Genomic DNA, 144,179 nt, shown 5'->3' with positions numbered 1-144,179 from the left:
GGATGGGCTCATAGCAGGTGCAATTTGTTCTTATAGAGCTCAGATTCATTCGGCCAACACAAGTTTTGGAGAAAAATAAAATTTTCTAACACATCTTTAGAAATGCTTTGGAAACCTCGGAACACAGAAGTTTAATGACTAAAGCAGCCATTAAATTACTGATCTAATTTTCATGTTGATCATTTGCTCATAAGAAAAACAGATGGGACATTGAAGTACAGCCAAGAGATCTTCTGCAATGGGACAATTTTACTCAACAAGTCTCATCCAATTTCTTTAATTTCTGTTAACTTCATCAATACTGCCAAATTCAGTTTCTGGTGGGAAAGAAACCTGAGTATTTTTAAGAGAAAGGGAGGATCAGCTGCAGAGTTGGCTCCTGATACACAAGGCAGCAAGTCCAGCCTGTGCCTGCAGCTTTAGGCTGAAGCATAATGTTGATTTGCAGGAAGAGCCACGTTATCATTATGATCAGCTGGGGCAAATTCAACTGCAAAGTGAGACCAAGTCCGCAGCCAGCGCCTGGGCCATCGTTCAGCCCTTGCTAAGCGAGCTGCTCCCCAAGGTGACGCTTCCCCACTTTTGCAGGAGATCTCTGCCCCTGTGGGAGTTTTCAGGTTAAGGAGAGCAAAGAGGCTCAGGTGGGAGAGGGCTATACCCTGCACTGAGCGAATGCGATAATTTTAAAGTGCATGTCCAGGGCGGCGGGAGAAGCCAAGCTGAATGAAACCCCCCTTTGCCTTCGCCTGGAGGTGGCTCTACCCGCTCTTCCATGGGGACCTGGGCCTGAGCAGTGCTGGGAAAGGCCCAGCTGGGCTTCGTTTTACCACCTCTCCCCAGGGCAGCAGTCCCCACTTTTAGCTGTTTTTGGCAACTTGATTTTACTTGTCTACTGATAAAATTGTTTGAGGAGACTAGCCACAGATGCTCTTTCTACATAATCTTTTTCAGAGGAGAACTGTGCTTTTCATGGTGCCTCTAAAAAGAAAATTTAATCCTTTCAAGTAACTTCTGAAACTCTTTGGGGTGATATCATTACCATGTGCTACAGCTGACTGGATTTTGTGCTGTAAGTCCTTAACCCCATTTCTCTCCTGCCTGTCTGAAAGTACTGCATTACACAGTTTATCTGTGTCCAAGGCAACAGGCAATCATATTTTCCTTAAGACCAGGAAAAAATCAATCCCCATCAGCAGAAGTGTGCCAGGAGGTTTCACAACCAAGGCGAAGATGAACAGCTGAGACAATAGTGAAAGGCGTCAGCCCAGCCTGTACGGAGAGAATTGTTGGTGCAGTTCAGAAACGCAGATTTACTGGCCCAGGGCAGTACGTTTGGCTGGACCTGGAGAGGGTATGACAAAAACTGCTACAGTTTAAATCTAGCTGACCACACTCTCGGTACTTTGCTAGACTCTTAGCTTCTGCCAGATAGGGGTTGCACAGCTGTCCCACGCTCTCCAACACAGACTGCGTACGGAAAGGAGACTCCTTTCTAGTAGTGGGCCAGAACCAAAGCCCTTGGTCTAAGGGATATCAACAAGAGACTGACCGTTGCTTACCTGAATGCCATTTATATATGTTCTTCTGTTTTTTTCTGGAATCTTCCTGTAGATTCATTTCTACATCCGAATTGAGGTTCATGCCCTACAAGAATTTGCAGTGTGACATGGACTCCTGCTACCATGAGCATCACAGGAGGACAAGTTTGCTTCTGGGGGATGAGAACAACAGAAAGGACCAGAACGTCTAGTGGTCCAACCTTAATTTACTGTCAAAGTAAATAGGACCCTGTTTGTCCCTATTGTCATCTTGTAGTGAGCAGAGCAGTCGTAACTGCAGCTGATCCTCCCTTTCTCTTAATAATACTCAGGTTTCTTTCCCACCAGAAACTGAATTCACAAGTGCTGCTCAGCTCAGGCCCCAGAGCTGGAGAGGCACACCGGGAAAAGCGGAGGGAAAGAAAGGCTGAGAGTGAACCAGGGAGTAGAACAGTTCTGCTTAGGCCAAACTCAGCTTCCTAAAAAACAGGCGTTTAGCATAACCTCCATCCACAGAGAGAGCCCACATCAAGGGGCAACTCAGCTTGTCTGAGAGGGGTCTGTGGTCAGTGGCTGGAGCCAGGTCTCTCCCCACCGATGACAACCCAGAGCATGCTGACAGGAAGGATGAACACTGCCCAAGGAGACTACACTTTAATTTCATTTGAGGGAAAACAGAAACTGGTGTCAGACGTGGCAATTAGACATATATGAAGGAAGATCTCCAGAACGCCATCAGTCTCTTCCCTCGGCTGAAGCTCACTGCCAGCAAGCACTTCACATGGCTGCGGGGCAGCTGCTTTCTTTGTGCTGGTTCTGATTTGACTCTTAGCGTTGTGCTATGGGTGAGCTATCCACCACTTTCTTCTAATATCTTCCTGCTAATATCGTTCCTTGCTAACTGGAAAGAAGGAGCTGACCACAGCAAAAGTTAGAACACTGTAAGCCCATTCATGGTAGTGGTAATAATAGTAATACTTGGGGAGTATCAAATGTATTGATGTTAGGGACAAAACTCATTTTGATTCCATGGGAACAGAACGTCTCCTTCTGTATTAACCACTTCATACTTTGCAAATGCCCTCCAGTCATCAGAATTCAACTGTTCAAAGGAGTGAGACCGGGGAAGCCATACATTTACCTGCTAAATAACCCTCATTCCAACCCTGAAGAACAGAAAAACAGCATTTGGCTTCAGAGACTTTAAACGAACTCTCTATATTCTTACCTCTTCAGTAGGGTCTCCTTACCCAGCACTCTATAAATGTAGTAACAGCAGTTCTTATGGTACATCCGTCCGTCCATCCATCCATCCATCTATAGCTTAGTCCTATACTTCAGAAATCCATACTGAAAGCTATAAGTAAAGTTTGCTCATGGTTCATGCTGTGGTTCTCATGGATTTGAGTTCAGGAATTCTGTCTCTTCTTCCTATTTTAGAGTGAAGAGCAGAATTTACATCCAGGAAGGACGTAGGTTTCATGTGACTGCTCCCTTGCTCAGTGTTACAGATCACTGCCGTTTCAGTAGAAGCTGAGCTTAGAGACCATTGCTGGTGTATGCATTGGTCTGAGCCCTGGTATAAATGTGTCAAATAGGTGTGGAAAAATCACTGTGCAAAAGTCACTTGACTTTTTCTGCTATTATAAGCCAAAAGCTCATGATTTAATGGCAGTTCCAGATCTTCTATACAGTTTTCACCAAAATATAATTAACTCATTTATAGCTTTGTGATAAAAAACACACAAAGCCCAAGCAGACTCAGTTACTCAGTCTCTCTCACAAAAATGGACACCAAGGCCTTCTCCTCTAGCCAGAGCAATGTAAATGGCATTAGATAAAAGAGACGTCTGTGAGTGAACACATAGAGCTGGAGTTGGTGAAAAGATTTCTACAGCACCACACAGACAGTTACAGCTGCGGCAGAGCCTCCCCGTGGGCATTTGCACCCAGATGTGCTGGGGTTTTACCACTTTCAACTCCTGCAGCCAAAGAGGGCTCTTCCCAGAAGGGAAAACTTTCCACATTTATGTTTTGACACTTCTGCCCCTTCCCTGCAAAATAACATCACATACTGGGATATCTCCAACCACTCTACCCACTTGGGTGGACAAGGACACTGTAATTATTGATCAATACATCTAGCACCAGAGAGTGTATAAACATCACAATCACTTGAAGGAAAGTTAGCTTTTCATCAGATTTTTTAAAGATCAATCTTTGCAAAGCATACCCAGCCAAAATAATGGCTCAGGTCTAAAGTACCAAACAAATCCTACCACTTGGAGGTACCAACAAGCTTTCAGTTCTGATTCCAAGAAGAAAAAAAAAACCTTAAACTTGAGTTTTCATTTACCACAGCTCAGCAAAGCCCTCGTGTTGCTTTGCTTCCCTGGTCTGGGGTTACATCAGCAGCACTAGGTAGGTGCATAGCAGGTAGGATGCTGGAAGGTCATAAGAACCTGCCTCTGGCACTACTGGTCAGTGAGAAACGAAACAGCTTTCCTCATGGCCCATCTAGACCCCTTTCTGCTACACGTGCTTCATGGCATCGTCCATAACTAAGATTTGACTCACACTGGCCGGTGCCAGGCTCTGAGGTGTGCTTAATAATGCGAATAAAAGAGATTTGAACTTAGAGAAAGTGCCTCCCTGCCCTGCAGGGAACCTCGCTGACGTTTGCTGCAGCAGTGAGCTTCGACTTGCCGCGCAGTCAAACGAAGACAAGTGCAGCCACACGACTGACCCGAGAAAACCGCTCATCAGAAGGTAATTGCTTCTGAGAGGGAAACAAAGTTTCGAAAACACCGGAGGACTGACTAGAGAGGTAACTGGTCTAGACAGCCAAAAACGCAGCAGAAGCCTGCATGAAGCTGGTGGAAGGATAAATGAACAGCTTGGAATTCTCCTTTACATGGGAGATTTCCTTCAAGTTAGGATTATGGGGCCTTTTGCTTGCTAGCCCTGCTGTATTTTGACTCCCCAGTAAAAATGAGGTGTAGAAAATACATTCCTGAGAAATCCAAGGTAGGAACTTGCTGAGCCCTTTTTATTGAAATTAGCCAGATACAATATTCCCCTTTATGCCAAATCTTTTCAAGGTAATTCCCATAATTACTCTGGATATGTACTCAAACAACTAAGTTATTTTGTTATTTTGTTATTTTGTTCTTTTCCTGTGAAACTCCCTATGATTTTTAGCCTTCCACATGCGTTACAGGGTGAAACATAGTGAACAGTGCCATCCCAGCAGCAATCACCAGAGTGAAAAACAGGCTGCAAGTCTTTTATTTTTCCTTTCTTTCTTTCTTCTTCTTCTTCTTCTTTTTTTTTTTTTTTTTTTTTTTTTTTTAGTTTTTTTTTTTAGTTTTTTTTAGTTTTAAAGTAGGTGTGCTTCTGAGTGCTTGACTTACAATGTGTTGGTATGGTAGAGCCCTTCATAAAAAGTGAGCTAAAATGAAGAGAGTGAGTTAAGAGTTAAGAGTAGTCGGTCTCTAATGCCACTGCATAGACTTATTTCTGCAGCTCTCACTTGAACAGAAACAGCACCATCTGTTGCTCTTCACACTGTAGAGGAGAGCAACTTTTTCTCTGCCCAGAGGATGACTACAGGAAATGAAACATGTGCAACAGAAATTAAATGAGGAGGAGAATATTTATTTTCAAGGTGGGCTCAGACTGGAATAATTTCCCTAATCCATTGCACTTACAGGGCTGAACCACAATTGGGTTTTCATTTTACAAAACCAACACCCAATAGAGGAATTTTTTTCAAAAACCTGAGTAAAAGCACTGCTGATTTCAGCTTTTTCCAGCAGTCCTGCTGTGTAGGAGTGATCCTCATAAAATTATGGCCACTTTCCAGATGGAAAATACGTTCTAGGTTTAATCTGGTCCCTAAATGTCAGCTCGAGTATATTTCTCAAGATGTGTCCTGTCCAAATAGCACCATTCATTATTTTTTGGTCAGTTCAGACACTTTCTCCTGTCTGCTTTCCTGACACTTTTTTCCAGAAGGGCTCAATGAAACTGCTGAAAACCCTATTACCAGCTGGAAGCTGTTTCACAGTGGGGCTCTCATGTTGCTGCAGCTGAACCCTAATAGCAATCCTGGAAAAATTCTCTCTGCTTTCCTTGGTGCAGTGCAAGCCAATAGATGAAACAGTGTCTAGGAAAAGCAGCAGACATGGGCAAATCGTGGCAGAAATGTGAGCAGGAAGCTCTTGGGCTGTTATGTTGATGCCATTCATCATTTTGCAGCTCCTCCTTGGAGGTGAAGGTCCATGTCCACAGCTTACAGATGAACACTGCTCTTAGTCTAGGTCTGCATCTCTCACTCAGCAGTGAGAGACTCCTTGGGGGACTCCAGACCTGTCTGATGACTCAGGAGCCAAGGCGAGCCCAGCAATCTGGGTGCATTCACATCAGCCAGACTTGGGAGAGAGGACTTTCTGATTTAATCAATCTGCTGTAGAGAGTTTCTCATAGTCCAAGCCATTAAGAAAAAACATTTGGCAGTTATAATCTTCGGCTTTGAATGTTATTTGCACAGCAAGGAACATGCTTCTCTACAAGCAGTGGAATAGCCATACTGTTATCCATATATCACACAGGGGAAAAGTGATGTATCTCTACCACATTCCCCCAGCACACAGGTCCAGCGTCCAGTGATACAGATGACCACTGAGTCCCCAGATCCCCACCACAGATCACAGGAGTGCTGCAGTGAGCTTCATCCCACATGTGCAGCCCTCACCCATTCCCTTCCACAAGCTTAGTGTCAATTATTTTCTTCAGATGAATTTGGAAAATGAAGTAGGAAAAACAAAATATTCTGGATGACAGAAGAAGGCTATTGAAAGAGTAAGAGGAGGCTGGCAGCTCCTTTACTTCAAAGTTGCAAGTGGAAAATTGGATATTGGAGTTATGGTTGAGATACCTTAAGAGTGGCTGATGGAAAATGTGACCTTTTCCCTTCCCATCCTCTCTCCCCACACTCAAGCACTTGGTTTCTTTACATAAATTATCAAACTAAAGCTAACATTTGTTTCGCATCGAGTCCCAGCTTCTACTTCAAGTTTTGAAATGTGAGAAAAAGTAGAAAGTGGGTTGCTCTTTGCTTTTTTGGAATAGTCACTCACTCTCTCTTCATCCCACAGCAAGAGTGGGAAGATATTAAAAGACAGGGAGAAAGTGGACACCTAAAAAAGAAAAGAGAAAATAAACTAAAGAGCACAATGAAACCCAAAACTTATTGTCTATATTCTTCAACTATTTTTCAAAACTACACTGGATTATTTAATTTGAAATTTCAGTGCTGAGATTTTTGTCAAAAACCAAAGATATCAACATCAATTACATCCCAAACTTTGATGGGAAAATATTTGGCGAAAACATTTGAAGAGCTCTGCCCATGCAAGCAGAACACGTAGGGGCTGTCTGAAAATGGCAATAACCTTTCAAAATGTCATGTAACACTTCGATGAGCAGGAGATGCCCAGGCCAGCATGAGGAGCTGGAGGTGGATACATTTTCAAGCCACTTACGTTAAATATGGCAGTACAGTGAGGCATTTTTCATACCTTCTGGTTGCACTCTCTTTCCCTGATCAGACAACTCCCAATTTAAGTTCTGTGGAAAAGCAAGACGCTGGTGGGGGTCCCCTCTGCAGATCCTGGCCACCGCGGCGCAGAGCACCACTGCAGCTGGAGAGCATCCTCCCAGCTCACCCCCGTCTGGGCCAGGGCTGCAGCTGCTGCTGTAGGAAGAAGTAGCACAAACTTAGGAGGTCACTGCGCTTTGCTTAAAAGCGTGTAATATCACCGACCTGGTGCTTCCCCTGTGGTCACGGGGATGGACATGTCCATGCCGCAGCCGCCTTTCCGGCTGTTGAGCAGCAGCAAAGAAAAAGGCGAAGAAACAAATAGTTAATGGTGCTTTTATTGACATAGGCGCTAAAACAAGTAAGTGATCTCATTCTCTGAAATGGGTAAAACTCCTGCCATGGGAAAAATTACCAATTTTGGTTCACGAAGATATGTTTACTATCACCTTCCACCCCACAGATAAAATCAGTATGAGTAAAGACATTCAGCAAGTGTGCTGGCTGAAGGCTTGCCTTGTTTTGTAGAGCTGTCTAGAAGTAATTTTCAACCAGTAGACTAAGGATATTTACTTTCCTTAGGGGATTCGCTGGGAAGATAGACAAAAGCTAAAGGTTTTGGAAAACAGTAATGTTTCTAATGAGGTCTGGAAAAACAAATAAAGTGATTGTATACATCGGTGCCCAGCTTTTGTCTATTCTGTTTTTATGGTCAGCTAAAACAAGGAGAATAGCTCAGAGAAAAAACAAAAAAGAGTGTTACAAAGAAACCCTCCAACCTCCAGAGGTCTAGCATCTGCTCCGTCAGCTCAGCACTGTGAGAGGCTACAGCTAAAGATGATCTGCTGTATCAGGAAACAGCTCCTGATGAACAAATTCAAATGAGCCTGACACACAGGAACAACCACCGGACTAGAGGCTGTACTGAGCACAGGAAGCTCTGGACTCCTTGGTGCAACAGAGTGGTGCAGAGACCAGAATAGTTTCTCACCAACAGTCCCACAAATATTGAAGTCCTACGTGTTGAATAAAGCGGAGATCCCATCACTGCTGGGGAGAGCACTCCTGAATGCATGTCTCAGCAAAGCTCTCCAAGTAACAGCCTATGCCTAGGGGGTAGAAGATTGCAAAATACCTGGGTGCAACACTCCTGCCATGTGGACTACTTTTAGCTTTGGGCCTCACTTACCACATGATGTGTCTAACCCAGAAAAAACACATTATTTTAACTAACTGTGGTACCAGCAGAACTTTTTGAAGTCTGAACACAGAAACTTCAAAAGATACAGTATATCTGCAGCCTCAGCACAGTCACGACTTGTCGCAAGCTTGGCACGCTTCAGGAGCCTGCACTGTATAGTCAGGACCTCCTGAACTAAGGGTGAGGTATAGGGGAAAGAGTAGTTTGAGGGAAGCTTCCAGTCTTGTCTCTGTGGTTTCTTCCTTTGGGCACCTTTTGCAGTTTGACTAGTGATACTCATCCCATCTTTCTCTCCAACATTTACTTCCTACTTTCCCCAGCCCTGTGGGAAGCATTGGTCAAATCGCAAAGAAGAAATGCCTTTTTCAAAACAACCCTCAAAGTGGAGATGCATGAAGATGGAGAACTGTCAGGACACTCAGTGTTATCTGTGTCTTTCCAAGTCTGTTTTCCTCTGCAGTATGAGCCAGCCCTCCTCACCCTCCAGTCACTCCGCATTATTTCTCTCCACTCAGCACTTTGGTGTAGCTGCCAGCAAGTGAGACCGTACCCCTGCTCCAAGGAGTCCTGCAGAGGCTTAAACAGAGCTCCAGGTGAACCTGAGCCAATCTTGTTCCTCCTGCCAGCAAAGGCGGCTCCAGTTGTCCTGCCCAGGTACTACACTTGCAGACTCTAGCTCACTCCTTGAAGCACCTGACTGTCCATCAGTGACCATCCTTGTTGCCTAGAGATTTAAGAGATATACTTGCCGTGGTAGCCCAAGCACAACCCTTTCCAATACTTACATTCCAACGTGCACATTTCACCGTGTTTATCCAGGGCTAGTATACATTTTATGACCTTCACAGAAATAGAAAAATTATCTTACAAAACAACAGAAGTGCACTCTTAAAGGAAAAAAATCTAGTCTTGAGTTTCATGTCCCTCTTTTCTCTTGTACTGTGAAACCCAAGCCACGGGCTAGTGAGTTTCTCATACTTAAGTTCAATGTCCTGTGGTAATGAGACCTACAGCTTGATACCAGTATTGAAGTCCTTCATGTAAATAAAAAGAGAATAACACTCAAACTGATGGCACTGCCATGCCTGAAGTAGGATAGGAAGGAAATGAAAGCAAAATTTGCCTGAAAGGGGAGCTGTCTCCAGTTTCTTATCTACTGTATTCTTTGTCACTTTGATTTTGTGTAGTTTTTGTGCTTCAGTATTCTTTTATCCACACTCCTGAGGGGAAGATTAATTGTTAACCAGAGCCGGTCTCCCCCTCGTGTGACACTGTGGGGATGACGCAAAGGAACCTCTCCAGCAGCTTTCACACACAGTCACAGCAGAAAATCAGTATCAAAAGATTTTTGACAGAATAGTCTTGACAGTTCCTAAAATGTCTGAAAAGTCTTGAAAACTGGCTGGTGGAAAAAATATCTCTCTGCCTGCAGTCTGCGAGTAAGCACTGTGGCTGTGTCTATCCTACTTGTCCAAACTGACCCTTGGACCATGGTGAGACTCACCTCCACCAACCATCAACGCTGTAATTTTTGACAGTTTGCAGCTGTCAGGACACTGGCTCCCTTTAGGCTTATAACTAGACCAGCTTTTTGGATCAAGCAGCTGCATCCAGGCTCACCTCTGAGCTTCCATTTCAAGAAAATAGCCCTTCACGGCTGCGAAGAGCGGCTGGATATAGCCAAGAGTCCATGTGCCTTCTCCGTAGGGCTGCGCTAATCCCTTTGGGATGCATCTACCCAGGCTCTTGCCTTACCACCACATACCCTCTCCTTACCAACCTCCTGTCCTCACGGCTGCTCCTGCTCTCTCACCAGGAGGAGACAGGTCCTCCTACATACAGCCACTGCTCCTGCTTTAGGTACTGCAGGGCAGCTCATGCTGCGGCTTCAGCAGGAGCAAGTGCCTATAAGTCCGACTCTGCGATGGTTATTCAGGTGCCACCTCTCACCTGCTGGGACACGCGAGGTAATTGGAGAAAGGGGGAAGTTGGCTCCCATGTGCTGTGCAGGAAGAGCCTGCAGCAGAAGAGTTACTGAGAGGCAGTGAGTGGGTAGTAATTTAATGAGGATGAAGAAGAGAGTAAAGTAGAGAAGGTCAGATGGGACTGGGTCTGCCAAAGAATGTTCTTGGTAGCTGAAATAAATATGTCTCCCATATAATATGCTGAAAATATGAAATAGATATGTTTTCCCGTCTTTATAATGGTCTGAGCGGACACTACTGCTGTCTCTGCCTGAGTTGAAGAACAAGGTGACTTCTCTGCCTCCGCCGCCCACCAGTGTGGGAAGAACCACAGAGCGTGACCCGTGTTACTACAGCTGAGGCCGACCACAGTGCCCAGCCCGGGTCCTTCCACTGCGGAATTCGCTTCTACAGCGAATGTGAAAAACAGAACTATTTCACTGTGTATTTTCAAAGGTTTCTGGAGAAGGGAGAGGAGTGCTGGGAGCACAGTTGTATGGGAAGAGAGCTGCCGGGGAGGAGGCAGCAGGGCTGGCTTCTCAGCACGTTACACGGCCTGGATTAGTGAAACCTGCTCCAGGCTCCCAGGGTATCAGTTGAGTGGAATAATCGGTATGGGGTATAAAATTAATTTTTATAAGGATTATAGGTCTGTTATGGGCAGAACTATGGCAGAAGGCAAGGTTTTCCTTGCTCAAATAAAAGTGGCCGCTTTGCAAATTCAACAGGAAATTGATTGACCTCAGCAGCACTTATTCATGTGTCTTAAAGGATCTAGAAACATAAATAGGCTTTTCTTTGCAAAACGGAGAGGTTTTCCTCAGGCAGTACACAGGCGCACGCACACAATGAGAGGCAAATGGCTCAGCAGACAATGTGACACGCTGTTCCCAAAAAGCGGTGTCAGAATGTCGAGGCAAACGGCCAGAAATTCCAGTGTGCATTAGAATAAATAAGGAAATACAAGAAGAGGCTGCGGGGATCTGGGGAAAGAACTCTCTTAAGGGAATATGTGAGAGTTCATGTGGCAGAGGAGTCTATTGTGTAGATAAGTATGCAGACAGTTTCCAAATGCATGGTATTTACTTGATAAATTGTAACAGATTCTTTGGAGTTATGCCAGACTATGTATAAATACATATGTTTCAGATGAGATGGGAAATGCATGCAAGGAGCTGCAGAGATTATAGCTGCCACTTTGAAATGTGGTACCAATCTGGAATTTGGAGCCATCCTTTAAAAGCATTATTCCGGATATTCCAGTTGATATTTGTCACAGACTCATTTTATTAAAATATTGTAAAATAATGTGCTGTTCATGCACAGTAATGTTAAACAATACCCTACAGTATTTCTCTCTTGCTGTGATAAGGGCTCTAAGAAATATTGATTCCCCAGGTAGATAAAACATGCAACTATTGTATTATCAGTAATGAGTTACCTTACTTTAAAAATATTTTCTTGTAGACAGCTCATGCATCACAAGATACAGCGCTCAAGACAAGGATCGTTTCAAAAAGGCAAGAATGCAGCACAAGCTTTATTTTGATTGAAGGCTATAAAAGAACTTTTGTGCCCTGGAATTGCGGTATTTTAAAGTTTCTTCACAGAGAACCACTAAATGCAATGACGGTAAATCATAAGGTCTCCCTAATGAGGAGAGATGGAGCCAAGCCTGGGCATTTGCATATGTGTTGGAAATAACAGAAGCAAAAACTCACACGAGCGTGGGGCATGTGACGCCCTTCGTACAAGGCGGCTGCTAGCAGGAAGCGTCGCTTTTCATACTATAGCCCCAGTATACTCAGTGCATGTATCTTACCTTATAGGTTTTTAATCTATGGGTTAATCTATTGACCAATATGACGTGATTGTCAGTGCTGCGTAGGCCACGAGGGCTGTCCGACTGGGGGATGACTTTGATTTCTGGCAGGAGAAACGAGCAGAAGAGGCTGGGATCCATGAAAACTCTGAAATAGCGCGTGCGTTGGGGGCAAAGGGGTAAAGAGGAGGCAAAACCCACAAGAGAAAACAGTCGGAGCAGGCCACGTCCTGCTGAGAGGCAGCCTGCTCTCTCAGGGGGCTGGAGTCCCCACCAGGTGGGAGCGCCGGGAATTCAGCGAGGGCGAAGCGGGTGTGCCGGGACTTTGGGGGATGATGGGGAAGAGCTGGCTGGGTGTCTCATGGCTGCAGCAAGGCTCACGAGGCCCCAGCCAGCGAGCACTGCCGTCGGCCAGCACAAGATCATGTTGTGCTTCAGAGAGGGTGTCAGAAAAGTGTCATCTGGGGCTTAATGTAACACGAAGAGATCTGCCTGCAGTTCTCATAGCTGTAACGAGTCCACCCGAGCTCCACATGCTTTGACAAGTATTTCAAGCTGCTCAGCCAGAAATTGCCAAAGGTAGGCAGGATCAGAGAGAAATTTAACTACCTCAAGTCATGCTCTCTACCTTTTAATTTGTTTTGCAGGCTGAGCAGAGATCACCCCCCCATGGGATGAAATTACAGTGTGGCAGACATAAACAGGCTGATGGCAGCGTGTTACGTCGCAGGTCACGGGGGTACAGCACATTGACTGCTGCCATCTATCATGTGTGTATTGATCCAGGACATTTGGGGCCAGACGTGTCCCATGCCCTCCAGTCACCATGGAGATTCCTCCCTGGAAACAGGCATTTATGTCTTCTTGCCAGTTCCTTCTGTGATCTGTCATGTTACTGCCTGCAATTAGCATGATTAGTCATATTAGGGTCCTTGCTCACATTAAGAGGAAAAAAAAAAGGCTATACAGAAAAGCTATCTTTCCAGTACACTACTATTTATTCATATGTAACATACCCTCAAAGCTGCATCTCTGCAGGCAGCTGGAACAAGCAGAAGGACGACAGCATTTCTAGGCTCACTTTTCCTGACCCGCTCCCCAAAGCCCTTCCTGGCTCTGCCTGGTGCCACTTGCGGTCCTCCAAAATCCCCTCTGCTGTCCATTCATACCGCACAAAAAGTGCTTCAGCCCCAGCGGTTTCCATCGGTCCCAAGGGCCTGACTCCCCCCAGCCGCAGCTTAACTTTAGCTCTGGTCTGATCTCACGGGCTGCGCAGTGGGCTGCAGCTTTGCTTGTCTCTGCATCGGCCAAAGGAAGGGGCGTTTAACGGCCCCGTGAGCAGCCCTAGCCCAGCACTCCTGCCTCCGAGCGAGGGCACTGCTTGCTTGCGGATCAGCAGCACTCCTGCTGGTGTCTGACACACTGTCCTGGCACAACATCACGCTCACATAGCTAGTCTTTAAGCGTCCTAATTCAATCTTTGCTTGAGCAAGAATAAAACAATCTGAAAACCATCTGAATTTGGATGTGTTTGAAATCGGAGCTAGGATCCCAGTTTCACAAACGTGCTGTATCTTTATTGGTTTGATTGGATTTATTGCTGGATTCCTGGATATGACCATCTCTGAATTTCAGAGAGTTTTAAATCATGAACTAGACTGGGTCTCTTTGTCACTTACCTACCCCGGGCTCAACAGACAGAGAATAAAAGATGAGAAAAGGGCAGAAGAGTATAGTATGGCCCTTGGACACACAGCAGAGGGAAAATGCAGCAGGGCACATAGTATCCCTGCTAAGAGGTGGGAAGGGGAGAACTGGAGTCATAGGAAAACAGATCAAGGGGCACAAACAGTCCATAGCATGGAGCAGAGATGGGAATGGGAAACCACACAGCCTCTAGCAGAGGAGAGCGGTGGCATCAGCAGAGAGTGACAGGATGTCCCCACAGAGGCCCTGACACAAGGCAGGAAGAAGGGGGTTCACCAATGTCCTGAAACAGAAGCAAATGAGGTCTAAATATTGTCAGAGTTGAATATTTTAAGTTTCTCCAAATGTTATAGTTCAGCCACAGGCACTCACAGAAGATGCAGGACCTGTAACACAAAGCCCATATTAACTAGACTATGTTTCTCAGGAGTTTTCCATCCAGATTTGGAAAAGATTGAATGGAATACTATAGTTACATGGATTTTCTTGTCTTCATTTTCTTCTTGGAAAAGAAGGGGAATTGCAGCATTTTCTAAGGGGTTCACCACACCACCAACAGCTATTTGGAAAATGTGCACTGGGGTGTCTGCTTCTAATCTCACTTCCCTTTCCTTTCTTCCCAAGGTTTAATCATGCTTCCTGGCTCCAGGAGAGAAGCCATGATTTGCTCCTACCTGTGTATGGAATATAACCACAGGCAGCCTCTGCTTAGCTGCCTCTGTTGACGAAACATGCCCACTTCAAAGCCTACAGCTTTCCTCTTGCTTTCCGCTCCTTCAGACTGAGGAAATGCTCTTTTTTTCTGTGTAATGACCCATCCCAGCAGTTCTGTAGCTGCTCGTTTGTGCGGAGACACAATGGAGATTGTCATGGAGCTAGCTCAGAGAGCAAGAGAAGCAAGGCAGCACCCAGCACAACACCCGCTAATTGACGGGGCATTCGAGGAGGGTTGCTGCACCCCAGCGCAATACTTGCGCTCAGCAGGAGATGCTGAAGGGCTCTGTTCAGCTGGGATGGCTGCGTGACGTGGGACTAAGGCAGGCTTGTAGTGCCTCGGCGTTCCTAACGATCTCCAAGCAAGCTGGGAAGTGGTCCCTGGGGAGGCAACGGTTTCTGATGATGAAAAGTTTGGTTTTGCAGTATGGAAGACAACCGACAGCTGCACTGAAAGCTCACACAGTCAGGCAAGGCAGAAGTCCAAGCACCACCGAGGGGGCATTTGTGAAAAGCTTCATGGAGCCAAAGGGGTAGAAACGACGCTCTGAGAGGAGCGCCCGGAGCTCTGGGAGAGGCTGGCTTCTCTGTCCAGGCCAAACAGCCTTGCAGCTAAAGGAAGGTCGCTCCCTCCCGCTGCTAACGGGTCCGGAGCATCCCAGGTGGCCGTGGTCTTTGGAGCAAACAGGGGCTGTTTCCTGGACACTAGTGCTCCTTTTCATTCTCAGCTGCTGCAATGCAGTAAGAGATTTTTTTTGCCCAGGGCTGTTAGTGCAATGTGAGGAGAAACACATGCTTTTTGCTGACCTATCTTTTAGGCACACATTCATAGCTGATATTTATGCAAACTCTTTCTTTCTAATCACGAGGCACTGTTTATAATAGTACTTTCTGTCCATAGGTCTCCAAGTATTTGATAAGATATGGCATTTGATAAGATAAGTAGTTGTTGTTGTATGACAAGTGGCTAAATCAAATTAGAAAAGGAGACGTGACTGGTCAAAGTCAGCACTATAACTCCATCTCCAGTCATCGAGAATTTCCCATTTCCAGCCCTGGGACTGGCACTTCTTATTTTCTCCCAGAAAAAGCTTGAAGGAAACACAAGAGCAGAGACCAATGCTTCTCAAACAGTATTTGTAGCAATTTTATACCTAAGATAGTGTTACACCAACAGTGACAGAAATTTTAAAGTATAATGCACCAGAGAAAAATAACTGCTGGGAACAGCAGGATGGCTGGATTTCATGGTGTTTGCTATAATCTGCTTGTATAATGTGACATATATATTTCAGAATGCAAACACACCAAGATTTCATACTTGCCTCTTCCTACATTTGAATTGGTAATACAACTGATGTGACAAAGACTAGGAAACAAGCATTTGAGAGACTCAGGTTCATCTGTAACTGCAAATCTGTCCAGAAGAAAGGCAAGAGGAGGAAGTTAAAATACTATAATAAAGAGAGAAATAGAAATAGAGAAATAAAGGAGAAATAGAAAGCAAAAAAAAAAAAAAAAAAAAAAATAAGAGAGAGAGAGAAGATACAAAAATAACCTTTCCCCCTAAAACTTATTTTATCAATATTCAGGGCAAAATTTCCAATACCACTGTATTAACCTTGGAAGCATATTGTAGAAACATATTTCTAATACAACTAAAGCAAAATTACAAACCTATAGACAAGAAATATCAGCTGTATGCTCTGACATCGATCTTGGGAACATTTAGCAGTAATACAAGAGTCTTGGCCATCAGCTTAACATAAGCTCCTGGTGTGATGTGACAAAAATGAATTTGTACCTGAGACACACATATGACCAGGGAGGTAACTTTGATGCTGTATGTAGCTGCGATGAGTCTGCCTCTGGAAGCGTGCAAACTATTCTACTGCTAGTATGTTTTAAGGATTTCAAAAAAATTGGAGAAGGTAAGTCATGAAATTATTCAAAATGACTTTCAAGAACTTCTCCCTTCATTACTTTTCTTTATCAAAAAAAAAAAAAAAAAAAAGTGAGAGGTTTGATTATAGTGTCTAAATAAATTCATGGGGAGAAAACACTTCCCAGCAGAGAAGCACGTAACAAGAACTTGTGACTAGAACCTGAAACCAGGAGAATTCAAATCAGAAAATAGGCTCAAATGTTTAATGGCAGCTATCAGAACAAACTGTGGCAGTTCTCCTGGAAGAGGTGTTTGCTTAACCTTGATAGAGGATGAACAGGGTCATGTGGACTGGCCAAAGATACACTGCAGATCAGCTTAAAAGTTAGAGTCAGTCCACCCAGCAGAAGCTGACGGCCGGGCAGCTCTTCCGGGCGAGGTGTCCTGACTCCTTCCGTACTCAGTAGGGAAAGTAAATCAGGGGAATGAGTCACGCCGTTTATCTCAGACGCCAGTCCTGAGCAGAGATGCGTTGCCTTTTGTGGGGGTCCTTTCTCTGCTGTTTGCTCGGGGAGATGAGACAGCTTTGTCGAGATGCTTAACTTTTAGACAAAGTTATGCGAGGTGAGTGTCTGATGGTCCCTCTCAGTGTGACGTGACCAGGCATGAACGGCTGCCACCACCCGCAGCCCTTCCTCCGGCTTCACTGAGCTCTTAGTCACACGTAGTTTCAACTCAAGTGCTGGGCTATCTGTTGTGTCTGTGCAGAGCAGCCACTTCTGGACATTTTTATATAAACATTGCCTAGTGAGAATGGATTTCTTTTTGCAAATCCCAGCTTTTTTCTGCAGTTCAGCCATTCTCAGCTCCTTGTGTGTGCTGCCCTTGCTGTGGGTCCCCCGCTGTCACTCATGCTCCTGTCCAATGGGACCTGCAGATACTTCTTGCTGCTTTTCATTTACAGCGGCCCAAGCCCTCCACAGCTGTCTCTTTATTCTCGTGTCTTGTTACACATTTAATATAGACCCTAACATACTCACTGCTTCTCAGCTGCTTTACAGACAGGAGGTGGTCATGCTGACGCTGTCTGCCATTGCAGCAGGTCATGACCGTGGTGTTGGCAGTTCTGCACTCCAGCCCCTCGGGGGTCCCAGCTGGAGGAGGCCGAGGGTCCCATGAGTTTATCCTGCTCCTCAGTGCAGTATTTCTAACAGCAATTTCAAAGAGAGAGAAAATGCTTGGAAAATGGGGGGGGGGGGGGGGGGAGGAGGGAAGCTAGGAGCTACTTCTGGGCAGTGCCACAGCTCAGTGCTCCATCTCCCTCTAGTGATGCCTGGGAAGGGGAAGCCACCGGTGGCACTTGCAGCTTGGGCGATGGTTTGCCTGGAGTTTGGTTCATGCCTTCCTTATGGCAAGGATGTGCAGGTCAAACTAATGGCAGGGAGCAGTTAGAGGTATTGAGTTCCTGACACTGAGGTCTCTCCTGTCCCTCTCGTACTACTGCAGTCCTGCTGGCATCCCACTTCTCTCTTGGTTGAGGTTAATACATCATTCACCTCCAACTAACTGGCTGACACAGTACAACTGTAATATGGTGGTGGAAATGTTGTGGTCCCTCAGGCAGTCTAACCTAGCAGAGGCCGTGACAGAGCCCACTCCTGTCAGAGAAGAGTGACTGGGTATCCTCTGGAGATGACCATCCTTGCAGGCACAGCTGTCTCCAGGAAAGCAGGAGCTTGCAAAATCATCTTGTGCCCCAGGGGAGTGTATCTTGCTTCCCTGGTATAGGCATTGGCCCTGCTTTATGCACAGCTCAGAAAATGCCCTCGATTACTTTCCTTGAATAAGTGACCTCCCGAGCCTGTTGTCTCTGGATAACATCATACAGCCAGGGATAAATACTGTGTTTTGGGTCATGGGATGAGAGGACACCCTGCTCACAAATCCTAGCACACCAGGTGAGCACGCAGCCTACGGGGCTCCCCTGAACAGGTCCGGACTTTGTGCCGTGCCCAGCACCGCGGCTTCTCACCCGTGTGTCGGACTCAGCTGCTCCCAGGCTGTGGGGCTGCGCAGTGGGACAGCAGCAATAACAACTCTGCTCTGCAGATGCCTGTGGCACAGAGCAGGACAGGACACACAGAACGGAGAAGAGGAGACAGGGCAGAAGGATCTAACGCAATCTCCAGCAGAGACAGAAAAGTACACAGAGCACAGACATTTCCGGCAACCCGCTGAGAGGTCCGGTTTCTCTTAAGTATGCATGAAAAGCAGAGCCCACTAGATGGCAATCACAGGTCTAGGATAGCCAAGATGCCTGCAAAGCTCATCTGGGTCAGCTCTCTAGAAAAGTGAGTAAAAAATATTCTATTTACCATATGATGATGACGCTGGTATTTGGAGCTGCTAAGCTTTCCTGTGAGTTGCTTTGGGATAATTGTCCAAAAAATATGAAATTATATTGCAGTTTAATGTATACTTCTATAATTAGAATTACTGTGCTTTTCTATAATTTGAACTACTATGCTTTTCCTTTTTGTATTATCACTGTTGTGACACTGTTGTATTGCAGTCACAGAATCATAGGAAAATTCAGTCCGGCAGGGATCCATGGCCGTTGCCCAGTCCAAAGCCCTGCTCAAAGTAGATTGGGGTAGAGCAGGCACTTTTCCAGCCATGTATTAAAGAACTCTGGGTGTGGAGATTCCCCACATCCCTAGCACTCTCATGATAAAAATGTTTTCCTTATGTCTAATCAAGATTTCTCATGTTCTAGCTTGTGTGCTTTGCCTCTTCTCCTACCACCATATACCTTTGATGAGAGCTGACTGGCTCAGTCTTATCCTTCCATTAGGTAGCTGTAGACAGCATTAAGATTTTCCCTTCAACTTCTAAAGAATCCACGCCCAAAGGAGCATTACACCTACAGTGTTTTATTATCAAATATTGTCATGACTGCATTTTGTTTAAAATGATTTTTTCAGTTTTTAGTAAAGAACACTTTGCAAAGAATTGGGCAGTATATCAAATCAAATGATGCATGAGTCCAGAGGCAAAGCTTTTTATGCTGTTTTAAGAAAGTTGGTGCCTGTGGCTCCCCCCATGTCATTCACTACACTCGTGCAAGGAAGTGAGGTTGCAACATGGGCAATTTACACCCACATTTCCAGTTATGTATATGATTACCAAAGACACACGTAAAGCTCCAATGACTTCAGCTGGGTGAGGGCTCTGACTCATAAAGTGGGATTTATCACAAGTGACATTGGGACAACTGACTTGACTGCTTGCCCCCACTATCTGCCTGACGCTCTTTTGGAGGTTCCCACTCCAGCTGCAGACACAGTTAAATGACTGCTTAAACACTCATGAACCAACACAAATCATAACCTAGTATATAAATAAACCACTTTGGGTTTTCTTTCATGTACCAGGCTGTAATTTGTAATTTGTGAACTGCCTCACTTACTAATTTTTTGGAACTCAAAGGACATCCAAAGTTTCATTTCCAAAAGCAGGGAGCTCTGCTGGTCAGGCAGCTGAATTTTACAGGCTGTATTGTGCTCACGGAGGCTATGAGCTACAAGGAAAAAGAGCAATCGTCTTTTCACTTACAGGCACTGAACCAGTAAAAAGATATTGTCATGAAGAATTAAAACTGAGGGAGGAAAGCAACACAAGTTCAAAATTACATGAACTCACTGGCCATGTTCAAAATAAGCCAGACCTGGGAGATAGGGAGTTCTGGATTACTTTGAATTAACCTTGATGGCATATTCCTTCAAACACCAGAGCACAGAAAGAACAGTATCATTGTAAAAGCCATTATTGTTCCATGTATCTCATTTAGTGAGTCAGACATTCAAGTCTGTACATACAAGTAGGACCAGTCTACAGAAATCACAATCTAACTTTTAGAGTCTTTACTCCTGATTACCGTAAAACTCCCATTGAAATGTTAAGGTTTGACAGATCATAACTTGTACTTAAATATTTACACTGCCAGTTTGCAAAGTAAATATTCCCCAAAACAAGGCAAGAACATGAAAGTTACTGTTAACTTTTATTATTTTCTGTAATTCATACAATGACATCCTGATTCCACACAGTAGCTTTTGCACTCACTATCACATGCTCCATGAATGCTACACTGTCTTACTGCCCCTTTCTGATCCTTTTGATAGAGGCAGATACAGCATCTGCAGAGAAATGGCTGGAGGAATAAAATTCTGTTCTATGAGAGGTTTGAAGAGATTTAGGTTTGATTAATTTAAAGCTGGAACAGCTTCTGAATTTGTTAAAAGAATAAAAACCTTGTCTTGAGCCTATGAAGATTATATTTTGGCAAAATGGAAGCATTTGCACTTTGTATTGTATTATATAACATGTAGTTTTATACTATTTAAATATTTAAAAATATTGAAGCAAGAGCAGTTTAATATACAAAGCAGAAATGTATATTGAAACAGGGCTATGTCTTTTGAGTTGCAGCCTCAGCAAACTTAACTCCATTTCTTAGAACATTTCAAATGCCACAGGCTGGCATATCCCAGCAGCTTTTCCCACTGCAGCTTGTTTCTTGACTCCTACTGCTGCTTCCCACACTGATTTCAGAGCTCCTTTGCCTCGATATGGGACGTATATGAGTCCTTACACTCAACATCTTTATACACAGAGTCAAATTTTTTTTGGGGGGGGGGGGTCGTTTTGAGCAAAGCTGTGCAAATCTGCATGAAAATGCAACCTGGCACAGGTCTGCTCTGGACAGGGGCCAGCTCTGCCTGGAATGTGGCAAAACACAAATGGGGGTTTTCTCGGCTCTAATAATCATGGCCAGGCTTGGCGCTGCTTAATGTAACAGCCAGACTCTAAGGCCAAGATTTGCTGTTAGCAAAGTCACATGGGACTTGTAAAGTACTCAGAAAGTCTGAGACGTAGACAGCTTGTTCAGATGGCTAAATAGTGGACTTTGGGTTACCGTGTTAGGCAGCCAGTTTCAGGAATCTCAGCACAAGCACTCGTAGGGATGAAGGTGATGAATGTTGTTCCTTTATATCGCCTAGAGAGATACAGATATTTAAATAACTCAATCACATTCCTATCTTTAAAGATCTGGCCTCTAATGTAGTGCACAGTATAGTTGCCATTTTTTGGTATTTATAACCACAGAGCAGTAACCATTACAAGTACTATTTTGGTATTTGTAACTTCGTTATGCAAAAGTTAGTCTTTCTCAGGTAAAGGAAAACAGATCAGGCTTACATTTATAATTATCATTTCTTTAGAAATGGTGTAAAAATTTTCACTACTGTATTTTTGCTTAGCAAAAACTGGAAAGGACATCCTGAGAACCTGTTGGCCTGGGAGAACCGGTTCTCCTTCCCAGCCTCTGGAAGAACTGAGCAGTTTCCGGCAGATCAGCATGAGCATCTACCAAGAGGCAGCAGTAAGACAGACGGAGACTGTTGGAGAATAGAGAAGGGGCCTCAAGGGAAATGTAGGGCAGCAGGTGCTGATATAAGCAGCCAGAGCACCCACCTTCAGCCACTCTAAAGGTAAATCCCAGAAAAAAACTCATCTGATGGGATCTTCCACCATCTTTCCTCAGGACTCGTATGAACTGCATTGACAGCCCACTTCCTGCTACCCCCTTTCCTCAGCCCTCCACATGTGCAGTCTGCTTTCTGTTCCTCAGAAACAGTCCCCCACATATGGCCCACCCTTATCCTCTGATGGCATGTCTGGATGTTGATGTGGCACCTGGTCCTGTGACCTGGACTGGATGTGATGGACATGCATCCAGTCATCTAAGGAGACATAAGGCAGTTTCTGATCATACACCAGCTAGTCCTTCCATGGAGCACATTTGATGAGATGCAGGAGGAGATGGCATGGCATATGTTCCTCAGAGGCTGTGTGGCTCACAGTAGTTCAGATATTGGCTGCTGCATCTTCTGAATCCCACATTTCCATTTGTTCCCCATTTTGCTCAGGGAGGCAATACAGATTCTGAGAGCTACAAGCACACAGAAGTTCACATCCAGTTATTCCCCCTCAAAAACAGGGTGGCTCCATCCCTAGCCTAAGAAAAACAGTCCCTGGTTTATGCTACCTGCTGAACCTGGTGTTGTCTGGGAAAGTGTGAGGAGTGAGCTCATGATTAAACAGCATGGCAAGCCTGGACGAGCCCTTGCTCTGGCCCTTGCAGTTTGCACACATGTATCATAAAATCACAGTCCTCCTGCACAAAACCTTCTACTGCCCTAAAGTGAGAAGCAAGCTGTTTGGGGGCCACTTGTGTTGGCCCTCTATACCCTTAGTCCGTGGTGGAACTGGTGCTCTCAGATCACTGTGAGCTGCTTTTACTGCAGATTTTTTCTGCTTCCCCACCAGGCACATTTACCCTTGAATAACGTCTAGGTCTGCACCTTAGTGGTACTCATCTGCCACTTCACTGGATGTTGAATGCCTGTTCAAGCACTAAAACAGCAATGTCCCTGCAGAGCTTTCATTTACCTGTTACCAAGTAGATTAAAATCACCAGTTACATACCTATCATTGCCATGCAAAGGCCAAGGAACGTTAACTCTTCACTCATTGCTAATGAAGCCTGGCAGAAAGTTTTCCTGTTGCCCTCCTTGCTCTTTATTTCCTGCTGCCCTGCTAATTGCTGAGTGACCATTTGGGCTCAGCGAGCAGCCTGGTAGCATGGCAATTTGCTGAGGAGCGGAAAGCTGAGTTGGAAGCATGCTAAAGGCAGCTGCAGGCCACCTCTTACCTGGGCCAGTGACTCAGGCAATCTGGCAGGTGGAATTGCCAGCTCTGAGGGGGATCCCAGCTGCCCTGCTGGAAATGGGCACTTTGTAACTCCACAGCAAAATCCAGAACTGTTTGGGACATCAATATTTTTTTGGTAGAACAGTACAATTTAGATTTCTTTGGCAGGGAGAAAGTGAACCTTGAAATACTCTCTTGAAAAACAAATCAATATATTTCAAGGAAGAAATAGCAGGAGATGGAATTCAGATGTTTCATAGCAGCCTGTCAAATTGCACCTCCCTTTCATGATGTACCACCACCATTCATCACAGTAAAAGGAGACAGTTATATTACAGCAACCATATCATGGAAGACATAGTGCAACTGAGGAGCCTGGGTGCAGAGAAGCTATAAAGAGAGTTATAAACAAAACCCAGCCCACCCACTCCCAAGACAACACAACAGATATACAAACTAAATCTTTTCAGTATATGGATTAAGGAAAAATCAATAAACCACATATTTTTCGCAAAATTCGTGCAGTGAGAACCCACATTTTTCAATGGTAAAACAGTTTAAATAAAACAGTTCAATCAGTTTTACCAAACTATTTTGTTTACAAAAGAATAATAAAAAATTAGAACTGATTTAGACAGCCATTCCCAAGCAGAATCATTCCCAATAGAGAGCGAAACAGTCAGAGGACTCTGGGTGGTTTGGTAGCACAACCTTACTGACAGTCTGGTATGTGAACCTGGCTGATATCCCTGTTACAGGGTGGTTCCCTGAGCCATGACATAACTCTGGCTTCTCAGAGAGAAGCAAACCCCTGAGGAGTGCAGAGGAAACCACTGAGGACCTATCCCTTCGTACACATATAGGGCTTCAAGAAGTGAATTCAAAACTCATCTAGTCAGATGGGGTATTTGCCCTTCTGCAGTGCCCTCTATAAGCATTTGCATCCAAACAGGGGCACTTGAATTTCCCCGTAATTCCCACTATCCAAACTGATCTGCTACATAAGGCTTTCAAAGCTGTGCTGTGGAAAAGGAAGGACCCATTTGTAATGCACACAGGACAGGACTAAAAAATATATTCATGCTTGTTCAGTCTCTTCTGGAGCACAAGTACATTATCCAGGAGCTAAGGCAGATTACCAACCTGCCATGTGCCAGCAGTACCATCCTGATGCAAAAATGTAACAAATAAGACACAGAAAGTAATAATACAGTTCAAATCAGCATTGGTAAAGCTTCACCTAGAGAACTATGTTTTGGGAAAATATTCTTTAGAATAGATGTAGACTAAGTGAAATAAGGATACCAACAAGAGTGATTAGCCATCTAGGAGTGGTTATCTATCAGAAAAAAAAAAAAAAAAAAAAAAAAAAAAGCAATGGAGCAGATTACCTTGGGAAGCAGTGGAGGTTTCTAAGGATAGGTTAGAGAGACTTCTATCAAAAATAGTTAAAATATATTTGATCTTATCCTGTAAAGGGGGAAGAGACTAGCTGGCCCCTCAACATCCTTTCCAGGGCTGTTTTTATGTTTCCATGACAACTCTCTCTCTTTCAGATACACTATTCCATCATATCAAGGCACCAGGGTACTCCAAGGTGACTGATGGAAGCAATTTTTGGAGGTTAGTACCTAAGACCCATCTGCCAATAGCTAATAGCTATTTTTCCTGAGATAGATCCTCCTATTAATTATTTGAAGACACTTTCATATAAATCTCACATGAAATCGTTTTCATCATATCTGCATTCTCATATTGAAATTCAGCCAAAGATGGGATGGCAGCAGCAAGATCATACCCATTTTTGGTAGGACAGAAAGGGAAGAATAACATTTCCTATAGCCACTACTAAAGGAAGTTCTTTTAAGCAAGATTTTCCAGCTGGAACGTGCCCAGATATCTTAGGGTTCACATTATCGCTCTTTTAAAAAGAACATTAAAACAAATGGCCAGAGAGATTTTGCATTTACATGGCCTTGCAGAGATGGGACCACTAGCTGTGCAGGACTACACCATTGCAACCTGGGGAAGGGATCTGAAGAGGGACTCAAAATAGTACAGAAAGAGTGCAGAAGATGTTGCTAGTTTGGACGCACTGGAAAGGAAGTCAAATTAGACGTGGATCAGCCAGAATTGATAAAGAAATACTACATAAGCAAATATCCTAGGCCAACATATCAGTTCGTCTAAGAGGTTTCCACAATAGCATTAGCATAAAAGATGAAAACAAAAGGACAGTCAAAAGCTGTGGAGTGACTGTGAGCGGGAGGCACAAGGGTGGAGGCTGAGGTCAGATGTAGCAGGTGAAATGGGGTAATTTTACCTCTTAGAGACAGGGCTTAAGTTTTCCTCCTAACTGGTATTCTACTCCTTCCTACTTACACAACTGTAAGAAAATGTTAGTTAAACAGACTCTAGGTTGCTCTCCTGAGCGATCTCTTAACTGGCCTGGCAGGCGGCTTGGCAATTGCCTAGGATTTAAAAGCCTGGATGGAAAACTCTGAAACAGAAGCTGTTAGCCACGTAGCACATTGGCATCCTGCAGAAAAGACCTTGGCCTGGGACCAGGCACTTCTGAGCAATAAAATCAACCCATAGAACAAGCTAGTGTGGTTACTTTTTAATTATAATTTACAAACTCCTTAAGCAATTTTACTGGATGAGGAAAGTTACATACAACAGTAAAGCATACAAGCACCTACACAGACGTGAAGATAAGGATCACAGAGTGATGTTACATGCCTGTTAAAAAACGAAACACTTGTCTCTCTCTCTCTCCAAGTTATTTTTCTTTAATTTTTCCTTTTGCTGCACCCCACTGTACTGCACTTTCACGTGAAATTCCCACAGGGCCATGTGTACTCCAGGGTCATCTGCTGGTCCCCTAAGCTATATTTAATGCCCCTAAGATATATTCAGTGACACCTCCTCTGACTGCGCAGTCAGACAGCTACAGTGAAAGCTGGGCCACCTGGGGCCTCACGAGGTGTTTCACCCCATAGCCTGTCCACCTGACTCAGCAGATATCAGCAATGGTATGAGGAGCTGGGCCTGATTCCCACCACACTCAGAGTGGTATTTAAGTCAGGAATATACTGGTGTGCAGTGAGTGTAAATGAGATCATGCATAAAAGGAAATGGGAGAACAGAGGCAGCTTTAGGTCAAAGTCATAGGAAAGGCACTGTAATGCCTAATTGCACATATACTTACTGTATATTTTATATCATACATTATGCTCTTTCTGCTCCTACTGCAATTAGTTGGCAATCCAGAACTGAGACCCTGAGGAAATGGCCTTTATAAAGTCCAGCTACCTCTCCCGGGCATGACTTGCTTGTGGTGCCTCTCCATAAGCTCCTGTGGGCTTCAGGCTGGCATAGCTGGCATTGCTGCCCACACGGTGATTTCACTGAACTGAGAAAAAGCTTCTCTGGCATCCAAGGAAGATGCAGCCAGGAAGGTTAAAATGCACCAAGGTAAAAGGAAACTCTGTGTCACTCATAGCACCGTGGGGAAATGAGATGAGGATCCATCATTTTTCTTTTGATTATTATGCACTGTTTTCTGTGCATGTGATTACATCCAAGCAGCAGTGCCCCCATCTCGGGCTGCTCAAGTCAGCTCCACCTCTCTGATTAAAGACTGTATTCAAGTCCTGTGTGACAGGCAACAGTTATGCAGTTAATAGTTATCCAGTTATAAGACAACTTTCTGGAGTACAGGCAGGAGAAAGGGTTCTTCCTTGACTATGTTTCTCTGTATGACTAAGGGTGGGTGATTCTAGCCTTAACTTCAGCTACTTCAAATCAGGTATCTCTGGTCTAAGGAAGTTTGGATTCTCTGCAGAGTCAACAGATAGAAACAGGCAGCTGCAAAGGGGTGATTCACCCCACCTTAAAATAGATGGAGTTAGTCATCCCCAGACAGGCTTATCTCCTTCCACAAACTACAGAGAGACACCAGACATATAGCTGAGGTTAGAGGCCACGGCTTTTGGAGGGCTAAAATTAAATGAGTAGTAACCCACTCTGTAATTACACAAGTCTTTAGGTTTCCTGGCCCAATGATTTTGTTAAGAGATAGAATTTTCTTTACCTTCCACATGTAATAATTTTGTGGAAACATCTCTTTCAGCCAACATGCTGGGTGAGAAGATGGGGGGGAAGTGTTCAAGCCAGGGCAGGATTAGCAAGGGATCTGGGCCACAGTGGGGCAGACTCCAAGCAAGGCAATGGGGCAGCAGCAGCACAAATCCATAGCTTCACTCTGCAGTGGTGGAGCCCTTCAGTTGTGCTGGCAGATCCGCTGCACCTGCAAGGGTGCAAGGTCCCCCTAGCACTGTTTGCTCTCTAGGTTAAAAAAAAATAGCATGGGACATTTTCTGAACAAGGAACCTGGTTGAAATGCTGGAAAATGGTAAGATGCCCCAAACTGGACTTCTGTCTGTAGAGATTCTCTGTGAAATCTGCACCCCAGCCCTGCTTTCCTCTCTCCCCCTTCCCCTCTCTACTCCTCCTCTCCTGACATGCTTCCTACTGCAGCTGTAAAGAAACAGTGCACATTTCAGGAGGTCTCTGGCCTCCGAATAGAGCAAGGAAGAAGAGCAAGGTGTGCTGTAGTAGTGTAAAAATGTAGTTGCATACCTTTTTAACATTTCAAAATGTTTTACAGAATTATAAATAATGGACCATTGCATAGCTCAAGGCAAAGCAGATAAAAACGAGTCAAGTCAGTTTGCTGGATAAGGTATGGGACAGGAAGGTTGTGCAGGCAAAGTGTCATGCCCCAATAAAGAGGGGGGTGTTAGGATGCAGGGGAAGAGCATGGCTTCCGCACTGAGTCACAGAGCAGAATGATACCTTCACACTGCCAGGCACATTTCCTGCAGCATCTGTATTTGCTTGGGTTGCACTTTCCATGCGACATTCAATGAGATTGCTACGCCACGGTGCAGAAGCATAAAGCCAACAGACAGTAGCAGTAACTCTGTGGAGCCTGTAACGGAAGCTGAAATGTTCCAGTGTAAGCAAAAGGCCTGTGATTAATGTTGCAAAGGACATGGGGGCTACAGATTTCCTCCATCACCTAAGAAATGATGGCAAGCTGCTGCTTGTGAATATGTGTAGCACAAGCCAAAGAGGATCCTTCAACACAGCTATATTGAAACGATGGGAGATCCACACGGCTAAAATCTCTAATAGCTCCCAGGGCACAATTACTTCTGGAGCAGCTAGAATGATTTAAGATGTTATTGCCTATGGCGAGGGAGGTCTCCATTACTTCTGAAGAAAGGAAGAGTTAATAAAAAGAAAAAAGCATCCCACCATGCCTGAGATCTCTGACTTAGGATATATACCTGGCAGATCGGTATATATGGAAGCAATTCACCGAAGTCTGTTCAATTGCTGTAACAAGGAGTTAAAACTGTTGCTTTCCCTTGGACAAACACATCTTTATGTGATTGTCTGCAGGGAAAAGCAGACTAGGGTATGTGGACCTTTGAGACAGGCTCAAGCCATGCTTCCTGGTAGAGTGAGAGACCAACTTGGGTAACCTGCTGTGAACCACCTCTGCCAGCTTCACGTCAAGCTGGGAAGTGTTCATTCAGCAGCCTGCTCCCAGAGCAGTCGCACTGGGACGTGGCGCCCCCAGGCAGTCCACAGCAAACTGAGACAGCCTTGTACACACCAGGTTATTCTGTATTCATCCTCCCTGGGGTCTGTGGTCCCCTGAAAGAAAAAAATAGGTAAAAGTCTCATGAAACGAGAATACAAAACCCAGAAAAACAGTGGAATAACGAAAGCAGCAAGTTAATATCTCTTGGAGCTCCCCTTCCAGCAATGCTGGGTGTGCCTTCCTATTTGTTTTACAGTTTTTCTCACACCATAATGACAAGGGCAGCAGCACAGACTTTGTTGCTACGTGTGGAGGCACCAGGGAACCTGGGAGAGTTGCACTCTGCTGTGCTGCTCATGCAACACCGCACTTTCTGCTGGGAGCTCCTCGATTGAATGGTCTCCCCATATGTCTCCTGTTGAGACCCCTGAGGCAAAGCAATAGAAAAACGCTATGTGTTAAAACTCCTATGCAGAAAGTTGTTTCGGAAACTGTTTTCCCTGCCAAGTGTAAAAAAAAGGCATTTTACCTAAAGGAAATGACTCCTGCCAGACAACAGGCTATCAGATCCCTTCCAGATGGAATTTGTACTTTGAAGCAACAATATGCCCGGAGGAATGACGTTCCAGAGCAGGAGGCATTTACCTCAGAGGAAGCGGAAAGGTTAGCGTGGCTCCCACATGCCTTGCACAGTTCAGAGTTGAGGCTTCTTTTAATGGGCACAATGTTTACATGGACAAGCGCAATGGAAATACAAGGGTAGGTACGGAATGAGGTATGGTAGCAGGGACTACACAGCTCAAAGCTTTTAGAGCTATCACTTTGCTATCACTCAAGATGAAACAGGGGTAGTTAAACAAGTTATAGACATAGTCAATAGTCACAGATGCAGTAGCAGGCTGAGGAAGAACATACAATGCAATGTGTACTGCATAGACTGCAATTCCAAATGCATTGAAACCTAGGAAAATCAAAATGATAAGGAGCTGAAATCAGCTTTATATACAATGCTGAGGCATCATGTGGCCACTGTCTGCACTGTCCTGTCCCACCAGGACACTTACGTCTGCTGCTCGCTCCTCAGACCTGGAGAACTGCACGGCCTCTCCAGCAGAGGGAAGGCCTGGAGGTGGGACACTTTCTCCCTTCTGTTCCCTGGGCTGGCAGCATAGAATCGTAGAATCAGTAAGGTTGGATCCATCCCTCTTTCCTACAAGGATCTGGAGCAAAGCAGGGCCAGCTGCACACTATGGATTCTCACAGTGGATTTACGTCCTGTTCCAAGACGGATGTAGGAAGAAAGCCATCTGACATGGTAAGTTCCTCTGTGGAATGATGTCCCTAGAGATGTGACCTGATTCCCAGCGTAAATCAGATCAAGAAGGGAACAGAATCATAGAATCAGTAAGGTTGGAAGGGACCTCAGGAAATCATCTAGTCCAACCTCCCTGCTCAGCAGGGTCACCTAAAGCATGTTAGACAGCGTTGCATCCAGGTGGGCCATGAATATCTCCAGAGAAGGAGACTCCACAACCTCTCTGGTCAACCTGTTCCAGTGCTCCATCACTCTCACAGTGAAGAAATTCCCCCTCACGTTCAGGTGGAATTTCCTGTGCTTCAGTTTCTGCCCATTGCCTCTTGCCCTGTCACACGGGACAACTGAAAAGAGTTTGTCCCCGTCCCCTTGACACCCTCCCTTCAGAAGGCTGGTGACAGTGCAAAAGAGGCAGCAGCACAGCCACCCCCCGCCCAGCTTCACTGCCCTCTGTCCAGGGTTTCTTAGTATCATGACACTGAGTGAATCATAGAGCTCATAGAGCTTTTTTTCCGTGGTTTTATGGAAGAGTTGAGTGGTATTGCCCGTGGCTGTTACATGATCTGCTCCCTCTTTACAAGGTTCTTCCAAGAACAACATTCCTTCCCTATTATCTTCTCTTTACTCTCTTCTCCCCTTCTTCCTAATCCCATCCCCACAGACCAGTCATTTGTCACTGTTTTCTCAGTCTAAATTCCCCATCCTAACCTCCTCCACCAGCAGTGGAGAAAGAGGCCTGCAAACTTCCTGCATACCAGTCCTCAAGGCTTTGTAATGTCTTGCATAGTCCAGTTACAGCTGCCCCTCCAAAACTCTCCATAATTCCTCTTTCAAAATACACATCTCAGAGTATTAGGAGGGCAATACAGGGACTTGTAAATGCCAAGAAAGCTTAGCGTGGGATGCTTGAGAAGCAGGGAAGAATCTTACTCTGCTCCTCCCTGCCTCTAGCTTACCCAATCTTTCCACACACTGAGCAGCTGCTAGCTTCGACCGCCTCATAACTTTTATTTGGTTTTATTTTCACAGGACTGAAATTTCCAGTGGGATTCTGCAAATAATCTAATGTAACTTTTATGTTAGTTATGTGGCCTACTAATTTTGACAAGCTTCTTGTACGTGCAAGTTTAACTAAATCACTTTTCCTACAGGTTTTTATATAGGTGTTTTCAAACAGCTGAAGGCAGAGAGGTTGAGAGTCTGATCTACCATACCGGAGCTTCAGTCCCCACAATGCAGGTTAGCCTCAGACTAGGGCAATTTGTCAAGGAAAACAGAGAAGGCAGAGGAGGGAAGCCAGACTGTACACAGTCTATTCCTGCTGTGGTTTTGGTCTCTCAAGATTAACTTAATTGAGAGCAGCCAGAAAGCAGCTCTAAATTACACTGCTGTTGCAAGCAGTGTGGCACAGTGCTAGGAACAAGTATTTGCTACTACTCCTTGAAAGTCCCATACCTGAAACCAGTTGATATTCACATGGCTAAGGTCTAGAGTGTGCTTTCACTCGCCTTCCTCAGAGCAACCACCGTCAGCAGCTAAGAAACATCCTTGGGCAAAACATGAGGGAAAAAAAACCCTAAGGTTCCCATTTAAACTAGTTTTGTGCTTCTGCTTTGCTTCAGAGGAGTCACCCCAACTACTGCCCACAAACCGGAGAACAAAGTTAGTCCCTCAGGACTTGATCCCATTTCCTGGGAAGTCGGTGAGTAACCTCCCAGGAATGGCTGCGGTAGGCGACTTCTGCCGTATGTTCTTACTGCCTGACAGCTTATCCTCCCGGGGGGCTGAATAAGGCTGCTTGGTACAGCTGAGGAGCTCCACGTCAAGCACACTTCTTTGTGCACCCCAGTAGCAGTGCAAATATCATAATTTCTCACACTGACTCTTCCCATCCCTCCTTGCCACCTGAACACCTCCCCTCTAGCTGAATTGATTAATATTAGTTAGATGCTGGAAAGAGAACAGGGAAAGGATGGGGTGATCATCCTGGCAATGCTATTTGAAACTTCCCATAGGAGAGCCCTAATTCTCTCCATCCTGGGGAAGAAGAAGCCATCAGGAGCTGAACACTCTCTTTGTATTGTGGGGAGAGCTGAGATCCAGAACTGACTTGCTTTCATGTATGCAAAAAGGAGAGCTGGGAGGTGGGAAGAAAAACTCCTTTTCATGCCCACTGTAAAGGAACTGATCTCATCTAAAACTGGGGATCTAAAGCTGTGGGACCTGAATCTCTCATTTCACCTCTGAGGGAAGAGTTAGACACTCTTTTAACCTTCTTTCTGAGACACTGATAGATTTTTGTGTTGGAAAACCCCTTTCACTCTAGCAGTGACAGCAAAGGCTGGAAAATTTCCTCAATCCTGGAAATTCCCCATTAACTTGAGTAGCCCCAAGTTGAGGAGATGAGCCAGGAGTGACCAACGCAGTTTTCCAGGAAAGCCTAACCAGGCTGCAGAGGGCCAGGCAGGGTCTACAAAGGATGATGCAGACACTGGAGTAGCACGTGGGGTTGCCATGCATGACTGGGAGCTGCAGCAAAGGCAGGATGGCAAAGGACAGCAGACACCATCAAAGGTGGGAGAGAGGAGTCTAGGCTTTTGCAGCAGTGAGAAATCCAGGCAAATGAGGATGACTGAAGGGACTTTTGCTTCCTCCCTCAACCTCCCTTCTGACTTCCTGTAGCAGCCTCCACCATCTTTCCATAACCTCCCTCCAGCCTTCTAAAACCTTCCCTTCCTAACTCCCCACCTGTCCAACCTCCCTGTGCCCTCCAGCCTTTCTACCACCCATGCCCTCACCAGTCCCATGATCCTTTCCCAACCTTGCTCAGCTTTACCACCCTGGCCACTGCTCCTCTCGCTCCTCCTCAGTCATAAGCGCAGGAGCAAGCCTTGGCAGAGCTTCATTAGCACCATGGGACTTGCAGTAAGATAGCAATTACCAGGGGTCAGCTGAGACCTGACAGTTCACTGCTGGGAACTAGCATCTGCTTCTTGCACATTTTCACTTTATATCTGTCCAGAATAAGTTTCTTTTGTATTTGAATAGCAGTAATGAAACCCATTCTGTGCAGAGGGAATGTGGATGGTCGGCAAGGCAGGACAGGCTGCCCAAGGTAAGGACTTGGCTGCCTGAAGGTAGTAGGTCAGTGGTTCCATGCCACTGCCATATGTCCTCTAACACAAGCACTAGCTTCTCGCAGCCTCCTCCCCTTTCCCTCCCCTTGCCTCTTCCCTTCCCTTCTCGGCTGCAGTTCCCGAGGGAACTGAAGCGTACTTAGGAGGATGCAACTCATCATCCGAGAACTTCCTCAGACTATTCAGAATCTCTTTCTCATTAGGGTTTTTTCACTTCAGATTGGTTTGATAAACATTTTGACCTCTGCATACCACTGATAAACTCTGAAGGCTACTCCCCTCTTCCTTTTACCCATACTGTAAATATCTTGCAGATGCTCTGCTCATTTTTCATCTGTTATAACCAGCTGGCAACTCTGTTGGCATGCCAAAGAATTCCAGTTCTTGCAGCAATGCAACCTTTTAATCTTTAGATTTTTTCCACCAATAATGCCCATCAGTTGATATTTTTAAGAGTTCTATTTAATTTTACAGCCATTAGACCAGTGGACAGTAGGTGTAGTCTAGAATAAGAATGAAAAATACTGCATCTTCAGAAAACTCTGCCTATTTGAATGAGAATATCAAACAGATGTAGCTGAGAAACCTTACGGAAAAGTCTGTGTGAATTTTAAAGAAATCAGTGCCTTTGTACAAAATATTTAAACTAATTCATAGCATTTTATAACAGGGATGGAATTTTCTATTAAATTCCTTAGATGGGGCTAAAGGTTTGATTGGAAAGATCTCATTCAGTATTGAATATTGATTTGTTGGGTGTATCCTAGACATATTACCTATATAATACTATTATTTTCATCCCTACTAAGTACTAAATACTTTTTCCACAGAAGAAAGAAAGAAGCTGGCAAGAGCTGCAAGGAAGTTAAGCTCTAGACATCAGCACACACAAAGTGAGTTAAGTCCGTAAGACAGACATCTGAGGAATGCACGCAGAATCGTAGGGAAAATGTTCTGGATACCATTTATTTGGAGCCCCCGTGGTGCTTTGTGCTGGGAGAGAAGGCAAACAGGCAGGAGAGGAATTCAGTCCTGTCCATGTTAGCTCTAAGAAGGATGCCTGAAGTTTAGGGTTGGGCAGTGCCAAGCTCACTCAATATAACCTGTCTTTAATGGAGCTTTTTAGTTTGGACTCTGGGCCAAACAAACCCAATTATGCATCTTCCAGTTAGCCCTTAGTGCAGGTAAAGCAAGATCATTTCTATTTACCATAAACCACAAAGACAAGTGCTCAGAGTAATACTCTTGACTGAAGGAAGCCAAGTTAAGGCTGGGGTTTTCCAGCAATCCCAGCACTTGTTCATGTCCCAGCACTTCCCCCTCTGTTACTTCCATGCAGCTGACCGAGGAGCTTCAAGGTGAATTGCAATAGAAAACGCCATTTCTTCCTTCTTCAGATACACTTTTAACCTGGAGGAGTTGATCTGCTCCAGCATGTAACACCATGAATAGTTGTATTAGTATGAGCAACAAGGAGGCATAAGGATGACACAATCTTGAGTGCGGTTAGGAACTGGTTATGCAGGTATATGCTGTTGGTTATGCTGCTAGGGAAAAGCATCTACAAAGTTTGATTCAGAAACGATCTGTAATGATCCATTGATCCATAGGCAACTGGAGAAAAGATAGAATGGATAATAATGTGAAGAGACAGGATCAGCGTGATATGGTGGAGAGGGCAAAGAACAGAGCAGAGAGAGACAAGACCTCACAGAACAAGAGTGGAAAATCAGGGTGGAAAATCAGGTATGAGGTGTGGCAGGAGAGGATGGGACAGTGAAATCAAGGGGGAAAAACATTTCAAGGAGTGTTTTTGGCAAGGGAGTGTCCATGACATGGAAAGAACAGAAGCTAGACTGATGAGATTTCAGCCAGTTCTGAAAGAGACAAATCTGAGATGAAGTTATGGATTCTGCTTTTGCTTCCTACAACCCAATGCTCCCTAACACTAGCCCTCGACTGAAAGATAATCCTCGCCCTGCTACACAGTCAGCATAGAGCTGCCCTACCTGTTTCCGCTAGCATCAGCCCTAACCTTGCTTTGCAGTCCCTTGAAAACTGAGTCTCAACCCAGCCCAACCAGCTTCTGTTGATCAAACTTGCCCCTTTCTCTTCACAGCTAGTATCAAATCTAATTAAGGTCTGAGAACTTGCATTTCCCAGCTCCGCTCTGTTACATACCTCCCTCTGACCTTTGCTCACCAGCCCATCCTAACCTTAATGCAGAGATGCCTTCTGCCCCAGTCCAATCAGATGGCTCTTGCCTTAGACCTTTCTGATTTTCTCCTTCCAGACCCAGTGCTAGTGGGGTAATGAGCTCTACCAGCCTGAAGCTGAGTCCTTCTTAGTGGGCTCTTCAGCTGTGACATAAGGAAGTTCTGCATCTCGCAGCAAACTGGGACAGAGGCTGCTTAGACAACAGACCCAGTGGCCTCCTCTGCCTTAAAGTTTGCTTGTGTGAGATCATCAGTAACGGGCCAGAACCACTAAATCCGACAGGAGTATTCCATGGAGTATATGTAGCAGGATGAACATGGCAGAGCTGGGAAGAATTTCCCAATATGTATTATGCTGCCCAGATATGGAGGAGTTAGAGAAAAAATGTAATACAGTGGGCTTTCTAATTGGGAAGGACAGGCAGGAAGGGAATCAAGGTCCCTACGGTACTTGAGTACTGAAGTCTTGGCTAAGCCATGGAGCTTTCCATGGGCATGAAAGGGCGAGTATAGCTGGGGAGCTGTAATGTGGAGGACAGAAGGAAGCTGGGTTTCATGGGAACATGCAGCTGCGGAGATGGGGGATTCCAGGTATGCATGCCTCAGCTTCTGCACTGCAGGGCAAGCTGGAGGAATTACAAGTAGAGGACAGGACAGCAAAGCAGCAGAAAAGAAGACTGGTTCCTTTGTTTGCTCATCATAACCTTGTTTCCAACCTTGTAATGCAAAGCCAGATTCTGTTTCTTCCTGAGTAAACTATTGTGTTTTTATCCTAACATGCCTCTGCAACTGGAGGTGGCCCAAGTGGGACTGGCAGATATGAGGGCTTTTTTTCCTCAGCAATAACTAAGGCAAATAAAATGCCATGTACCATCCAACCCTGGGGTACCTGCACTGTGATGTTGGTTTAGCTTCATAAAATACAAGGACCCTCCTTTGATTCCTTCAAGCTGAGTGAAATGGGAGATAGACTTACGGCAAGGGAAAGGTGTGTGTGTGTGTGTGTTGATGTATGCAAATTCAGTCACAGGCCCTGTATGTTGAGGACTAGTCCTTATGCACAGGCATATGACCAGGTAGTTAACAAAGTTACCAGGACATAGGCACACAGTTGCAACACCTGCAAAATTGTGTAGTGCTTGCATGAGTGGGAGAGTTTGCATCTGTTGCTATTAAAAATCTAAATAGTAAATCTAATGTTCAGTTTGACTTAGATCTACAGCACATGTACAAAAAAGCCAACAACCCAACAACTTTCAAATCTGCATGCATAGGTAAATCAGGCTCTCAGGCCATACATTTGAGTCTGTAATACACATTTTAGTACAGACAGCTTTAAACATTTTACACAGACAGTTTTAGATTTTTGACACTTTTCTTCATTCTATTGTGCCCAGCGAAGCACAAAGCCCTTCATTCCCAAAAGAACGTTCCTTGTGCGGAGCGGAAGTGACATAAATCACTTTGGTTAATAAGGGTTTGCATCTCTCTTCCCTTCCCCTAGCTTTGAGCTCACAGCTCTGAGAAACCAGTGATGGCTTTAACCTGTATTGGCCAGTAATGATCCCTGTAAAGATGTTCAGCTAGTTGTAGACTGCTCGTGCACCACCTGGATGTTTCTATTTATCTCCAGTAAGGCAAAGTGTAATTTAAGTTCTGTAGAAGTCATTCCATTCCCATTTTGAAAACATTCTTCAGAAATAAATCTGTATCTCTTCCACATCCCTATAACTTAAGAAGGGGAAAAAAGGCAGCATAAATCAAACATATATTTAAATGACCTGGATATGGGCCTCATCAGAAAAATCTAAAATGCTTCTGTGGTCACAAGAACAATTTTCATGCCATGTTTTTGGACTTCATAATATGCCATCAAAAGCACTCAACATGGGGAAAGTAAGATCTCTTAATGGAAATATTATGGACTTGTAATTTGCTTAGGCAGCAGTTCCTGTAAAAAGATTTCTTAGTATTCTAAGGAAATGAAAAACGTATGTTTTGTGTTCATTTAAAAAGTACAGCCATTAACAGAGAATTGCCAGCAAAGAGCAAGAGTGCTACAGCAAAAATCCTTGTGCAGTGATATTTTAAGGATGGTGGGAAGTAAGTATACACTGCTCTGCTGAGAGACTAACAGACTTTTATAGACAATAAGTCACTTGTCACTTTTAGCTTGAAATGTTGTGGATGACATAATACTAAGTAAGTCCTCAGACTGTTTTAACTATAAGATGGACTTCACTTTGGTGTTGAATCCTGTTGCCATTTTACACAATTGCTTTGTCATAAGAGTTGTAATTTAGAAAGTTCAAAATCAGAACAAAATTTGTCCTTGGTCATGTTTAATCATTCTGATGCCCCTAGGCCAATGAGCTTTGCAGACAGCAACATTAGCTTGCCTTATCCTGCTTGCCACATGCTCTTACAGCTCTTACAGATATATCTTATAGGATATATCCATGAGTGGTGTCAAAATGTGGGGAGAGCTACATGCTTCTAGGATTTACTTAGCATGTATTGAAGTTATGAACTTCAGTGTATAGTATTGACTTCAGCAGGCAACAGGTTCATGGCTCTGAATGGGTGACACAAGCCGCATTTCTGGTATAGTACGTAAAGCAGAAGCATAGAGTTGTGCAGCTTGAATTATATTTTCAAATAGTTAAACTTGTGCCAGATGAGTTAAAATATATAAACAGAAATAAGCCATCCTTCTGTTATTAAATCCATTACTTACCTGTAAAGCGATAAATTCCAGGTAGGTTCTGACCTTTATTTAAAATTCTATAGAGGGCAGGACTTTTAAATAGTGGTAAGTGATTTGAGGCACAACTGTTTCTAAAATAATTGTATGCTCAGAATCACAATCCCTAATTTTATCTAACACTCAAAAACGGAGTCACTCAAAGTCATTATTTAGTAATGACAGACTTGGCTTTAACTCTATGTGAGCTCAGACTATGTTGTTTAGATCTGAAACTGAATCCCTTTGCAAAATTTCAGCATGTCCAGATCAAGGGTTTGGGTTTGGCCTGTTTTATAGAAAATGACCCAGCTGACAGATTTGGAAAGTAATTGAAACATGCCCGAGGTCAGAGAGTTGGTGAGGATCCAGCTTTCTGATTCTTGCTCCTCTCTAATTTATATCCTCCATTTGATAAATTTACTCAGAACAACAATCTCTTGAAGGCTAAATGGGCTTGTGGTCATGTCTGGAAAACAAAAGAATTATTTCTTGCTGTGAAGAACTAACATTCATAATACTAGGAATTTAAACAGATTTCTATCATTTTTTAGTATCTGCACAGAACACTACTGTGTCAAGGAAATGGGACAAGCAGAGAATTGTACTGTAACTCTATAAAGGATATCTAGCAACCAAAAATCAGCTTAAACAGGGATTACCTGACTGTAATGTTCTCAGTTAATAGTGAGTACATTCATGTTAGACAGCTAATGGTTTTAAACACCAACTCACTTGCACACCCACACATAAGTATTTTGGCACACTTTCTGGCATGCCTGCACTCCTGCCAGGATTGCACGCTGACAGCAAGTTTCCCAGTTCACAAACGCATGGTGGCTGACTGAAGCAACGTGGGACGGGCCGACCTGCCGTGTGAACTTTTCACGGTTGTTTCTGTGATGTCTGGACCCTCTGGAATGTAAAAGTTTCCTGTTTCACCAGTGTACCATGACTTGCATTTTGGGCAGAGAATCATGTAAACATAATTAGATGGCTGGCAGTTAAAACTCCCTTTTAAAGTGCAGGCAAGTTCTGCTGCTTTCATTTCTATTTTATTTGGGACAGATTAATCTGGTATTGTTCAAGATAAACTTGCCTATTGCCTTAAGAATTTGAGAGTATTCCAGCAGGCCATTTATGGGTTGTGTTTTACTGTCTGTCCAGAGCAAAGGTGGGGCAGAAGTTGCATGATTTTTAACAGATAAACACTTTGGATTGTGAATGATCACAAGATGCTGTGTAGTATGTAGCTTCCTTCCGTTTCTCCTCCCATGAATCAAGATATGCAGCTTGTAAATACCCACTAGCAGCTGGGCCCAGGCAGTCATAACTCAGAACATGTGTATTTTCCAGCTAATGGTGATGGGCTGCAAACAGTTATCATTCTGCTCTGGCAGCCACCTCCTTGATTGATGCTGCTGTTGTCCACAGCCAGGCTCAGCTGAATTGATGTAATGCCAACAGGTTATTGAGCACCTTCTGTGTAGGCAAGAGATGGAGCCTTTGGGTTCTCCGCCGGAGGGGCTGGAGGGAAAGGAAAAGGGCATTGACAAAGTACAAGCTCTGTAGCTGTGGCTCTGTAGCTGTGGCTCATGTGCTGAAGGCCAGCAACTCCATCACATAACTAAACAAACAAATAACTACTTGATTTTGCAAGAAACCAGAGGCAGGTAACTTTTTTTACCTCTCCCAAGATCAGGTAGGAATTGCAAACCTCTGGTGTCACTGAATTTTACATTTCTATTACATGAGGACACTGTAGCTTTTAAGGACTCTAAAAGCAGCTCTTGACAGCAGGCTTCTGGAACTAAATCAGGATTTACTGTGCTCTCTGTGGTTGGAGGAGGAGTAACACAGACAGAATGATTTTGAAGTGTCAGGAATTTCTGTTTATGGAACCTACGACTGCATTGAATGGAGAGCTTTTCTAAATTGCTTTTCCAGAATATTTAGGAAGGACTTTTAAAAGCTAATATGTACAATGAGGATATACTAATTTATCTTCAAACTCTTGCAAAGCACTCACAAATGGGCTCTAGAGCCCGGCCTGTGAGACTTTCTTCACAAGTGGTGCCAGTGAGGTGCTAACAGTAGCTCCTAAACAGAGAAGACTGACGTTCCCTTATTTATTCTGCTTTTCTTGCCTAACACTTTCCCTTTTTATGGCATTGCATACACTAGGAATGCCATGTCTACTCTGTTTTATTTCATCTTTAAAATCCATTTTCTCCTTCCTTCTGTTTGTAAATTCTGCATGTATATTATGTCTGCATCCTCTTTATCTTGAGCCTTGCTGTAGATAATAGATCAGCACTACAACCCACAAGCTAATTGTCATTTGGGACTCTGTACAGTGACAGTACAGAGCTATGGCCAAGGCTGTTTTCTCATGCAATAGTCAAACACTGAGAAACATTTATTGATAAAACAGCATTAAAATCTTTTGACCTGGTTAAATATACTTTGCAGGATTATGTTTAAGAGCAAATGAGAAAAGAGGAGAAACCACTAGATGTGAAACTCTGTAATGAGCGAGGTTGCATCAGCAGCAGATTCCCAGCTGGAAGATGGAGAGGTCCCTTGTGATCTAATTTGGGGAAAAATCTCAAGCACTCTCATTGCACATTTCTTACACCAGATACGAGGCCTGAAAAAAGCAACAGACACCAAGCTGCACCTTGGAAACAACCCTCGAGCCTTTGTGACCGGATACATCTGTGCTAGTGAAGCAACCCTGGCCAAGGGCAGAGCCAAGCCCTGACCAACGATCCCTCACTGCTTCCATGCACTGCGTGACCTGTGCTAAGCAGCACCCTCGCGGGCCATGCTCACCCCTATCCAGGCATCAGCCGTGCCAGCCACCACTCCCAGCAAGCACTTTGGCCATGAGCACCCCGATTCGTGGGAAGGAGTGAGAAAGTTTAGCTGTGTGGACGTAACCTGCACTCGCATATTTTATTCACCAGACTTTGCCTGAGCTCACAAGGAAGGAAAGACACCTGCATCAGCAGTTTTGTGTCGCAGCCCCTAAAAGATACATGCAGTGGAGGCCCTAGTGTAGCTGGACCAACTTCTCTAAAAACAGAGAGAAGAGGCAATCCCTGTACAAGAGGTGACTGCAATCTAATTTAAAGCCAGACCTACTCCAGAAGCATTTGGCTCAGGTAACAGGTGTCAGGCAGCAAAATATATCTGAAGTAGAAAGTAGTTATAGCAGAAAAAAATATTTTTTTTCAAGTATTCCTTTCACCTGTCTTACCCTAGTTCTATCAAAGCTCAGTTTTGCCAAGGTAACTTTGATGGCAATATGGACTTTCACAAGCATAGCAATACCGGTTTGGGGTCACCTCTATCACACCATTACTGGTACACATGCAGCAACTGAAGGTTGTTCTGTACATCCGACTAAAACAAAGCACTGGCAGGCTAAAGGAATGGAAGAAGAGTGGAGGATATGTAAAAATTATAGGAATATATAGGAATATAAGAAATATAGATTATGCGGATCTGACTAAACTTTTTTCAATAGTACTATTATTTTTTTTTTTTAAAGAACACTATTAATATTAGGGAATGGCAGAAATATGAGGAGGAAGTGGAAGAAACTGGAAAATGTGAAAGAAAAATATACAGCGAAAGGGCTAAGAGCCACAAAGAAAAGCCATGAAACACAATTAGAGAAAAGAAGAAGCAAACAAATTTGGAAAGGGCCTATTAGGAAAGCAGGACACAAAAAAAGAAATATTAAATGTTGAACCTGTGTTCAACCCAGAAAACAAACTGCTATACCCACTTTATAATATATTGTCAGTAGTAGCTGGATACAGTTAAATGCACAAACAGACTTCAATAAATTCCTGTTTAGGTATGCACATGGACAAAAAATATTTGCTCTATATATTCTACTCTTTCTGTGCTGCTTAAATGTTTAGGAGGTTAAAAAATATTAGCACAAACCATAAATTTTCAAACTTCTCCCCTCTCCCTCTCTATCTGCCCCAAATTTTTTGCTACAATCATTCGTTTAAAGTTCAACTTGATTACACTGTGTTCACAAACCAAACATACATGCAGCTCAGAAAAACCTACACAGCTCACTCTCACTTTTAGAGTAGAGTTACACATCTTTCCTGTTTTTCCTCTGTGCAAGGCCACCTAAAGAGTTCCCATCACGCACCCCACCCTGGGTCCTGGGCATTCATTCCACAGCTCACAACTTCCTTGGCTGAGCTGATACAACTGCTTGTGAGGCCCTGCTGTGCGTATTTCTACAGCGTATAGAGAAATGATCTAGCTAAAACCCTCTCTGCTTTTCAGAGGCAGAATGCTCTATCATTCCAATGTGGGGGTTTTACTGGAGTATGACCTTTGTGTTCTTACAGCTGAACCAGATCAGGGTTATCATTAGCTTAAGGGTTTCCAAACATACCTTCCCCACCTCCTCTGTTCCTCCCTGGCCTCTTGCAGTCTGCAAAACCTTGTAAGAACCACAGAGAAATCTTTCATTTGAGGCTGCTCTGTTACAAATGCTGACCAGAGAATTTTCTCATGCTGCCTTTAGCTAATATTCTACCATTTCTGAATCTCTTCCCAGGATCAAAATTTTAGGAAATCCTGGCCGAGACCCCTTGTTCCTAAGGAACTTCTTTCTGTTTACAAAATCCTCCCCCCCATACAAACACACATTTGAGTTATGTCTTTACAGTAATGAGAGGTTTTCCACAGTGATCTGTTGTAACTGCTCAGCCACACATTTTTATTATTGCTTTTAAAACATTTACAGGGCATTCGGTCTATAATCATGCAGTTATCGAGTATTCCTATCTCCCAGATCGTTACTGCCCAGAGACAGAAGAAGCAGGGGTGAAGGGCAGAGGTGGATCTCAGCAGAACAGAAAGTAAAAAGACACCACAGAACTAAGCTAATCAGAGTACATAAATAGCAATGATTTTATCGGTGACCTGAGCACGAACATGGAATTTCTATTCAAAATCTGCTCCAGAAACTTCAGAGATTGTAAATGCAAAACAGGGCTATCAAGTCCAACCAAAGATTCCTTCATACAATTTCTTCTCCTATTAAAAACTTCTATTCATGATTTTCCATGTTAATCCTGCTCAAAGGTCAAGAGCAAAGTATGCAAAGAACATTACTATACTCTGATGCTCCTGCTGGTGCAAAACGCTGTGTCTTTTACTGGCTTTTTAACTCAGAAAAGATAAAGATCTACAGAAAAAATGCAACGGATGGATTTTAAAGGTTACATGTGACCACTGTGAGCAGTCAGTCTCATCATAGGTATAGCCTGTCACAGAATTCCACTCAGTTATTCTTGTATTGAGTTCAATAACTTACAACAGCTAAAGCTCAGCTCCTAGCAAGGCATCCACTCTTGAAAATGTCTTCCTGAATTTGTGCTGAATGCCAGGGGCCCAGCTCTCACTTTGCTCTGACTCCGCATCACTTTAGTCTGAGATATTATTTAAATTTACAGCCACTCAAAGATCCCTTTTCATCATCAGAGCAATATAAAGAAGACTTAGTATAAATCTGACTTTGATTCAAAATGCAAAAATAACTAAAAATGCAAATTTACCTGAGGCCAGCTAGGGACCTGATGAGGTGGCTGGCGAAGTCCAATGATAAAGTGTTCGACCCTGGAAATTTGGCCTGATAGATAGAGGGAATTTATGATTAGGTTTAATTTTCTTTGATATTCATTTGACCTTCAGGGCATGCTTAAGTGCTGTTCTGCTTTCCTAGGTAACTAATAGCTGGGAAGTGAGGAGATCTAGGCCCTGGAAAGGTAATATGTTATAGTAGGTTGAATAAATAACCAGATTCTTTGATAGACACTTCCTTTCCTCTGTTTTTCTATTCTACAGCATAACGATTGTCTCATTGTGAGTGTACATGGGAGTCAGACAGGCATGTGTATAAATCTAGATACATTAATTAAAACCCAGTCTATAGAAGGATTGATTATAGTCAGCAGCCTTAGAAAAAACTGAGTCCCATAGCTCCCTCCGTCTGCCTTTCCTGACATAGTACCTGGGAAGGCTCCTGCCACCACAGGGAAGAAATGATGGCAATCTAGACGGAGGGAGAGGGAAAGGAGGAGGGGAGAGGCAAAGCATTAAAATGTCTTAAGGGTGAGAGAAACAGAGGCAAACAGAGGGATGAGAGTCAGGCAGAGAAAAGACAACATACATCATGGAAAAGGGCAAAGGGGTGAAGGGGAGTGTAAAGGAAAAAATCCAGACAAAAAGATAGAAAACGGGATGAGACTGAAAGACAAAAGGCATGGGGGAGGGAGAAGGGAGAGGAGCGACTAGAGACTTATTTCATTAATTGTTGTCATTATTAATGGAAAACGTTTAAACGAACTGATCATTGCACAGGCCTCTCAAAATTTAAGCATGTAACATGGAAGGTTTTGAATGCAGGGCATTTCTTTGCATCCATAGCTACAAAACCTATATTATCCTCTGGTCAGTGAAAGAAAATGTCAGTGTAAGTGATGTTTAATGGCTGCTTTTGACATCAGAAAAGATTCCCTGTGCATTTGATTTATAGTCCCAAGAGGACAGTCTGTGAAAGAATCTGGTAAGCTGAATTTGCAATTTAATAGACACTGTCCCAATATTCAATAAAAGTGTTTTGTGTTCTTCGGGTATTCTTGTTTTTATGGATCTGATCTCAGAGCATAAGATCTTAAGGTAGGTTCCTACAGATTAAAATTAAAATGAAACATAAATTGTTCTTATTGATTAGCTGATCCACGGATCCTCGACCTGACACTACCTAGAGTTTTGATGATAAGTATGTGCTCTCCTTTACATATCTTTGGATTACTTTTGTAGTAGGGAAAGGAAAAGCTTAGATTAATACATTTTCCTGAAAGAAAAATGATTGGAGAATATGACTGTGTTTTGGGATCTTATAAGTGGATGTCATATACATATAGCAACAGGTTTTAGCTATTTGTCTGATATTTATTAACTCCAGTCCTTTCTATTCTCTGTTAATCCCTTTTATTTTAATAGAACTATTTGCGTGAGAAGAAGCTATTCGAGTAAGTAAATGTTTCCAGGATTGGCTCCTAACTGCTTTTAGTGTGGTTATCAACACTGGCCATCTGTGTTTTTTCATTTTAATTCCATAAATGAATGCTTGCCCTCTGAGAATTTCAAGGACCAGGAAGTAGTAATAAACCTCTTCTGCCGCTCCAGACTAAATGCTCCAACAATTATTAGTTGACGGGATATACAGTAAAAAGAATTCTTTTTGACAGTACAATTTATAAGCATAATATCCCTTTTCTAACAAGTATTAAAACATTTCTGAGCAGAGATGTGGCTTACTTAGCTGTTTGCTTAACCAGTTTTAAGCTGGGTCTCTTGTGATGCAACCTTACCCAAAACAGCAAATACATAATCAGATAAGTAGCCCTGTGTTAATGGGACACACTGATTTTGGATTATTAGGATTCTCTTAATTACTTGGATTATTTTTATTTTATTTTTATTTTATTTTTATTTGCCTTTGTGGGTATAAATTCCAAGCCTGTATTTTGTGGTTAGTAAGTAAGGAGAATTAAAAAATACACACAACCAATGAAAACAAGCAGTCCAATCTGCCATCTATACTGGTATGGCTGGAATGCTGGTAAAGGATACAGTCACGATCTTACAATCCAGCATTTACTCAGCTTTTGTTAACTCTCTCACAATTAGTTTTAATGGTGACATAAAAGTTAAAGATCCAGGCTCCATACTGGCCTTAAAGTCCCTGGGAGCTGTAATCATGTAAATGAAAGCAGATCTGGCTCCAGGACTGGCTACTTAGATAATATTAGCAGAAGGTAAGAGTGAAGAGTCAGGATAGGTTCTTGTTTACATTAAGGCAAGTCAAGGAGTGAAAGTGTAATTCACATCCACTTTGAAAGTACTTTACATGTGAAAAACAGCATATGCCAACATTATAAATGTAAATAGGAATGTAACTATTGTATTAAATTAAATCGACACAAAAATAAGATTTGTAGAGTAATTTTCAGAGTTCCTGATTAATAAACATTTTTATGAAATGCAAAATTCAATGTTAACAAATACAATTCCCATGTATAGCATACAGCCCAACAAAGAGAACTTTGTGCTAGTTCTTACCCTAAGAATGAACAGAAATGATGATAAACAGAAGGGAAATAGATGGTTTTAACTGTCCAGAAGAGGGAAAAGTACAAAGCATAATTTCTCTCTCCTCAATTTCAGATATTAATTGCAACATAGTTATAGCTTTCTTTTTTAGAGAACTTATCTTATTAGCTGAATTATGTCATTTATAAGGAACATAACATTCTTTGCTGCACCTTCTGGGCTAGTGAAGCATGAAACCATTCCTAATTTAGACCAGTGGGTCTTTATATACCACTTGTATAAGGCAATATATGCCATTTTGTAGATTAAATTTTACTAAATACTGATGGCAATCTCACTCTACCATGAATTGAACATAGACATGAAGGTCTATTGGCCCGGCATGGGTTCAGTTTCATTTGACATAGCTTTCATACTTTGATATGTATCATGCAATCCAGTCTCTTCATAGGCAGAGAGGGGATTTGGACAGGCCTTTTCTATTGTGTTACAAGCTAAAGGGCTGTCCTGGTTCTTGTTCCTAAATCAAGCTAAGGTAAGTCATGTAGCTTTGGCTGATTTTGGTTTGATGTGCGTTGAGAGTGTCATTCCCAGTCATCTCTACTTGTCACATGTTGGATGGTTTGCAGAGCAATTTTGGTGCAGAATTAGATTCTGTTCAGAAGAAACTCCATTTCAGGTGCCCTTTAAACATGCTCCAACTCCTTGTGGGAGTCTATGCGTCTCAACCAATGATTTATACTTTGGGTGTCTTCAAAGTACCTATGTTGGGGATGCTTTGTCCAGGAGACCAAACCGAGTGTTGTCTAAAGGAAAAACTCCCAGTTGCTTGCAGTGTAAATATTGGCCCTCAGCTCCAACTACTCTGATCCTCTCCTAACGAACCAAATGACTTGCTAATGCCACATAGGCCACTGACATCTTGGCTTGGAAGATGTCTCTCACAGAGCCCATTCACTTCTATAATATGCATCCCTTCTCAAGGAAAAAGGATAGTATTTTATATATTCAGAAGGACAGCTGGTGGGAAGGTGAGGTTCATGGAGTTTTCAGCAGAACCTTGGGAGGGAATAATGCTAAAAAAGCCAGAGGTCAATGGAAATTCAAGAGCTACATGAAAGCTCTGTCAGAAATAAAAGTGAAAATGAAATTCAAAGGCAAAACTCACATCCCCAAGGGAATTCCTTGTTCCATGAATCATATTAATAAAGATTTTCACAGCAAATGGATCTGTTTTCTTTCCTCAGCATTAATTCTTTGTGTAGCAATGGCACAGTCCACTATATTAATATGATGCACTGGATTGCTTTGGATGTTAACTGCTGCAAACAAATCTCTCAAAGTACAGAACATGTTGAAGGATGAAATGGGCACCAGAGACTGTCTTTTCAAATTATCATCTAACCGCAATCTTTGAAGAAAAAAAAATCAGATATAATCACTGTGAATATGATCACAATTTCATTCTGCATACTACTTCACATACAAACTAGTCTTAATAGCATTCAGAGGAGCAGACCAAAACACATGTAGGATTTAGGAATAAATACCAGGAAGGTTGAATTTAAGAGTGATGGAATGCCGTTATAAGTAAGTGATACATTTCCAGGTGAGCTGAATTTTGTTTGAGGTAAAATGAGATAACAAAGATGTATAGAAAGCTTGTTCCAAAAGTCTAGAACAGCAAAGGCTAAAACTTTTGCCACTGCAGGAATTAAATTTTGGAGGTAAAGTAGATACAGACCCAACCAATAACAGAAAATTCAAATATTTCCAAATGCAAGTGTTTATCTTCTTCATCTAAAACATTTACAATGAGCAAATTTAATATACTATTTACCGATGTGGTTCAATTATAGGACTATTCACAGGGTAACCCCAAAAGAGAAAATTACGTTGCTGCAGAGTACAAGAGCTTATGTTTTAATAAAGGCAAAAGAACCTAGTCTTTTTTGATGTAATGACAAAAACTAAAAGCTTATATGCCATTCTGTGAACTTTTATATGCACAAATGTTCTCAAGACTCCTCCTTTCTTTGAATTTTCTGAATGGAAACTTCTTATTTTCATGAATGATTTCAGGAAACAAATGCTGAGAAAAGCCAGTAAAAATTATTTTAAAGTACTTGCTATTTACTAAGTTCCAACATGCACTAACTATCTAATGTTAATAGATACAATTTTTGTTGTATCCACTCTTCAAGATCTGATTGCAGCTATACTTCAGTTATTCAACTATGTAAAATGGAACTGACAATATCATTACTGCTAATATGAATGCACTATTTATTTACAAAATAGATTTGTGTTTTAAAATTGAAAGTAAAATAAAATGGCAGATAAATACCCACATAAACTATTCTATTTTAATTATTTTCTTTCCTTTATTATTTCATTTTATTGTAAATAGTTCCATTCTTTCCAGTAATAAGTTCAACCTGAGGCTGTAGTTTCACGGCTTTTATTTTTAAATGCATTTAAAAGTTGATTAATAAAGTGTATCTTTATCTCTCAGTACTTGTATTTTTCCTTCCAGGACAACAGAAGGAAATAACTACAAATTGATTAGAAATAAATGTCCACTTTTTATATTTAATGTCATTTATTCAACCTGAAAACTAAAGGAAATGGGAACAGCACCAGATTGTCAACCAGCATCTTGCAGCCATGGTCTGCAAGCCCAGACTCCTGTACCTAATAGGTTCCAGAGTCAGGCTCTATATTCCCTCAGAGATCGGTACCACCAGACCCATTAGCAAGATCAGACCTCTCTGTATAAGCTGAAGTTCTTTTAAAAAGGTGCTGTGTTCTAATTTCTTGTATAGTAGTCCAAGTCTAGGCAAAGTTTGAAATTCAAAGAACTGGGAGGACCAAATTCAGAATCTAGACTTTCTGTTTATTTAAAAACAACAGTAAGATATTCCAAGATGTTGCTGATCTCAACGAAACCTAGAGACAGGAATCTTACTTCTACACAGGAATTAACTCGATATCAGTTCAACCCAACCACCACATGGTGTTTACACTGACGTGGGCGAGGAGTGCACTGCTGAGTACCCCTTGCATTCCACCTTCCTCTTAGCTGGCAGATGCACTGTGGAAAGGCTCTAAGCTTGTAGCAAACCACTCCCCCCCTTCTGTGATCATGCCTATTCATTTTGTTGAGTTCTTTCTCATCCTCTCAGCTCTGACATTCACAGCAGCCATCAAGGAAAACAATTGCTCCTTCAGTGCTTCACCCCCGAGTGGCAGCTCTTTAAGCAAGAGATTGAAAGTGGTTCACATAGAGACTCCTGGGAGACAAAGCTCTCCTCCTCCTCCCTACCAGAGAAAGTCTAGGCTGCAGGGTAGTGTTGGTGATAGCCAGACACATCTGTGTGCCCCAAATCTCCACCTGGAAGGTGAGGAGAGGGAGAGGAACCTTAGTGGTTCCTGTGGTATGCTTGGTGCAAGGGGAAAGCAGAAGACAGGTTTGTGGTGCACATTGGGACTCCTGGTGCATGTGTTCCTGTGAGTGGGAAAAGAGAGTGAGATTTGGCCTAGACTTGGTCACATGCATATGAATCCACAATTGGTCATGGAGGAAGGATGAATGTGTGGGAAGGAGAAGGGAGGACAGATCATCACCTGACTGGTGACCACTATGACCTTTTGACACCACCCTCATGCAGGATGATGTGATTCTGTGAGTCATTCCAGGGCAGAAAAAATATTTCTTCCCTGAAGACCGGTAGAGCGAGCTAAATAGTTCCTGTTACGATATATGGTGTTTAGACATGTTAGATAGGGATAGAAATTTAGGTAAGTCAGCAGAGAAGCCACTGGCTGGTGAAATGTTGGAGATGCTAGCTGACAGCCTTCTGACAAAGTTCATTTTCACAACCTCAGAGAAATTCAGACGTTCAATCCATGATTATGGGTCACTCTTTGGCAGGGATATGGACCCTGCCTTGCTCTCCTTTACTGCCTGAAATTTGCTCACAACAGAAAAACCACTGATTCCATGTCATTGGTGTAATCAGCTAAGCCATATGTACTGGACGGATGAAGGAAATGTAGTTCCAGGTATTGAGTTTGGAGCTGTGAAAGGACATGGCAGGCTGAATTGGCCAGCTAGCCCAGGCCAGCAAGGGGAGCCATCAGGGCTGTGGTGCAGTGAGATAAGTCAACTGGATAGGCCAGCAACACAGAGGAAGACAGGGTCAGCAATGCTCAATCTGCCGTGTCAAGGCTTGGCAGGCTGTTCAGTAAAATAACACAAAATAAAACTCCCTTTCCCCTGAGATGTACCAGAAGATAGCAGATGATCTTGAAATCTTCTTTCCTTATCTGAGGTGATGGAAACATTGAATTTCCAGATCTCTTTTCTGTCCAAAAAATCCCAAGATCCCATGACTCTACTTTCCCCCTTTCCCTCAGTGCCATTATATCCCCACAATTAGGAAGCCTTTATCTGCCTCGTCAAAAGAGGTGAATTGTCCTCAAGCAATGTACAGTCCCAGGCACTCTTCACAGGCTCCCATTACATTCAGGGTGAATGTCTGCAGTCATGTTCCTTGGTTGCTCCAAGGACAGGACATAACAACCAACTTCAGATCAACAGTTATTGTTCTTGGTTTTCTTGGCCATTTCAGAACCTGAGCACGTAACACTTGCATCACATGTATGCAAGGAGGTGACATGGCAGATGGTATGCTGACTTCCCAGATATTGCCTCTAGGTATCTGAGCTGCCTCCACGATGTACCTTGCATCCAGCTGGGATCCTAGTGGAAATGCCTTGACCATGCATTGAGACGCATGTGCTCTCCATCCAAGGTGGCTTTAGCATAGGTGCAAGCACTCATGTGATGGGCAGGGTCAGGTAAATTGGACCACTGGTTATTGAGAAAGAGATTGAGGCTGTTTTGGAGGCAGCAAAAGAAATGTCTGAGTTCAAGCGAAAAAACAAGTATACAGCTTTGATCCCTCTCATAATGGGAGATGGGACAGAAATATCTTGGCATGCGATCTTACAGCAATGTGAAAGAAAAGGGAGAAAGAAATCAATATAAAACTGTGACTCAGTAGGGTTTCAACTGCAGCACTGTGGCAAAACTGTGGCAAAAAATCTGCTGGATCAAAAATACCACTTCAGAAAGGTATGAATGACTTTGATCCAGTGCAGTGAATTTATACTGGTTGAGCTCTCTGCAGAACATGGCTTAGCATTTTTACCTTTTACATGCCAAACCCAGATCTCATCACCTCATGAAACTCTGGCCTTGGATCCATATTTGTACTCTTCTACATTCAACTGCACTCATCTATGATGTTTTGGTTTGGCACAATCTCTAAGCAATATACCAAAGCACAATATACAAAAGATTTATTCTCAGTCATTTGTTCCCTACATATTTGGTGTTAATTAGGTGCTTCATTTGTAGAGATCTTTATTCAAAGCCTCTTTGCTGGAGCAGGATTACATAAGATTTTTATCTGTCCTTGTGCAAAGTGCAGAAGTCTCCAAGGTCTCCACATTAAATCGCAGAGTCTTAACCTTGGATCCCATCCCACTTTCCAACCCTTTGATTTTTTTTCTTCTAATGATTCTGGATGTATGCTATAGCCATCTCTGAGAAGTGAAAAAGAATGCCTGATAATCATTTACACTGACTCCAGCAGAGACAAGGGGCTTTGAATGCAAATATGAATCAGACCCAAATCAATTGTTAGTTTGATTATAATGATATAGAGAAAGAAATCTTTCATTTTTCTTTTTTTTAAGTTTTGATTTAATCATACAAAAGAAAGATCCTAAAGCCTTAAAATAAATGAAGAACCATTGAAGAAAAAAATATGGTATGAAAGACTATCATTTTTAGAAACAAAAAAGACCACTGATGTAGTGAAATTTGGTTTTTCTGGAGACAGTAATAAACTCACTTTTTTAATACCTGGAAGAGTGACAACAAAAATATAGAATGCATATAGGATTTTGCATCTCCCCCACAATATCAGAAGCATGAATTGTGCCATGGGAATGTAGCGTGGGACAGAATTGAAGTTGAAGATTGCAGATGCAAAGTACATTGAGAAATCTTGTAATGAGCAAAGACAAAAAATAAGCAGTCTGAAATGCTATCTGCAAGGTGCTTGGTTCCTCTGCAGTGAGAATAGTCAAATAAAATATGCAGGAATGTGGATTTCTTTGGTTTGAAAGAGGAGAGGAAATTGATTTACAAATCATGAACGAAATAAAGAACCTTACAGCAAGAGCAGAGACAAAGCAACTCTCTGCATGGTGTGGAGTATATATGGCATGCAAATGCCTCTGCCTGTGGGAACTGCTTTGACTTTTGTACTATTACAACATAATCAAGGTGCTCGCCAGCATAATTGAATACTACAGATTTTGCTCTTTAGTGATCCTCAGAGTAGTATAATCTTCTTGGTCATTCTTGGGCAACTGGCCTTTCAGGACTTTCAGTGGTGTGCCTTTAAAGTGTCCTTTATGTTTGCAGAGGGGTTGAAGTCAGCTTTCTGCAAGGTGTGCTCTGCCTGGCCTCTGCTAGTCTAGTAACTTACACTGATGTTCCCATCAGTTACAGATATCTCAACCCTCAAGTTTGCAGGGTAGCCTCTAGGTTATGCTGAGGCTGGGAAGCAACAATTTCCTCACATCCTGGTCCTCCACTTGTTTCCTAAGTATCTGTGGGGCCAAGCATATGGAATTATGTAACTTTTTCACAGGAGATAAAATCTTTCTGTTGCTCATGGATGAACGAGGAGAAATTTGAGCAAAGTGAAACTCACCGAATTCCCATGGCCTTGTGCAGCAATGGCAATGGCTGTGTAGGCAAGAATGAGACACTCTGCTACTAAAAAAGAAAAAAAAAAGTAGATACTACACAAAACCAGTACATTCACAGTGTACAGAACTGAAATATGCCCTGTTGATTTAGATGTTTAACAAAGCTTTGTTCTTTACCTCCAAAGGTCTTGCCGCCTATTTGGACAGTGGCCTTACTGCTTGCTGAGGTTTTCTGTAAGAAGAAATGCAGCACTTACTCCTTTTTTAATTATTCACACAGATGCACTGCCATTTTAGGCACAATCTGTTTGTGTAAGAAGTGTGTAATCCTCTTCTGTTGTTTCCATGGACTTGTGCTTTGAAAATAATTTAAGAATGAAATATGTTATTGAATATTTCTGAGGCTAGGTCTCTGTGGGAAAGCTGCATTAGATCATCAAGGCCACTGCCTTGCAGATCCAAGCTATGGTCCCCACAGGGAAGATGCATAAAGCAAGCTTATATTACACTGGATGCTAATGAAAAGGCCAGGAAATGATTTTTCCCGAGTTAAGTCTATGAAAGCATATTCATACCAAAGACACTAATATGCAAGTACCTATTTCCACAAAAATACGAGAAAGTAAAAGGAAAAAAGAAGAGGATTTTTATTCTTTGTAGTTAAAGAATTGCATTAATTCTTTTTGATTATTCCAGTGACTACAGACCATACTGAAAAAAATATATCTAGAGGCAGATAATGTCCTTTCTCTTATAGGAGGACATATATATTCTTCTGTAAAGAGTAAACTACATCTCTGGAGGACTATTCTTTCCTAACTGGAACTCATCCAAGATGTAGTCCCTTCAGTCCCACTGAGGGAAAGCTGCTCTTTAAGGCAAGCTCCTCAAGGTCCAGTTGATATCTGCTGTGAAATCCCTGAAGGACACAAACAGCTTGGTTTCCTTCTTCTCCTGCTGATTTCTGCTCCCACAGCAGAGTATACAAATTTACAGGGGCCAACTGATGCCAGTGAAACCTTGCAATGTCTCTTGCTGCCATGGCAAAGTAGGGTCATGCAGCGCAGGAAGAATCTCAAGGACAGAACAATTACATTTTTCTGAATCTTTCTTAGAAATGATGCTTGGGACTGCAAAAATGTCAAACAAATTTCATAGACTGCTACACAATGCAAAACAGTGTGAAGAGGATTACATAGACCTAAAAATATGAGAAAGAAGGAAGATTGATGGAGGTAGAGGAGCTATCAATCTAGAAACTTAAAGTTGAAATAATCTAGACAATTCTCTGCAACCATGTCAGGCTGCTACCTTCAGCCTGTATAGGATCACTTCCATGCAAAGAAAATCCCTGGCTAGGCTTCCTTCTCTGTCAAGGTTTGGTCTCAGCTCAAGAATCCTGTCTAAGCAGCTCTAGTTGTGACTTTCTTCTATCTTTTGTATTTTCCTGTGTTGCCTCTGTCCCTTTCACATATCAAAAGGCCCATTGCTGGTGCTACACAAACCACAGGACAGAAAGAAAAATTCCAGCCTGCATTTGCTGAAAAATGCCAATTGTGAACTGAGATACAAGACTGATACAAAATGATTCCTTTCTGTCCTAAGAAGTTACTAAAAAAAAAAAAAAAAAAAGCGCTCTGGTAAGCACAGATATAAAATACACTTTTTAACTCTCTCACTTATTACCACAGAGATCTCTGCATTTGTGGGGGAACAAATGTGGGGGAATTTGTCTGTTACAAAGGGTGAAAAAAGTATTTTTCTGTAAGCAAAGAACATTCCAGGCACAAAGCTATCTCCAAATCTAAAAACAAACTTTCTTTAAATGGTCCTTCAGTGAAAAATAACAGCCTGGATTAGCAAAACAAACTGTATTCAGATTGGAAATAATCAAACCAGAACAAGTCCAACAAGAGAAAAGTGTGTGCAGCACAACTTATGAAACAAATTTTAAGGAGGGTGAAAGGGAAGAGAGGAGGTGGTTTAGGAATCTGATTTTCTTTGCAAATATTTTTTAAGTGGAGCTGGGATCCGCACTTTGTGTTCTGCAGTAGGCAAGAGTCAGAAGCAGGAAAAAAATAACACAAAGTAAGCTAGCTAGCAGATGCTATCAAGAGAATGCAGAGTGATAAGGTACAACTAAAGATCTCTCTAAGCTGCTTTCAGGCCTCTCCTTCTGAAAAAGTATCTAGGAAGGCACGAGTGGATTCATTTCACTCTCATCTTGATGCACAGCTGCTCTAAGTTGTAACTGGCTGCAACATCTCCCATAGAGCTTTTCCATGAGAGGCTAAGCAAAGATGATACTTACTCTCTTGTTCTCCCATCCTTTTTGCATGCGTCTTGTGCAAAGGAATTACAGGGCATGCATGGGAAGTCCACATCACACGGCCAACGTGTTAATATTTAGATTTTGAGAGGAGTTGCTTGTGGAGGATATACTTCTCCAGTTTCTGCCTCTTGCAGATCAGCCTCTGTCCATCTCACTTCAACAACTGTTAGCTCTTGCACAGCATTTATTAAGAGTAGATCTCAATAGGCTTTCAATAAAATATTTGTCATCAACATGTAGATAGGGAGTATAAGCACAGGTGGCAAAAATGATTAGCCCAGAGTCTGACAGCATATCAAGGGTAAAACTAGGAACAGAGCCAAGGTCTCCCTCCCAGTCTTCCCAAGCTTCAGTCAAAAATCACGTGGAAGTATTTTGAATAAGAGGTAATGCCTTTTCCTTGCAGGGAGACTGAAAAGGGAGCTCTAAGAAGAAAGAATGAAAGAACAGTCTTCCATGAAAGGAGACTCATCTAGAGGGTCATCAGGTTCTGTGATACAGATTAGCATAGTCTAATAAATTTGAGCTAGCTACCATTATAAAACCCATAGGCACGTTATCCTGCTTCACAGTTTGTGAGATGATGAACACTAACTCTCTGGGAACTAGTAAATACGCATTGTCAAGAACTGAAAATTATACAATATTATAGCCAAAATTTATTAATTTTATTAGTGTATTATTGTATGTGACCATTCCATGCAAACATACACAAAACCCATCTCTGTGATATTCTATGATTTAGAACGGAAGTAAAAATGAAACATAGTCAAACTATTCAAAATGTAAGAGGTTGTACTCACTTTTTAAGTATCTTTCATGTTAGTCATATATATTTACACAGAATTTTACTGGCATTGGAACGAGCATGTTGAAGGCTTTTTAACCATCCTGTACACATGTATTTTACTTTAAAAAATGGAATTAGAAATAATTGCATATATGCAACGTGCTTTATAGCTAAGCTAGCATTGCCAGGGATCTATAATGTTCCTTTTTGTATTGTTTCTGTGCAAATTAAATTCTCAGCATTTACTATATTAGATTAATATTGGTGTGTGTATTTGTAAGAAAAAGAGAGCAAAGTATGCTGGCACAATTATTTGGTTGTTCTTAGGAGGAGAAACAAGTGCAGAACAAATTGATGAAGGTTAGGACTGCACATGAACACAGGAAATATGCTTCTGCTGATAATCAAGCGTATTCGTATAATAATATTACTTGCAACTATTACAATGATGACCCAAAGTTTTAAGTGGTTACTTCCTCCCAGTACTTTTTTCCTCTTTGAAAAGGCGTGGATATATTTGTGAACTCAGAAGATTAAGACTGATCAGAGCAATTAAACGAGACCTTCTTAGAATGGGAGCATGACAGAAGCGAGTGGGACTGGATAGATGTGCCTTTCCAATGGGAGTGACGGGAAGATAGCTAACCTATCTCCAGCAGGACCCTAGAAGTGGGATGGTAGACAGAGGCTCATCAGCTTGACTTGTTTTGTAAACAAAGTGTCCAGAGTTTTTCCAGGATTTGGAAGACAACTGTGCTTTTTGGTGAGATACAAAAATGGGACAGGAGTTTGTCATGGGCTTCCCATAGGCTCTGGAACGAGGGCTTGGTTGGCTCAACGTTGAGAAGGAGGCTTTGGCCAACATAGCTAAGAGACTTTTGCAGGGTATGCAGTGAAGCAGCACCTTGGCTCCGCACAAAGCCCACTTGCAGCTGTCAAATCTCTAAGCTGCTTTGTAACCAAACACTACAGTGGTCGTTAATTTGGCTACTAAACAAAAAGTGCCCCCTGCTTTTCTTTTTTTATTAGTTGTTCCTGCTCAGGGGTCAGGCATGAAAGGGGAAATCGAGGCATGGGGAAGCTTTGGAGGGAACAGAACTATAGGATTTCTATCTTGTGCTGAAACATGTGCTGAATTCAGGTTCCCTGAAAAACTCGCTCACATTTCAGCCCCTCTGCTCTCTCCTGAGGAGGCCAGATGGTGTCAAGAGGGAGAAGGGACTGCGGGCTGGCTCCCGCACACCCTTCCCACAGACCAGGCCCCCCAGCTCCCCACGGGGGGAGCAGGGCAGACTTCTCCAAGCGTCTCCCACGGGTGCTCGGTGCCCCCCGACCCGTCCCCGGTGACCGAGCTCTCTCTTCCACCCCTCCCCGGGGTGACTCGGGGACACCCAAGCGCGCCGCCATCCCGCCCCTTCCCAGAGCAGCCTCCCCCCGACCCCGCTTGCCGGCGGCCCTTCCCCCACCTCCCTGCCCCTCAGGGGGTCCCGCGCGCGCGCGCCGCAACGGCCGCGAGGGGCGCCCGGCGCGACGGGCGGCTCCGCGCGCGCGCGCTGCCACGTGACCCGGCTCCGCGAGCGCGGGGTCCCCCCCACGGGGAGGGGGGCGCCCCTCCCGCTCCGCTCCCCTCCCCCCCCCCACTGCGGGCGGGTGCGGGGGGGGGGGCAAGCCGGCGCCCCGCGGTCACGTGGCCGCGGAGTGATGTCACGGCTCCCCCCTCCCGCCCTGCCCGCGCGGGTCGAACGTGGCGCGCGCGCGGAGCGGCCCCAGTGTCCCGGGGCGCGCGCGGCGGCGGCGGCGGCGCCCCGCCCCTCGCAGCGGCGCGGCTCCGAGCGCGGCTCCCGGCGGCGGCGGCGGCGGCGGCTCCATGGGGTGAGTGCGGCCGGGGCGCCCTGAATAGGGGCTTTGTGCGCGGCGGAGCCCGCGGGGGCGAAGCGCAACAGGAGGAAACTTCTTCCCTGTCGTGCCGGAGAGCCCGGCCGGAGGGGGCGGCGGCGGCGGCGCTTTCGGTCCGGGGGACCCGGGTGAGGGGGGGCCGGTTGCCGGCGGCGGCGGCCCCCGTGCAGCGCGGCGTCTCCCGGGGGCCGCGGCCGCGCGCCGAGCCCCAGCGCGCGGGCGGCTGCGGCGCCCTCAAAGACCGAGATTTCTTTTTCTATAGCTAACCGCTAAAAAAAAGCCGGGGGGGGGGGGGGAGAATAATAATTCGGACTGCGCAAGGGATTGCATCGAGTTTAACCAGAAACCCGGTGTTTCCAGCAAACCACGTGAGGAATTTCTGCTTTTATCTCGCACCGGCGCTCGGGGTGTGGGAGCCTCCGTCTGCCATTGTTACTTGCGATCTTCCGAAGTTTCTGCCTCTGGGCAGCCTGGTTGAATTCTGCTTTATCAGCATCTCGGGACCTTAACGAATTCTCCCGTTTGTCTCTGTAATGACTGTGCCACGCTTGCTGCTGAGCTGGTGCGAAACACTGCCTAGCTGCAGTGTGTGCTGGGGCAGCAGCAGATGGGCTTTTTTTTTTTTTTTTTTTTTTTTTTTTGGTATTACAGCTGCTTTGAGATTAGTGTGTTTTATTAAAAAATGAGAAACATGCTTAAGATGTAAAAAATATGCATACATCATTTTAGAAAGGTCTTCTCATGTCCTGGATTAACTAGGAGTAAAATGAATTTTGTAAATATCTGTCAGTGACCTGCTTGGCTCTCGTCTTGGGACACTCGTGGAAGGCTGTCAATGAGATTTTATTTACTAATAAAAGAATTGCATAACAGCCATATGAACCGGAGTGAAGGAGCGGTTGAGTAGAGCAGTGCTTGCTATGAGCTCAGGGCTCTCTTGCGTTGCAGCCAAGCGCTGTGCCAGTAAGTCGCTGTGTAGTAGCAGGAGTCAGTCCTTCCAATCGCTAAAAATATTGGCCCTGTGCTCTTCGCTTCCCTCTTCCAAGAGCGCATCTGCTAGCAAAACATAAAGCTACCTCCTCCCTCTGCATCTCTGAAACAACAAATTGGTCATATCAAGTGGAGAAGAGACTAGGCAGGAGGTTGCTGGTCTCATTAAGTAATGTAAGCATTTCACAAGGGGGTTTACTCACCTGCCTCTTCAGTGTTTTTCTGTTCTTTTTTCCCTATTTTTTGTTTTTATGTTCCCCACTATGCTACCTTTCTTCTCCCCGTCTCTGATAAGGAATGTGTGCCTCTTTTGAGGGAGGAGCGATGTCCGGAGAATATGAAAGCTAAGTTCTTGTGCGAGTTGCTGGCAATTTCTAAATCCTGCAGCAACAATACCCTAATGACATTCCTTCCGAGAGCTGATTGTGGGCTGATTCTTCTTGCACAGGGATAATGCTTGAAACAACTATAGCGGGAAAAACAAGCCAAACTAGAACAAATCAATCCACAGCTTTAGTGCCTTGCTTACTGTCAGAAAGGTAGCCCAAGAGGCTTTTATTAGCAGGGTGTAGTAGGAAGATAGCAATCCGTAACATCTTCTTGGGTTACGGATTCACATAACTGGCTTTCCTGCTGTTTGCAGGCTTCCTGCAAGTCTGGGAAGCCTCTTCCCTCTCCTACTTTCCTTGGAGTTGCAGTGTATGTGCTTGTGGGTGTGTATGTGATTGCTGTGCGTGTGAGTAGCTGGGTCTTGCTTTCTGAGTCCTAGCACTTGAAGGGCTCTTACAGCACAGAGGATGTAGTCCAGGCAATATATTATCATGGAGCTTATCTCTGTCAAACTGCCAGAGGCAAACATGGGTCTCGTGAAGTGCGGAAGCAACCTAGATTTCCGCTGGCACTTAGGGTTAAAAGCCTAAGTGCCTGCGGAGGACTGCTGGAGTAAAAGTGACACAGCGGTGACAGAAAGTATCCTTCCCTCCTGTTGAGGTACAGAGCAGGATAATCAGTAAGGCTTGAAGGTGATGGTGGTGGTTGATGCACTGAACCTGTGACCGGCTCTGGAGGGGAGATTCTGCTGCCTGATGGTTACTGCATTTGCCTGGGAAGTGCAGTATCTTCACTCAGGTCCTCCCTCTGCAGGACAGGTCTCGCATTTTAGGCGAATGTTGTAATCGATTAAAGATGTTGTCTAAAACTGCTATGGTGTTCCTGTAGCTTTGTACCTGGAAGCCATTGCTTTTATTGAAAATACTGTAAAATAAGATGTGGGATCTTTTTTGACCTGAAAGGGATTGTTAAAGAGAAGAGCTCAAGTTTGTTCAGCCCTAGTGATAGAAAGAGGGTTTGTATGCTCCCGTGTCTGTGGCTGTAACTTCAGTAGCTGGACACTTCCCACTTTTCACAACTACTAAGGGGCAGAGAGGTACAGCTGCCTGTTACAGATGGGCCCAAGGAAGCAATGGCCTCCATCTGGATTCCCAAGTGTATTGGGACAACCTGAAAATTCCCTAGGGAGTCCGGCATTTGGGTGCTTTCAGGAAATTTTGGCTGCAGGAACTTGCCTAAGACTCCATCAGAAAATATCTAATGGAGATGTAGAGATTCAGAGATCTCTGAAGCCTGAGGGAGTTATTCTAAATGCTAGATCCTCTTCCTCAATATTTATGCAACACTTAATGCTGCTGCTATTGAATATAAACTTCAACAAATCTGAGTGAAGTCCAATAAAAATCACTTATCACTAAGACAATCAAGTTGATCTTGCTGGTGTTATACTAGTTTATAGCATTAACAGTCTTCTAGGATAGGAAATACCTGAATTCCTAATACCTTTTTCTTTCTTTCTTTTTTTAAAAGGGATGGATGTACTTAGCTTTTTTGCTTGTAAACACACCCAGCTCTCTTCTCCTTTTCAGGTAGTGTTTAAAAATGTACGGCATTTTCATCAGCTAAGATATTTTCCCTACCTAAGAACTTGAAAGCTGAACAGAGTGTTATTGTTAGCACTGTCTTTGGAAACTTCTCTAGTCCAGAAATACTCAGAGTGGGACCCTTCCAAGGTCCTTCAAAAGTATAAGGGCAGAGTTTATGGCATTGGGGCTGGGCAGGTGTTTTATGTAAATTAAATTGCTGTTCCCATCCAGTCCTCTTAACTCCTGCAGTGGTAGGTGACTGTTCTGCCTTAGGCTATTTCAGAGTATTCATCCATAAAGTAGTGCATTTGTTGCTCCTTAGATTAAGTTGCATCTGTACAGATTCTTTTATTTGCTGATTCTGAGGAGCAATTAGTTGAGTGGTTGATACAAAATAAAACGGAGGGAGTAAGTATAAACAAATATTAGCCCTGTTGTTATTCATGTGGTCTTCTTGTGTGGAAACTGGCATCTCACAAGTGGAAATCTGCGTCACTTCTCTATTTGTAGCTGGATGCTTCAGTTCCAGTCTAGCCTAGTTGGACGAAGCGCTGAACGTGGAAGTCTTAAGACACGTTGCCATTCTGATGTGCAGTCAAACTAAAGAAAATGGTCTAAGAATTGAGGGGCTGGGGGGGGGGAGGGTTGCTTTAGAGATGGGAATTTGAAAGCTGAGAAAGACAGCAGTATTTCCTAGCTCATGCAGCCAGTCTTGTCTCTTTTACTGTGTCCTTCAGTGAGCTGAATGTGTGTTGACAGACACTTCCAGACAAAAGTATTGGAGTAAGAACAGAGTAAAGTTTAAGTGTAATGAGTAAATGACAAATTTTCTTGGACTTCACTTCAGCTAGAATTTTGCCTGGAGTGCTGTCTAATATGCCAAGTAAACAAACTGGAGCAATGTCAGATTTTGCTTTTTATCTCTCTAATCTTCTCTGTAATTCAGTGTGTCTAAGGCCTTGCTGATACAAACTCTCTCCTATTTGTCCAGAAGTGCTTTGGGAAACAGTTAAATGCACTGTACCTATCTGTGCATCAACAGTCTTGCATGGGTTTGTGTTAGTTTTGTGATGTTCACGGAGGCTCGTACTATTGTCTCCGAATCTATTAAAATGCAGATAAACATTTTGCAGGTTTTGAATATCAAGAGGAAATGTAAGTGTAGAGAATTGGTGCATAGTGTACTGGAGGAAGAAGTGATAGGAATGTGTAGATTTGTTAGTGATGCTGTATCAGTGAAGGTCTAGTGCTTGCGATCAAATGCTTAGATTTGTACGGTTCAGCACATCCTTGCTAGTGATTTGTGAATATATAAAAGGATTGGATGAAGTTACCCTCAGCAATAGTTACCTACTTTCTCTGGTGTCCCCATTCTGTTTCGAATGGGATTAACGGTACATAAATCACTCTCATTCTTGTATAGTACTTGGGTTGCCCAGTGCATTTCTTAGTGTCTTTTCGTTAGTAAGTAACAGTAGATTAACCAAGCCAAGAATTATTTGTATTTATAGATAGCATTAAGTTTAAAACAACTTTATTTCATTTGACTCTTCCTATGAGCAGAGGATGGAAAAACTGAGCTCTGTTAATAGAGTGGGGAAGTGTCCCCTTTGCTTTTTGATCAGACAGCGCGTGCTTCTCTGCTTTGGCGTGAGAGATAGTGAGAGAAGTATGCTTAGCTGGATGGAAATGAATGTCCATCATGAAGTGCTGGGTGATTTTTCAGGTTGGCGTTAGTTGGTGTGTTCATGTGCAGACAGCAACAAAGAGCTGGGCAAAGGCTGTTGCCTCCGGGTGGCCCAATGGCTTTGGCAGCCGTGCAAAGGAGAAGCTTGGGTTTGGGCATGTGCTTGGTATTGGTTAGGAGGTCAGGGGAGCTCAAGCATGTGAAACAATTGCTAAGTTGGGTACTGAAGGTGAGCAGAGCAGTCAGTAGGACTCTGGATGGCTCTGCTCTGTGTGCAGCGCTAGCTGCCACAGAAACTTGCTTTCTTGAGTCAGAGCAAGGCTTGAAATTCAGAAGGAAAATGATCATCCAGAAAATAAATGGTGATGTAGTAATGAGAGAGAAGAGACTTGGGGGGGGGGGGGCGGTGGCCCTTATTTTCCTCTGTGAGGGTAAGTGTATTTATGCAAAGGAAATGTAAATAGATGGCAGCTATAGTGCTCCTTCAATGCTTTTCCCCCGCCCTTAATGTTGCCAGATCCTGCACGGAGTCTCTAGTTCTTCTTTGTAAGGTCATAAGGTGAAAAAAATTGTTTGAGGTGGTTTAGGGAAGGGGGGCGGATGGATGGACAAGGAGGAAGGGGAAATCAGTTGACATTACAAATGATGCTTTACTGCAGAAGAGTGTTGTCCGAGAAGGAGGCTTCTCAGTGCGTTCAGAAAGAAATGCAAGACTTCTGACACCTAAAAGTAATCAAATTCAGTGTAAGCATATCAGTAATGGGTACGTGTCATTGGCATGAAGGAGTATGTATAGCATATCCTAAGGCTGTTTTACTGTTGCTTCACTGGATCTTTGGTCTTTCAAGGATTTAATTACAGTGTTGTCTGAAAGACTTTGCTCTGATTTTAATGCAACTTAATGAAAGGAAAAAAACTGTGCCAATATGGCTGTTTATTGTGGTTTGCACAAATCTTACTGTAAATCAACGGGGGAGATTGTACTAATCTGCTGCCTCTGTTTAAACCTAAAGATTGTGTTGTATATTAAAACACAGTTTCAATGAAATTGTTTTAGGCTGAAGATTACCACCATTTCAATGCCTCCTGTCTTAACTAAATAGGTTTACCTAAAGATGTTTTCTGTGGCTTGTATTCCTGAAAGCTACTACTTATTATTAAGCGGAAGGGAGATGAGGTGGAGAGATTAATTTTGGAGCTAATGGTTAAAAGCATGTAATCAACATTAGCTGTTGAGCATCTCTGGAGTTAAGTACTTCTCCACTGCTAACTTGCTGCAGCTACAGAATGATAGTGCTTAGTATTTTTTTATCAATTTGCTCTGAAAAGAGAGAAATACCACTATTGGTACACATTGTTTCTTGTTAATACCTGTGATTCACTGCAGAAATGCTGTTTTGAAATATCTTGATTCTCCCCAGTGAATTCCTAGTAGTTGTTTCCTTACTTGTAAAAAGAGGAGTGTATTAATGGTACTTGCTTTTTTTTCCCTCTGGCAAATGAAGACTTGTCATAAAGCTCTGCTGAATCAAGACGCTGACCTCTTTTTGCATCAATTCCAATAATTACACCCTTTGAGAGGTGACTTCCTCTTTTAAAAACAGTGCCAAGAAAAGGCAGCCCTTACTGCTTCACAAGTTTTTATCTCTGTTGCTGAAGGATTTTGGGCATTATGATGTGCAAGCTGTAATCTTTATGTTTGTGTTGAACCATATCTTATGGAAAAGATACAGATGTGACCCACGTGTTAGACGCAGGAATGCTGTTTTTGTGTGCTTGTGCATGCTTTTTTAATTATACTGCGGATTTAAGTTTCAAATTTAACATATAAAGTGTACTTACGTAAGAGGTGAAGTATCTTGTGGGGAAAAATATTAAGTTGGCCTCTAACAGAAATACAGCTCACCTCCCTTCTGCCTTTCCAAAAAGGGGAAAATAATAATAGCATACTAGAAGTGTTTGCAACAGTTTTTAATTAGACTGCGTTATGGATTCCTTGCATTAGACAGTCTAACTGTTGCACCTCTTCTGTGTATATATCTGCAAGGAATTGTTCTCTCTCACGTAAACCTGTAGCTCAGTACTTTATCTTCCACAGGAACTGTAACAAATATTTCATTCATAGGAGCCAAAAGTGCCAAGAGGAAGCAGAGGGGAAAAATACAACCTGTAGAAGAAAATTCCTTGGCAATCTGTATTTGGGGAAAAATTTCTTATTTGCAATTACATGCCCTTCCTCATAGGCAAGGATTTGTTTATGTTCTTTTTTAAAATGGTCTAATTAAACTGTCTGCCTTTTTTAAAATCAGGTATGTGTAACTTTTAAAATGAAAAATTCTGTTAACTTTGGTGCACTGTAGAATATTGTGTGGTGTTTCTTCAGTTCTTAAACTTCCCTTTAATTTTTTTTTTTGGTAAGAATCTTAGAAACAATATGCTTTTTTGTCTTTAGCTGTAGTGTGTAAAGAAGGCCAGATATGTGTAGTGGCATTTGTCTTGTCCGTACCCTGGCATTTCTGGTCTTTCCAATGCTCATCATCCTTGGTGTTGCTAGAGAACAAGTCAGGAGATTATGGAGCTCTTGCTGAGGTTTATGCTCCTTCCCAGTGAAGGTTAAACAGCTGTTGTGTGGTTTCACACTCTCTCCAAAGTCTGATTAACTGTAGTGCTAGTAAAGTGGGTTGCTTCTCTCAGAGCAACCTACAATTCCTTCTTTCCAAGTGTTCCAGGACTTCTAGGTTTCTTTGATTCTTTGATGTTGTTATTTCATAACTACTCCAATCATTCAGCTAAGGCAAAAACTAAGAGAAACTGTCAGGTAAACCAGGGAGTGAAAAGCTTCTGTAGATATTTTTTTTTCCTTTTGTATGATACAGAATTAAAAGTAAAAACCCCACAAGCCCATTCTTCTTAGTCCCATATGTTGAGATGAAAAATGAGAACTTTGAATGAAAACCCTAGGTCATATACCTGGAAGGAGTAAGAAAATTGAAATGACTTCAGAATGACTACTAAACAGGACCTGCAGTCAGTATTTTTTCTTTTTCTTTTTTTTTTTCCTTTTGGAGGGGGGAGAGGGGTCAGAAAACTACTTGTATATGTCTTAATTCAACCCTATAGTTGTATGACAACAATTTAAATAATGTGTTTACTTAGCACTAGTTGCTATTCCTGAATGGTGCTCAGTGTTGTATTACTGGAAGCGTTCATATATACTGCACCAACGTGGTACCATGTAATAGCATTTTAAATTCTAACTCATAATAAAGTGATCATGTACAGCATAGCAACCTGCTTCATAATAATGTGGTACTTGGTTATGAAACAGTTGAATTTCACTTTGCTTGTCAAATCTACTATCTTTGCTTAAGTTATTCTTCTTCTGTAATTAATCTTTGCTAATATGTCTGAGAAATGATGAGAAATTTTAGAGACCCAGTGTGACCTATTTGTATTTTATGTCCCAGTCCTCATTTCAGTTACCTATTTGTCTGGTTAGACTCATAATATTTTCCTCGAGGGTGGAGGGAAGGCATTTGTACAGTTGAACATCCTTTGCTTTAAACTGTTTCTTCAGTAGGAACTTGTATAGCATCTATAACTGCTAAATGAGAGGGGCTGGCTATTCCAGTGAACACACTGGAAACATACTGTAAAACCAGACATTTGGAATATTTCTATATAGATGGCTTTGCCTAGTCCAAAAGTATGCTGCTCTTGCTTTCAGTTTTTCCTGCTATGCTCTAGGAAGAAACGCACCTCCTTACTATTTTTGCATTCTGTTCACTGTCACGTTTGGCTTAGGTTGGTTGTTTTTGTGTGTTGGGGGGTGCTTTCTGTAGGAAGCTTTGCTCTAGGTGCTGGCTTCTTGTTTCTCAGGGAAAGCTTGCAACTTGTCTGTGAAGTTCGTTGTGTGTTTGTGCAACTGCTGCCCTTCTTCATTTGAAAGGAGGAAGGGGGAGCACGGCTGTTGTTTGTGACAGTGCATTGCCAAATTAACAATAGCTATCTCTCTGAGAGTACTGTATACTTTCTTTTCCACTTTTCTCACCTTACAAGCAGCTTCCCTGATGCTGAAGTAGGCTGTGGTTAGAGAAGGGTGCTGCACCATGTATGAACTTGTCAGTGATTTACTTGGTATAGGAAGAGATAGCTAGTGTAACATGGAACACACAAATTTTTGGTAAAGGCTCGCTCTGTTCTTCTGTGGTCATACTTAGGCTTACTTCAACTTGCTTTTAAGTTTAGAGAGAAAAAGAAATTTCTCTTAACTTATTGTTTATTTTAATCTTTTTTTGGAGTTTGAGGGCCAAACCTCAAAGAACTACATAGGTGTGCAAGTTCAATTCAGGTTTGTCTCCCAAGGAATTGAAAGAAAAGTGGAAATCTTATTTGCCTTTCTCTTTTGTTTAGATATTGAAGAAGGATAAAAAGCTCCTCAAAGATTTGGAAGGTTGAATGTGATCAACATGAAGAGCTTAAAAGCAAAGTTCAGGAAGAGTGACGTAAGTATTTCTGCTCCGTTTGACTGTAGGTTTGCATACTGGAAACAAGTTCTTCACTCCCACCTTGATAAGGTTGTAGGTTAATGAATTACAGAGAAGAAAGACTTTTTCCAAGCACAAAAGCAATGGCTCAGTACAGTACATAGTAGGCTGTTTTTGTTTTGGAATGCAATTCGGTTATGCATCTACTAGTATTTGGCCACCTTGCTCCATTTTTGGAATAGCTGAATCATGCATATGTGTATGGGATCTGCTGATCTTCTGTTAGATTGTGCTCTTGCCCAGACTAAAACTTTGTTCCAGGTGCAGGGTTAAGTCTAGTAAGGACTTTGCTTGAAGAGAAATATGATTGGGCAGTAAAGTACTGTTCTTATCAGTGTGATGTTTGAGCACTTAGTGAAAGCTTCCCCAGGCTGTGGCAGAGCTCCTTTGTTAGCAGGACTTTAGGAATGAGCCATGCAATTAAGGCTTATGTGTAGCTTATCAATTCCAGTGCAACAGGAGAGGTGGATGTGAGGCTTGATTGGTCAGGACAAGAGACAGAAGTATGACAGTCTTACAGTAGACTATTAAAACTGTGTTTGGAGAGACACTGTGCTGCACTTCATGTTCTGTCGCCTGCTAGTAGTAGCATCAGTACAGACCCGAGCTTGAATTTATTGAATAAGTGTAATTCCCTTGGATCAGTGGAACTGCTATAGGCTTACCCAGCCTTTACTGCATACCTCACTGCTGCTTGTCATGTCTTGCAGGAGGTAGTGCCAGCTTTTGGAAGCATGTTAGTGAACGTGTGCATTGCACACTTGATTGAAGAAAATCAGTGTGTGTTGCTTCAAAACTAGATAAGGCTATAAGAAGGTGATGTGCTAAAAGCACAGAACCGTGCCTGAAGCTGCTGCAAGGCTGGGATGCTGTAGTTCAGTCCTGTTCTTTTCTTCCTCCTCCTGCTGTTCATTCCAGTTACTGCCTTGCACTAGTGCTGATGCTCACTTGATAGTGCCATGAGCAGTCAGTGAAGCATGTGACTTTGATGTGTTTACTTTGATGTGTTGAATTGACTTCTCAGATTTTGGGTGGAATTAGTAACAAATCTCTGTCATTCCTGAAGAATGGGACGTTTCATCCTTCTGCAAATCTACATGCTGCTTTGAAAGAAGCGATGTATTGTTGTTTGTCATGGACAAATTCCCACAGAACAGCTGTGTTTGGTGCATTAGGCTTGAAATGGAGGTTCTTTAGAAGTTTTCATGTTCGGGAAAATCATTATACAGTGTGCTCAGTAGTGCAAACTGCACTTTGATGTAAAGATGGTCTCATGGCATGCCATTAGAGAGGTGTCTTTAGCTGGCTTGTAGTGTACTTTTGTGATGTGATTTGCAGATGTGCAGATTGCTGCTTAGAGTGTCTTTTGAGGTGCAGGTTAGCATTTTGTGCAGGTGAAAGCTGTACTGTTGTCTTAGCCAGCACTGGTGGTTGCTGTATTCCTTCAGCTCAGCAAAAGCTTTTTCTAAAAAGACCTGTTCTTTAACCAAGCTGAATGTCAACCAACCTTTGAGAGCTGAGTGAAGTACACTGAACTATTTTGCTTTTGCTAGTCACCAGGTTGAGACAGCATGTTCATTGTGTTGGAGTCCAAAGAAAAGGATTAAAAAAAAAGGATCTTATACAGAAAGTGCACTTTATACTATCTATCATTTGCAGGTCTTTAGTGCATCTTTAGCGTGTTTAATTTCACTAAGCTTCCAGAATCTCCTGCTTTTCCTGGGATGGAGAATTGGGCTGGAAATAGCAGACTTAAAAGCAAATGATTGTGGAAAATAAATCTACATACATCAAATCGTATGTAATTCTGGCTTGTACCTTATACCACTTCACAACAACAACAAAACGAAAACAACAAAACAAAAAAAAATCCCAAGCACATTACAAGTTTCTAATGGTGTTTCACCTGCATGTGCCACTCGGTTTAATCCAGAATTGTGTATTTCATAGTCAGAAAGTGTTACTGTTCGTAAGTAGCAACAAGAGCTGTTTTGGTTCACCCACACCAGTAAAACGTTTTATAGGCCTGTGCTTGAATAAAGAGACAGTCCCTTGGCTAAGGTATGAATGCACTTGGTGCTGTGGAACTTAGGTGTGCCTGTGCGTTGGGATGACTTCATTCACGCTTTTGCGCTAGTTGGCTGGGCTGCTGCTGCAGAGCAAAGGCTAAGTGACATGCGTGATGCAACTAGATCTTGCTGTAACTGGTCCACCCATTTTTATAAATTGCATGGGATTTCTTATCCTTTACTTATCCTTTTAACTCCCTCACACCTTTTTAAAAAAAACAAAAAGAGGCTGAAAGTAATTGCCATTTTGATACTAGTTTTGCTGTATACTAGCTGGAGACAAAGTTGGCCACAAAGGATTTTTCAGATACCTGAAATTTAGGTATGCAGCTTTAAGAGCACAGCAGTCTAAATTCATGGTAGTTTGCCTTCCGCTATGTTGAAGCCAGACCTTAAGGGTGTAATTCAGAGCAGCCAACAGGAGCTGTTCTACATTTTGTGCAAAATAAGCAAAGAAAATTGTCCTTTTCTTACTTCTCTTTAGTTTCCAATAGCTGCCCTTAGCTATAACTTATGAGGGAGAGGAGGTGGCTTAAATTGGAATTAGTTGTATTTGCATCATGGTATATAAAACACTAACTGCTTTGGGGATGGGGATAAGGTAAGGATAAGGTCAGCAGGGATGTGGGCCTCTCTTTCTCACTCCCACCCTCTCCCCTCTGTTGCTTTCGAGAGGAAAACTTTAATGTTTTATTTTGCAGAACTAAAGGCCTCTTGGGGGAGGGAATGCACCCTTCTTCCTAGCCATACTGTTAGCATTAAAAAAAGGGAATGGGGAGAGGAGTGAGAATAAGTCTTCAAGGCGTGTGTGGGAAGTAGGAATTACTAAAACACTTCTCTAGCAGCAAGGCTCATAAAATAAAACTGCATGCTAAAATGAAGACCAGGTAAGCAACTTCACCATATAGTAAAGCGCTCTAGGCTTTTCTGGAGCAGCTGAATTCAAAGTGGGCTTGACTGCTGATATTCATGCATGTATTTGTGTGTTTCTGCTGTAGGGTTTTAGTTTGGTGCTGTAGCTACACCAGCCTTTCCGCTTCCAAAAGGAGCAGCTCTGCTCGCTTTTCTCTTACCACTGCGGGCAGTACAGCCGTGCAACACGGGTTGTGGTGGTATTCGTCTGACCCCACAGTGAGCCAGCTCAGGGACATAAAGCAGAAGAAAATTATTTTGCGGGGTTAATTTTAGCCGGTTAACTCCCTGCTCTTGTCGCACTGTGGGGTCTGCGCTGAGAGGTGTGGTGAGAGGAGGAGGAGGAGGAGGAAGACCTCGCTTTCCACAGCTGTTCACTGGGCTTTGCTGCGTTGTCGAATCTTGCCTTGAGATTATTGGCCTAAAAAGCACGAGGGGGCATGCCGGAGAAGGAGTTTCAGGAACATACAAGGCTGCTAATCCTGATATTTAGCAGAACTGGCACAGTCCCCAGCTGAGATAGATGGGACTGTGACTCTTCTTGGGGCTCTGACCTGCGGGTAATGAGGGAGAAAGCTTTTGCTGCTCAGCTCCCCCTTACTTTACCTGATTCCCTCTCTGTGTGCACAAGCAGCCCTGTTAACTGAGAAAATCTCTTTCCCGTGGCACATTTAATCATTGTGAAATCCTTCCTGGGGGTTACCGTTGCCATGTGAACGTGTGTATTTGGAGTGGAAGAGTGAGATGTATTGCTCTGTCATAAATCAGTACTGTCAAAGCATGATGTGTAGTTACAGGAGCACGTAGGTAGTCTAGAAATATATGAACAGGACGCCTAGGAGGGAGCAAATGCTGGGCAAAGGCTCAGCATTGGATATGCACGCTTCAGAAATTTGTAGACACAACTACAAAAATTGCACTTCCTTCTCAACAAAGCATCTAGTCTCTTTTTCTGCCTCAGAAGCTTTATTTTCTCTTGTTTCTCACCTCCTGCTCCTCATTATGAAACTTAAGACCAACTCTTGGTGACACTTAAGAACTGGTGACCCGAGAGGATGACCATTTTAATTGTTGCTATGCCCTGTTACACGCGGCACTTGAAAAAGACGGTATAATAATATTAGAAACTATTGCTTTAGAGTTTCAGTTTATTTATGGGCAATTTATTTACATGATAGAGTGTGAACATCTCCAAACTATTAAGACAGATACTTCACTGTCTTAGCTTGAAATAGTAGGATTTGAAATGATTAAAAAAATAGTCTATTTTATTAATGTTTGAAGACCTGAACATTTTCTGTATAACTAATCAATTTGTGGCCTGACTTCAAACGCATCTAGATACTTAAAGAGGCAGATTAGTGCCAGCTAGATTTTCAAATGTGTAGAAGTATCAAACCTGTCTAAACATGTTCTGTCTGCTTCTTAAATATGACGGGATGCTCACCTACATTTTTAGGCACCTACACATATGTAAATAGCTAGCTCTTTGGTACTAAGGTACAGTAGGTACCTTGGTGATTTGTATAGGTATATTTGTTTTTAATGTGTTCTTATCCCTCCAGAAAAGGGGCACAGTGTGAAGGCTGTAGTGAGTTGGATTGTTTTCTCGCCCTTAGCCATAAATCCTCGCTCTCAGCTCCGGATCTGTAGTCTGTAACTGAAAGAGCTCTGGGACCGTTTTCTGGATATACTTGAAGATCAGCTGATAAACATTTTTTTCACAGTTTCACAACAGAACTTTTTTTTCCTCTTGTTGCTATCTTGTTGACTGGGTAAGAGGCAGATTAGAATTGGGTTTTGTTTCCAAATATATTCAATACTAATAATATTCAAGTGGTTTTAAAATTGAAAATTGACTATTCAGTTCAGTGTAAGAAGTAGCTTTTGTCAGAAGTAGAGCCAAGGGAGGCTGGGGTTTCCCAATGCTAATTGCAGCTCAAACTTCTGGTATTTCTGGAAATGCCTATTCCTTTGCTAGCAAATGGGGGAGGGAAATTTTGCAGTTTTCATGATTTTATTATTTTTTTTTTCCTTTTTGGTCTGTGATGTAGTCAATGTTCCATAAATCTCAAAATATGGAGGAGTTAGGTATGTTGTAGTATAAAATATTTCAGAGTTAATCTAGAGGCTCTCCTAATTAAGGCTTGGCAATTCGTTGCAACTATTGCCCGATGTTCTAACTAGCAGGTTTCTATTCAACAGTTTTAAGGAACAAGATGCTGTGTCGGGTCTGGAACGAGAGATTGCTGGGTTACATTCCACTGAAATCGCTGTGTTCCCATGTGCTCTGGGAGTGAACGTGAGAGAGAGAAACCTGGGTGGGGCAACTTTAAAAATAATAAAGCAGAATCTCTTTTAAACAGCTCTTAAACTCTATCCACTCAAAGCTACAATTAGCCTAAAAGGGAACATGGGATTGTTAAAAATTGCACTATCCACCCTATGTACACGCACAATTTTCTTTCAAGCTAATTGTGACGGAAAAGCACATACAGAGTTTGCTGTGGCTTAAAAGTGAAATAGCAATATTGTCTGACCACTTTATCCAAATATTTAGAAAGTGAGTTGCTGAAACTTGCTTTTATTTGGGTGTCTTGCTTTTATCGGGTATTGAGCTGAACAAACCTGAAATGGATTGTTGTTTTCTTGGCTTTCTTGCAGTTTACTGTGGCCTTCAGTAATAAATTTGGGGTTTGCTATACAGTGCGTAGGGAGAGAAAGTCCCTCCGGAACATACAGGATATCCTCAACACCTCGTTTTGGAAGAGGAGGATCCCTCCTCTTCCTCTTGGAACAAGTGACACAGCTCCTGCTTCTGCCTCCCTCCATCGGGAGGGGAGGGAGGGCTCTTCCCGCCACCCCATCTTCCGCTCGGGAGCTGCTTGGCTTCGTGCCTCCAGTTCTGGACAGCGTAACGCTCTGCTCTCATCAGCTTGCTCTCCCAGGCAAAGCTTAAACGCTTTGCGCAGAGAAGCGGTTAAATATATTCCCCGAGACCTGCAGTGTATGGAGTAGGACCTGCTGCTTGCTGCAGTCAATTCCATGAGAATTTCTTGCCATCGCATAGTGTCTTTTCTTTGTAACAGGCAATAGGAACATGCTTCGAGTACTCTTCTTCTTCAGATGAACTGTGATTCTGGCACCTTTGATCCTCCGTGAGGGGGCCCATCTCGGCCCTCTCAGAGGTGAGGTGTAGCATCTCTTTTATTGACAGAGGAGAAATGTAATGGAGAAGGCAAGTAAAGACTGAGAGAGAAAGAAAAGGGGAAATGATGAAAAAAAAAAGTGGGGAAGAAGGTCAGTTGAAGCGATAGAGTAAGAGTTACAATTTTGCTACTGATTCTTGTGGTGCTTGGTCAGAGCATATGAGTGAGGCCAGATAACTTGCAGATATTGTAGAAACAACCTTCAGTATCTCCAAAGAGTTGTGAGACAAAGGAAAGGGAATAAGTCAACTGAAAAGTGTGCTGTAATGTTTGAAACTATGCTAGAGGAACTTGTGTTGCAGTTGGCTTGCTTTGAATAAACACGCAGTTATTTCCTAAAACAGGATTATAGTTTGGGATATAGTAGAGAACATCTTGGTTGGGTTCCCAGCCAGACTTTGTCAGTCTGTCTGTCTGTAGCGTCAGCTACAAATTCACAATTCCTTTGTCTGGAGCAACCCCCACGGCTGTTAAGTTTTCAGAAGTGGTTAGTCAGGGCAAAAGTTTCAGCCTATTACTGTATCATAACTTTGAGGGTATACTATTAAGTAATTGAGGACCCAATTATGTACTAAAAAGTATGAAGAACACTCCAGTAGAAAGTTGCAGCTTCTTCCTGCTTATCTCAACAGTGCTGCTAGTAGAAGAAATTTCGCCTAACCTTTATAGGAATTGGATTCTGTCACTGCTTTTGGGGGGGATATTAAGCTGTAAAGCTCGTCTGTTTTCTTCCAGTCATCATTTGGCCTAATAAAAGGTGTCTCCTCTTCATGCAAGCCTTTTCTCTTGGGATCCATGACAGCACTACAGTGTAGCTGTGTCTTCTCATTTTTTTTTTCCCTCCAGTAGTTTTGGAAGGAAGGAGGAGGAGGATCTAATGAGTTGAGGCTACACTTAAGACTCCTGATAGGCAGTGGAGAGTAGGATTTCCTGCATAGCAAGAACCCTCTGACAGTTCAGAGACAGTGACAGTGACTCTGTTGCCCACTTGAATTTAGAAGCTTCCTGCAAACAAAGAAACAAACTTCTCCGCTGGTCCTAAAACCAGTTAGCAGCATCTAAATGGCAGAGTGCTTGAGGAAATAAATCCTATAGACCCGGTATTGCTGCACGTAGGACTGTCTCCGGGGCGGTCTGCCTCTTGCAGCAGTATTGATCCATAGATTGACCTGATGGTGGACAGTTGCAAACTTGATCAGCCAGCCTTTAGATAAATGGTGGTGGAGTATTGCAAGTGCAGCTCTATTAAACCCAGTGGTTGACTGAGCTGGGAGAAGCTTTGAGACTAAGTGCCAGATCAAACCTGCAGGGCTGTTCTCACGCATCCACTTGCAGTTTCTCAGTCCTTCTGCTAGTATGTGCACTCCTCTGAGCTCTGCTTTCCACACCTCTGTCCCGGAGCCCCTGCCCTAAGGAAGTGACACGCAGCTCCTGCACTGCTCTAGCTTCCGCCTCCAACCACGCTTGTGCCCCAAATTACTTGAGGAATAATATCTCCTATTATCACTGGTCCTGGAGTCATGTTCTCACCAGCACAGAACGACATGGGGGCTAACGATTCTCACATAAATATAGGCTGAGAAAATGGAAAGGAAAAGTTGTCTCTTTTCCCCAGATGTCTGCCCACACCTCTCAACTTTGTTACTCCAAAGTGTTAGGGTAGTAGTTTACAAACTCATGCGAGATAAATGAATTCAGATGAATTAGCATGTGAAAATATCTGCTTTGGAGCAACGAACTGTCAACATAACGTGTCAAGATTAAGTAGCGTAAAATGGGTGTGAGTAGGGAGAAGAATGGCAAATTGGCATATACAAGCTGGAAAAAAAGATAGTATTTTTAAATATATTGGTGACAAGAAAGGAATTTTTGTTTTGTAGGAATATGTCTTTTGTGTCCCTTTAAATAGAGCACAAAAGTTCAAAGGCCTGAGTTTGGAAGAGCTGCAAAAAGCAATTGTAATTTTTTTCATTTATTTGCTTATCTTTAGTAAGATTTAAATGTAAAGTAAAATAAATCAAAAATGTGATAAATTAGCTGTCTGTGTGTTCTTATTGTGGTACACTATATCCTTGCTCTTCCTTTTTGGCACCACTCATCTTTATCTGATTAAAAAAAAAGGAAGAAATGAAGAATTATTTCTGTTCAGCTCTCGAAGTTGTCAGTTAAAATACATGCGGAGGAAGAAATTTAGTGAGTAGTGCAGTCTTTGTGTTTCAAGAGTGTGGTCCCTTGTCTTTGCTAAGAACAAAAAGCCATTTCTGTGAATAGACATTGTTGTATTAACTACAGAATAAAATGTTATTTATACATTTTATTTTATTGGAAATTTGAGCCATTTCATCCCAAGCTTTTATGTTTTGTAACCCTAATAAGTGTCTTATTTCAGCAGCATTTATTCTACTCTTCAAGAAGCTGCTCTGGTTGCTTGCAATCCAGGCAAATGCCCAGCTGGACCTAGCATTAGAGATGTGTTGAGCCCTTTTCTGCTCCCTCACTTGCCTCATTTACATCTCCTTGAGTTTCATGCTGTGCTTGTCCTGAGGGTCCATGAAACTAAAGCGTAGAGGAGAATGAGGGCAACAGTGGCAGTTCTTTCCAGGAAATACTGTGTGATTAGTAACACAGAAAGTTTGGACAGTTGGACTTTCAGCACTTGATTGAAGGTACCTTTTTCTTGTTCAGAGGTTTAGTTGCTGAGGTCCTGCATGAGGTGGGCAGAGGGAATGAGGATGAAGAGGGATTCCTGTCTTGTGGTTGTATAGGAGAGTTGCTGTTTTTTCAGCCCAGGTGCAAGGGGGTCCTTGTGTGGGCTGAAGGGTGATCTGTTGGCTAAGGTGAGGTTGATGGCTGTTTTTGCTCAACTGTGCCAGTTGTATTGATTAAGGGAGTGTTTAAAAACTTAAGATCTGTGTTGGGAAAATCATAAATTTGGAGTGAATAGAAGGCTGAAAGCTAATAACAAGCCATATTTTAGCTAGTAAGAAAAAGTGGTAATGCAGCAGTGTTTGTCTTACTGTTAGGACAGTATGTATGTATGTATACATACAGCTCTGTGATACAGATGTTAATAAATATTTAGTAGTTGTTCCTAAAACAGAACATCTAATTTCAATAAATTTTGAAATAGTACGTTTTTTTAATACAGCACTTTATTGTAAATTGTAGTAAGGCTGTTGATTTCCAGCTATTAATATTATACTGTAATCTGGCTGTGTAAATATTCAGAACTCAACTGGACAAGGTCCTGAGCAGCGTGCTCTAGCTGACCCTGCTTTTAGGAGGGCGGATGAATGAGACAATCTCTAGGGGTCCCTTCAAACTCAACCCTTTCGTGATTCTGTACAAAGATTAGTATCTGGAAATGCACCCTACAGAAAGCTTGTGATTATGTTCATCCTTACAAAGATACAAAATGTTCCTTTAAAAATATGTACATATGTATATATTATGTGCGTGTACATATATATAGAGAGAGAGAGAGAGAAAGAGAGATGTTTTCTGAGGTGGTTCTAAGCTGCCTGAAAAGAGCTTGAGGCTTACCCCCAGGAAAAGCTATGTTGTCATTGTCCACCTGTAAGTTATATAGCTACCTGGGGTTGGGTAGTCACTCTGACACATGACAGGCTATTTAATGAGCTTTTTCCTAATTCTAGATCTCGACTGTCTAAAAGTGGCTGTACATTTCAGCTTTAGAAGATACTGTTGCCCAGTACCAGCTGGAGAAAGCCACTGTAGTTGAACATCTTTTAACTACAACTGCAGGGTATCTTCATCCTTTAAACTTGTAGCTTGTATTCCTGTGTATTCTTGTTACAGATACACTTCTTTTCCTACCTTTTGCTTACTACATGGACTTTATACTTTACCTTGAAGTAGAAGTTACAAGAAGGAACCTCCTTAGTACTATTCTTGTGTGGCACCTAACGCTATGTGACTAATCCTGTCTGGAACAGCTAGCAACACTCAATAATCTGAAACTCAGACTAGGCTTACTGCGGTATAGCTGAGAAGTCTTAGTCTGTATATATGCCGCAGGTACATGCCTCAGATGGGCTGTACAGTTAGCTGTCTAGAACCCTTGAACTGAGTTGAATGATTAGGATGATGACAGAAGCAAAGCTGTTTTCATAACTTTGCAAATAATGTGGTTACAGTATGCATCTGACATACATATTTTGCTCTATTTGCAAGTGCATACTGCTTTTCTTTCATCTTTGCTTCTTTTGCTGTGTGTGGTGGGAAACCTCTTAAGATAAACTTGAGTAACCTGCCTGCTTATCCAGAGACTGAAACAGTGTCCTTTGAAGTCTGAAGAAAGACTTCAGTCTCCTGGACTGAGCTATGAATCAAAAAAAAAAAAACAAAGTAAAATCCTGGCTTCCCAGAAGTGAATGGCAAAGCTTGAGTGTCATTTAGATTTCACCCAAATCTAGTGTAGAAGTACACGTAGCAATTGGAGATGCTCAGTTTGGCTAGTTATCCAATAGCAGCTTCTTTTGGTGGTCTGGCCTTTTTTTTTTTTTTTGGGGGGGGGGGAGGGCATAGTGGTTGCTCGCTGATGTGATGTGGTTCTGTGCGATAGGAGCAATGGCAATCTGTCAGTGACCTTGCACTTCTGACGTGAGAGCTGGTGAGCAATTTCATTTCCCACCCCAACTGCAAACAGATCACTGCATTTTCAAGGTGGAGGAAGCTGCATCATGCACAAGCATCATATTAATCATTAAGAAAATCTATACGGCAGGTCAGTGAGGAGAGGCTACTGCACTGTAAGGTTCATGTCTTCAGTTGCTCTGCCGTGATTGCTTCTTCGTGACATGTACTTAACGGGAAGAGACATTGTCAATTATAGTAATGAAATGAGACTTGAAATTCTATGCACTTATTTATTAATAATAAATTAGTGGGAGATGATGGTTTGTGAAAACAGGTATAGAAGCTGTTTAATCTGTAAATGTATACTTGGTTTAATTCTTAAAGGCCTTCATAATATGCTTGATCAACCAAGTTATTTCTGTGCATTTATCAGTGGAGGAAGCTGGCTTTTTTTCTGTGATTCCTCTGGCTATAACTAAAGGGATCTGAACAGGGTATCATGTGCTTATGCCTTCTCTAGCAGCTTGAGAAGGGCTGCAAGTTCCAGCTGTCTTGGAGCATGTGTTCCTTGCTTTACTTGCACAGTGCGCTGGCTGAAGCTGCTGCGTGAGATTTTTGTGGATTTTTTGTTTACCCATCTGTTTATACTCCTGTCCCACTTCTCTTGGTACAAAAACTTTGTTTTGCTGAATTTGTCTTGCAACTGTCTTGCATCGCACATCGATGTGTAATGATGAGTGCAGTACGTGGTGGGAGCATGTCCCTGCAGTTACACTGGAATAGGTGTTGCAATTGGTGCTTAGGTGTGCAAAGCAGTGTATGACAAGAAGCTAGTGCTGGGCAACTCTTTCTGCAGTAGCAAATACCACTTCTTAATGCCTGTGTTGTTTGCTTGTAAACTTGAAGATGCACAGGGTGTTTTATTTTTGTTTTTCTTAGCGTAGGTTCCTTGTTTGCAAGCCAGGTCTTGCTTCAGGTGCGTTGCTGCACTGGTTAGTTAGTGTGTTGTGCTATCAAGACAGAGGTTGTGTTATTCATGTGTTGTGAGGACCGTCAGCTCAGATAATGTCAGCAAAAATTTCTTGAAACTTTGCTGTTGTGCACTTCAGCTATCTCCGTTTATTCAGATGATGGTAAGATGCACACACTCAGGTAAAGGCTGGATTTTATCATCATATTTGTGAGTAGCATTGCTTTTCTTAGAGGATCATTTGAGGTAGAAATAGGTTTATGTACTGCTTGCTATAATATAATGCAGTGATTGGGATGTTGCAGACAAACCTAGTGTGGAGAAATAGCTACAGATAAGTCCTTCAGGCCTGTCAAGTGCAACTGTCAGCTTCTGTTATATTGACTAGGGCTTTGGGGTAATACATTTCTTTTTTTAATTCATTTTTTTAAGTGTGGATGGCTGTAACCACCAAACCTCCCTTTTTATTTTTTAGACAAGCAGGAGGAACAGAGGATTATCCTGTAGAAATAGAAGTTTGTTTCTAGGCTTTTGTCATTCACTGACTGATTGCAAACTTCTGGGCAAACATGCAACTGTGGCTGTTGTTTCAGGCTGTAAAATAGATAGCATCTACTTTGTTTAGCTGTGTGATGTTGTTGAATGGAAGGCACAAAATCCAGTCTTGGGTTTTCTGATGAGGGATGAAATGGAAGAAGAGTAGGTAAGTGTTCTTCAGGGACCAGGAAGGCAAGTTTTTGAGTTAACATGTAGCAGAAATGTACTTGGCATCTTTTAGTGTTTTTCTTCTGGTAGCCTAAGAATGTAATTGTTCTGCCATGGTGTATTTTTCCCAATCCATACAAGGGAGTTTCCATGCCTGGAATTTAGATTTATAATCTGTTTTGTTTTTTTCTAATGTATCCTGATACTTTTAGATTAAGGTCAAGTCACTCTATTCTTGAAATGCTAAGGTGCCCATTTCCTGTAATGGTCACTGAGGTTGTGTCCATCAATAAGCTAACAGAAAAGTCATCTGCTACCTAAAAACACTACATAAATATTACTTAATGATAGATTCCTTCCTGCTCTTTTGCAATAGTAATTCTTGTACTCATTCCCCTTTCTCAGTTCTTGGACAACTCATAGATTTAATGATTGCATTCAAGGTGGTTTTTCATCATTTTTGATTTACACTTATGGTTTTGAATGCTAATAGTTGTTCTTTTCATTTTTTTTATCAGACCTGCAATATTGGTCTGTAAATTATCTATACACTGTTTAGTAGCTCCATTTTATGAATGTAATATTGTTTCAGTGGGCTCTCTCTACATGCAGCAGAATTACAAAGTTAAGATCTTTGACTTAAGAAAAAATGCACAGTTTTAAGTAGGTTGTGCATGCATTGAAGGGGAAAGATGAACTTAGTACAGCCTCCGCAGAAGCAGGGGAATGAATTGAATTGCATTCCTAGGCAAATACAATGTGAACTGCCAAGCTAGTGTAGCAGAGAAAGGAAGGGTCAGGAGACTAACCTGGAACTGGAGGAAGGGCTCAGTCCCTTGTCTTCCAATGCAGGTTTCTGTAATCTTGTGCAGGTGCTTGATTTCGTACTTTCACATGTTTAAAATGGAGAGAAGGATAAGAGCATTTTTGTGGCATAGTACTGGTGGATAAATCAGTAATTCAGCGATGCTCAAATAGTGTGCTAATGGGTGCTGTATAGCCAGCTTCCACCCTGCCCAGCTTTATTTCTGTCTCGGCTCTACATGGGTTGAGTCTTCTCAGGCTGTCCTGTGTGCTGCCTGTTCTTGGAAACTTCTGTCTCTTGAGTTTCCTGCTATTAAAATCTGTGGGTAGTTAGCGGAGATGCTGCTGTTGCATGCTGCTGAAGATGACCTTTCTTGTGTGGAGCTTTGAGTGTGTCCCAGATGTGTGTGTGTGTGGTAGGACTGTATGAGGAGGTTTGGATGGGCACTTCCATCGGCAAGATACAGAAGGGTGATTTAAAACGTACAAGCCATAAATGGCCCTGATGATAGGCTCCTTTGGTGACCTTTTATGTAAGGTAGAGGATCTTTGTTTCTGGTGGGAAGGTGCTCAGGATCTTGTAGAATCAGATCTTCTATTAACATGTTACTAGCTTCGTTGTTTTCAGTAGGTTTGCTCACAATTTTCATCACTGCATGATCAGTCTGGCCTAAAATGCGCCTCTTCCTCTCTTCTCAGCGTGTGTGGGATTTTGGATGAATTGTCAGTTTTCACACACAGCTGAAATGCATCCTTTTTTCAAGTATGTTTGAGTAATCCATAGTGATTAAGCAAAACAAGTAGGAAAGAATGTGGTCTTGCTGTATGCCGTGATTATAATGACCCCTCTTTGAAATAAATCAGTTGTTTGTCAAAAGACTCATGTCTGCATAAGCACACGGCATTGCTGCAGACAGGAAATGCCCTAGTCTGGTGACCTTGTCTCCCAGGGAAAATCAAAGCTCTCATTAAAAAAAAAAAAAAAAAAAAAAAAAAAAAACAACTCAGTTGGAGACAAAGGCAATAATATGTATAAACTCTATTTTTATGAATGTGCAATCTGATATTTAAATTGCATTTAACTTTTTTTTTTTAATGCAGTTGAAAAGAGTGAGGTCGGATATATTTTTTTTAGAGCTATATTACACTCTACAAGGGTGGACAGGAAATGGTTTAAAGGAATGCCAAGAAGCCCCTATTCCCTAACCAACTCCCTTGTCTTTTTTCAAACAGCCTTCTTTCACTTTGACTGCTTCAGCTGCTGTAAGCATTTCTGGGCTGAGAACAGGGGAGGTTTTGAAGTATTCTTAACTTGCATCATCCAAGTTTCTTTGCCTGAAATTTTAAGAAGAAAACTGAGAGGATTTGAAATATGGCTGTATACAGGCCTAGAGTAGGGAAATGGAAATGTTGGTGTGCGCATGGGACCTGTTGGGAGTGTTATCTTACTTGCAGAAGAAATAGTGATAGTTTAATGAAATGAGAGTATTCATAGTAATTCCCAGTTATTGCCACTATTCTTTTTGCATTTTGGATTTGTGCAGTGCAAGCCCCATTTGTTCACTTCTCCCTAAATTTCAATTTTTTGTTTCTAGACTTTTTTTCAAAACATTCTGACCGATCAATCAAAGGAAAAAGAAAGTCTAGCAAATTGAAAAAAAAACCACTTAAATATTTGCCAAATCCATGCATTTACGAGCTCTGTGTGTGTGTACATATGTGTGTGTGTGTGTACATATGTAAGTTTTCTTAATGAAGTATTTCTCTACAGTATATTCATTGAGATATTTAAGACTACATTTATATCTCCTTGCTGGCTTTGTTTATTGTCTTGAGTATCCAGTTATGATACACAAGGAAACATCTCCTTGTAGAAGAGAGATATTGGATGTAACCATTCCGAAGAGCTGCAGGGAAACTGCTTCCTTTCTGGACATACAGTGACCTCTATGCAACTTAAACCTCAGCAATGAATATAGGCAAATGCAAGTCCCTCACTGTGATGAGAAGCTCACTTGCTAGAGGAAGACGTCTCTTTTTGAGGCTTTGAACTGGTGTAATGAACACTGTCTTTAACACCTGGCTTCTGGTCTAAAAGCTCATAAATCTCCTCATAGCCAATGTGGCTGTTTATTAGTGGTAGAAGCGATAATTGTACCTCTTGCCCTGCTAATGTAGCAAGCCCTGCAGATACTCACTGCCTTTCCCAAAACATTGCCATGCAGAGCTTGCAGGACTCCAGTAGCAATGTACGAAATTCTTTCACGGAGTGAGTGTGTGTTGTGTGTGTGTGTATTTTTATAGTCTTCTCTCTTCATGAGTCATTTCAAACACATACACATAAATGTAAGGTCCAAAACCAACCTACTGCTTATCTTAAAATATCCTTAAATAGTCACATTAGACATTATCCTGTACTTTTTCAAACTTGGATGTCGATGCAAGCTGTCCAAAGTATGACAAAACTAGATAAGCTGAGTAAGTAGTGTTGGGACACTTTTAGGAGTTTAAACTTACTAATAGTTGGCTCCTGTCTTATTCAGAAGACACAGTCATAATTTCTTAAAAGGCTGTTGAGCACAATGATTTGATTTTCCAGAGATCAGCAGCTTTGCTGACTGCTTGCTTAGATGATCTCTTGTAACAGTGTTTACAGAAGTCAGAAATATTTACACAACAGTAATTACTAAAAAGAACTAGGAGCTCTGGTTATGAAATCCAACACCTATAACAATAATTAACATTGAATGGTTGGGTGGAAGGCATGTAATATGCTGAGAATCTACAATTAGGACTGAATGCTTGCTGCATGACATCAAAACCTTGGTGGTTCAATACTGTAACTCATTAGGCCTGTGGGCAGGGCCTAATAATGAAATTACAGGATCTTTTCAAGTGTCTCGGACACTCATAGTAATACTAGACAGTTTTCCATGCAATTAATCCTTATCAAATTTTTGTGATTTGATGCAACTTTGAGGTGTATAGGAAGATTCTCAAAATGATAGAACTTGCGTGTCGTCTCTCCCTGCCTCTGCAGTTCCCTTCTGTTTTGCTTCTTCCTGGGCTGATTTGGTAGGGGAAGATGTTAAAAGAGGAGACAGCCTACAGTTTCTCTTCTCACTTCAGGATTACTCTGGCAAAATCTGCATTTGAGACCTTCCTTAACTGGATCTTTAGAATTGCTCGCCTCCTGCAGAGGTGGGGAGGTCATTTCAGCTATTTATTTATTTATTCCTTTTTATTTGGGAAGAGAGGGTTGGGATGTTTGAGACTGTTTGCCATTGCTGAGCCCTGGCAAAAGGTTCCTTAGTTGGAAGCAAAGCAAACAAACAAAGAAGAAGAAAAGCCAAAGGAAAAGAAGTGTATCTATCAACATGGAGCCTGAGTTTTGTTTAAAATGGGGAAACAGGAGTTTGCAGTTGATGTAAATATTATCCACGTTCTATACCTTGTTTGGTGTTTAGTGGGTGGAATTCTGAAGTGTTTCAAGCTAAACTAATTTCTGAAGACACTGACTTGGGAGAGGCAACTACCGTCAGCCTGGGGCACCACTGCCCTAGAGAAGGTCTGAGGGTGTTTTTGGCGTTCCACCATGTGCCTTTCCCACACCGCCCTGGAGGCGCTGTGCTTACCCATGGGTTTGAGTTGCTGCTGCTGTAATGCAGAGCAGCGTTACTAAGCTATGCCTTGTTCCCTGCTTCTGTAACCCTTTGCTGTTTCCCACAAGCTTCTTATGTGCTTGTACTGCAGAAAGCTAGTACTGGCCCAAGATCCTGCTATGCTTAGTGCTGTTATTCTTATTGCGTCTCCTTGCCCTTGCAGTTTTGAGGGATTTTCCTCTGGTAAAGTTTCATGCCAAAATGAAAGCCTCGTTTCTTTCTTATAAACTCTCACATACTGCTGATCATACCTGGAAGGAACACCATACTCTTTTTTTATGGAGCAGCAGGTAAACATAATTCATATTATGTAGACTTGCCTGAAATACTAATAAATTCCAGTCACCCAAGCTGATGAAAGACGCACAATATCTGTTTCTTGCAAGATTTACAGTGCATCTAATTGGGCCCAACTTTAGAACATGGCATTTCATGAGCAAAGTTAATTACAGTGTTCTCTCTCTTTGACAGCAAAGCCTAGTGGTAGAGAAAATCAGCAGCTGATATTCGTTTGTGTTCTCCTACTTAATGCTTAACTGTCTCAGTCTTTTAGTATGTAAGCTTGCCAGACCTGCCATGTACTGCAATTGCTGGAGAAAATATAATTTCAGCTGGTGAGAGTGACAGGAAGAGGATCTTATTTCCAGTAGTTGAAAACAGTATGATTAACTGTGTAGTATTCATGCAATTCTCCATCTTCAGTGACTCAAGAGAATAAGAGTTTTTAAGGGGGTAAATCACTGATTTTATATGCAAGATGATGAGAGAGAGTTCCTGCTGTAGGTGCTAAAGTGCAAAATACATTCCTTCAGAGATCTCCTGCACTTTTGTCTTTGATCCCCTAATTAAACGTCCTTTCTTGGTAAAGAGTCTGCTTGATCTATGTTGTAAATATAACTACACATTCTGTAAAAGCTCTAAGAAAATATAATAGCTTTTTAAGGAAACGCTATGTTTTTGCAGTGTTTCTTGAATTGGGCAGATTTTTCACATTCCTTTGTGAGCAGCAGAACTAGCGAAGTCCAGTTCTCCCTCCCTCCACGGTTTGTCTCGTATTCCTTCTCCATGCATCACAGTACCTGCAGTCTTCCCGCTCTGTGGCCTTCAGCGCCTGCCACTTCCACTCCACCTCTGACGTGCAGGTGGAGACGGCTCCCTCGCGTGTCCCCCACGTGCCTGCTGGGGCTGTTCCAGATAGCTAGAAGAGGTAGTGCAGTTTGCTGCTTGGCATTTGACAGATCAAACAGAACAGCTCAGCTCATGCTGCAGCTGGTGGTGGAAGCACTGTATTATTCTTGTCTACATAACGAGTGTTTTAGTGAAACTTGCCCAAACTCATTCATCTTAGAGACTGCTTCCCAGCTTGCAGAAATCTTGGAGCGAGTGTACTGTGCAGAAGGACATTAGAACAGTTGCATAAACCTTTTTATTTTCAGAGGCAGGGAAGAAACAGCACTAGACAAACTATTTAAAAAATCATTTCTGTTTAAATATATGATGTATAATATTTAAAAATAATTTTGGAGTAAGAGCAAGACCTTCAAGAGCAAGACTTGTATTGCTGAGCTTGCTGAAACTAGCCGTACCAGGGGCAGTAACACACCAAGGGCAGTAAGTTTCTCTGATGTTAGTCATGAATGCTGGCATTGCTAGCAGAAAGCTTCCAGCTGGGACCAGTTTCTACAACTGACAATTTATATTCAAAAATAGGGATGTGGTTTCTATCTGTGCTAAATAAACTTGCAAGGAGATCTGATTCCTCTGTAAAATAGATGGAACTCTAGACAAGTTAGTTGCAACATTAATTTAAATAAAGCTACTTAACATAGCTGTTTTGTAGGCTGTCTTTATTTCAGCGAAGGATTTGGCTGCCCATGTGATTTGAGGAATAATCAAGGGTGGATTGTTTTTTCCAGTGCTTTATGCAATGGCTTCTTCAACCACAACTAGGGCCTTGAAACATAAGGATAATTTGAGTTCTGACCTGCACCTAGCTGCATATTTTCTTGTAAAATAAAAAATTCCAATCTTTTGCTATGTTGCAGTTTCTGCCTGATATATTGCATGTATATGTTCATGGGAACATATACATGGGAACATGGACATGTATATGTCCAAAGGGAATGATCATATCAAGTCACTGTCATTGTTTTGAGAACTTAAATGATAAATTTTGCATCTTAATTCTTGCAATTTTTGCACTGTTTGTGCGGACAAGAAATGAAAGAGTTATAATGATGATCAAATACCCTGTTCTAATCCTGTTTCATTGTGTTACAATGTTCCTGCTTCACCCCTCAAGGATGGAGATTACTGGCTCTGTCACTTGTGAAGCTGTAACTCCTTCACATCCGAATCAGTCTGAGTGGCAGTGGGGAATACTGGCTGCCTGATGTCCGCTCTGTCCTGGCTGCTGCTGCTGCTGCTTCCCCCAACCTGTCAGAGCTGCAAAGGTGATGGGAGGGAGGGGAATGCATTACCAGTGGCTTGTCCCAGGAGATGTTGCTTAACATACAGGCAGAGATTAGATGGCTCACATGTAAAACATGCACATTCTCTATGGAAGATAGACATAACAAGCTGCTGGCTTCCTCCAGAGCTTTTCCCTGCATGCCTGTTATCTGGACAAGATGCTATAATCTATTGAACAGCCAAGATATGTTACCCTTTTAGCAAGGCTGTTGGGCTGATTCCTACATCTTAGATGAACAGGTGAGGGATGAACAGATTCGACAACAGTTCTGTTGGATAGCTTGGGAGTTGCTCTTTCTGTGAGAACGAGCTCTTCCTGGTCTCCCTATCCCTCCTCGAGGAAACCAGCAAGCGAGATGCTCAACTGCAGCAATATTGATGCTGATCTTGCACAGATGTAGTAACTTTCATAAGCGCTCTCTCTCTCAAGCACGTGCATGGATCTAAATGCAAGCAAAGATTGTTCAGAATAGAAAGTAAAATAGTTGATGGATCTAGATGTGAAGAGATTTTACACTCTTGTCTGGGGAGGTGTTGCTACTTGTAGCAAAATGCATCAAACCGCAGCCTGCGCAGTTATGAGGAGCGGGTACGTAGTTGTGATACTATCTCATCTGAGATGTACTGTTTCTACTTGAAGTGTTTCAATAGTGCGGTTGTTTTGTGAGGCTGGGAAGCTCTCTGGGATGATATACAGCACGTGATTGCGTATTGGTTCATCTAGGGTAGTACAGAGATAGGAGCAGGAGACCATGTTCTAAAGCAAGTATCAGAAATTTGCATTTGGGGTAAAAACAGGACTTTGCAATTCTGTATTTTGTAAAACACAAGAATTCAGCAGTTTTTTCATTAGTACACTTAACAGCCCGATGCAGTACACCAGAAAGACCTTGCTGCACAGACTTTGTTTTTCTTCATTACTGAAGAGCTGAGTTGGGCTTGCAAGAATAAGCTCTGGTTCCCATTTTCATCTGAAATATGAACTCTGCTTTACATTCCTGACCCGTAACAGCACTATTCCAAAAACATGCCTTTTCTCTACCAAAGCAGCATGTGTTGAATTATAGTGGTCCATCCTGCGTTGCAGACCTCCTGATTTTCAACAGACGTGAACTTTTACGAAGGGGTGAAAGTTGGAGGAAAGGGAGGGTTAACTGAGAAACAATGAACAGAAATGTTTCCCAACCCTGTGTTCTTTAGAGCATTCTTAAAGAAATTAAAAGCAGAAAGAATTTTGAAACTATTTTTATCTTGAGAAGGAGTTAATAGCAGTTTGAGCTTTTGGAATTTAATTCATAGATTAAAAGCCATCTTATCTTTGTGTACAACTTTACAGTATTTAGACAGAGGAAAAATGTACCTATATCTGAGGTCTGAAAATAGATTTGTAATTATGTATAATGGGCAAGGATAACTGACTGTCTTCCTTAGCTTTGATATTTCAATCTAGATGAAGGTGAAGCTGCTTCTGCAATCAGTGTTTTCCATTGAAAACGCTGTGAAATTCTTCACACCTTGTAAAGCATGTTGTCTGCAAGTTGTATGTATGTTGTTGAGCTGGTTAACTTCTGCTGTATCTGTTGCTCACTACGCAATTGGCTCTGTTCCAAGCAGAAGCTGAGCAGTTTGCCTAATGGGATATGATGTTCTGGCCGGTGCCTTCTAGTCACAACTTTCTGTAGCTTAGGGAGTGTACAACATAGCAGCCACCTCTCTGGCTGCTAAGGTATAAATTGGAATGTAGTACTGCAAAAACTACAGAGAGGAGAGCTTGGTGAATAGGTAGATAATAACTGCAGAAGAGATTAAATTTTTGTAAAGGATTGGCTTTTGGCAGTATTAGAAACAACTGCTTGGCTTCTCCCAAGAAGAGGAGTTTCCATTTTTTGCAAAAGCATCTCTGCCTTGACGTACAGGTTACTGGAATGATGTCCTGTGCATCGGGGCAGTAGATGGTGCATGTCATGTTGCCTTCTTGCACGCTCTCAGGCAGTATTGTGAAACAGGAGGGAATAATGCTGCATGAGATGCTAATGTAAAAGGGGACACATCTCTCCTCAAAGGGTCTAGAAGTTGTGTTTGGGAATGCTGTATTCCAAATTAATGCAGTGAGGCCGGCTGTTTTCCCAGAGCCTGACTGTGCTGGAATTCACTTCTGAACAATAGAAGCTCGGGGTAAAGATTCCTTTACTTAAAAAAAGACAACAAAAATGTGCAAGTATCTAATATGATTTGATTTATGAGTAGGGGAGCTGTGCAGATGCAATAAGAAAAGGTAAAATTTAAATCTGGGTCAGTGTTTGTCCTCTGTTCAGTCCAGCAGAAATGCTGAAATAGGAGGAAGCTATAAAATCAATGCAGTGAATTGTAAGCAAATAATTGTATCCTTGTCCTGACGAGCCTGTAGCTTCTGCTGACCTTGTTACTGCAGCTTATTGATTAGTCACTCTGAGATGTGCAGGGATCCATGTAGCTTAATATTGGGTGAGATCTGTGCTCAGTCTCCTTGTGGCGGTTTCAGAATGTGTACATGGCAGTTTTCAGATTGAGTGGTTATGGAGTTTCCTTTTCCCCTACCTGTTTTTATAAAGAAGTAAGTGTTGAGTGAGTGTTTTGAAATAAATTGAATCTTTACCTCTCACCTTTTTGAAGACCACCTGTGGCTGACCCAACTGTGGAGAATATGGGTAAATGCAGATAATACAATTAAGTCTAGATAAAACCTGACTGTGGAACAGGTTGCCGTAACACCACATTACAACCGTGTGCATAGCTGATGAAGCTGATGTGCTTTAACTGTACCAATCAGATACATCACCTGTTCTTTGAGTGGATTTTTTACCTTGTTTGGCTGTTGGTGCAAGAGACACCCTTTTCTGTTATCTTCAGGAATAGAACAGAAGTATTTTTGAATACTGTGCATAACTGTAGATTAGTTATTCTTCTTTTCATAGCTCTTTTAGGTTCTTGTGTGACCTTGTGTTTCCTTAAGTTCAGGGCTCCATATCATATTTGGAGACAAAAATGCTTTTCTTCCAAAGCTTACTTTAGAAGGGATAATTTCAAGATGAGCCTACTGTACTGTTCTTTTTAAAATAAACATGAGCATTCATTCCAGTATCTGTCCCTAAATAGGTTTCCGTCTCCATCTCTGTCTGCCTGAGAGATTCTAAGTATGAAACCAAGCAGATAACTGGTATTTTTGCTACATTTCATGGGGAGGAAACCTTCCTATATAAATGTATTTAGTATCTACTTATCTGCACAGTTTCTGTCAAAAAAAAAAAAAAAAAAAAAAGCCTGCCTGCCTCTATGTGTGTAGCAGGCTCTAGTTTTGCAGTAAAGTCTTAATACTCCCATGGATACTAGGATCTGAACATAATTACTCTTCTTTGTCTTATGTTGAAGTTCTAGCTATGCTGGGGGTAGTAGAAGTGCTGCTTTGAGGGTTGTTATCTTTTGTGTCATTGTATTCTGCTCAAACATAGAGAGGTTGACTGACTCTCTCTGATTAAAAGAGATATATTTTACCAAAATGTATCTTGTGAGTTGTGCCAGAGCTGTCTGGGAATGCTCTCCAAGGTAACCAGGCTTTTCTTGGCGTAACTCAATACCTCTGTCTAAAACAAGCGTCGGTAGTGACTGCGTTGGTGCAGTAGCAAGAAACGCACTATTTTTGGTTGGACACGAGTAATTAGCTCCCTGCTTGCGGACCTGTGTTTTATTTAGAGACCATCTGTGTGAGGCAGGCTCTGTCACCCCTCTGCAGCGGATCAGATTTCGGTCCCAAGCTCCCTGGTTTGGAAGAGACTGAGGATTGAAGAGTGCTCAGCTTCTGGGGTTGAGAATAAATCTTTTTGTACTCGTTTCCCCAGTGATTTCTCCTTCAGCCAAGCAGAAAAACAGCATTGATTTGCTCTGGTGGGAGGTGCATGTGTAGCCAGCTGAATACAAGAAACCTGAAGTCTTGCATGCTCTTTTCTCAGGTTTTTGTGAAACTAAATAGAAATATTTCTTGAGCATAGTTATTTTTGATAGCTTAAAAATAATTGTAATGTGTCACTGGAGCACCTAATTTTTCTAGATATACTGACATTGCAAGTTTTTTTTTTTTTTTTTTTTTTTTTACTGCCCCTTTTATTGCATGTTGCAGTCTTATATAAACCACATATGGATCATTAAACAGCACAGTATGTTGTTTGTATTTTGGACTTCACATTAAAATTCTCTAGTTTCTATTTGCAAAATATGCCATCTCTTAAAATAGCATGACTGGTCATAGCGCTTGCAGTAATTCAGAGCTTGTATAGTGTGTCAGGATGTATGGAGTGAGTTGATAAAGCTCAGTTAGACTGGCTGTCATCCACTTTCCACTTCAGTTTTCCTGTTTGACATTAAATGTTTGGAAAACTTCTTGCATAGGCATAGAAAGAAGTGAATGACGCATTCTAAGATACAACAAAGCAAAGGAAGTGGCTAGCTACCCATGAAGTTCAGTGTTCATGTAGAACTTCTAATTTATTTCCAAATAGTGTAACATTCTCAAAATTCTGTTGTTTAGCCAAAATGTTTGTTGCTTTCATTTTGAAAAATCGAATGGGACCAGTGGAATTCTCTTTTCCTCACATCATACATGTTCTGCGCTGTTCCATTTCCAGTGTGAAAAGCTAGTGAATGAAGTTCTCCTTGCTGTTCCTGCTGCGCTGTGGCGGCTGCAGGTGACCTTCCAGCAACTGTGAAGCTGCAGCCTACAGCTTGGTGTCTCATGCCCTCCCTGGTGTTGTGCAGCTGGTTTGTATGTCCGCTCTGCGCTGGAAGTGGCAGAGGAGGTGGCCAGCCTGTCATGAGCGTAACAGCCCTGTTTCACAAAGTAAAACCAGTTCAGTGGCTGGGCAGGCGTTCAGCGAGCAGCCTGGAGCAACGGGTTGTGTCAGGGACTGAGTACAAAGCCTTGGACAGCTGCGGCGCAGAGGTTTAATTTATAGTGACGTTGTGGAGCGTGTGCCAAAACTTTCCTCGCTCCCGAGGAAACAGTTTTCAGTGGATAATCGTTCGGCATCGTAGGGTTGTTCGCAGATGCTGGGGAGCGGTTTGGTTTTTCTCGAGCAGATGGCAGCGCTTTGTGGTAAGATTATGGAAGACTTGTCTGTTCCTGGTTCAGTATAATTGCAGTAGTCACTGAGGTAATATTACTTCCATATTTTGCTAATAGCAACATCTTCACTTTTACCTATTCTGGTAAAGTAACAGATTACTTTTGCTTTCTGACCTTTGCCAGTCTCTTGCCATTCAAGCAGCTTGCCAGGTTGCTGATTCTGATTTCTGAGAATTGCAAGACTGCTGTGAAATACACTCAGAAGTTCTCCAAATTTCAGTCCTTGATTTTTGAGTGCAATGAAGTTTTTTAAAAGAATAAAACAAAATTTATGTCTTTGTGATTGATGCTTCATCTGTTAATTTTGCAGACTTTCAGACCAAGTTCTTGAGAGCTTCCTTTTCAAATCCATATTTAGGTGTCTAAAGAGGATATTTATCTTTCAAAATGGCTGTGCATTCAACAAATAATTCAGTATTTTTGTACTTGCATAGTATAATATAATTAAAGTAGTCACTTTCTGTAAGAAGGGATAGTCCACTATGTTGTAAGTTTTTGCGGTCAAGATGTGACCTCAGCCTCTGTCAGAATGGCTGGTTTTTCCATCCTTAGCTTTTTATCCAGTCCCTGATGTGCAAGTGTGGCTGCAGCTTCCTCTTCAGTTTGTACTTCATCTCTTGGCTCGTGATTTTGGGGTTTTATTTTTTTGATTGGTTTATTGTTTTCTTTTCTTCCTTGCTTTCCATCTCTCAATTCCTGAAGGAGAAAAGCAGTGGCATCTTGTGTGGCTGTCTTCTTCCCTAGGGCAGTGGGTCTAGCATGGCTTGGTGCTGGTGCCCAGCAGGCCCTGCAGAGGCCAGCCTGTCTGCTGTTGGCTTTCCTTCTCTAGAGCAGGAGAGGGAGTAAGAGCTGTGACAGAAAAAGCAGTGGGTCTGAGCAGATTTCTGTCAGGAATAGATCAATGGTTACTAGTTCAGCTCGAGGGCACCTCTAGCCTAGTTTTCCAGTCTTCTGGCTTTCACAGTGCCTGTCAGTGCATACCCAGGTAGAGCAAGCACAAAGCAAATATGTATGGCACTGAGTTGTAATAGTTCCCTAGCTGCTGACTTTTCCAGCTCAAGCCATTTCCTGACCCTGTTGTGGTTTGAACAAGCATCTCTTCCAAATCTCTAATGAATCTCTCTCCTAATACATGATCGGTCCCTCCTTGAACCCTTGTAAACTTCTTGCATCTGCTGTATCCTTTGGCAAGGAGTTCCTCAAGTCTGCTATTGACTCTGTTTTGTTCTGAACCGAACCTGGTCCCACTACTTCCGTTTGATGGTCCCTCACAGTGCTGGAAAAGACGTTGAACAGTTGATCCCCAACCCCTTTCCCTGTATTACTGATGATTTTATGGACTTGATATCCCTGTTAGCTTGTCTCTCGTTGAGGCAGAGGCATCCTAGCCTTTTCATCCTTCCTACAGAAGCTATTCCGTATTTCTGATCATCTTGCCCTTTCCTGAACCTGTTCCAGCTCTAAAGCATTAGAGATGAGAGAGATGAATGCTGCATACACTATTCAAGCTGTTGGTGAATGACTTGAATAAATCGTTGGTGTACAGTGCACAGTGAGTCGATTCTGTTCTTTATGCTTTACCTGTTGATTCCTAACGCTTTGATTTGATACAGATTGCACTGGGAGTCAGGAGATTGGGATGCGTTTCCTGGCTGTGCTTTTGATCACTTGCTTTTGATCAGATGGTTCTTGGTTTATGCATCTTCTCTGAACCTTTAAGCTGGTGTGGCTAGGTGTGTATGCCCCTAGGGAAAGGAGTGGTCTGTAACATGGTGATTCTGTGCAGGCTATGGAGTAATGTCTTTATACCCTAGTCCCCAGTAATTATCCCTCACTAGTTTTCTCATTGTGAGAAATGAAACTTCCGCTGTTTCTCTCTTTTCTTTACTTTTCTTGTTGGATTCAGTTCATTTTTCTGATAGCTTGACTTGAATTGTGGGTGGCTTAAAACTATTTACAATAAAAAGCAGAGTTTTTCATAAACTCTGCTAGACCTTGCATGTTTAGTTAAGACATCTGTGCATACCTTCTTAGATGGAGCCCTAAATATAATGAGGACCATACTGATAACTGTATCGAACGCTTATGTCAAATACTGTTCATTCCAGTGGTGGTAAAACATTTTATTTCTGTTGTGCATACTTGTATAATTAATGAACTGAAAAGTATTTTACTTGCCAGAGCTGATGGCTCTGATATCCTTCTCAGCAGTTCTGTTTCACTCAAACTTTACATAATGCAGAAAGTAATATTCTTTGCCACCTGAAGTGTTGTTAGTGTATATTCTTTCCCCTTCCCTTTATTTTTTTTTTTTAAGGGAAGCTTCCTTTGATTTGCAAATAAGTCTTTTAAGAATTTTTTTTCCCCTCCAGATTTTTCTTGTTCAGTACGAGTGAAGTAGTAATAAGCCACAGATTGCTTTCAGAGTTTGAGAAGACCAACTTTTTCAAAGAGGCATTCCTGCAGAAAGGTGTAACAGGCAAGTTGTTTGCTTTGCACATACTTAGCTGAGCAGTATTTATAACAATAATGGTTGATGCATTAATTGTAGTTTTTAAGAGCAATACCCATTACTTTTCCAAGAAAAGATTTAAGAATATTTATCTTGGAGACTTTTTTTAAAAAAACAAACCTGCTTACTTGTGTAATACCTTTTTAAAACAGCTAGCCAGATGGATCCAGGGAATGCTTGTGCATGTCACATATGTCTAATGCCTTTCCTTCTGCTGGGACGAAACTACATTACATCATATTTTATGATTACAAGACAGAATTTTAATGGAACTTGGCCATGTGCTTGAGTCATCTGTTCTCTTCAGTTCTGGAAGGATTATACTAGCATCTTCAAAAGACTATTACATTTATTGGCTTTTTTAACCCATACAATTTGGAAAACTTCTGCTGTTTCTGGCAATGAAAACTATCCATTTTCAGCTTATTATTTATACAATCTCTTCAGTTATTAACTGAGTCTGTTAAAGAGGCTGTTACAGGATGCAAAAAGATGTTTGTTAATTTGAGTTTCATATCTCATGAGATGGAAGGAAACTCCAGTGATATGTAATGCAGATAATTACAAAAATACAAGTGCTTTGCATTTTTGTCATGACCTACAAAGCTCTTAGGGGTTATCTTTTGTTCCTTGAAGACTTAATGCCTGTTACAAATCATTAGTCTCCCTTCCTCTCCCCCTCCCACCACCCTCTCTCAACATAAATTATTGAAAAGAAAAGCATGTTTTGAAAAGGATGAGAATTAACTAACCACTGAATGGTCATTTGCTCCTCGGAATGGTTTGAATTCAGCAGTTACTTGTAGCTGTTGCATTAGATGCACTCCGTAATCCAGTGTTGCCACAGCGTACACTCTCAGTCTTGGAAAAGTGTGTAGAGTAAACAGGACATTGTAGGGAGCAAATATCTAGGGATATTTGTCCGGTCTCTCTGCTTGTAAGCATCAAAGGGAAAGAGTGTGTTTTGGATAAATGTTCTCTAAGTTTTACATTATTATCTGAATTACATTATTTCTCTCTCATGTTAACCTCACCATAGGCTATAACAAAGAGGTTGTGGCTGAAACAGGATTATTTTTGATGGCAAAAAAGCGGTTGGTAGCACAACAGGACCACTTTACTTGGGGTTGTGTGCTCTGTCCCCAAACAGACTCTGGGCTCTGGGCTGCCCTTCAGGATTTTGTGCTCTCTGTATCTTTTCATTGTCACTTTTTAATTAGCGGCGACTTTGTACTGGGAAGGTGCAAATTGCTTAGTGTTGTTTAGCTGCTAAACTCTTTTAGTATAGAAACTGTGCATGGGTCTTGTGAAGAAGTCGGAATCCTAAGGAGGATCTCTCAGCGTAGTAGCAGCAATACCCCTCACAGAGGGAGAACAAGACGAGATGCCGAAGCCATTGGTAGCACTCATCACTGATAAGTGAAAAGTATCTTGATGATCTTGAGGAGCAATTGAAAGGAGCCAAGTGGATTATTAAAAAAAAAAAAAAAAGCAACAACAACAACAACAACAAAAAGTGTGTGAGGGGTATCTTCTCTCAAGTTATGTGAATAATCCTAGCATATTGGCAAGGTGCAGGAGATCCAAATGGGTAAGAGCACTGCAGTGATGGCGCTTAACACTCTAGCAACTCACATGTTGGTAAGGAATATATATATATGTATATATATATAAGTGTGTGTGTGTGCGCGCGTATATATTATATATATGTGTATGTATATATATACACGCACATGCACACACACACACACGTGTGTGTGTATATATATATATATATATATATATACACACACACACACATACACACAGATAAGAACAGCAGGGTTCTTAATGTCTAGACTGGTCAGTACAGAGCTAGGGTGATTGTGCCAGGAGGCAGATAGCTCAGTCACTGTTCAAACAGGAAGGAGTTGAACCTCGCCACTATCTTGGGGCAAATAGCTGAGTTTCTGCAGGCTGCCTGGAGGATGGGGTACCAGCTGTGGCCCTGATCGCACAAAAGCACGAGGCCATCTGTGCCTGCTAGATGGAGAGTCTACGTAATGAGTGTTACGGTTCATCCCTGGAGAGGAGTGAAGTTCCTTCCATGACTGAGAAGGATGTGGGCCCAAGGGAAGGAGCCAGGGTGTGTGCTCAGTTACCCTTTCTCTACTTTTATGTGAACCCTGCTGTGTTGGGCTGTTCAGCAGCCCATCAGACACAGACTTGTCTGATTCTCAGTGCATGTGATGTGGAGGATAAATAATGTGGGAAGATATGGTGTTGAAAAATCTCATGCACTCTTCCCTAGCTGCTGAAGGGAATTTTATTTTTGTGCAAAACAACTGTTTTTTCTCCAAATTTCTTTAGTCCTACTAGGAATGTATCTTAGGTGTAGCTTTCATATGACACTTAAGTTATCTTTCATTGCACCAATGGAATTTAAAATAGCAAGCTAGGCTTAGCCAAGCTATAATATTTGATTTGGAGACTGACAAGTATTAGATCCAGCGGTTATAATTCATGGCACAAACATCTGTCAGTGGCCTCACAAAGATCAGACATAGTGGAGCTTATTTTGCCTTCTTTTGCAGTCTTGAAGTGCTTTTAGAGATTGAGTTGAGCTCTTAAAGACTCCAAACAAAACCATTTCTTGGAAAAGGGTTTTGTCTCTTTGTATGCAGTGTGTTTTGTTTGGCTATCTCATGGGTTTCAGAATAGAAGGCTATACCCCAGTAACAGTGGATATGTTCTTTACAAGAATGCCTATTTCCACTATAAATAGACTATTTTCCTACTCTGAATAGTTTTGAGATTTTAATATAGATTTTTTTTGTTATGAATTTTGAAATTGGATTGCTTCCTACCATGATAATCTAGTAGGTATAAAAAATAATTTGAAGTGGTTTTAGAAATAACTAAGATGCTTTTTGAGTATTTTGGGAAATAATAAGATGGTAGAATTTTGTCAAGTAATCCGCTTCAGTCTCTGTTAGTAGGAATGCTCCCTCTTGCCCCCAACAGCTTTCAGTATGTGGGCTATGGTATCATGTGGATATTTGTAATGTAAAGTACCATGCTGGCTGGTACCTTATCAATACATCTTGAAGCAGCAGTGTCAGTGATCAGTTGTCTGATTCAGAACTGTGTGCAGTTCTGTTTGGTACTGAAGATTTCTTATCTGTAGAATTCATATTTAGCCTTTGTGTCTTTTTGCCTTTACAGAATAACAACAAAAAAAGTGCAACTGCTCCAAAACTAATGAAAAACAAGTTTACTGTGCAGAAATGGGAAAATGTGCAATGGCTGGGAAGTTGCAGCATGAGGCAGCAGGAAAGATGGAGCTGTAAGTGTAGAAAGTGCCAGTCCTCATAGCTGAGCTAATGTTGGATGTAAGTGGGTTCCTGCAGGACAGGACAACATTCATTTGCTCATCTGGAAGCAGGAAGATCCATCAAGCACTGATGGTCTCTGGCTTAATTTACTGATCAGCAGAAACCGGAGGGTGTTACTGAAGATCTGACTGGACAGAGTAAGCTCAGATAGTCACATCAGCAAATAAGAAAATTCTGCAGGGAAGTGATGTGTGTATAGCATTGCAAACATAAAGCCAACAGGCTGACCAAGGAGCTCAGACCTGTTCCCTGGTCATTAGGGCACAAGCTGCTCTCAGAGACTATTGTCTCCAACGCCGTATTGCAGAGTGCAAGACAATCGACACAAGAGCTGAACAAACAGAATTTGCTTGCAGAGTTGGCAGTTTCCCTGTATCTTACAGCCTGCTTTTCACCAAAAAATACTTACTAGATAAAAGGTGAGGTTGGATTATGCAGTCCATTTCACTTTACATCTCCTGATTTCCTTCCCCCCCCCCCCAACTGAACATAAAGCATCTGTATACCAGAAATCCTGAAGACCTGAAAGGCTAAATGTCCTTTATGTGAGTAACAGTTTGTCCTTGATGCATAGCTAAAATCTTTTGATTCAGTGGTTCTTAAACCTTAAAACTTTATTGGAAAGCAGTTCTTTTCCAGTCTTCTAATGCTGAAGATAAGCTTCTTAATTATATTCTTTTTAATAAATTAGAAATAAGGATTCTAGATGTTCTTTGGATCACTATTGCTAAGGGAATTTGTTGTTGTTTGTTTGTTTTTAATTTAAGTTTGTATTTTGATACCCCCTTGATTTTTGAAGGAAAGAACTGCCATGTGTCCAGCAGTAGACTGCAGTTTACTAGGTGTATTTTGGTTTTGATAACACCTACTGAGTAATTTCAAGATGAGAGAAGCAATCAGCTGAGAGCTGAGAGCAATCAGAGCAATGGCAGATGATCACTTTAAAGAGGATTGATAAGAATTTTTTTTAAGTATTAAAAAATCTGCCGTGGGTTTTTTTTTTTTTTTTTTGCCTATGTTAAAATAAGCCATTGTTTCATTTATACAAATATACTCAATTAATTGTTGACTTTACTTTCTTGTCTCTTATTGAGAATAATCAGTTGCCTGTGGTGTGGTTATTCCTACATCTATCAAGTATCTATCTTCAAGTAAAGATAAATCTCCAGTTTTTTATTGGTGATGTGTGAGGTGATAAACAATGGGCAGGGGTTTGACATATTGCCAATGCTGCATGTTACTAATGATTTGATGTAGTTTTTCCTTTTTTGTTCATTTTTCCTGTTTTGTTCTAATGCTTAGCATGTGGTGAGCTTCATGCTCACCGCTTTCCTTCATCTCCACTGGAAGTAAATTGGTTACTTGAAAACAGCAGTAATTGCTTAAAAGAAAATAGAAGCCCTGAAGTATCTAGATGCAATACTTCCTGATGTTAACAAGAAATCTTGCTGTTCCTCAAATGCAGAAATTGATTTCCTTTATCTTGAAGCAAGGCTAAAAAGTAGCATCAGAAACAAAACTGCATCGTGGGTTTTCCTGGGAAGTGAAATGAGAAGCATTTGTTAGTTGTGTCTCACAATGTTGGTAGAACTCCACTGTGTGACTGTAAGCTCACTAGTTGCGGCCTGACCATTTTTCTTGGTCTGGGTGGACCTCTTGGCCTCCCTTGGAGACTTTCTGACCTCAGCCTTTTCCCTTATTTCTTATTCCTTCATAGAAATAAAATTCTATGCCAAATTATGAATAGGCTACTGATCCCCCCTCTATTAACTGTGTGGATTCCTGACACCCTGACCTTATGGCTCCTTTGCATTTAAAGCCCAACCAAAATTGTTAAAGCAAACCCAGATTTGTCAAGAAAATAATTGTACTTTACTAACAAGAAACATAAATATCTCAGCGAAACAGCAAGCTCTTAAATGCATTTTTTCCTATTTTCATTGCCCTCTTGGGTGTTCAGCTCAGTCTGCTGCAAATTCCAGTCATTATTTAAGCAAAGACTGCTCTCAGTTTTCCCTGCAACTTTTTTTTTTTTTTTTCCTTCAAGAACTTGCTGTCTCAGGTGGCAGTTTCAGTCTGGTCGTCTTTCCCCTTCTCTGCTCGTCAAAGACTCTTTCTTTTCATAGCTTGCAGGCCCCTTGGTCAGGAGACCTTCCAGGCAATGTCACTGGCAGACAGAAGTGCCCTGCTGAGTGACTTGCTGTTCAGCTGTATTATTCTGGGGTTCAGCAGGAAAAAATGGTTTGCTTGGATAATAATCACTTCTTTATCCACAGAAGCCCAATGAATGGGTAATTATCAAGGTTTACTGACAATCTACTGCTAGCCTTTTGTCACCGTCCCTTGTTCGTTCACTCCAGCACAGGCTGTTTCCTGCCTTCTTCACGGTGGTTTTATCTGCTCTTCATGTGGAATTCCTGGTCTGACACAAATGCAGTCTCCAGCATCAGACAGACCTCACCCGCTTTGCGTAGACGGTTCCCCCCGACTTGGCACAGGTAGCACGAGAAGCAGGAGAAAGACAGTGGATTGACATTTGGGGCTGTTAAGAGGTCTACAAATAACTTGTTTTGCCACTCCTGTTTCCGCCTTTAAAGAAATGCTGTGAACAGTAAATGCTTTGGCTGTTTATGTAAATATTAAGTATTAGCCATCAGTCACTTAAAAGTGGGAACATAGGTGGCCAAGTGAAGCTGGAAAAGGCCATTTCTGGTGTAGCAATTAGACAGTGATGTATAGATAGTGTCATTATGAATTACTTCCAAAGCTGCTGTCACACTTAGCTTTTTTTGACAACTCGTTAACTAGAGGTCAGGACCTTCCCTGCGGTGAGGTTAATGAACGCAGCACCTTGCGGCATGACGTTCAGGATGCCGCGTTAAGTGGTGTGCAGAGTGCAGCAGAGGTCAGCGTGCAGTGGCACTGGTGCCATATGTGGCCCACGGGCGGGTTTTGAGTGGTACGGAAAGGGCTGGAGCCCCAGAAATGGAAAGGGGCCCCAAGGCAGCAGCAGCTTCTGGCATCCACTAAGTGCTGAATGTCCTGGGAGCTGCAGCCGCAGACTGGGTCAGGAGTTGCTGGTAAGCCTAACGGCATCTTGCCCCTCTGCAGAAAAGCTTTCTGCCCCTGCCTCTCCGGTTTGCCGTTGGCAAACTCGGTCGCTAATTTTGGGGCTGGAGGTCTGGGAAAGGTATAGGCTACTTCCACACTTATCACTGACTCCTGGACTATAATGTTTTCAGATAAGCTATTTTCTTTAGAGAAAGGCTCTCCTCTGTTGTTTTAACTTTGAGGGACATTTCCTCTAGTGACTGCATTCCCTATAATAGAACTGTTGTTGTTTTTAAGACTCTCTTGGGAAGTCCAGCACATGTGGACTTTTGTGGATGACCTTGTGATGCAGTGACGTGCAGTGTCTTTGCCATGCGATTGTTTGAGGCCAGCCTGTAAGTCTGTAAGTACTCCTTTCCTTTTCAGACAGCGAGCTGCTGAGCTTGAAATTGTTAGGAATTTCAATTTGCTACTCAGCTTCCCTGCAGTTCTGATTTCAGATGAGATAACGTAATCTGTCTCCAGTATTTGCAACAATACAAGGTCACGTAAATCATCGCCTGTAGGCTACATGCCAAAGATAAAGAAAGACAGTTGTCCGGTTAATGTTTGTTCAGGTCTTTGTGCGTGGAAGACACTGCATGCCAGTGCTCAGGAGAAGTATTACCTTCTTCTGATGTGTGTTGTCATTTCTCGTGTGACATACACACACAGGTAATATCAAGACAACTGAGTTTAATGTCCTGATGTGGTAGCGGTGATGATTAAAAAAAAAAAAAAAAAGAAGAAGAAGAAAGAAAAGTGGGAGCCTCAAAGGCTTTAGTAAAAATCTTTTTTTTTAATTCTTGAACTTCTCCTCTGAACAGAAAAATAATTCCATTTGTGACAGAGAAACCTTCATACCAAAAGCTTTTCTCATAGTTAAAACTTGAATCAACTGTTTTGAGCAATGTTTTCTTTGAACTGCAAAACAATTTTTCAGCTTCGCATACTTGCATGATCTCAATAATAAAGCATTTTTTGATGGGCAGTTTCAGCTGCAGATATAGTAACTGTTCTAATTAGTATCTCAGAGCCATATGGTCACCTATAGATTTGTGGAGGAAATAATCTGCGTTTAGAGGAAGCACTCAGTCGAAAGCTGTGAGTGCAGTTGCTGTCGGTAAGTGCTCCTGAAGGATGTCTCTGCTGCGTGGGTGAAGGTCCCACCCATCCTGACCGTGCACGTGGAGGGTGTTGCAAGTGCTCTGCTTCGGGCTCGAGCGTCGTGCCCTTTTTTCGAGCGTCGTGCCCTTTTTTGTGACCTGTGGTGTGGATTGAGTCAGTCACCCCTCTCCTGTCCGCTGCCTCACTTCGTTAACCTCTGTCCGGCAGTGCCTCCCACAGGGGTGGCTTTCCACCCACAGCTCCACAGTCTCCTCCCTGATCCCTTTTGTCGGATTCTTACATGTTTAAGCCTGGAAAACACTTAATGGTTACTGGAGAGATGCACTGTATGGCATTGGTCAGAAGCATCTCTCCAGTTCATCTGTTCATCTGAAGAATGAAAATTAAGGCTAAAGACAATGTTTGAGAGGGATGTTAAGCTTCTGTCAGACTGTATCAGCATTCTGATGAGTATTACTTTCTCTTCTGATAAGTAATGCCCTTTACCTTTAAGTATCAAGGCTTCAACTATACAGGATACTCTTTTTCTTTTCTTTTTTTTTTTTTGGGGGGGGGGGGTGGGTTAAAAATTGATGCCAAGAGAGACTCTATAGAATGCCAGTTCTCCTTTATTACACCAAAACCTGTGTTTCATCAGCTGAGTTTTGCATGTGTTCACAAACCACTGTCATTGCAGAATGTCACTAGCTTGGACGTCAGCTGGTTGGCACGTGGCCGGCAGAAGTGGAGAGGGACTTGGTTTTGGGGGCAGGGGAAAGGAGGATAACTCCTTAACACATGTGCTGTTTCTTCCAGGCTCAGATGATACGCTAAATGAGCAGGCTTAGCCAGGGCTGGGAGCACCTGCGTTTTCTACCATCACAGCAGAAGCTGACTGTTGAGTTTTCAGTAGATACTTGATACTAGGTGTGACTTAGGGGATCAAAACCAGATGGGCTAATATTGAAATAGATTGAGAATTTGTATGTAATGCAACAGTCACTGCCTTTGCTCAGAGATTTGTGTTTTCTGATCTGCTCTGGGACCAGTAGCTCTGCGGGTGTTAATTACAAGAGACTGTGTGAAAGCCCACTAAGTGTCTCCAGCTCCCTTGCCAGCTTCTGGGTACAGTGACTTTTTGGGTGTCGTATGGATTCTATTTTCTTCTGTTTTTTTTTCATGAAGATGATGGGTAATAAGGTTACAATACCCCCTTGGAATGGGTGTTTTTGAGAGTCCATGGCATTCCATTTATTTTATTTATTTGCTATGTCTTTAACTTCTGGAATGTGTTGTATGATGCTGCTGACTGGAACGCAGCAGAGGAATAAAAACAGTTCAGTAGTGGCAGAGGAATACTTCAGCAACAGTTGATATCTACATAATTTTTATTTTCTGTGTGGACAAGCTGATTGCAGAATACAGATGTATCCCTCATTGCATTTTGCAAGTAAGATACGAGATTTGTAAACAAATTTATGTACCTTGCCTTGTAGTTAAATGTGTATAATCGTGAAGCAGCTTGGATATAAAATTATCCTTTCATCTACAATAATAACATCTTTAGTGCTGCTCTAGAACAGAATTGTCATTGCTTTAATACAAAGATGTAATTTTTATTTGAGTAATACGATATATTGGCTTTTAAGCTTCTTGTATAGAATAAAGCTATTTTAATTTATAAATGAGCACATTTCTGCTACAGAGTGATGAAGGGAAACTGCACGTGTCCTTTGTTTTCCGAGAGCAAAAGGCAAGAGCTGGTACAGTCATGTTAAAGGTTTTACAGCATCACTAAGAGGAAATCTGAAAATACACAATTGGAAGAACTAATGTTAGCTGATCAGGTGTGTGGCAGTCTCTATGAAATTATTCGTTCCTTTAGCAATTCTGAGTAAGTGCTTAGAAGAAACAACACTAATTAGCTACTAGGACTAGCACCCTGAAAACGGGGCTCTGAAATGATTACCAAATGTAGAGCTTCCTATTCTCACCTTCAGCCTTCTCTGAGAGGGAAGAGGTATTTACCAGCTTTGCATGAAAAATAAGGAAACGTACACTGATAGCCTTTTCTTGACACTGTGATGAATCTGAGGGAACTGAGTATTTTCAGGGCCCAAGTGAGAAATTGCATTAGTTACCGCTTGTCCGAGGTTGGGACTGTCTAACTGATGAACAGGAAGCAGTTGTTGAAATGATGCAGTGTTAAATCTTAGTGCAGCTGTGTATGCATGAACATGTATTTCTGTTATGAAGGAAAGTATGGTTGAAAACCACATTAAAGATTAAATGAAATTTATTTCAAGACATATACCAGCGTGTTTTACTGTTACCAAAAACATGGCGTCATTCAGCAATGTAAAAAAAACATCTTCAGAGCACTCCAGGCTTCCCCCGTTCAGCATCTGTAAATCTCCCAGGTACAGCTTCCATGCTTGGTAAATACTGAGGTATAATTTGAGACCCAGCTGTGTTGTTTTTTTCTTGGGTCTGGGATGTTTATTATCAGTGTAATTATGGATAGGGTGGGGGTTATCACAGCAACCCCTGCAAGGGGAGATGGGCTGTTGATTTTGGTTCTTTCTGAAATTTGGAGATTGGCATTGGTGTGCTTGTTTTTGCATACTGCTAAATGGATTATTGGAATATATACCACCAATTTTTCAGTTTAATAGCTGAATATTAAATATTTATGCAGCTGCTCCTAGAGGACTAAGCTATGCTTATACTATAAAGCTGAATGCTCTTATAGCTGTGCTGAAATCCATTCTGCCAGGGTTTTTCAATAAGCCTTAATCTTAGTGTTTTCCTGTAGCTTATTCTGTTTCATGTTTTGAAAGTAGAACGGGTTATTTCAGGTCATTAGAAGATCTTAAATTAGGTGTTCTTGTGTTTCTTTTTTGAAGTACAGGTTAGTGTTTTGTTAGAAGTGTGTGTGTAGAATATCATATTACTTGCAGCCTCCCGCTTCCCTTTCTAAGGTTTAAAAAAAAAAAAGTGCAGGAGGTAAATGCTGCCAATGCTTTGCAGTCATCTTGGTAATTTGTGGGTAAGGTTGGTTTATCAAATAGCCTGTGTTTAAATATCTTTTTCTTGCATGAATGGTGAATAAAAACAGGATAAACTCCAAAAGAAAAGGGGTAATATGCTATCAAAAGCTGTGTTAATTTTAAAAGATTTTATTTACAAGTAAGATGCATTTTTTAACATCTGTTTTTAATAATAGACTCCCTTTTAAAAGCACAAAATTCCCCAAACCAAGAATATGCAACAAGTTTCATATTAGGTGGAGACTGCTGCTTGGCAGGGCACTCATTGCCATGGAGTCTAAATATTGCTAAGAGAAACATCATTTTTTGCTGATGTAACTAATGCTCTAGAGTCTACAGCAGTTTATTCCACTGATTTATAAGAATAAAGAATATAACTTGCTGGATGTGCATTTACCCACCAGTCATGGCACTTGCCGAGCAGACTGCAATCACTCTTTTCGTCTTCTGCGTGCCCCTTCCTTTGCGGAGCTGCCATCCAGACCTCCTCGTTCCAGGTGGCGTTCCTTCAGCTCGTGCCTCCTCTCCTGCCCCGACGGCACCCTCTCCCTGAGGGTTTTGTGTTTTAGCTTTTAAACTGCCGCTAACACGTAACAGTTTTCCCCTGTCCCGTTTTTCAGGGTGTGCACAGCCTGTGGAGTTGATTCATAACAGCACACACCTCATGCTCTCTTTTCCACAGCAGTCCACAAGGAGAAACATCAGGTTGTGTGTTCAGCTCGGGGCGAAAGAGTCTCTGTGCAGAGCATTCAGGACAGAGGGATTAACCTGAACATTTCTCAAGGAACATATTAATATGAATTCAGTCCTTTCCAAAGTTGGCAGAAATCTAGTGCTGACAAATAGGCAGTCATGCTGGAGATGAGCAGACTGATGCCAAAGAGAAAGCTGTAATCTGTTGAAGATACACCCCTGAGTATGGCAGGGTGTAGCGCTAATCCAAATGCAGTTTTTAATTCCACGCAAACCAGATGCTCTTCGGAAGATTGCACTCTTGTCAGTTCAGGCAAGAAGGCATGGATACAACTTTCACTCCTTTTCCAGAAGGTTGTTTTTTTTTTCTTGTAATCTTACAGGATAGAGAGACATTCCCCCCTCTTCTTGTTAGATTCAATTTGGTGGTCTGGTAGAAGGAATAGGCCAGGTCCTGAAAGCACCTTAGGGAAGAGGGGAATCACCGCAGTAGACATAAGGATCCTTTCACTCATCCAGCTGGCAAAGATGAGCAAAACAAATCAGTGGATTATGCTGAGAAAAGCTTGAGCGTAGGGTGGTTGGTCATCTTTTGCTTTCAGCAGTGCTTGGAATGTGCTATCTATTGATGGGTTGATTTGTTTGTCGTAAATATGACAGGGAAATAAAAGCTTAGTAAAACTCATCGGTGTGGGAAAAGCAGTCTCTGAACTGGCTAGTCTCTTATGAAGCGTCTGTTGGGGAAAGCCTTAAACATGGAAAGTCTTGGCCAGCCTGTGTTAGTAGGGTGGGGTGTGAACCAGCAGAGACAGCTCATTGCCTATGCACATGATGTATATGATGGTCTCATGGGGCCAGTACAGCTCCATAATAGGAAACAGGACTAGACGAATGAAGGAGAACTTGTTTAATCGCAGTAAAAGCAAGTAGACATAGTTCTGCACTACTGTTCTACAAAATGAGTTTCCATACTAGACCTCATCGCCTGCCAATGGCTTAGGTCCTGGCTTCAGCCCTCGAGTCTGTGGGAGCCTGCGCTACACAGGTTGCAAGTTACTTTCACGGTGCCGTATCTTTGGGTTGGGTTTTTGTTTTAGATTACTGAGGAGTGTGTGTGGGAGGATCATTCAGGGAAGCCTGGACATAGTGCTGGTACTAATGTTTATTTCTTCTTTTTTTCTTACTCCAGACTAATGAGTGGAATAAGAATGATGATCGGCTGCTGCAGGCAGTGGAGAATGGCGATCCTGAGAAGGTGGCTTCATTGCTGAGTAAAAAGGGAGCCAATGCCACCAAACAAGATAGTGAGGGCAAAACTGCGTAAGTCCATCGTTAAACTTGTGAACTGAGCGCAAGTGAGGAAAAAAACAGCACTGGGTGTATATGCCCCTTGAAAGAGTTAAGAACCAGAAGAGATCAGTGTGAAATGCAATTTTCTTTTCACCTGAAGCACAATACATTCTGCAAGGCTTCTTTCTGATAGTCTATATTTGTAATCCTTCATTTAAAATTCCATTTCAGAATCATGAATCCATTGAGGTGGCTCAAAGTGCAATTGCTGGGCTGATTGGTGCCCTTTTAGGACAGGATATTTTGGGACTTAGAAATTTTGTGACACACTACAGATTGAAGACTCTGAAAAAGCATTAATATTTGGAGCTATTTTTCCCATGGACATCAGTTTAATGGCATAGAACTGAAGATAATTTTTTTTTCTAAATAGATTAATTTGAACTGAAAATATAGTGATTAGGTTTTAAAATCTTGCAGATGTTAATGGTTCTTGGGACTGTTCCTTATTTTGATTGGAATTTGGCATGGAAAGAGTTTTGTGTGAAAGAGATTCTCTTTGCAGTCTGAATATATATCTCAAATATAGCATTTTCCTCTTCTGTTTTTCTTTTCCTTTTATCCTATGAATTTTTTTGACTTGTGGAGGAAATTAAAAATTCCAGTAAGAAAATTACAACTATTGGATTCTGTCCTTTAACTTTCTTGTTTCTTTCTTATGGAATAGAAAGATGATTAAGTGGTTAAATTAAGCATTCCCTGGAAAAACCAAAGCCTTTATAAAGTTGTGGATAGAGGAGGAGAAGGGAAAACAGTTCCTATATTGGGAGAGGCAGCACAAAGCAGTTTATACCAGATAACGAGTTCCAATGAATTACCTCTGGGTTATATTTACTGAGTCACGCTCTGCTTCTTGCTTGGTCTGGTTGTTTCCTCCATCTGCTCTATTTCTGTTTTTCATCTTGAGGAAATTGAATGATGGCAGTGACTCATAATGACCTGCAACTTCTTACTGCTGAAGTCCAAGTCCTCTAATTGCTTCAAGTGGGCTTTCTCCACGCTTTAATATGGTTTTAATTTTAAAAAGCTGCATATGCATGGTTTTCTTTTGAAATGGAGAATCGGACATAATTAAAGCATGACTTCCATTGAATCTTCTGAATTACAGCTATGTCTAGCATCTCATGTTTTTATGCTCAGAGTAATTTCAGGGCTGGATTCTTAAGCTGTACTATATCCACTGTAGTGCCTATTTTGCAAATTTCATGTATAATTTGGTGTCATGAATTTGTCTAGGGAATGAGCCAAAATTGATACTATCAGTAAATACACACAAGCTTTTTGACTCTTAAGGAATGGGATTGTTGTTACTATAGGGATCTGGTGCAGTGTTTTTCAGCCTTAGATGGGTACACTACAAAGTTTTGTTGTATCTGCAAATAAAAAAAGGATTTGATGATTATGTTTTAACAAAGATACAGCTACTTCTTTTTAATTGCTTGGAACAAATATGGATTAATGCTATGATCTGATTTTGCCTGTTTAATATGCTTATTTAAATATCATTTAATCGTAAAATATTTCTGCGTAGTGTTTTCAAAGAAAGCTTGAAAAGGTACCCAAATGAAGAAAAATACCATTTCTGAGATACAGAAAGACAGTGAGTCAACTCTTACTCCGTTTCCAGTGCTTTGTGAAACTTAGCAGACCTGCTCAGGTTATTTCTTTTCCAGGTTTAGAAGATAGAGACTGACAGGTGTAGAAACCGTGACACTGATCTGGAGACACATACTTACCAAGGAGCATCGTGACCCAGAAATGTACTCTAGTCTGAGTTTAGTAGCAGGCAACATCTTGTTTCTATTTTTCCCACTTTGGAGTCTTTTTGTTTGTTTGTTAGTGTGTGCAGATGCGTATGATGCCTGTGTGTGTGTGTTTTGATATGCACACACACTCACTCAGTGACTCTAAAAACCAAAATACTGTTGCACAAGCAGTGTTCTCAAATGCAAAGTGAAGCTGGCATAGGTAGGCTTGTTTCTCCTACGTTTACAGGGCAGCGTAACAAGAGCCCGACGCTCTTGTTCTGCCCGTCTCGGACAGCCTGCCCGGAGGCGCAGAGCCCGCTGCAGCCCAGCCCTGAGGTGCACTAGTGTCCCGCAGGACCGCGGCAGTAATTTGTGTCAGCCACCTCGCCTGGAACATCAGGACTCTCGTGCTGGGAAAGAGTGATCTGGAGAGGTCTGTTTGGGACGACTGGCCACCGTCGTGCTCAGAGTTCACTGGCTGCGTGTTAGGAAGAGGTCCACAGTGCCATGTGGGAGGCTCTTTGAACGAGTGGCCTGTTGATCCTCGTGAGTATATACTGATGCACGTGTTTACATAATTAGGCTGAAGGTGACTAACCAGAAGAACATGATGGATTCAATTATGTAACAACTTGCCTAATGCGATTAAATACTTTTGTTGGAATGGAATGTGCTTGAAAGCACAAAAGGAGAAACAATTAAATATTGCAGTTTTGTTTGGCCTGTCATTCTCCTTTCCCTTAAGGTGTGATATGTTTCTATTAAAATCTTTTATTTTCGTTCCTTTTATGAGTAAACCATCAGCAACAACAAAAGCTCTTGGTACTGCTCAGACCTTTATTTGAAGCAAAGTATTTCATGTAGTGTACTAGCTGAAACAAGAGGTGTAGAGGATGCAAATTTTTCCCGTTCAAGGGAAGGATTTTATGTTTTTATTTTATTTTATAATTAAATAGCTTCTTAATGTAAAATGTTTGAACTGAGAGGAATGGAGATCAGAATCCAGGATTTTCTGCCTCTCTCTTGTTGAATACTGAATGCATCCAGTGCGCTCCATAGCTGGTTCAGTTTTGGATGTAATTCCTGAATTTTGCCTGTATCCTCTCATGTCTTAGTCTTCTAGATTCATTTGTTTGTGGCTTGCCTGCATGGGATGAAACGTAGGTGCTTAAACTAATGAGGTCTAGGTACTATAATAAATTCTTTGGAGGTAATATTTCCAGATTTTCATTAGGAATTGTAAGTCTTCAGTACTTAAAAAAAAAAAAAAAATCAAACTAATGAAACAAGGTTTTTAAAGACTTGCCTGGTTTCCCCCCACGCACACCCTGCCTCTGACTCAGTCCTTTCTATAAACAGTAAATGAGTTTTAAGGCTGTGGAGCAAATCCACCCTTGGCATAAGTTGACACAGCCCCATTGTTGCTCCCACTTACACTAGACAAACTAGTGCCAAGCGCATTTGTAATAGAACCTATCTGGAAATCTGACTCTACCATTGTAGTCTTATTCTGCCAGATAGGTTTTTTTTGTCTAGCTTCCTTAAACAACAAATCAGTGCTTTCCAATTTGGAAGTTGATCATTTAAATCCCACTTAAACTAACAAAAAAGGGCTTTTGAAAGAAGGCCTTTTCAGGAGGGGATAGAATTCATTCATTACTGCCCTTTCCACAAGAGCAAGTGTTCAGATGGGTTGTTATTTAAAGAAGTTGCTGCTATTGCTGAAAAAAATTTGGAAATGATTCACTATGTATAAATGGCAGCACTTCTTTGTCCTGAAGTTATTTTGTCTGCATGCCAGTGCATCGCTGCCATGTTTGCGTGTTTCTACAAGGTGGTGAACTAGAATTAAATGCTTATGGCTATTATATGAAACAATAGGTCTCTGTAAATTTTTTTTAACTGCAATTGCATCAGCTGTTGTTTAATAAAATGAGCCTGACAATGGCACAAAAAAGCTTTAGAAACCTCCACAAATGCACTTTTTCAAGGACTCTTTCACAAAACTATTGTCAATGTCCGTCAGTAAGGATGATATATTTTCATTTGAACCAGAGTGTTCATGCCTCAGAGGCTAAGCTGAAAATATATTTTAGAGCATATTCCCACCCTATATTTTTTGTCTTGTACAAAGTATTCGTTTTTGTTTTCCTCGCTTTTGAGTTTTATTGTGCATCATGAAAGACATCAGTGTTCAAAAAGTAAGTCGTGTTTTAAATACCTTTTGAGAGAGAGTCTTTCCTTTAAAGTGATAACCTTAAAGGGAGCTTTTGAATGAATATAGACTTATTACAGACACTATATTGTTCCATTTAAGAAAAGAAAACCTAGAAAATAGTTCAGACAGATGTGACATGAAAATCAGAGAAATATTTTCTCAGTGAGACTGGTGCCTAGGAATGCAAAAATTGCAACATCTTCCCCTTGTTGCTTCTGAATTACTATAAATAAATCCTTTAGAAGACCTTTGAAATTCAGGCAGTCTCCACATGATTGTTGTGTGTGCGTGTTGAGGATCTTCAGTCTAACACGATGCACTGAAAGATGTATCTTTTGCCCAGACTCTTTGTCATCTCCTAAAATTATCCAAATTCTTTAGTGGAAAAGCACACTAACTTCTCAAAATTGTATTAGAGTGGGAGCTGCAAGAAAGATATGAGGACTGTTACCTCTGCAGGAACGAAGTCCATAGATGTTTCAGTGACCTGAAATTATCCCTGATACAAAATAATTTCTGATTTACTTCTATCATAATTAACTTAAAATAGTCCAGACGGTAACATCAGTGTCTAAGTTTCAGATCATGGATAAAATAAAGAAGACAGCAGTGACCTCCATCTATATTTTATCTCTACTCAAGAGATGGCTGAAATATGGTTCTTTTTCCAAACTTTCTTGTAAAGTTTCTTGGGAGATTTGGATATAAGAGTTTTTGTCTCCACCAAACTTTTGTGAAGTTTTATTCAGTTTCAAATCCCAGTTGTCCCTTTTCCCTCCTCTTCCCTGCAGGATTGCTATGAATATAATTCAATCAAGTTGTTGATATTAAATTTCCTGAAGAAATTATTTTCCACTTTAGTCTAACTCATAGAAATGCTAATGAAATATCTGGGCAAGGTTGGACAAAAAACATCCTCTGCCAGGATGGCTAATTGGATTAATTAACTGTTCTATTAATTTCCGTATGAGCAAATTGTTAATACATAGCAAGAGGAAACATTCATATCTTCATGAAAAAATAATATTTAACTCTCAATTTATAGTTTGAGAATACGTGGAAAAAATCCACATTTTGTACAAACATTACTGTATTGACAATCATACCTTATGCAAGCTTTTAAATGAAATTCAAAGAGTAGAGTTCATGTAAGTGGTTTGTTCCTGCCTCTTGACTGAAACAGTATATAGACCATTTTCTCATAGCTGAAATGCATGACACCTCACTCACTTTGAGACACACCATGATACAGATTTTAGTTTTTAGCTCTATTTGTGATAGGATTTTGAACCAACAACATTCAAGTTCTTTTGCATATGCTTTTTAAAAAGCAAATTATTTATAAGACACTTTAATCTTCTTGTACTTTCATGTTAAACACAAAACCAAAATTAACTGAACAGACTATCTTCCTTAGAGAAAGGTTTAGTTTGATTTCAGTAACAAAAATCCTAAACTTCATTTCTGAGAAACCAAAGCTTGTGATTTCATGTATTAAAAAACAAATTCCAAGTGTTACCTAAAGAACAAATTCGTTATTTCATATAAATTGCTTTGAGCAGCAAGAAATATCCCATGGGTTTCACATCTTCCACGCACGGCATTTCCTGCGGATGATACTCAGAGTTCAAGGCGAAAACAACCGATTAGTATTTCTTCTAGGCACCAGCTTGCATCTTCCGTTTTATTTCTTTTTTTTTTTTCCACACAGACTGCAATAGGATAGTTATTCTTAATAATCTATTCCGATTCATTACCTAGCAGTGGGGCTGTCATCTCAGAAGAGAGCAAGGTGCCTTGTGTGAAGGGTCTCTGTAAGCCCCTGTCTCTTCCATTTCTTTTCAAGGGCAGGATAGGCAAAACCCATCACACAGCACCAGGCAGCTGGCGGAATTCCCTGTAAAGCAACTCCATTCACAGACTTGCCAAATATTCAGATTTTACCAGACCTGGCCAAGATTCAAGAAGCTTACCAGTTGCTCAAATTAGAGCATAACCTAGATGATTTTAAGTTTTTGTATGCTTGGCTTGAAGCAGCTTGAAGCAGCTCAGCCCCGCTGCTCCTCGCGCTTGTCTTATCCGAGCTGGCCCGGGAGCCGGGGGAAGCGTGCCTTCGGTAAGGGCCAGAGCCGGGCCCTCAGGGCTGCAGGGCATGGGGCCCAAGCTGCAGTTGTTTTTGCAGATTTGCATCTACATAATGGGCTGCAGTTGTTTTACGTGTTTTCCAAAGGTTTATGCAACCAAATGAGCTGTACGTGTAGGTTTTAATTACACCAACTGGCTGCTACTAGCTTAAAAAAAAAAGAAAAAAGTAATCTGGGAAAAGAAGGGGAGCAGACAGCCAAAGCAGAGCAACATGCAAATGTTGAATTTGTTTTTAGCTCTAAAATGAAGTCCAAGACAGTCGACTGTGCTGATGGCTGCTTGTTTATCTGGCTTATGTATCTTTTTTTTGCTACCTGCTTTGCATATGTACCCTTCATTAGGAAAATAATAAATGCAAAACACAGGAGAGCGCTAAAGTTGGCTGCTGCTTCTTGCACATGTCCATGTTCCAGTCCCTATCCCCCTTTAGAAAGTTGATAGCCATGACGCCATGTCATTAGTGCATATGACTTCTGTTATGCATGTACATGTTACTGCACTTAGTTTTTCATTTCTCCATAAAGCAAGAGAAATTAACCTTACGCAGATTAAAAAAAAAAAAAAAACAAACAAAAAACAGTTTTGTTGCTTCAAACCTGACATTAAGTCACAGAAAATTGAGCTTGGCTTTAGAGGCACAGGTGACACTGCACTTGTTTCTAGGTTCTTTAAACTTTTTGAGTGGTGTTCAGCTTCACTGTATCTTTCAGTTTCTCTGTCTTCCTACCCTGTAACACCCAAAATAAAAGTAGCATTTCAAAACTTCAGGCTTTCTGTCAACACCTAGGAGTGCCTTGAAGCTGGCCCTTAGCAGAGTCTGTCATAATTTGCTAAGCATTGCTGTTGAGGGCCTTTAAAAATGGGCACTCTGCGGGAGACTTCATATAACAAATTGAAATTGTGAGCACTTACATTTACAATTAATGGTAGATGTGAGAAAAGGCTATATGTTTCAGACCTGAAGTGGGAGTTTGTAATGTGGTGGTAGTGTTTGCCAAAGAAAACTGCGTATGAAAATGGAACTGCTGGAACAGAACCTGAGAATGAAAAATATAAGGCTTCTGGGGATCCCAAAAAATCTCTCTGAAGAGCAGCTGGGTAGATAGTTTTGCTGAGTTTGAAGGCTAGAATCAGGGGTCTGTAGCTTGCCAGCTCCTGAACTGCATGATGCAATTGCCTCCTTCCTATTAAGAAAGCAGCCGTTCAGCAGGCTTGCCTGTTATTAATGGCCTGTACCTTGAGTGTGCATGATGGAAACAAGATTCTTCGTGCTATGAGGCAAGGCTGGAAACTTTATGTGAAAACAGTATTTTCTTGAGAGTTGTTCCAGGATGTATGCTAACGTACAAGAAGCATGTGGGGGTTTGCCAGAGGGTTTTGTGTGTGTTGGGGGCAGATGCAGCCTCGCGTTCGTACGGAGGAAGGGAGGACGCAGGCTTGCGCATCACTTCACTTTAGAGTGGCTGGTAGTAAGAGGGAGAGAGGGGAAAAAACTCCCACACTTGCAGATAAATTCACACCTGCTTATGTCACCTTCCTTCCTAACATCTTGGTGTCTGCATTCCAGAAAATGTTAGTAGCAGCTCATTTACAAATCTAGAAAGAGGCTGATGGGGGGACCCAGAGCTTTCATCTGCTGGTCCAAAACTGTATTTGTTCCTTGCACATTTGTGAGGGGAAATTTCTTTAACGGTGTGTCTTAGATGGCTCGGAGTAGAACCAGCAGGCCGTGTTTCTGCGTTCCTGATGACTTTGCTGAGTGGCCAAGTACGTCTGTAGTTTTCTTTGTGCTCTCTCAGCAGCAGCGTAAGTGGCTGGGAAAGAAATCAGCTATTTTTTCCAGATTTGTCGATTTGGAAAAATCTCATTCTTGTATAAGGGGTTGGACTAAGCCCGAAATACTTAGTGTTGTCAGCTGTCTCTTCTGGCCTGTGTTTCTTGCTTACTAACTAGTGGCCTTCTGCTCTCAGCAAAAATCTTCAGAGCACTCTAAGTAACCGATTCTGTGAGTGCAGCATGTACTGTAACTCCTGTAGACTGATCGTTGTTTTTTTTTTTTTTTTTTTCTTTCTTTCTTTTTAAGGTATTTTCTGTCTGTAACCCTCTACTTTTGCCCTGGTTTCTAATCCAGAAGACATGCTGTTCTTATGATATCTAAGGAGGTTCACATTCTGAATTGTGAGGTCTGTTCACTTTTCATCCATGGATGCACAGATAATAAGTGTTAGCTGGCAACCTTCAACGGTGTTTCTTAGCAAGCCAGCAGGAGGTTTTTTTTTTTTTTTTTTTTTTGAGGGGGGAGGTTTTTGAAGGGCTTTAGATCTGGGGGAGGAAAGGGCGCACTGTTTTTAAGACAAATGGTATATACTAACCTAGATGTTTGTCTTGTTTTAAAAAAATAAACCACAATTTATTTTCCAGTTGAAGGAATAGCTTCAGTATAATCTAGGTTTACTTTCCTGTAGTGCTTTATTCTCAGATCTTTCAATGGGTGCCTCCTACTGTCTGAACTTCCATCCTTAGCAATTCCTTATTGCACAGGTTGGTGTGTTGGGAAGTTGAAGCTGACATTAAACTGAAGTTCTGACAAAAGACAGTACCTAAAAGATACAGATTAGACATATACTGCCACAGTGGAAGTTATCAAACTTTTTTTAATGCTTTACCGCAGCTGAGCAGGCAGTAAAAGAACTGTTGAACTCCTTAAAAATTATTTGTTCACTTTGGGTAAGAGAATTTCTTTTAAAACTCACAACACTTAATTCCCTGGATTTGTAATGATGCCAACCCTAGCTTGGAAAAAAAAATCTATTGTATAACTGTTTTTCCTGTGCTAATCTTCACACTCTTGTGGGTGTGTGCATGTGTCTGACAAGAGCATGATATGGACTGCCTGCATTTAATGAACAGCCCCATTTTTAAAAATTTTCTTAGGAGAAAATGAAATGGCTGCAGTGTGAAATTCTGACCTTCATTTGCTTAACAGAAATAAGGATCCAGTAAATACTCATAGCATTACCTGTAGATTTTGGACTTGTGTTTAAGCTGATCTCTGATTTGGAAAGCAAATCTCTGTGGGCTTGTTGTGATATCCACTGGTGCTCCAGGGCATCTCTGAAGTTGTAATACAGAAATGTCTATAGCAACTGAAATGCATCTTCATCAGGATTTATCTGGTGATGTCGAGCAGTTTGTTTGTCTCTTTCTGTCTCAATTTTGAATTGGTTTTCACCTTGCAGCTGATCCACTCTGCCCTTTTCGTGTGGGAATGCCAGTGTACGGAACTCCCGTTCCTGGACCTTCTGGTCTGGGAACTCGGGGAAAGAAAAGCCTTAAGGCATCAGTTCCCAGACACACTTTGAAACAAGGGCAGCAGTGCGATGCAGATGATTTAAACTGGTATTTCTGAAATCTGCCATTGTCGTTTTCATGTTCGGGTAAAACGGATAAGAAAGGACTCTATTAATGAAGAGGCAAGACCTTTTTTTCTCTCTCTTGGGTTAAAGGTGGATAGTGTATCTTGAGATAGTTGGTGTTGACAGGCTTGCCAGTACTGAGCTTCGGCCAAATTTCCTCTGTAGCTGCATACCTGGCTGTTCCTAAGACATAAATCTTCTGAAACGAATGGCTGTCTCTTAATGCAATTAGGGAAAGATAAGAATTGAGTGACCTTCACAAGAAAACACCTAGGGTTTAGTGTTAGTTATTAGTTTTAAAGTGAAATTCCACTTTGGCCGAAACTGCTCTGAGTTGACGTTGGTGACAGCCCTGCTCCTTCCCTTGCGCTGGCAGGGGTGCTCCTGTGCTTGTGTGATGAAACAGGGAAAAGTTGCTTTAGTTTTCAAGTTGTTTTCCTCCCAGGTACCTTCCTGGGCTCCTGCAAGGAAGAGACAGTACCAGGCTGCTGGATCAGCATGTGCTGGTCATGGCAATGTAATCCTTGCGGTAGTAGAAAGTTGCTGCTCTGCAGAGAGCCCTGTCCAGGTTGGTAGAGAAAGGCAGAAATGCCTCCTGTTTCTGTTCTGTTCTGGGCCTTTCGTCCATCTTCAAATTTGATGGTAACTGTTTTTTCCACAAGGTGCATCAAAAGTTTCTTGTTTAACAAGCTTACTTTTGTCATTGATTCTCTGCTGATGAAATCCCAGACCATTAAGATAGAAATAAACTATTCCTCTGTAATTGTGGGTCGTTTCACTACATGCCGGAGGAGACTACCTTGAACTTGCTCCTGAGTGATTGCAGGCAGTTCTTATGCACAGAATGTGCTGCTCTCGTCGTCCTCGTGGCTCTTCTCACCCATGTCAGCACATTCGAGCACTTCTGCTGCCTGCCCAGCCTATGTTGGAAAACAATCAAGAGCCAGATACCATCTAATATCTTTATTATTGCTGGTGTTACTGAAGTGGACGTTGAGGCTTTGACTGACTTGGAGGGTAGTTTGAGGAGTAGTGGTGTCTGTGAAATCACTATAGCTGTTGTAAACCAGATGCTGCCTCCAAAAGGTGAAAAAATTCAACTCAGTGCAGAAGAGCAGTCAGATTATCGGTGGGTCTCTTCCTGGCTGAGATGGTTTGGCAAATCCCCTGCCTGTCTGGCCTGGTAGCAGAAGAAGCTGAATGTCTTCCACTTTAATATTTTTTTTTAATCAGCGTTACAGAGGCTCCAAGCAGCTCTGTATCTTTATTTTATCTATCTTGTTTATTTGTGTGAAGGTACCGGTCAGTCAGGAAACTGTAAATCACGAAGCTGCTGGCAGACAAGGCAGACTTTTTGAAATTCAACAAAGAGTTGACGTACATTAGAAAATTAAGAAGAATGATCTGCTTTGGGGAGGGATATTTTTACTCAAAATAAACCTTGACAATGAGTGTATTTGAGTTCACAGTGTATTTCAAACATTCTTGCACTCAAAATATTTTCAGAGCACTCAGGTTAAAATGGCAGAGAACAATAGTACGTTGCAGTATATGGCTTGTATGTGAGTTTGACTTCGTTTTGTGCTTGTTATCATGTTGTATTTGCCGTTTTCTATTCATTTAGCATCCATAATGCAACCATGCTGCTTATTTGCTTTAGATTTCAGTAAATACCGTATCAGACTACTTTCAAGCCCTGGAGAAATTCTGTGCAGCCGAGATCACTAATTCAACCCCAGAACAACTCTTTGAGGATGACCCTGCCGAACAGAGATGGAGCCCCCAATAACCTTTTTTTTAATTATTGTTTCATTTTTTCTTTTCACAAATAAAACATTCCTGGTGTTAGAAGGTTAGTGCTTTAAATTAAGACTTCCTATTTATTGATTCTTATTTCATCATGTTCCACTCTACTTCTGTGGTATTTTCCCTAGCTGTAAGGACCACCCACTTGTTTTAAGCCAGCTGTCAAAATAACATTTGGTAAGAGGATTGTGATCAGCTATGCAGGATGTAGCTCTGTAAATGGTTAAGCAGAGAACATGGATTCAGCAGACCCACACTCTATTGCTAACCTTTCCTCCACGAGCTCACTTACCCCATATTTTACAAGACTAACCTATAAATGCAGGATTAATTCTGTTCTCCTACTAATGATAAAATTACATGTAAAGAAATGCTTTATATGAGCTAAATAGTGAAAATTACGATGCTTTTCTGTTTATGGGTTAGACTGTCTGGCGTTTGAATAATTTCTGGAAATGCTCACTCTCAGCCTCTTCTTAGCAAGGACCAGCTTTATCTGAACTCTTGTGCTCTGTCTGTCAGACAGCGATTGAGGAAGTCTCTGTTCCCTTGCTTCTTGACTTTATAACTAAAACACGGAAAAAATCCTTTGCCCTGAAAAAGGGACAGGCTTATTTAGGATAGTGGTAAGTGCTTTACCGGTTGCTATTTCCTATCTGTAAGAAATGTGGTGTTTGCAACTAGTTGAGGGATGTCAGATGCAGCTGTATACTCGTTCAATCACCCAGCATTCATAAACACCATCTTGCTGTTAGTGCAATTGAAATTGTTATTTGAACGAGGTTTCTGGGCAGGGAAAAATGAACCTGCCAGGACTCTGGGGTGATGATTTTCCAGCTGACCCCAAATCAAATGAAATTTTGCTCTCATGCCTGTTTTCTCCACCCGGACCTTATGGGCTTTCTGAAGAATGCCATTTCCCGTTGAACCTTGGTAAGGACTGAGTGGTTCTGGGACCTCTGCGTTCCCAGTGGGACAAAAACAGTTGGCTGTAGCACAGGTAAGTTTCAAATGCAGACTTGCTTTATGTCCAGATCCAGTTGGAAACCATGGGAGGGTAGCAGCTCTCTTGCGTTGAAGGGTTTGGAGACAATAGTAAAAGACCACCCTGACACATGAGAACCCTAGAAATGTTCTGCAGCAATGAAGTAATCTACCTCAATCAGTTCAGTCCAGTCTGAGTTATCAAGATGTTTGGCTGTAAGTGGTAGCAACAGGCTTCTCTTTTGTGAAGGGAAAATGAACTATGCTGGAATGGGATTTTAGACTAAGCGAGACTCTAACCTTCAGTGCAGCCCTTGCTTCAAATCAAGCCTTACATGTTTGTTTTTGTTTGCTTAAGTCATTGCACAACCAGGAAGTGGGAGGAAAACTTGTTTGCTTTCATTTAAAAGGAAGTTTATTCATGGAAGATGCAAGTAGAATTCACCATGGCTCAAGGCTTCCAGATGGTGAGAACTCCAGCATTTGGAAACCTGCAACTTTTGCCTCCAGTATTTTCAAAAAGTTTATTTAGCTGGTAAAGAATTACTCTATACTGAAATAAACATCTGCAGGCTTCTTTGTTTTGAGAGCCTCCCTTGCTGCACAACAGCGCTCAGTGTCCACTACTGGAGTTTAAAAAGAAAAAAGAAGAAGAAAGTGTGTGGGGTTTGGTTATTGGCTCTAAAATCTGCCAGCAGGAGAGATGGTAGCAGTACAAGGAGGGAGAGAGGGAGGGAGTATGCAGCAAGTGATGGGAGGGAGCTTTAGCATCCTAACACAGTTCGGCTTAGGCTACTGAATAACTGACCCCGAGTTAAACTGTATCATCCTTTCCTTTCATGGGAGTCTCCCGATAGTTTCCATATTTTTGCCCTCATTACATCCTTGCATCCTTCAAACATATTCTCTGGTATTTTATACAACTCATGCTGCTTACAGATGATATTTTTTTCATCCATCAATCTGAAAGAAGCAATATTTTTAATCAGTCTTTTCTTACTTGCAAAAATTTTGGCAGCCTGAAACTAAGCATCTGTATGTGATGACTTGTTGAGAATTGCCTTGGGAATCGTTTGCATTGGTGAGATTGATGTATTCATGGGTGCAGAGCCTGAAACAAGTTTTTCCCCTCTTTGATGCTTTCTTTGCAGTCTAGTTTTGTTTAAATAAAACTTCTTTTGCACTTGCGTATTTTTGTTGCATTTGGCACCATCTTACACAATCTGTCTGTAAAAACCTTAATGTCCTGTTAGACGGTTATTATTATTCATGTATTTGTTGTTGTTACGAATTTTGTCAAATGTAAGCGAGCCAAGTGTGTGCTTCGTGACCTTCCTAATCTTTGAGTGACTTTGATTGTATTGCATGTCCATACAAATATGTCTAAGTAGGTTTCAGTATTTGCTGGTATGCTGTGTCGGTTAAATTAGAGGTGATGGAATTTATCAGAATCCTTTTCCACCTCTCTGCCCCCAGCCATTTTCCCAGACCTTGAGAAACCTCCTCTCTAAAGGAAAATGTTTATAACTTTGCATTGGTCACCAAGTACATAAAGTTTTGTTTTTGAATGCCTGCAGAACAGCCGGCAGCAGTGCTTTTTATGTTCTCAAAAGTGTTAACTCTTCAGTTTGTTTGTTGCAGGAGCAAGGGTGAGGATGAGCACACAGGGTATTTTTATTTCTGCAGCGAGTGGCTCAGCGCTTGAGCGCTGCCTGCCTGCTGTTGCAGGGCTCCTCGGAGGAAGCGGGGCTGTTGCTGTGCTTGACAGAGGACTCTGCTCCAGGAGACCCAAACAGCACTCTAGGCAGGTGCTCTCCTGTTTGCATTCATTCTCAGCTTTTTGCGAGGTCTTGTCTGTAGGTCATCTTCTCTGCTAGATTTTCAAGAAGGTGGCAAAGGAAAGTCTGCGGCATAGAGAAGCCTAGCATTGTGGTGCACATGCTCTGTGCCAGAAATTCAGCCATGCCTGTTATTCCCAGTTTCCTAGGCTGTTTTTGGTGTCAGGTTTTTAACATTTAAAGGAAGCAGTTGTCCAAAATATAAACTCTTAAACGCAGCAGTTTGTGTGTGTATGCGCTCTGTTACACTGCTTCGAGATTCTCAGGGAACTTTCCTTTAACACAGCGGTGCACGATGGTAAGAATGAGCATCTCTTGTATAAGACTAGAAAATACCCCTGGAATACTGGCTATTTTTAGTTTGGGGCATGTTCATGAAGGTCCAAACTTTTTGTAGACAATTTAGTAGTAATTGAAAGTGTTTTTAGAATTTATTTTCTTACCTTACTTCCACTGAGATCAGCTTGATATGCAGAGCTGTTTCCTAGTAGGACCATGGGGAGTAATACATCCACCTCTGCTGTGTCCATGTCTTTAAACTCACCTGAGTGGATAAGACATGCATTGTGGGGATATGAACTTTTCCATTTTCAAAAGCTTTTTCTTCATCTTTGCTTCTCATCTTAATGCAAGTCAGCAGCATATGTGTAGGACTGTTTCTGTGAATCTTGAGGTGCCAAGGATTTCAAAGATGAACTTTCAGCTGTAAAAAGGCTTGAATACAGCATAACTTCAACATTGGTCTGTTCTGTAATTAAACCTTTAGTAATCGGTGCTGTTGTGTGGCTCCTACTGTGGTGTGGTTGTTAACCTCTACAATTTTGAACTGTTCAAACAAGCAAATGCTTGCGGTGAAAAGCAAAACCAAAAGCTGAAAGAATGCATCTCTAGCACAGTCTCACAAATACCCAGTAGCTTTGATTCTGCCAGGGGGTAATCACAAACACTGATTTTTCCATCTGCAGTGAAGAAGGATCGACTCTATAAAGGACAGTTCAGAAGCAGAAGAGTGATTTAGGTTAATATAGAAACTGAATTGCCTTCAGAGAAACCAAATTTTGTCCACTGAGAGAGGGAGATCAGGCTGAGCAGACTGCCGAGGACCAAGTCAGTCTTTGTGAATGTTTCTTTCAGTAACTCCCCAAGCCCAGACATTCTGTAGGGATATATTACATCTCTGGGGCCGCTAGTTTAGAAATTGGGTGGGAATAGAAGCACGTACCTGTGTAAAAATAAGAATACAAAAGCTTTTTGAATTTGCCTTCTCACTTTCAGAGCTACTATCTTCTTGGGAAGCAGTGGAGGGGTGCCAGAAGATCTAAGGACAGGGAGGAGAGAACTTGCCAGCACTGGGTTTGTGAATGAAGGCAAAATGATGTCTTAATAAAAGAAAGTGACATATAAATGTTCTCTTCCAGTTTTCACCTGGCAGCCACTAAAGGGCATGCAGAATGCCTCAGGATCATGGTGACACATGGTGCAGATGTGACAGCCCAAGATGGTGCAGGTACGCCACTCTAGACCTCCCTACCCATGTAACATGACACTCTAAATTTGCCTATATAGTTCTTGGTTGTGCAAATAATGGCACTGCTTCTTCCTCCCTAATGTAGGAAAAGCACTTGTACCATTTGCAGGTTCAGATGTCCCTGGTTTTCTGAGTAGAGATTGCAGATCCTAAGCCCTTGGAAACTTTTGTCTTACCAGTATAAAGGTCAGCATTACATTGGACACCAGTTGCAAAATAGTAGCATGACTTTTCTACATTAAAAATTCTTCCTGTTAATTTCATTTGAGGCTTTGCATAAATTAAATCAAGATCTTAATTTGTTGCTTTTATGTATATCCAAGCTATTAACTCCATTAACTGTACAGGAATTGCAGTAAGACATTTCCTCAGGATTATGATATAGAGAAAATATCTTATACAGGACAAAGCAGAGCTAAGAGCTATTAAGTGTGCTGTTTCAGCCCTCAAAAGACCTATCCTTTAATAACTGCTCCACTAGGAGAATGATGGAAGCTGCATTTGAAACAGTCAGACTCATCTGATTAGATTTCAGTTGACACATCTGTAGAAACCATGCCCAGCTCTGGCTAGCCTAGAGCCTTATCAGGATTGTCTCTCTCCAGTAATGAGCTGTAAATGCTGGATTCACTGTGTCCGTTTTGGCCACCATTGCTGCCCTAGGGAATTCTTTTGCACAGTGAAATGATTTGCCTCCATACGGAAGTGTTTGGGATGCTGGAAGAATTATTCAGATTATACATATAATGATAAGAGAATAAGGGCACTGTTATCCAGAATTCATACTTAATTTTGCCTCAGGTTTTATTAGTTCTTTGTTGCCTGCTCTCTCCTGAGAGTGTCACCCCAGCATTTGGTTCCATAGGAGAAGCCTTTTCTGTACTGTTCTGTTCTCTACTGTCTGTATCAAGCACTAAATCTTGACTCCTTCTTTCTTCCTTTCAAGGATAATGTACTCTTTTGCTGCTTTGGCCTTTTTAGCTTGCAGTTGCTCTGTAGATGAAACCAGAGGAGATACTGCAATCTTTCATCATAGTCTATCATTCACTGTATTACACAGCAAAATATGAGCTCATAGAAGCTGAATAAATTAACAGAAAAGGGAGTCTGTAAGATGTAATCCAAAGTAGGTACATGTTTTTTGTGTATCTACTTTTTTTTGTGCAATCCACAAATGATACGAATTTGTTGTAGGGGTAACTAGCAAATTCGGCTGTTGTTGCTTTTATCACTGGGTTCCTTTTTCATTGCAAAATGGCAGAAATCATGAAGATGCATGACAGATATCTCCTTCCAAGGGGGAATGAATAAGGAAGAATTGTTTTTTAAGAAACAAAATGTAACTGCACAGCATCTGTCCCCACACTCATCAGAAACAATCTTAGACTGACTTCTGCTGAGGTAGTTTGGCACAGTGTTTGTGTGGTTCCTATGTACAAATTTAGACATTAAGATTATTTTGTGGTACCTCCCTGCACAGCAGTCAGTCATAACAATATTCTGCTTGATGCAGGCATTTATTTTATTTTACCTTATCTTTTCTGGTGTTGTGATAGGGACAAGAGAGAGAATTCATAATCTTACCTTTGTTGTGGAAGAGTTTATTCCTGTGTTTTGGAGTGATTGAATGCTTAATTTGCTTTGTTTTTATTGACTTAGGGCACAGTGCTTTACATCTTGCAGCAAAGAACAGCCACCCTGATTGCATTAAGAGACTTCTTCAGGTAAAGTAAAAATTAAATTCGTTTTAATCTTGAAGGTTTTCTTTGATTTCTCTTTACTAGATACTGAAAGATGTATTCCCTGCTAACAGTCTGCACAACAGTCCTATGTTGTTGCTCTCTTTCTCCTTACAATTAAGAAAGGTGCTTGCCTTTAAGACCCTTTCGGCACTGTGTGAATGGGTGACAGAGAGTCAGGTATCCTCGCTAAGTGGTCAGCAACCTCGTTTTTCCTGGTGCAGCTGATCTGACATAGCAGGGATGAATTCAAGCAGAGTGCAGCTGCTGTCTAATTTCCTATCTTTTGTCTGTGTGGTTGGATGCTTTGGAAGCAAGTGCATTAAGAGGTATGTAGGGGAAGAATTTTTTGTTTGTGGTGGGACTTTGGCATTGATCTGCTGGAATGTTTTCTGCCTATGCGATTTAAAAGAATCAGTTGTTGACTATAGAAATGCCTGTCAAGTTTAGAGTCAGAGAGAGAAGAAACTGAAGTAGTTCAGTGATAAAATACAGAAAATACCATGCATACTTGAATCCTCAGTGAAGTGAGGCAAAGGGTGGTGAGAGCTTAGAAAGGGGTTAGAAAGGATGAGAAAAGGAAAACAAAAAGAGGAGATGGAGAGAAGACTTCAATGATATCGGGGCTGAAGATGTGTGCTAGCAAACAAGGAGAGATATTGTCCATCTCAGCTGTCTTCCCTTTCAGAAAGCCAGGTGAGTTTTGGTGATGGAGGTGACAGAGCAATGGATTTTTCAGAGGAGCTTGGAATTATCAGTGAAACTATGGCTGAGACAATGGATGAACTAATGAGCATACAAATTAGCACTGCTCAAGAGCACGGTTGTACAGAAAAATAATGTTTCCTGTACCTTATCCTCCAAGTTCCTGTTCTACAGTGATCTCAGGGCTCTCTGCTGTCTCCTGTGACCTCTGTCAATGTCTCTGACCATACAGGGACCAATCCTCCACCTGCAGACTCACTGCAAACCAACTCCCCTGTCCTGCACCCTTGAAAGGGCCCACCATTAGCCACCAGGACTCCTCTCTTTGGGATTTCTTTATAAAAATATAATAGTTCTAAATCAGACCCATTTGCAGCATAAACAGTGACATCAAGCTGTGACTGGCTGTATCGCATGCAGCCGCACAACCAACTGTGTGCAACTAATGCATGTACATGTGTTTTATCCATTCACTTATCAGCTACAGCCACACAGTGCTTTCATTGGTATTTTGCTGATTTCATTGCAAATGTAGTTGGAAATGTTCATATTGTTTTAAGTGCCAAATAATTGGTAACATTTTCCAATTTGTTTATGCCCTTTGGATCACTTCCTCAGTTCTGTGGACTGGCTTTATGTGATGTAAGCTGTTTTATATGTGTGAGGAATGTCTAACACAGTGAAGCTGAATTAAAAAAGGCTAGAAAATTATTTTACACAGGCAGAATCTTGGCATTTTTGTATAGAATGTGGTAACGTTCTTAAACCTTGTACCTAGAAATCTTGCAAGTGCTGCATTTGAAAGCCGCAAACTCTGATGTTTGTCTTTTAGAAAGCCTTTATTTCAGGATGGTATCTTTTTTTATTCAATATAAACTGAAACTAAAATCTTTATCAAAGCAAGTCTTGATAAAGATTTGTAATTTGGTATTTTTGTATTTATTATTTCAAATTCTGGATTGGTTAGTAACAACTGTTGGCTAAAAGATACTGCAAAATATCACTGAGTTGTAGAGGCGTAAGTTTTTAGAAATGAAAATGAAGCATTATTTCATTTGAAAAAATCTTGAAATAACTCAGACTAATTGCCTTAGAGCACAGTTGCTTTAGCTCTTATTGTAATGTAAAATATGAAACTTTTCTGGGGGAGCAGAGAGAGAGTCTTCACTTTTTGATTTCTTGATGTAAAATATTCTAAAACTGTAACTTTTTTTTTTTAAGATAGCTCACTCTCTATGAGATATTTCTGTAATTCCAGTATAAACTGTTACCAAGACAGGAGAGATCAGACTGGTGGAGAGGAAAGCTGTCCCTTTTATCAGTATTTTATTTCACTGTGTTTTCTGAAATAGCTCATAGAACTATTCTCAATATGTTCAGCACTCTGTCTTTAGCAGCGAACATATACTTTATTTTCTTGATGTTTCTCTATTTTTTTTTTCTTCTTTCTGTACTCTGCAGTGTAAATGCCCAGCAGACAGCACTGACAACTCTGGGAAAACAGCTTTACATTATGCAGGTAACTTCTTTACTGCAAACCTTTGTTATGTATTTTGTTGTGTTTGCTATACCTAGCTCTTCAGCTTTTTAGGTTCTGATTGTATAAATCTGGCAAATCTGTTTCTGCTGATTGGAAAATAGTTTGGAAAAATAGTTAACACAATGGCAAGCTATGTTGAAGTTGGATTTATTTCTAGTCTATCATGTCTTTTTTGGTTGGTTGGTTGGTTGGTTTTGGGGGGGGGGGTTTGCCATCTTTCATTGACTAGTCTGTAATTTTATTTCCAGCTTGGTGTCTCAGATTTGCAGCAACATGTCTGCATTTTTAATGTAACATTGAAAGCTTGTTCAGCTTTTTAAAATTAAGATATGCTTGACTAACTTGAGTAGCTGAGTGATGCATGTCCATCCTAATGACTTACAATTTTCAGATATTGTCTAGATAAGTATCATGAATAGTGAATTTCAAGATAACGTACAGTTAAGAAGTTCGCTCTTGCACGTGCAGATCAGTTGGTGTACTTAAGATTAAACTGATTCTTATTTTAGGGCATAAAGATTCATAGTTCAAAATAACATGAAAGGATATAATATGAATTTTATTTCTGTATACAACTTGCTGTTAATCCTCTTAGTCTTCCTCCTTTATTATAAAGAGAAATACATTTGAGTTTGCTTTCCTCATACCCTGCTGTAATGCTGCAGGATTGCAGGTTGGAAGTATGCAACACAGATTTCAAAAATGGGGTTTAATGAACTTTCATGCTTATGTTTCTTTTTATTTTTATTTTTTTAGCTGCATGTGGTTGTCTTCAGGTAGTTCAACTTCTATGTGAACACAAATGTCCAATTAACATCAAAGACTTGGTACGTACATCTTATCCCGTTGCAATTCAAAGTAGATTTTACCCCTTCCCCCTCCTCCAGTCAGTCTCAGGTGCAGCCCTTCAAAGCAGTACTCCTCTTACATTTTATTTTGGATTTTTCTGCCAGAAAAAGTTTCCTTTTGTGCCTTGCCGTAGCAGAGGTGGAAAAGCACCTCACCCTCTAATACAGTAAAGGTAGGATACGCTACCCATTAAATTGAGGGATTGGTGCAAGTAACTAGAATCCATTCTGATATATTCAAAACCTATCTTACATTCACTGGCTTTGGAGAAGGCCCATTATATGGCCAAGTTCTGTGAAATGCTGATTAAGCTCGGCCAGAATTTGATAGACCTAAGGGAAAAAAAGTAAAGCTGGTGTAGCCTAAAGGGTCAGAGTCATTACATTGAGTATTTTGAGTGTCTACAAACAACCAGGTCTTTGGGAAATACGCAGTTGCTCTCAGGTGATAACGGGAGGGAGCCTGATAGAATTCAGACAAAATACTGAGCTTAAAAACATTCAACTTGTTTTGGATGTCTTTGGGTTTTTTGATTCTGGACTATCACCTTCCTACCTGGCCTTTCTGTTAAAGGATCAGTCACAAAGTTTAGCTCTAAAATTTTTTAGCAGAAACATTTTAAAGGGAGATAACCTTCTCAAGACTGAACGAATGCTATAGGAGTTTCTTATAGCTGTGCTGAGATACATCATGAGAGGTTATAGGGAAGATGGAGCAAAACCCCTTTTTGAAGTGCACAGCAAAAGGATGACAAGCAACAGCTGCAAGTTAGGCATTGGACCAAATTGGGAAATTCCCGTTCAGCTTTAGGGAAGAAAACTTCTCACCATGAAAGTGGTCAAACATTGGAACTAGGACCTGAAGAGGCTGTGGTATCTCTGTCCTTGGAGATGCTTAAAACTTGACTGAACAAGTCTCTGAACAAGCTAAACTAACTTGAAGTTTACCTTGCTTTGGGTTGATGGCAGTGGAGGACACATCCTAGATGACCTCTAAAGATATCTTCCAACTGAAGTTATTCTATGGTTCTATGAAATGTATTTTTGCCTTATGCCTCGTTAAAATTCTTCGTTTTGTTGTGAAGCTGTTCAAAGGTATTGCACAGTTTCAAAATCATCATTTTATAGCATTAAGCAAATAGCAAAAGGATTGCAGAGAGCAAAAGGCATTCCTATTCCACATGCTTTGCTGTTTGATATCATCCTTAGCATTCAAGCAGTAAGTTAAAGTAAGCCCAACTACATTTTTGCTGCCCAAAGAAAATACACTGATAGTGCCTTGCTTGTGCTGTGTAGAGGGAAAGTTCACAGCTGAAGTTTTAACTGTTGAAGTGATACTTGTAAAGTGGATGGATTATAGTTCATAGTTGCTCTAAATGTGTTCCTAGGATGGGAACATACCTCTGCTGCTTGCAGTACAAAATGGTCACACGGAAGTCTGCAAATACCTTGTGGATCACGGAGCAGACATCAACACTAGGGACAAAAACGGAAGGTACAGCAAACTAACATTACCATGTTAATTCTGTCCTAAGGTTGACTCTCAGATGAAGCTTTCTTCCTGAATCCTTCCCAAAATCACTATTATGTGTATTAATGCCTCTTGTATCAGAGAGCATACCCTGATTGTTGAGAAGCCTTACAGAATTCTGGCTAAAGGGAAATGTGAAGTGGAAACTAGGTAACTACAAAACTACCTGTGACTATAAGAAAGTCCTTGGGCTACCAGAGTGGTGTAAATGCCATTTGGAAAACCTTTCTTCAAGAATCTGATTGATAGCACTTACGCGCTCATTGTTTTGTAAATGTTCCAGTTTTAAATACTACTCTGTTTTCAGCATGAGATAGTTTCTCCAACTTAAATCCTAAAACTATGTTACTTGCAAGTGACGTCCATGGGGGCTCTTTTCTCTACTATAATGCTGCCACAGATGCAAGATAGCAGCAGGGGAAAATACAGTGAAACTTTGATATTGGAGATGCTGCCTTATAAGAGAGGTGCCATTTAGAGATTTGTTGCCTTAATAGATACCTCACACATTAGAGTATTATGTTCAGACTGGAACATCCTATGGTGAAAAATGCACTTGTGTTGATAATGGTGATAATGACTAAAGTCATTTGAAAATTTTGAATTTTTATAAACAGTTATTGAAACTGCAGAAGTAAAGTCACTGAGATGACTTGGCTCTTATACCTGATTGCAGTCTGTATTATTATGTAAGATACAATGTCCATATTGTTCTGTGGCAACACCTACGATAAGGCTGAGCCTTAACTTTGTTTATATCAGTCCGAAGTTGTATTAGAGTTGTCTCTCATTTAAGCTTTCTAAAGAAAACCGCTTTATTCCCTTGGTTGGTTTGAACTGCCTCATCAGTGCTTTGGACTTGAGGTGCTGACCACTCCAGGACCTCTTCCTTCCTCTCACTAATTAGCATTTAATCAACAATGTTGAGATTTTGTTACTTGATTGGATGAAAGTATTTCTGTCACAGATATGCCAGTAGTTGGATTTTTTCTTTTTAATGCTGTGTGTGGCAGCTAAGAAAATGATATAGCACGGAATATACCATTTTCCTTTTCCACTCTCCCTCTGCTAAGGAGATTAGTCTTGCATCTTGTATTCACACAACTGTTCATGCTTTTCATTAGAAAAAAAGAAGGTTTAGTTGGGGAAATGTTTGAAAATGGCATGTCCAACTTTCTGTCTTGTCCAGGTAACACTAATTATTTTGGTCTTCTGAAACCATGCCCGGGACTTTGGCAATGTTACCCAAGTTACCACTTGACACTACTTTTTTAGCACAACAGTGTAACAGCCACCACTTCCACAGGCCACATTTAGAGTGTGGTTTTTATTTATCAGTAAAATGATTGTTGTAATATCTAGTAGCCTTTCAGTTTTATAACTGTGCTGAGGAATGTGTTTGCTGGTGAACTTGGCCAACCTATTAGGCGTGTTTCGGGGAGATGAGACTGTCATGCCTAGGCAGCAAAGGGATGCTAGAGCATGCCTGAAAGGTATTTTTTTCTGTTTGTTTGTAAGTATTCTGTATGTCTCTGATAATCTGTGCAAGTCACTTAAAAAAGACAGGTAACGTAGCATGTGCTTTCTGTGTGCTGCTGTTATTCTAGGATCTGACACTGACTAGCTGCACTGCGTTGGGGTTCAGGAACACATTGTTAGAGATATTTGGAGATGGGTGCAAAGCATGACAGGTCTTTGTAGAAGATCAAGCTGGGAAGTTTAGGGAAGGGGAGAAGAGGCAGAGCAGGTGGTTGTGAGAAATGACAGTTACAGGTATGTGTCAATATATGTGTTCATAAAATCTTGGACTTCATTGCTCAGTTACTGTCATGGTTTTTCCTGAAAGAAAGAGTTGCAGCTTAAAAAGTACAGTCTTGACATTTTTACGCTGTGTTTGTTTTGTCCAGAACTGCTTTGATGGTGGCTTGTGAAGCTGGTAGCCTTAGCATCGTGGAAGCCTTGCTTAGAAAAGGTGCAGATGTCAGTTTAGTAGATGTCTTCGGACAGAATGCCCTGCATTACTCCAAGCTCTCCGAGAATACAGGGATCCAGAATCTCCTGTCATCAAAGATCTCTCAGGAAGCGGGTATGTAAGAGATGCTGATCTGCGGCTTGTCACTTTGAATTGCCTGGCTGTATGTTTAGCAATAAGCGATTTTACTTCCTAAAGCAGCCTGAAAATATTTCAGAAGCCATCTTCAAGGTGGTCTGGCTGTGCCGTCCCAAAACGGCAAATTGCAGTCTCCACCATAAAAAGCTTATGCGGTAAAAACTAGTGTGAGATGAAGTGCTGCGGAAGGCATAAAGAGATATTTTGGAGAAAGAAAAGGTAAACTGATGCAGTAGTGTGGTGAAGTCTTGTGTGCAATTTGGAATAGATTTTCTGTTGTTAAGTGAAGGAATAAACGGAACATTTTAGCTCCTCAGTTGGTGGTTTAGAGAAAGAAGTAATGCAGAGAGAGGGCTTTATGGTCAAGCTAAAAAGAGTTTCCAAAGTGGGAGCCTAATGTGAAAGAATGGTAAGAGACTGTAGTAGAAGCAGAAATATCACAATCCTTAGACTTTTATCTCAATATGAAACAAACAAAAAAAAGAAGCAGAGAGAGTATGTAGTTCAAAGGGGGTGTGAAAATTAATGTATATTTCTTGGATTTCAAACACGAATTCAAAAACCAAACAAAGCATTTATGGTGTGGGAAGCAGAGCTGAGAGTTTGGTTAGGAATGGCAAATAACTTTTTCCTTGATAGCCATTCTTAATGCCACTTCTTTTCTACATTACAGATACAAAGTCACCGACTAAAGCAAAACAGGTATTTGACTTTTTGTTTGAAAATACTCAGGCTGTATAGGCTTCTAAATTTTTGAGAAACTAGTAATTGACATGCATACAAGCACTAGTGAGTGCCACAGCGAGATGTGCTACCAATAACTGTATTTTGTAATGCGAAAGGTTTTAGTTGTTCATTTAAGAAATGAGTTTCTTTTAAATTTAATTTCCCTCTGTAATAGTCAGCAGTGACAGCAACCCCTACTGCGAGAAAAGGAAGGGAGGAGAAGTCGTGTCTATGTGTGCATGTGCACGTGCACGCGCGTGCAGGGAAGGGGTGCCCCATTTCTTGTGTGTAACCGCAGGAGCTTGGCTCTAGGACTCCCTGTCACCTCAAAGTATAGAGAGGAAAATCAAGAAAAGGTCTCTGTGTTTCCAAAAAGGGGTAACTGAACTTCATCCTTGGTTACCTCTTACTGGAGACCCACATCTGGGAGAATTTCTGCAGGCTTAGGCAGTTAAACAGATAAATACATTTCTTACATGTCTTATTTAGTGTCATGGTATCTCGGAGCACAGGTGTCTTGTAGTCCTGCTGGTGGCTGGAAAGTGGATGAGGGTGCAATGCTCTGAGTCACTCCTCCTCTGAGTTGAGGTGGGTTTTTCAGAGACACCAAGCAGAAGCTGAGGGAGAGGAAGGACAGTACTGCTAAGAACGGCATGACTGGGCTATGAGTGAATGGAAGAATTTTAAGATCACTAGTGCTAAACCTATTGTCAGCTTGTGCTTTTTCACTAAATCTTGTTTGTTTTCACTGAAGCATGTTTTCCAAGGGACAGAGTCTTATTGTCAGGCATGTTTAATATCTCCGTTTTAATCAAGATGTAATCTTTAGATAGAAAAAAAAAGAAAAAAGGGCACTGCATGAGCTGCTAAAGTTGATATTAATGTGGGATTTTTATATATATATATATTTATTTATTTTTAATAAAACAACTTACTCAAACTTTACTAACCAAACTAACAAACCTACCTTCTCTGGCTGGTGAAACTTTCAGCATGATCAAGGCTCTAAATTAAGTTCAGAAAGAAGTGGAACTCCAAAAAAACGCAAAGCCCCACCTCCTCCTATCAGTCCTGTTCAGGTAAAGAAAAGACCAATTCTGAGATGCTTTTAGGGGGTAAGAAGTATTTTGAGCATTATGTGAATGATGTAGCCTAGATTTGCCCTATCATTGTTATCTTCTACACCTGTTATATCATGAGTGCTTTCTCTGACATTGGGATGACACCAAAAAGACATGCATTGGTTAAAGTGAAAATTACTTGAAATATGGCATCATCTAAAATACAGCTATATAAATTACTATATGGATGCTTCTTCCATTGAAAGTTGAAGGTCTCCTGGTTATGATGACTTCCATAAGTAAATATATGTATTTTAAATATACATATATACATACACAGTATGTGCATATGTGTAGAAATATATAATAAAATAAAATGCACAAATAGATATAGTATCAAAATGGAGCTTAACAAATATATTTAATGTAAATGTTACTCATATAACAGCAACACTGTGTATGTACTACTGGCTCAGAAGACCCTGAATAATTAGACTTGCTCTTTGATACTAACCCAGAGTTATGACTTATTGTAGCATAGGGGAAAGTACTTTTTAGTATATATGTGGGCACATGTCACCAATAGTTACATTTACACACATGTATGCATGCATATACTCATTTATATAAAATCTTTTACAGCTTAGTGATTTGTCCTCTCCACGTTCATCAGCTTCAACTCCCATGACTGGAAAAGGACAGGCTTTCTTTGCTGACCAAATCTGCAAGGTATCACAGTTGACAGTAGTCTTGGGGAAGGAAAGTGTAATACCGTAATAATTTATTTGCTGAGTCCAGAATCTCCTGCGAATTAATTAGCTGAATTTTGAGGATTAGAAAGGAATCTATTAAAAAGAAAAAAGGAACCTGTTTCAAAATAATCCACATTTGCTTTGTAAATTACATTTATGTTCAGTTAGTACGTAGTAGAATTAGTCATAAGCTAGTACTTAGCAGTATGATTATGAAAGTAAGTGTTATTTTATTAACGGGAGCTCATTACCTAATGCCAGTGAAGTACGTGGCATTGTGCAATACAAAAAGTAGAGACTCTTTCACCAAAAGACATCAAGAAAATGTTGAGTGTGTTCTGTCTGATCTTTACCTCATGGTGTTGAAGATTTCACCTTTTTAAATAATTACAATATATCGCACTTTCTAATCACAAGACGGCAGCTTTCCAAACTGTCTGTGGGATAGTTGCCCCAATTTTGTTGACATTTAATGAGAACTGCCCAGCTGAATGCTGTTAGCAGATTTTGAAGTATTGGCCACATGCTTCATCCGGCCCTATACCTGCTGTTGTGAACTGTGCAATTTTATATCTGCTTTCTGTGAATGTGTTGTCTGCTGGTGTCCCAACAGGAAGAATTCAGCCCCCTGAATAATAAAGACAGACTGAGCGACAGCACAACAGGTGACGTAAACAATAATCTTGATCCTTATTTTTGAATTTGGTGGTATGAAGCATTGAAGTCTGGTCAGAAATCTGCTGTGCCCTTCTACTTGGGATAACTATAAGGAGTAACTTTTTGCAGTTTCAAGTCTCCACCTAAACCTCCTGTTTATCTGAGCAAGTTAATGCGTTTTGGGGGAAAACACGTCTAAGAATAGTTCTCCTGTTCACAGTGCTAGGTGGTCATGGAAAAAAAGGCTTAATTTGAAAAGACACACTATGTAGCAAGCTGTGGGATCAGTTCAGCTTTACAAAGTTTTTGTTTTTCCCCCCTCAAGGTGCTGATAGTTTATTGGATGTAAGTTCTGACACCGACCAGCAAGATCTACTTATGCTGATGCAAGCAAAAATCGCTTCTCTGACATTACACAACAAGGAGCTACAGGACAAATTACAGGTGGTGTATTTTTGTGCTGTTCTGGTGATCTGTTAGCCTGTTAGCAGAACAGAGTAGTGCTTACCATTTTAAAGAGATATGCTGTGAAGATAATTTAAAGGGCTTGTTTTAGTAAAAAAAAAACATTACAAAAAAAAAAACAAAACAAAAGAAAAACATGGACACACTGCCCCAAAGGACTAAATTAGTGTTTTGATTTCACTTTTCCCATGAATTACCGAATATCTTTGTTTATTATGATAACCACATTCTTAAATATGTTGTTAACAGTTGTGTTAGTAAAATTTTAATTTGCATAGCTTTGATTATTACCTTATGGAGATCAGCCCAGACTTTCAAAGGAGCTTGGCACTTACTGCTTTCTTTGACTGTAGATGGATAAATGGGAGCAGCTGGTTTTTGAGGTATTCTAAAAATTTATCCTATAGAGCTTTAATTGCTCATCTCTGTAGAACGTAGCAAGAGTTCCTTGCTTATTCTCTTGTAACAAATATAATCATACATTTGTTTTTATCATGCAGTTGTTTTGGTTTATTTTTACACAGGAAAGAATACCTAAAGAAGCCAATTCTACTATAGATTCTTTTCATTCAACCCAAACAGAGTTTGATCAAACAGCAGATAGACAAAGTGAGTTCTCAGCTCAGGAACTGAAGTCTTCATTAAATGCCACCCAAATTCAAGAAAAGCCAGCAAGCCCCAGTGAAGTAAAAATAAAGCACCTCCAGGAAGACTTAAAGGATGTGCAGAGAAAATTAGAAAATTCTGAAGCCAAAAGAAAGCACTTAGAGGTTCAGGTCCAGTCTAGAGTTCCAGACAGAGATCATTTAAATAGCACAGACATTTCAGAAAATGGCTCTGATCTTAACCTAAAGCTCCAAGAAACTCAGAACAGGTATGGGGAAGCAGTGAAAGAGGTTTTGAATGTACAAAGGCAAATGAAATTGGGTCTTGTTTCCTCTGAAAGTGAAGAAAACAGTTCTGACCTGAGTAGGTTGAAGGTTACATGCGAAGAATTTGAAATGCTTAAGCACGAGTTGAAGAGAGCATTGGAGGAAAATGAAAGACAAAAAGAGAAAGTAAGACAGCTGCAGAAAAAGTTTGAAGAGAGAGAGCAGAATGTGCCAATGTCTTTGGAAGAACGTGAGGAAATAAAGAATACATATTGTTCAGTTATTGACAACATTAACCAAGAGAAAGCATTGTTGATTGAGAGATACAAAGAAGGGCAAGAGGAAATTAAAAGGCTGCAGGATAAGCTGACAAATCAGACTCAGCTGGAATCCAGTGCTGAAGCTGGAGAAAGACAAGAGGCAATGAGCAGAATGATAGATGAGCTCAACAGACAACTTAGTGAATTGTCTCAGTTGTACAAAGAAGCACAAACAGAGCTCGAAGATTATAGGAAGAGAAAAACTCTAGATGATATAGCTTTGGACTACATTCCTAAAGATGAGCATGAAAAGCTGATGCAGATAACAAATTCTTTGAAATACAAAGCTGAGAATGAGTTATCGGAAATGAAATCCCAGTACACAAAAGTATTAGATGAAGCAGAAGAATTAAAGCAACTGATAGACACTCAGAAACAAAACTCTGTGCCAATTACTGAACACAATCAGGTGATGAATGCACTCAGAAGTACTTTAAAGGAAATGGAGGAAGAAGTAAATGAGCTCAGAGGACTGCTTACCAATAAGGAAAGTGAAGTAAGAAACCTACAGAAGGAATTACTGGAAGAAAAAGCAGCAATTAATGAAGCAATGGTACCCAGGTCTACTTATGAAAAACTCCAGTCTTCATTAGAAGGTGAAGTTAATATTTTGTCATCCAAATTGAAAGATGTAATCAAAGAGAAGGAAAATGTGTCCTTAGATGTTACACAACTGAGAAATGAAGTTTTGCATTTAAAGGAAGAGAAGGAAGGTATGCACACTCTGCTTGAAGCAAAGGAGCGGGAGGTAACTGGGCTTCACCAAAAGTATCATCAAGCTCAAGAAGATCTTCTTGAAATGAAAAGATATTCTGAAAGTTCATCAAAACTAGAAGAGGATAAAGATAAAAAGGTTAGTATTTTGCTGCAGAGGAGGGGTCATATGTGAGCTCAGACTGCAAAACATGTTGGATAGTACATGGGTGATCTAAAACACCATACTGGGTCAAGTGCCACAGAATGGAGTAACTTTTGAGTTTGCCCCTCTAACAATTCCAATGCCACACTTCTATCTTTCAGTTCGTAAAACCAAAGAAGCTTTTATTGAACATATTTGACTTTACGCTTGCTTTCCTCTCCCATGAAGATGTACATGCTTTTTCAATTTACCTCTTTTAAAATCAGCTCAGGTTGAGTTCACAGTATTCAGGCAACTGAAGTCAAAGTAGGATTTACAGCAGGAAGAGATCCATAAGGAAATGTCTAGAAATAAAGGATCAGAAAGGAGCAAAAATACACCATTCTGAGTTTAATAAAGCACCTTAACACCAGCATGACTTGACTCTTTTCCTTCTATAACTACCAAGTCAGTCACTACAAATTTCTTTTACGAAGCTGTGTATTCCTCTGCTTGTGGATAGCTCACCTGGGTTTGGTATGTTTATCCTGTGTTCAGAAGCAGTGTCTGTAAAGTCAGTAAATGCAATTCTTGTTCATAAATATAGCTGGCTTTCAGAACTTGGAATACATGTTGAATGACGAGGCTAGGAGTAGAGCATCAAGCAGGTGGCAGGGACCTGTGCTGAAAGGGAGAGATCAAGGGGTCTTTGGGCTGAGAATGTCATTTGTATGTGTGAGGTGCCGCTTACCTGCAGACATCCTTGTTCTTGTGAGAAGCCAGAGCTGTAAGCTGCTGCTTGGAGGGAAATGTCACACTAGTCTGCTAGGTTTGGGGGAGGCACTGCAGAGCCAAAACTGCTCTCATGCACTGTTGTGTGAACAGTGGGTTGCAGCAGGGGGGAGAGGAGCACTATAACCTTTTGCTTCCGTAATGTCCTTGGTTGGCCGTTGTCTCTCTTAAAGATAAGTCACAGATTTCTCTTAGATGACACCTGCGAGAATGCTGCAGTATGCCCTGCAGCTTTTCATGAGAACCTGTTTTTTCCCCTCCCTAGATCAATGAGATGTCCAAGGAAGTTAGCAAGTTAAAAGAAGCACTGAATAGCCTTTCTCAGCTTTCCTACTCGACCAGCGCCCCCAAACGACAGAGTCAGCAGCTAGAGGCATTACAGCAACAAGTGAAGCAGTTGCAAAACCAACTGACTGTAAGTATGATAATACATAAACGCACTGTTATTCCCAGTTCTTCCAAGAGGTGTGGGGCTTTCCTAACTGTACCCAGTTTAAACTTGAGCAAAGTCAATGAGTATAAGAAAAGGAAGTTTTATCCAGAAGTTTTATAGTGCTCTGAAATATTTTTAAGGAATCCATATGTTACTTCAGAATTGTTGTTAAGAAATTAAATCTAACTATAGAAAGCTACTGTTCCCAATATATTCCCTGAGATCAATAGTGGAACCAAATTAATGTACTTACAGTGGAGTGTGGTGGCCGGACCTGCCGCTGAAACCTTGAATTGTGAAAGATATAGCCAGTGTACTGTGGATTTGTGTGTTTTTCTCAGAAACATGTAGATTTAATCATCAGCTGAAGTTTTTTGTTTCTCAAGCAAAAATAATTTTGGCTTCTTGGAAGAAAACAGTCACTGAAGGCATGAAATGTCAAGTGAAACAGGTCCATCTGTTTGGAGGGAGCACAGTTTATTCTCTGAATTTTTACACTGCTTAGTGTTTTATGATCATAGCTGTTTGTACATAAAAGGCCCAGTCTTTTAAGCTGGGCAAAATCGTAATAGCTATTTCCAAGAGCCAACCTGTCCAAAGAAACATTTTAATCCACTGCAGAAAATGAAAAGGAGGTATTTCCTGCCAGAAGCCTTTGTTGAGAGCTCTCAAGTTATCCTGAAAGGCAAATTCCCAGCCCAGAGTGCCAAATGGCTTTCATGGTGTCTGCTTTCCTCCTCTCCCCTCCAACAGACAAATGAATTAATAGACATATAGGCCAGAAAAAATCTTTTGCAGTGAGGGGAAAGAAACAAATAAGTAGACAGTTAAACACTGGGTCCTGTCAGTGTAAAGGCCTATGTTTTTTTTTTCCTTATGTCCACAAAGTCCATAAGATGCTTTCATCTCCCACTGCTCAGGGACCAGCAAAGTAGTGTGAAATGCAAAGATATGCAACATGTTAGGAAAGTGGGTAGGATTTACAACAGGACTGTACAGTTCTTCCCTTTTGTTCGTCTGGCTTTCCAGACAGCTTCACGTTTATGTGCAGAGGTGGCTTTCAGGATGTGGCAGTCTGAGATCGCAGGAGAGGAAGCCTCCTTTCCTTGTTTGAACGTGTAGTAACTAGTCAGAGATTTTATGAATCAGGACCTTTGTAAGCACCTCCTGTTCACTTGGTTTCCAATATTGCATAGAGTATGGGTTCATTCCACGTCTTTGCAGCTCAGTGCTTCCTATAGCCCATGTCAGCTCAATATCTCGCTCACTAGGATGGGTAGAATTACAGCATTTCTGTGGATTATGCTTCCTAGCTAATTACATTGTGGATGACCAGCAACACAGTACTGTCTCTGAGCTGGTTTTCCATGTATGCATAAGAGATTGTTCTATCCCTTGCAATTTCCTTGGTCTCCCTAAATCTAGTTGTGGTGTTTTGAAGTGAATAGTTCTGAATGTCCATGACTTTCTGCTTAAAACTATTTTCCAGGAAACAAAGAAACAACACCAGGAGATTGTCTCAGTTTACCGGATGCATCTTCTCTATGCTGTGCAGGTATAACTGTGTATTATCAGATAATAAGTAGGTATTTTAATGAAATATGTTTCTTCTGCAGATATTAAGATCTTCCCTTGTTAGTCTGACTATTTAAGCACAAATTCAATGCAGCTTTCTCTTGGGAAACTGATATACTTAATATACCTTGAAAATAGTCTGTAAATCTTCTTAAGGAGTAGAGAGATGCTTGAATTTAATTCTTGAAATTAATTCTTTCTTCTTTCTCCCCTTGTTTAGGGTCAAATGGATGAAGATGTCCAGAAAGTGCTTAAACAAATTTTATCCATGTGTAAAAGCCAATCACAGAAAAAGTAAACAAAAAACAAAGACAGCTCTCCATTTTTATTAATGCTGATATGGGTGTTTATCTAGATTGGCCTTAACATAAGATTTAAAATTGGCAATTTGCTGCTTTTTTTCCCCATTGTGCTATTTGTGAGGTGGATTTGTCTATCTATCTCTACCACTTCCATTTGCATTTGCATGTGCAATAACAAACATATGCCCACTTTTCATATCCAAAATGCAAGCATGTACTTCAGACTTGTTACTTAGGCCACTCCATGTCACATTGATGTGAAAGTACTTTCTAGCTTTCTCCAGTAGGGGAAGGCTAATCTGGATGCAAGCACCCATGTCGCCTGGATAAAGGTGAAATTCTTCATAAGGTCTCCTGTACTATTTATAAGCTGTATCTTGTTACTGGGGAGTTTAATTGCTTGGTGTTACGGGACTCAGCTTCCTGACATTTTGTTGTATTCAGTCTTTGGCAGAGCAGAGTTTGGGCAGCCTTGCAGCAATGAGCAGAAGTAGATATTTTTGGTGAGCCAGAACGTCAAACAGCTACACTTATTATTTAAGATTAATACACCATAAGGTAGCTGTCCCAATCCATCCAATGCACTGAGTAACAGAAATCATACCATGCTTCATAGTTTCCTTGAACCACCTGGTAATAGAATTAAACTATTTCAAAAGGTAAAATCATTAGTTTATTGAAGTTCTGTACAAAGCAGTACAGAAAGGTCTGTACAAACCACCCTTTATGATAGGTTTAGCTATCTATGCAAGCGTTGGCCATGAAGCTCAGGAACAAAACCAGAACATAAACTTCAGACAAGGGATTCTAGTGAACACAGGATGTTTACAGTGAACGTCAATGCCTCGAACTTCCTAACCTCACTTTTGTAAAGATCTTCTCTTCAGTATATTTTTATTGGCCCTCTAATGAATTTTTTTGTAACTAAACCATTTTTTCTACATAATGTTTGCATTAAGCTTATTAACAAATATTTTTAGGTAACTGTGTTTTAGAGAGTTTCTTTTTATACCCCCAAGCATTTGGTAATAGTGAAGCATAATGAAGTGCTTGAAAATTTCTGTACAGAATATTAGACCTGTTTGTCAACATGGCCCGGAGCAGTGAAGTGTAAAATACAGTTCAGCCTGCTGTTTCAACAAACGTAGAAATGATTGGTAGAGAAGAGCAAAAGGTATCAAAAAACATTCTCTACATGTTCTTCCAGAGGCCATGGGCATCAATAAAGCCTTTGTCAGCATCGTTAAATTTAGAAGTCAAATAAAAATGCCTGATACGGTATAGTATAAAACTATGTAAGAATATTTCTAAGTACACACTGCACTTGAGGGTACAACCAATCTAACTAGCTTACAGCTTCACTATGGTATTTGTTTTATTCCTGTTAGCAGATATGTCTCTAATAGAGAAATCTCCAGGGCTACATAATCTATGAAGTTTTTATAGAGTCATAATATGACAAGAGTCAGCGGTGCCTCAGGCTGACTAGACTCATACTGCACTTATCAGATAATTCCTAACCCTGGCAAAACTGAAATGGATTTTAAAAACACAAACAAGAAATACATCTTTGCATCAGTTATACTTCGGTGTTACTTTTCTTGGGTTGTTTAACTAATGCCTGCTAATTTTGAACAGTATTTTATAGTTAGATGGTTTTGAAAATGCTCCAAAGAAATGTGAAAAGAATTTTGCTGCAGCACTTAAAACAACAAAACGTTAAGCATGCTAATGCTGCAAAGTATAAAACTTGATAAACCATTTTGTAGGCTGCCTGATGGATTTAGTCTTCTACTTTGTTTTGGTTTGTATATTTATTACAATTATATTTGTGGAATATTGAAAATTATACACTACAGCATAGCAAGTTTCTTTATATGTAATTTACAAGGAGTTTCCTTATGCAGCAAATAAACTATTTCCAGGTTTTTTCATCTTTGTTCTTTTTGTATATTCAATTTCTGTTTGTATTAAGGGAAATCTTGTTACATTGTTATAATGGGGCTCAAAAATGTTCTGTATCTCACGGTTAGATAACTATATCAAGCGAGAGAGGTCTTTTTCCCCCAAATTGGAGCTTGATTTTTAACTTTCTTGATCTGATGGCTAGAATAGAACCACTCCAAATTCTGTGTAACCGATTTTGCCAATTATACCTTCTGTCTACTAAGTTCAGAGCCATTTTCAAGGGGACATTCTGCTAAAAATAATAGTTTTTCCAGTCAGCAGTGGATGCATTCCAGTTAAGTTTAAAACCACTGTAGTCCGGTATCACAGATGGTGCAGCCCCCCCAGTTCTCAAAACCGCAGTTTTTTATTAGCATCTCATCCCATGCACAGGCAACTGCAATGGAAGTGTATATACATGTGCATGTGGGTGTATACATGTGTATATATGTGTGTGTGTTTGTGTATACATCTATATACTCCTCTCTTAACTTTGTCTGTCCCATTGCCTTTTGTCATCTCTCGCTCCTCTGAGTTTTGTTTGAGAAACTAGTTTTTAGTCACTTGTTCGCTAGTATCTTCCCGTTTCAGGGCAGAACACAGTAATGGTAGGAATTGCACATCTTTTGGTTACATTCTGCCAGTCAGTAGCTCTTTAGCCTCTTGTAAAAAGCTGCTGTAAGCTGCAAACGGGGTTTCCTTCGAGCAGGGCTGTTGACACACTGGCGTGTGAAATCTGTGCCTGGTGAGATCACCTGGTAGGGTAGAACCGAGTCGCTTCAAGTTGTGGATTAAGGATTTTATCACTAACTAGTCGTTGCTGATGGATTAATAAGATCACAGAATGGCTCTTCACAGGCATGGGCCTGCTGAGCCAGTATTCCCCATCTGAATTGCCATTTGTTTTCCGTGTGGATGGCTGGGCACCAGCTCTGGTGTGTAATGGCATATTTTAGGGGCAGACCCGTGGTGGGTCCTGCCTTTCAGCCTTCAGAGTTGGTTGCTGCTACATTCAAACAGAAGTGCTTCCTGGGCATCACAAGTCTAGTAGGCATTTATTTATGGTCTCCTGTCTGCACAGTGAGGGCAGCATAGGTCTTCCTCTGGGCAGCATTTTTACAGCTGAGTTTCTTTTTTTCCTAAACATACAAGTACTGGGGAGGAACAATGCTCTCACCATTGAAGTTACTGTCACCAGTTCACAAATGACAGAGATTATTTGGTCAAACTGCTGAGCTTGACCCATCCCCCTTCCCATGGTACAAAGGTATGTGAGAATAGTGATGAGTGGTAGCAGCAGACTTGAGAGGACTGTGAACATGTTGAAATTCAGAATGAGACATTATCCATTTAGATCAGTGCTGAAGATCACCTTTGTGGTTGTTATGCTGGAGAAAGTGCAAGTCCTTGTAAGCAGGTCTTGCCCTCATTATTCGGGATCTAGTTGTCACAGACTCCCTCTTCTGCCAGCTCGGTGGGCAGGAGAAGATGGTGGGCAAGGATGCGATTCAGGAGTTTGGATGCATTGCCAACAGGAAGGAACATGTGGCTGTAACATGGCTGGTCTGGGGAGGTGGGGTGAAACCCCTTGTGCCTGTTGCAGTCAGTGAAATGCTGTTGCGCTATCTCCACCTAGGGATCTTCCTCCATGCCCTGGCTCAGCCTCCATCTGTAGGCAAAATACTCTGTCTCCAGGACTTATCTTGCTCATGCAGTTAGCTGCCATATGCTCATTGAACCTGACTTGGCTGTCTGAAGGGCAGAGGGAGGTCCACTGTGGCCAGGTGAGATGTCAGTCTAGTATTATTTATCCGCTGAATTCTGTCTGCTGGTTCCTGAACAGTGTCTTCGAGCAAAAGCAAGCAGATGGCAGTATGATGGGACTAGCTACCTGAGAGGAGACAGTATATGTCTGCTGGCTGTCTAAACCACTGTACTTATTGCTGGACAGGCCAAATATGGGAAGAAACTCCAAACACTGGAGGATGGTGCTATTTGCAGGTTCTTGTGGTGGCCTGCACAGATCTTGTGGCTCCCAGCAGCATATGGTGGCACATAGCTAATACATGAGCTCAATAGTAGCTGACCCCTCTGGATGAACCTGGCTGCCTGGACGTGCCCCACAGCAGCAGGACAATGTGATTTTGTTATCTGATTACCTTCCTCCCTTCAGAAACCATCTCTTGTTCCTCTCCTCAC

General features: G+C 41.5%; 1 protein-coding gene across 2 annotated transcripts; it reads left to right on the top strand.

The window, feature by feature from the left end:
• The first annotated feature begins 58,130 nt into the window (after positions 1-58,130).
• RAI14 (retinoic acid induced 14) lies at positions 58,131-141,967 on the top strand. 2 transcript variants are annotated; one of them, XM_062599452.1, is made up of 18 exons: positions 58,131-58,187; positions 67,218-67,309; positions 106,924-107,054; positions 122,658-122,746; positions 124,427-124,491; positions 126,673-126,730; positions 127,508-127,578; positions 128,988-129,094; positions 131,038-131,216; positions 131,914-131,942; positions 132,959-133,045; positions 133,670-133,756; positions 134,393-134,444; positions 134,762-134,880; positions 135,426-136,946; positions 137,989-138,138; positions 139,646-139,711; positions 139,952-141,967. In XM_062599452.1, the coding sequence occupies exons 2-18, from the start codon at positions 67,274-67,276 to the stop codon at positions 140,027-140,029; spliced, it is 2,925 nt and encodes a 974-aa protein (XP_062455436.1). In that variant the 5' UTR covers positions 58,131-58,187; positions 67,218-67,273; the 3' UTR covers positions 140,030-141,967. The 2 variants fall into 2 exon arrangements, with proteins under 2 accessions (XP_062455436.1, XP_062455437.1); XM_062599453.1 differs by lacking the exon at positions 132,959-133,045.
• Positions 141,968-144,179: the final 2,212 nt, after the last annotated feature.

Source organism: Rhea pennata, chromosome Z (genome assembly GCF_028389875.1).
Source record: "Rhea pennata isolate bPtePen1 chromosome Z, bPtePen1.pri, whole genome shotgun sequence".
Taxonomy (NCBI): domain Eukaryota; kingdom Metazoa; phylum Chordata; class Aves; order Rheiformes; family Rheidae; genus Rhea; species Rhea pennata.
Note: the sequence above shows the minus strand (reverse complement) of the source record. Positions and strands in the feature narration are given on the sequence as shown.

Coding starts and splice junctions, on each gene's coding strand:
- RAI14 (XM_062599452.1), top strand. CDS start 67,274: ATGAAGAGCTTAAAAGCAAAGTTCAGGAAGAGTGAC. Junction 133,046..133,669: donor CTCCTATCAGTCCTGTTCAG/GTAAAGAAAAGA, acceptor AATCTTTTACAG/CTTAGTGATTTGTCCTCTCC. Junction 136,947..137,988: donor AAGAGGATAAAGATAAAAAG/GTTAGTATTTTG, acceptor TCCCCTCCCTAG/ATCAATGAGATGTCCAAGGA.